The following is a 112500-nucleotide window of genomic DNA, read 5'->3' as shown; positions in this document are numbered from 1 at the left end:
CTGCCTGCTTCCCTGCCTGCCTACCTGCCTGCCTGTCTGTCTGTCTGTCTGTCTGTCTGTCTGTGTGTCTTTGTGTTTGTGTGTCTGTCTGTCTGTCTCTCTGTCTGTCTGTCTGTCTGTGTGTCTGTGTGTTTGTGTGTCTGTGTGTCTGTCTGTCTGTCTGTCTGTCTGTGTGTCTGTGTGTCTGTGTGTCTGCCTGACTCCCTGTCTGTCTGCCTGCCTGCATGTGTGTCTATGTGTCTGCCTGCCTGCCTGCCTGTCCGTCCATCTGTCTGTCTGTCTGTCGCCACTACTGTGGCAAGCACTAGTTCTAAATAGGCCCGTGTCAACGTCTAACGGAGGAGTCCAAACAGAAAAATGTCAACGCAAACATTGCAGATTCGACCACCAAAAAACCTTTCTGTTCGCGCAATATGTTCCTAACTGGGTGCTTCAGGACAATAAATACCCATGGGGTAACACTGTATCTTGCTCTGTCGCTGTTAAGCAAACCCGTTTGTATGGCTTCAAATAAATCCAAAAATAATAAAACATGGTGTCACCATTTCAAGATTTCTAGAGTAGTTTTGTGATACCATAAATTTCCTAACCAACTGTAACGTAGTTCTCCTGGTGTGAGAATTTAAAATATGACACCAGCCATAAAATGGCCCATGTACTTTTCACAAAACACCGACCTCGTGATATTGGGAAATTTAAAAGCGCAATAAAATAAGACGTCTGACCCGAATAAAAGCCTTACAATAACCAAATAAAAACTTCATCGATTGAATTGTAATCATCCGAATGTTGTGGTATAATGATGTTGTTATTAAAATATAAAAGCTGCCATACAAAAGAAATAAAAATGACCTATAGATCTGTAGTACACATTTTTGTAACCTTCTTCCTTTGAAAAGAATTCCCGTTCGTGATTAAACCATTATGCATTCTTAATCCATTTATGCCTAGTGGACTCTCCCATCCTTCAAAATTGGATTAATTTATCTCCAAAATTAGGGATGTCTATTATATTTATTTCTATATTTAGAATATTTCTTACAGAAATTCCTTTAAGCAAACAAGGCAGACCCTGATGAGACGCCGCATCATGCGGCGTCTCATCTGGGTCGACGCTGTTTGCCAAGGCCTTTTTTTCTAGACGCCATGCATAAATGGGTTAATCACTGGCTGTCCGCAATCTGATTTTCACGGTATCATGAACTGAGGTTGACATTCAACCTTCGTTTTGTTTATATGTATTGACCTCGATCGAGATCTGGTTCGTCAAGCATACCGCGTCAATGATACATAGATAATAAAGCAAGTACTTATTAGTTTCCGTTGATGTCTGTAATCGTCTTTTACAGTGCTGTCGCACATTTTATAGATCCAACAAAGTACAATGGTTCCTTCATGTTTGCGTTAACATCATAGAAATAAAGAAGCCTTGTACATGACATTTTGTCACAAATGACGATTAACTAGTTGAAAGTAATTAATGTAGAATAGAGTGACCATCATTTGTAACCATTAACAGACATACATCGCCCAATTGGTGTATAAAGGTACCATGTGACATTGCAATTAGAAGGCATATGGTACCTTTTTGCCCCAATCGGGCGATATGGGTTTAATAATTAGTTTTAACACATGGAAATGGTGATTTTCGTTTTGCGATAAAATTTGAGCTCCATACAAGCGTTTCTTATTATCTCCCGCCCCCTGAATGTGGCACATCAAAGGCAACAGTTACAATACATATGTTTGAGCATCTATTTTGGTTTTGGAAAATATAAAGGCTTTTTGCTGATGTTAAAAACGTTCAATAATGACGCAGAACATTTTGGGGATTTTTTTTCAAAATACGAAAAACAGTGACATGTTCCAGTACGTTTAAAATGTGTGTTGCAAAAAGTAGTTTGTTATGAAAAACTTTGTTAAATAAGCCTTCAACAATTTATTCTAATATTATAAGACCACCGTCATTATTCCATTTCGAAATCTGGTTAAACCATTTATGCCTAGTGGACTCTGCCATCTTTCTAAGTTGGATCAATTTATTTCCAAAATTAGGGATGTCTAGTATATATTTATTCCTTTAAGCAAACAGCGTAGACCCAGATGAGACGCCGAATCATGCGGCGTCTCATCTGGGTTTACGCTGTTTGCAATGTCCTTTTTTCAGGACGCTAGGCATGAATGGGTTAAGATAAATATTTAAACAGGCATTGCACAAAGGGATAAAAGTTCGTTAAATACCATTTAAAACTTCCTGCTACTTATTTATATTGATCACAATGCGTGACTTACACGCGGCAAACACGATCCCGATTAGTAGTTTTATTCGCTATCACGGACTTCGTAATCACATATCTCGCATAGCAACTCGGTCGTGAATGCGTTTACCCGAAACACGTGACTCGCCTGACCAATCGCCGCAAAATCCGTCTTCACATTTTCACGACGCAAATGGGACGATTACAAAACATAAAAGCCGACTTTAAACGCTCAGACCGCGTCGCGATAAGACCTCATCGGGTGTAGCTTTAATTTAAGTATAAAGAGACAATGTTTAAACGCATGACGGCATTACAAGGAGCTAAGATATTTAAGAAAGACTTAAATTGACATCAGGCACTATTTAACAATAAAGCTATTTTTCAGATACGTTTGTACAAACATTCCTTTGAGAGGATGAAAATTGCGTTTATTCTATGGATATGGCTGAGTTCGAATCCCGGATTCCCCGTAATTAGAGCGGAAAGCGAGCATACGACGGATCCTTTTAGTGAAATTTTGGCACATCTGAACGTCAGCGTGGCTTCTGACGTCACGGAGGCGCATCTAGATGACATCAAAGCGGACTTCGTGAAGCGGTTCCACTGTACGGAAGATCCAACGGCCGTGGAAGCGTGCGATTATGTGAGTGCTATTGATGGTGTTTTTAACTCAAAACTATCATTATTCATATGAACATTATATTGGTTATACATCATCACAATCTACATCACGAATGTCATCATCCTTTTAATTATTATCCTTATCACCAACTTCAGCCTGCTTATTATAGTAGTAGTTGTAATAGTAGTAATAGTGGTGGTGGTTTGGGTGGTGGTGGTGGTTGTGGCAGTAGTAGTAGTAGTAATAAGTAGTGGTAGTGGTAGAACGAGTAGTAGCTATGTATAAGTAGTATTGTAGTAGTAGTATTAGTAGATAGTATAGTAGTAGTATTGTAGTAGTAGTATAGTAGTAAGTATTAGTAGTAGTAGTAGTCGTCACGTCGTCCGCCGATCTTCGTCCGTCTTCTTCGGCCGTGTCGTCGCCCGTCGTCTTATTCGTCCTCGTCGATCTCGTCGTCTCGTCGTCGTCTCGCGTCGTCGTTCTTCGTACGTCAGTCGTCGTCGTCGTCTTACGATCGTCGCCGTCGTCGTCGTCGTACGTAGCCGTCGTCTGTCGCCGTCGTCTTCGTCGTCTCGTCGTCGTAGTAGTAGTAGTAGTAGTAGTAGTAGTAGTAGTAGTAGTAGTAGTAGTAGTAGTAGTAGTAGTAGTAGTAGTAGAAGTAGTAGTAATAGTAGTAGTAGTAGTAGTAGTAGTAGTAGTAGTAGTAGTAGTAGTAGTAGTAGTAGTAGTAGTAGTAGTAGTAGTAGAAGTAGTAGTAGTAGTAGTAGAAGTAGTAGTAGAAGTAGTATTAGTAGTAGTAGTAATAGTAGTAGAAGTAGCAGTAGAAGTAGTTGTGTTCTTGTTGTTGTTTTGTTGTTGTTGTATAGTAATTTTTACGTTCAGCATCAACAGCAGCATCAGCAACAGCATCATCAGCAATGTCATTAGTATCACATCGTCGTTACTGGATTAAAAGATTTAAATTGTCATATGGAATGTTTGAGATGTTTGTATAATAAAATTATTTCATAATATATATATAAAGTGAAAACACATTAAAATTACAATGCATTGTAAATGTATTATGTATCCGGCCAGTTATTTTGCACAGGTCGCATATTTATAGTTAACTTTGAAAATAATACCGCATATCATAATATGAGTCGATCACATGTTCAAACAAAATGTGCAAAAATAGACTTCTACCTGTGACGAAACATTATTTATTTTGAGAGTGTGGACGAATAAAATGGGCAAAGATTCGTTTTGTCGTTGCTATTACTATTAATATTGATTATACCACTTTAACATAAAATCTGGTTGAAATGGCTTTAAAACTGACGATAACAAATTAAACAGATGTCACGGCAAACACGTGCAATTTGGTGACTCATTTTTAATATCATTAAAAACAGTATAACTACATAAATTCAAATATGAAACATTCATACATTACATCCATACTGTAGATAACATACCGATAAATCAACACTTTACGTAAGGCGTCGCGATCGTTTGCTCATTGAACCATGTAAATGTCGTTCTTGTTGTGTTTAGCCTTCAGTACAGACGGACTTGTTCACAGATTGTTGGTATGACAATTTTCAACTTTATGTCACAGGTACATGTACAATAGATAAACACCAGGGCCGTACGTAGGAATTTTTGACTGGGCGGCCCAACCAGGGAGGGTGCGAGAGGGTTCTTCCCGTGCGTGAGAGGTCTACTCTCCCTATTTTTTTTTTATTTTGCACTTTTTAAGGTGAATTTTTATGCTTAACAAATCTTATTTTGTGATATAAATTTATGGAATATACCAAGTAAAGCAGCACCTTTTTGAAGTCCAACGTTTTAGATATTCGTGTGAACAGCATTTCCAGAAATGTATGATATTTGATGACGAAGGAAATCGAAAACCTTTATAAAGAAATGTATCATAACGTATGACTGACATATAACCATACTACCCAGCAAACATATGACGTTAAATAGACGTTGAAAAGACGTTGTACCATGGCGTTGAGTGACCGTTGAAGTTTGGTTGTTAATGAAAGTTTTTTAAGACGTCATTTTATGACGTTGATTCAACGTCATGTTACAACCAAAATTCAACCATTTTTCGACCAAAATCCAACCATTCTACAACCACTTTACAATCAAACTTCAACCACTGTGCACCAAAAATTCAACCACTTTGCAACGTTAAAATGTATGGTTCGCTTTACGTTCCCGAAACGTTGCAGAATAACGTTATCATTTAACCTAAAACGAACCTAAAACTAATTTTCATATTGAGGTTGAAAACCAACACATCTTTACTCTACACAAGTTTATTGCATAAATGTAATTTATACAAATACATATCATCGCATAGTTGTTCTTTTTTGTCTTGAATCCAGATCTGTTCGGGTATCTTCCCAGTTGTCCTGGAAGTACAAAAAAATATCAGAATAAACGACTGTTCTTTAAAAAAAAAGGAGAAAAAATGACAAGACATACATGTACCGCATGAATAACACCGAGAAAACACACATATATGCGTCATCTTGAACATACACATTTATGAAACCGAATTTTGTATTATACATTGTTAAATAAACAACATCTCTAATTTTAATAATGTATTTTATCACATGCTATACTCTGTCTCCCATGTAATACAACCATTACATTTTTTTTATTACACATGATTGTATAATACAACATTTTTAAGCGTGTTCATTGGCTTAGTTTTCGTTTATTGACCAATCGCATTTTGTTATTTTGCTGAAATGACGTTGCAACGTAAAATGACGTCACGAAATGTAACCAACATTCGGAATTTATCATTATGTTTGCGTAAATATTTATTTAATTTGCTCATTTAAAAGCATTGATAAAAAGATCGGACACTCGCGAAAGGCTCGCTTACTAACAAAATTCCTGAACTCGTTTAATAAAATATGGTATGAAATTACAACTCGTGCCAGATCCTGTATATATAGTTTGGATGACCTAGTGGTTAGCGCTATTGTCTTTTAATCAGAATAACACTGGTTCGAGCTCCGTTGGCGACACACTTTTTAAATCTGTTTTAAATTCTGCCCTTGTTAAAATAATGGAGATCCTCAGTTCCGATATTTAAATCTAGCAATTTAAGGCATTACATGTCGTATATAAAAAGTGCCAGCATCTGTGAACGAGTACCTTTAATGTGTTGTATTTCCGTGCGTTATGACTGTAATGCGCATTGTACAATATTTAATGCAAATAAAGTGTGGTATCGTCTTTAACGTATACCCAAATTTTAACGGCTTATAATATCTTAAATGAGTATGTACGATTTCAATGTCAACAATTTATAAAGCAATCTTAAACCAAAAATTGAATATGAACCAGTAGTTTTATCTGAATTTGATATACAATCTTCATTGTACAATCAAATAAACATTGGATACTGCATAGAATTTATAACGAGATATTTAACGCCGATACCGACACGTGTACTCAATCTTGCTGAAGAACTTAAATTGTGTATATTCCAACCTATATACAACAGCCAGTAAAGTGTGGTTTCAAAAGTTGCTGCTATGGTCGGGGGACACTTTTCTGGATGGTTGGTCATCATTCGCATTCAAAGAAACATACACCAAAAGCTTAGACAACCGTTGTGCTCATATATCCTTATCATTCAAACAACAGCAAGCGTAGCTCAACTTATCTGAAATAAGTAAACTGTTTTATAATGTAAATGTCTAAAACCGCATATAATCATTATATTTTCTGAATATCCAAACATTTTCATATACTTGACTTGTAACTCTAACGCGAGGTACTTGCGTTACAAGCTCACTGTTAAGCGGTGATTAATTAATCCGATTTAGCCAAACGCGTGTATAATTGACCTGTACGCTAGAAAGCTCTGTTCAATACTGACCGTAACATGTTACTTTTATATCAAAATTTAATTATGTATTAACCAACTTAAAGCTGTTAAAAAGAACTAAGCGTTCAATTGACTAACGAGTATTATTAAAACATTAATTACATATCATTAGTATGGCGTGTCAAACGTTGCAAAATTCAATGTTTCCATATGTATGTGGTATATTTGCATATATATGTTGTATAAATTCATATATATATGGTAAAATCCATATATATGTGGTAAATTTGAATATATATGTTGTATATTTCCATGTGTGTGTGGTATAATTGCATATATATATATGTTGTATAAATTCATATATATATGGTAAAATCCATATATATGTGGTATATTTGAAAATATATGTTCTATATCTCAATTTGTGTGTGGTATAATTGCATATATATGTTGGATAATTTTCATATATATGTTGGATAATTTTTATATATATGTTGGATAATTTTCATATATATGTTGGATAATTTTCATATATATGTTGGATAATTTTCATATATATGTTGGATAATTTTCATATATATGTTGGATAATGTTCATATATATGTTGGATAATTTTCATATATATGTTTGATAATTTTCATATATATGTTTGATAATTTTCATATATATGTCCTATAATTTGCATGCTGGGAAATATTTTAACGAGTATGACTCAACAACGGATATGGCATTTTCGAGCGTTAAGTACTTTCATCAAACATCATGGCCGACAACACTGGGGGCTGACGAGGTCAAAGCGTAGTCCGTTTTGCTACGACGTCGGGTATATGTTTTACTACGAAAACATTCTTTAAAAACATATGACATCGAGAAAGTATTAGTCGAAAATTGTGTTTTAAACATGTAAGATCATGCTTTTCTAATAACAAAACTCTGAATTTAAGCATAATGACATTTCATAGGTTTGTTACATCAAATTATAATCAAAGATGTGTCTGGTTTATGCGGTTAAACATGAAATATACCGCTGATTTTCAAAGCAAAGTCAAGTTTCACTTTTAAAAATGCAATTAAGGTTTACAACTGTGTTTAATTGACACAATTTTACAATTTCCATATTGATCTATGTATCGTTAAGCCACTGGTGTGTTTAGAAATGTGTAGGGTGACTCAGTTATCAGAAATAAAGGCTAAATATTATTATTAAGCATGATCATGTCTCTGACAGTATACGTATAAGCCTCGCTACGACAACGCTTTAGCGTGTATGCGTTTCTCACAGAAGACGTATTGGTTATCTCTCGAAGGCAAAATAAAGAAAAAAGTTAATACGGAGTCATGGAGTGGCTGGATGTTTCCTTTGAGGAAGAGGTAGTAACAACGGCACAAAATGATTCGAAGCGCACAGTCGACATTGTATTGCACATTATTATGATATAATTAAATTCACGACTAGGCCAAATGAAACGATTAAACTCGAAAATCCATATAATATAAGATGACAGTTGAGAGTCGATAACCTAATGTCGTCGGTCTCAATAAAAATGACGCATCTTTACCTCGTGACAATCCCTTATACGTTCATTTTGATACAGACCGACGATAGGTTTTCAGCATACGGTATTCTTTATCAAATAACATTCGCTTCTCGTTATCCCCAACTCGCTTATCTCAAAACTCTGCTTATGTCAAAGTAAATCCCATGTCCCAACTTCGATCATTATTTATCTCATACGGAATTTGATTTTTACATTGTATATATATCAAAGCGATTTTCTTGAAAATCGGTTATCGTCAACTAATTTTGAGATGAATTTCATGTTCGTATACATGATTTTACCTGTAAAATCCACACCTGTAACAGCCGTAAGGTGTGGAAAGTAGGACCCCAATGGCACAAATCCGCAATTGCATAACCAATATATTGTTGTAAAGGTGTGGCAGTGGGTTCTGTCACAGGTTATTGTTTACTGCGTACATGACAGCCGGTAAATTTACCTCGTGTTACAATGCGGTTAAGGCCCAGTCTCACTATGATGCCGGCGGAGCCCCAGTGCGTGATCAGGCATGTACCGGGTTGAACCGGGGCCCTACCGGGATGAACCGGTGCTCCACCGGGATGAACCGTGGACGACCGGGGACAACCGGGGCTCCACCAGGGCTCCACCGGGAAAGTATTAAAATGTTTAATACCTCCGGGATGAACCGGGAGTCACCGGGTAGGACCGGCAACGACCGGCTTGGCACCGGGAACAACCGGGACTGTACCGGGAACAACCGGTATGAAACATTTGAATACTTTCTCGGTGGAGTCCCGGTTGTCCCCGGTTAAACCGGTGCGTTGCCGCAGCTCTGCCGGGGTCTGATGCCGGTATAGTCCCGGTGAGTGCCGGCGTAGTGACGGTATACCAGGACTCTGCCGGGACTCTGCCGGCTTTTACCGGGTTCAACCTTTTCGTTTTGATGGTCATGCGCACAGTGAAGCACGGCATCTTTTGCACTGGGAAATGGCAGTCTGCAGTAACTGCAAACTGCGTGTGATTTGTCCTGAAATGGATACAGAAACTTCGTTGAGCAACCTATACATTATATTTGTACTTCGTTGCGCAACCAATACCTACTCTGTGCGAAACCTATACATAAAGTGACTTGTAATTTCCTTCGAAAAAAAGCATTTGAATAATTAAAAAATATGTTCGTAACCTGTTTTGCACTTTAAAATGTGTTATGTACACTGAATCAAAGTAACATGTAGTTTTATTTTATTTAAGTAACCGTAATTAGCTATTTTAACAGAATAACCACCTTATGCATTGCTTCAAATCAAAATATTTCGATTTTAGCTTAAAATAAACTTAAAGGTTGCAATTACGCGTATTTGTTATTAGTTTGTTATTGAAAATAAGTACCTACTATTACTGGATGTTCCGTTCTCTAATCCATAAACACCAGGATTAGATGAAACTCGCCTGATTAAGTTGTGTATTTACACAATGTTTTCGTAGTAAAACCTATACCCGACGTCGTAGCGAAACGGACTACGATTTGACCTCGTCAGCCCCCAGTGGACAAAGACGTGAGTAAAATGATTACGCATTTGGTTTCAAATTCTGAGTCTCAAAGAGCAAACATATATATATATATATATATATATATATATATATATATATATACATTAAGCGGGATTTAGCCATCTCCGCTTTTTTAGCCACGCCTGTTCATTTCCCGTGATGCAAATTATAGGACATATATATGACAATTATCCAACATATATATGAAAATTATCCAACATATATATGAAAATTATCCAACATATATATGAAAATTATCCAACAAATATATATAAATTATCCAACATATATATGAACATAATCCAACAATTATATTTGAATTTTGCAACGTTTGACACGCCATAAAGGTCACCAAAAATATATCGTTGATTTTCAACGTTTTCCGGTATCACTCACAAAGTAGGTCTCTTTTAAATGTTTAAAACGTTTGTAGTGATCTAATAAGTTACTTTCTGCTGGTAAAAAGTTGTTTAAAATAGAATTACAATTGAATTTTATTTCGGCTATTTTTAGCATACGTCACCGCTTTTAGGCTACACCTCACGTTAGTTGCAAAGTAAGTTTCCAATTATGAAACAGGTATATCCTCCATAATTCTTGACAACATTGCACCTAAGCTGTGTTATAAGCATTTTTTATGCAAGAGTAACTAAAATCCGGTAAAACTTAGACCAGTTTACATGCATAATAATTGGATTTGTCACCTTTATAGGGCCTTTAAAGCTGCCTATCTTACGGAGGAGTCCGTAGATAGCAGAACTATCACGATTTGAACAGTGTTCGTATTTTTTTGATGAATCAGTCTGCAGTGAAGCAGAACTTTTTTTGCACTTGAACAAGTACAATACACTTCTTTTGTTAATTTTCAATTACAACTTCTACTGATTTTTTTCTATTCATTTAACGGTTTATTTATTTTGAAAAAGTAATAAGATCGTATAAATTCAATATACATGTGCGTAACGTGTCGTCCCAGAGTAGCCCACATGTTTATCAGGAACACTCGGAAGCCCCTCTTATGTCACGTTCAAAAAGGTATGGAAATCCGCGATGGTGTGGTTTTCGGAGGAAGACAACTGTCAAAATAACATCAACTGTCAAAATAAAGAAATCAGTTTACATGATTTATGTATACAACACATTGACCAGTTAGAAAGGTATTTGTTTTTTTATAACTAAAACAGCTATTTAAAGATTCTTCCTTTGTTCTTCTCAAAACTTTAGTATTGTAAGAAAGATAAAAGCTATGAAATTTGAGTGTTTCTAACGTACAAATACCGGTATATATGTATATATTTATGTCAAACAGTTCAAATCGAACGCATCACTTTTCAAACCTATTTGCTCTCTGAACGTGAAAGATTTTAGAATTTTCGTAATGGATAACGAGTTGAAACGTTGTAAACTAGGTGTAAACAATTCCCAAAATTCCACATTTTGCGACCAAATTATAGTTTAAATATTTTTGATTTAAATATATTCAAGCCGGAACGATGTTGTGAACCGTCAATGCCATGTTCTCGTTTATGGAGGCCATTTTAGGCAATTCTTTGTTATGACATTTAATTACGTTAAAGAAGCAAAACTGACTTTGTCAAAGCTCATATATTATATTTGAATAAGTCATTCGTTTCAAAATGAATCCATGCTGATACACTATTTACAAATGGCAAACTCTTTCAATCACAATAGATAAGATATATATATATATATATATATATATATATATATATATATATATATATATATATATATATATATATATATATTATTATTAAACATCTACGTTTGGTATAATTTTACTCATTATGCCAAAATAATCCTTACATCAAAAATTAAATACCGTATATTTCATTATTTTGATGTACTGTCTTCTTTCAACAAACAAAGCATAATAATTAAGTACACATGCAAAGTACACATGAAAGTTGGAGCACATGCAAACAATGAATACAAAGGGGTTGTTTTATGTAATGTTTATTTTAGTATGAATACGCGAAGAAAATTATTTTTTTTAATGTTCTGGGCAGTGAAGCGACAATAGTTATCCGATCATAAAATTTGGATGTTTAAACGAGTATAAATTCTACCACTGTTTAAATTTCCGATTCACTGAATACCTATAGTCCTTTAAACAGATTTACACGGCCCGTAATAAGTACGACGAAGATCACGCTCTATAACATGTAGTTATTTATGGTAGCGATCCTTACTATTGACCGTGCCAACGAAAATGACATTCGCGTGGGGGTATTTTAATGTGAAGAACAGCTAAAATAAATACAGAAAATGCATAGATATCAGATTCATCAAAAGTCGAGAGCCAAAAGACCAGGTAACTCTCATATTTCTTTACTAGCCCAATGACTTAACGCTTCACGATGACTTTGCAACTTGCGGATCTGAAAGTTAAGAATTGTCCAAAATCGCATTTAAAATTAAAATCATTTTCATGCCTCAGCTTCCATACTGGCCTCTGAACGCCTCGCATAAGAGGTCTTTTTCAGATGGCCATTTAAAACTAATCCACTCGTCGCCTTAAAAAGACTTTGGTATACTAATGTTTTTACTCGGTAATTATGCACACGTATCACTTGCTTTATGGCAAACGTGGATCTTAGATCCGACATAGGCTTTTTTAGTTCATGGTCGTAAAACGAACACCAGTGATTTAACTTGAAGGCCAACCAACGTGACCTCGTGTATGAGATTATTTTAACAAAAACATCGTTACGATGCAACAGGATTGAAACTGGCCGTGTACGGTGTTATTATATTTACTAAAGAAAATAAATGCTTACTGTTGCACTTGTGTATGCTGTTCTGTATTTTGCTCTATCAGCGCGTTGATTTTAAACTGACACTCGTAACTAACTCAGTGCATCATAAAGCCACCATTATGTATCTTGTTATGTGAATCAGATAATCAATATTTTCGTCTGGCTCCAAATGGTGTGACAATAACCGACCAATTGTTACTCGACATCGTTTCACATTTTCACATCTCAAGGACAGACAACGCCATGGGCTATTGTCATTGCAATAATAGAACACGTATTATGAGTGTTCACTTAATACATGGTTATGGTTAATAGAACTTAGTAAGATATGGGATTACTTTTTTTTTTGAATTGTATCTGGATTTTACTAGTTGTATCAATTTTAATTTAAAATGGCAATACAGGTCGATCACCATCACCATAATTATAATCATCATCATCTTGAGTATCATCATCAATATCAAAATGACCTCATCATCCCTCATCCTCCATATTCAAGACAAGGCTTTTGTTTTAGTTTTTCTAAGTCTCGCTTCACACCGGAAATGAATGCATAAGACGCGGCTGCCCGACGTTCCGCTCATGTCGCAATATTCCAGTGCAATAATACCCAGATGCACTCTATTTCATAAGCGTTTTTATTTAAGTTAATTTTCATCTCTCAGTCAGCAATACTATTTTAGAATGAGCGATTTTTTTTTAAATGGCATGTTTCTAAAACTAACACTTGTTTTCTCATATTGACCAAACATTATACGCCGTTTCACACGCGATGCTTAGAAAGTTTCATCACTCTTGGTGTTATACTTTTAATGCTAAGAGTTGCAAAAAGCGACGCCATGACATACATGTACATATGCGCAAATCCATTTTCATCCCCACACCTAAAGCTAGGGCATAAATATGAGATGTGTTCTTCACAGATATATTTTGTTTTGTTCATTGTAGTGCCTGACGGTGACGTACCCGAGCATACCAATTGACGAAACCACATTCGCAGATTTTGCGACGACTCTATTGGCTGTCGCGCCGCATTTGAATGGCTCTTGTCACAGAGACGTCGTCGTCACGTCCGCTCTGGTCACCCAATACAAAGCCAGCATGATGTCCGCCATTAAGGAGGCGGGGTCTGATTTGATTGACGTCACGCACCTGCAAGAATATCTGGAATCACTCGCCTGGCACGGTATTATATTTCAGTACCGGCTATCAATCGCCGATTTAAGGTGTAACATTTTTTTACCAAGTGAAATAATTTATTATTTGCTAACCGGTATTATTTTCTGAAATTCTTCTTGTAATTATTTAAATGTCGTATTGACATTACGGTATAATAATGACATTTTATACCTATAAAACTAAATTGTCATATTTTATGTATTGCCATCCTTTGCACTGGTAGGCTAATTTAAACAAGTGAAATTGACTTGGCACTGGTATTCAAGTAGGCAATAGTTGCCTTGGGTGCGGGCCCCACAAGTTTCACTGCCTATTGGCCTCCACGGTGCTAATCCGGCACCGCCGGCACTGCTCGAGGTAATGTTCTCAATATCGTTGAATAGTTACTTTCCAATGCGCGCATATGTTCAACTGTTTTGATACACGCCCTTGGTGTTTCAGAATTCCAGGTTAACGGTTATAACACAAAATTTACTCTATAATTTAGAATATATTTGTCGTTGACTAAAGGCCAATACACACCGATAACGAGTTTTGACAAGGAACGTATGGGGTTCAGAGTCCTTATCAAAATGGGAAGTAAACAATCAATTAATTCATGCTCTTTTTAACATAGAACTGTCCTTGTCTAAGTGAGTGTTTATATACGTAAATTATACAAATACATGTTCCACTCATAACGTGTGTTGCAAATGAAAATCAAATTGATATTTGAGCGTACCACCGCGCTTACTATTTTTATGCCGGTGAAATAAATGTGAAAATAAAGAACGCACATTACATTCCCGACTGTGTCATAGCTTCTAAATACAACGTATACGGGGCGATGTGAAATAAGATTGTAGAATTGTGATGCACGAATGCACAAATATAAAAAAACGTATTTAGACGCAGAATAACAACAGGATGTGGTTTTGCGGAATAATCTTATTTGCTTGCGTGGTTTTAAACCCATTTCAGTGTAGTTTCGATAGCATTGTGGTTCTCAATCGATAACCCCAAAATTAAGAAACCGGATACGCCCATTTTAACGCAGGTTGTATGTTAATAAATGAAACAGGAATAATAAATAATGTCTAGATACCACGCTTGATTAACTACTGCGAGCCTGTACATTCTTCCGCAACTAGTAGAGTGTATACTTGATTCACTAAAGGCGCACGCCCGCCTAACCGTCCGCCCTTCCGTCCGTTCGTATGTCTGCACGTAGACCTAAATGTTTACGACGATTTGCGTATACATTTATCAATATTTTTTTCAATCGGACGAGTATGTGTTTTTAGCTCACCTGAGCACAATGTGCTCATGGTGAACTTTTGTGATCGCCTTTTGTCCGTCGTGCGTCGTCAATGGGCCGGGCATTTTTCTTTATGTGGCTATTGTAGGGCTTTAGTGAAACCTTGTTAACACTCTAGAGGCCAAATATATTGTCCGATCTTCGTGAAATTTGGTCAGAAGATTGGTCTCAATGATATCTTGGATGAGTTTGAAATAGTTGCGTTTGCTTGAAACACATGACGGCCAAGAGGCGGGGCATTTTTTCTTATATGGCTATACATATGTATATTGCTATAGTAAAATTTTGTTAACACTCTAGGGCTACATTTATAGTCCGATCTTCATTAAACTTGGTTAGAAGATTCATCCCAACAATATCTTGGAAGAGTTAAAATATGATGCCGCTTGGTTGAAAAATGTGGCCGCGAGGGGGCGGGACATTTTTCCTTATATGGCTATAGTAAAACCTTGTTAACACTCTAGAGGCTACATTTATTTTCCGAATTTCATGAAACTTGGTCAGAAGATTTGTCCCAATTATATCTTGGATGAGTTCGAAAATGGTTTCGGTTGTTTTTAAAACATGGCCACCAGGAGGCGGGGCATTTATCCTAATATGGCCATAATTGATTTAGTAAAACCTTATTAACACTCTAGAGGCCACATTTATTGTCCGATCATCATGAAACTGGGTTAGACGATTTGTCCCAATGATATATTGGATGAGTTTGAAAATGGTTCCGGTTGGTGGAAAAACATGGCCGCCAAGGGGGCATGGCATTTTTCCTTATATAGCTATAGTAAAACCTTGTTAACACTAGAAGCCATAATTATTGTCCGATCATCATGAAACATTGTCAGAAGATTTTTCCCAATGATATCTTGGACAAGTTTGAAACTGGTTCCAGTATCTTGAAAAATATGGCCACCACGTGGCTGGGCATTTTTCCTTACATGGCTTCATGAATCGTCATGAAACTTTGTCAGAATATTTGTTTAAATGATATCTTGGATGTGTATGAAAATGGTTCGTGTCTGTAGAAAAACGTGGCTGCCAGGGTGTTCACTAGTCATGAAAGTTGGTAAGAACATTTTGTTCTTATGACATCTTGGACTGCATAGAACAGGTCAGTTTCTTTGAATCTCAGGATAGCGACTTTGGGCTTTTCGGGCACTCTTGTTTTAATATAGTTGTGCTTGTGCAAGTTGTTTAATCCGGTTTAAAAAATTGTTAAAGTAAATCCCCTTTTTACTTTAGAGTGTCTGCCATCGTGAATACACCTCGCTTCATCTTACTACAGGGTATTCGACACTTCTGCGGCATGCTCCAGTTAGAAGGCTATTATTACCTTCTCAAAAATGATTCATTATTTTTTAATCTCTTTAGTTATTGTTGAAGCTCTCTAGTTATTGCTGAAGCTCTCTAATATTGTTAAAGCTCTGTAGTTATTGCTGAAACTCTCTAGTTATTTCTGAAGCTCTCTTGTTATTGTTGAAGCTCTCTAGTTAATGCTGAAGCTCACTATTATTGTTTAAGCTCCCTAGTTATTGTAGAAGCACTCTTGTTATTGCTGAAGCTCTCTAGTTATTGTTGAAGCTCTCTATTTATTATTGAAGCTCTCTTGTTATTGTTGAAGCTCTCTAGTTATTGTTGAAGCTCTCTAGTTATTGTTGAAGCTCTCTAGTTATTTTTGAAGCTCTCTGGTTATTGTTGAAGCTCTAGTTATTGTTGAAGCTCTCTAGTTATTGTTGAAGCTCTCTAGTTATTGCTGAAGCTCTCGTGTTATTGTTGAAGCTCTCTAGTTATTGTTGAAGCTCTCTAGTTATTGTTGAAGCTTTATAGTTATTTCTGAAGCTCTCTATTTATTGTTGAAGCTCTCCAGTTATTGTTGAAGCTCTGTTGTTATTGTTGAAGCTCTCTAGTTATCTAGATCTACGCTGTTTGCCAACGCCCTTTTTCTAGACGCTAGGCATAAATGGGTTAATCTCTGCTACGAAGTTTTTGCTCATATCTCACTTCAAATCCCCTCTAAGATATCGCTCTCTATTTAACGTTGTTGTTTTTTTTCTAATCCCCTCTCAGTTATCTCTCTTGTTTACGTGTTTTTTTCCGAATCCTCACTCAGTTATCGCTCTTTCTTTTACGTCTTTCTTGATGATGGATTAATCGTCATTTTTACGTCTTCCAACTTGCTTTTTGCTGACATATTCATGATATCAAAAGGAAAGCGAAGTGTAGCTTCAAATAATAGAAACTATCTTCTTAAGAAATTTAGCTATTATAATGTACCAAGCAACGGACTTACTTTATTAAGTTTATGGATTACTTTTTCATTTCAGACGAAGACACGCACGGGGATGAACATGCCCACGAACATGCTGACAAACATGCAGGCGAACATGCAGACGAACACGATGTAGAGCTTTTTAAAGAAATGGTAATTAAAAAAGCCAACTTAATAATTTTTATATGTGTACATTTTTGTTCGCTTTTATTTAAAAATGAGCTTCATTATTTGTATATAATGTTGCCGTTGTTTTCCGATAGTAGCTTTTAGATTGCCATTTGTTTCTTCTTATTATTGGAAAGGACCTTTCTAAAAAGCATGAATAAGTTTTGGATTAAAACATGACGACGCGGAATACTGGGCATATATTTGGATATAGACTATATTCACGTGTTTATTTCAGCTAACGGCCATATTCAATTTACAGTGTAAAAATAAGGAAAGTATCATTTAATGTTCATCAGTTTTAAAATGCCGCGACTGCGATGTTGCGATCGCAATGCAGTTGATTACATTTTTATGAATATATTACGGAATGCCATCGTGGTTACGCATTAAAATCCAGAGGGCGACAATGCGATAGTACGATGGCGACAATGCGATAGTACGATGGCTACACTGCGATTGTACGATGGCGACAACGCGATAGTACGATAGCGATAAAGCGATGATACGATGGCAATAAATAATGCAATAGTGCGATAAAACTATGACGACAGTGCAAAAATACGATGGCGACAGTGCGATAGTACGATGGCAACAATGCGATGATGCGACGGCGACAGTACGATATGACTATCGCATTGTTGCCATCGTACTATCGCGTTGTCGCCATCGTACTATCGCAATGTCGCCGTCGTACTATCACGATGTCGCATTGTCGCCATCGTACTATCACATTGTCGCCATTGTACTATCGCATTTTTTGCCATCGTACTATCGCACTATCGCATTGTCGCCCTCTGGATTTGAATGTGTAACCACGATGGCACTAACGGTATTCCGTAATATATATACATATTTCAATTGCCTTTAGAGTTTGTATCCGGTTTAGATATTATGGACAAGCCTTAGATGTTGATAAACCATGATTAAAGAACGACGTTATGTTTCTGTTTACGTTTATCTCGACAATGAAAGGGACTTGTTCACAGTTGACAAAACTGACAATTTAAAAATGCATAGATTCAGAACAGAATTTAAAAATACCTTATGTATCCGAAGTATATATGTTTATCGATACAACAAGAAGACATTAAGAACATATGATATGTATAGTGCAAACAATATATTTGTGTTTCCAGTTTAAGTGTAGGAAGGCAATGCAGTAAATATGGCGATTAACATATCATCATCATCCTTATTAAACTTGTATTTTCTTAGCATAATTATTGTTTTCAATTTTTCCAAATATTATAGACTTGTTACAGCATGTGATAATTTTTTTTCAAAGTACTTAATATAAAAATATGTTCTTTAAAATCATAATAAGAATTGAATATAAATAATAATAATAATAATAATAATAATAATAATAATAATAATAATTATTATTATTATTATTATTAGTAGTAATGTTATTATTATTATAATCATTATAATGACATGTGATTCAGAAATATGAAGGCTGGATAAATCCTGAAAATATCGTGACGTTGAACTTACTAATGTTTTAGCGGCCACACTTATCAACATACTATGCAAAGAATACATATAGCATTTTTGCTTTAAATAAGCACAAGTCTCAATAATGGAGAATTGTTGTTATTTTCGATCGGTCGGTCGGTCAGCTGAATTGTTTCATAAGTTTGTATAGGGAACTACTACCGCATTTCTCAACAGATTACACTGAAATGCTATCACCATACAGATGAATTAAAAAACAACTTTTTATTTCTGTGAACAATACATTCTTGACTTATATGATATCCCATTCACGTTTGAGAAGTCATAATATCTGCCTATAGTTTGTATGATATACTTCCGCAGTGTCTAGGGGCCGATGTCGTGTATGACAAACTGGAACTTCCTGTCGATGCAGGGGCCAACACCACCGCGCATCTGGGGCACATTGCGACCCTTATCCTGCTAAACATCATTGATGGTATAAACACAGATTATTTTTTGTGTGTATGACATTACAAGATTTTTCTTCAACATTTTCATCAACAATACATACCTTGTCCGGGAAAAGAAGAAAGTGGTAAAAACTCACACATTCAATCACGCGTACAGTACCATCATTAAATATTTTCCGTAACAGTTCTTCAAAACCATGTAATATGTTTCAATGTCATACGTGTTCATAAATGCTAAAATACCAAACGCTTTTTGAAAAAGTCACGCTGTGTTTTACCGAACGATTTGTTTAGCAATAATATAAGAAAAACATATAGTTATACATTAAGGCAAAGAAATAGATTGAGACAGTCAAGCGGTGAAAAAGTAAGCTATCGTCGAAAACACTCACTTTACTAATTCACCCCCCCCCCTTCTTATCCCATTCTGTATTTCAAGGCGCCACCGTTTCCCGGGAGTGTCGAGTGGTTCCCCGTCCGACCTTCTTCATGGAGGCACTTCTAGAAGAACTGGGTGGAGAAAATGATACGGTCGCGAAAACAAGTGATTAGTTTATATTGCCTCTTTTTTGTTGTTCCTGTTGTATTCTGTTTTCGGTTGCGCTCTCAAATTTCCCATGAACAAACAATAATCTTTTAAGAGTTTGTCTTTGGTTATTACAATGATTTATACAGCTAAATAATTGCATGCGCCCAATTTTTCTGACGCATTTATAAAAGCATTACATGCGCATTTATTTGATAGCTATGGGAATGTAATGATGACATGCGTGAGTGCAACATGAAGGCTTTGGGTACACATATCAAAAGGCGGACATTGGTTTAACGAGAGATGCATCCTCAAATTTTGCTTTCATGTTTTTTTCAGATTTCCAAAAAGTGTTCACCTCTCTGGGAATCGGCGAGAAGGGTGCGAGCGATACCGTGAGCTCAGAGGCGGGTCATGAAGGTCACGGTCATGCGCGCAGACGGCGGGAAGTAGACAAGGGTTTGATGACGTCAAACAACGTGCGAGTCAAGAGGCGAAAACGAGAGGCCGATGATGGTGACTTCTTACATAACCACGAATTGGTAGAGTCAAGTTTTTTGAAAACAAATAAAAAGCTCAGATAATGAATTTCTAACTTCAAAAAACAAACCCTTTTCGGCAACATTAATACCATTATCTAAACGCACTTTGTTAGTAGATCATTTTTAAGATGTAGAGGGATATGGCTACTTGTTACATGTACATGCATTATGCTGATTAGAATCTACCTCCGCGTTTTTTGGTTGCACTTTTGTGATCAATCATAACAACAAGGAAGTGACAAAAATAAGATTTCTTATTGATGTTGAATATTTCACAAAACCGATATCGCCATAGAATATGGCTTCTTAAATAAATTGGACAGAAAGAGCATTTTGAAATGAAGAACACATAGTAAAACTTTTATCCCTTCACTTAAGCGTTAAACATGTACAAAATGTTAGGTTCCTGTTTACCTCTGACCAGTTGTAGGTACATAAGAATGTTCGTTTCGGGACATGCTCGCATGGCGGAGTTTCTAGCTAAGTTTGCCTCATTCTTAGGAGTATCTTGCTAATTTGTCTCATTCCGCGGAGTTTCTAGCTACCGTTCATTTTTGCATTATTCCACGTAGCGTCTAGCTTATTTGCCTTTTGGCGTTGTTTTTTCTAGCTACCGTTAGTGCGCCTTATTTCACGAAGTTTCTAGCTTCTGTTCCTCATGCGACAGAGTTTCTTGCAAAGTTTCCTTATTCCACGGAAATTCTAGCTAAATTGCTTCATTTCACAGAGTTCTTAGCTATTTTTCCCCATTTCACTGAGTTTCTATCTAATTTTCCTAATATGACGGAGTTTTTAGCTAATTTGCCTTATTCCGCGGAGTTTCTGGCTAATTTTCATAATATGACGGAGTTTCTAGCTAATTTTTCTCAATCGACGGAGTTTCGAGCTAATTTGCCTGCATTCAGGAATCCGTCTGCTTCACGCCGGACCAGCTCTACGCAACATTCGAAATGGAGGGAACCAGCCTCACATCGGCACATGTGTCGCTTCTTTGCCCCGCGCTACTGCAGCAGAAGGTGGCCGGAAGCTGCGCTGCGATCGCAGAGAGCGACACTTCCGCTAAACCGTCGGACGCCGAACGTAGGAAGTCCGCTTGTGTCAATATTCTTAAATATTTAATAACTACCCAGATCATTTGTATATTAAGCGTGAGACGTTAAGCACTTCTTGTAACTTTTTATTTAATGTCAAATGTCTGATATTGTGCGTAGCGACATTTTTTTGTATCCTCTGCTGAAACGTTATTTCCTTCTCGCTTGCCAAACGGATAACTCGAAAGGGGATCCACAATTTATTTTGATTATTTCTATATGTTAGTTTTTATTTTAACGATTAATTCTTTTCAAAATATGAACATTTTCAACAATTTTCGGTAGTAACGAAAATGCGAATCTTTCAAAGCTAATGATTACTTTCTGATATATCAAGTTAAAGATTCCGTCATTCTTCAATAAACACGGAAATGACTGTAGACTGCAGCCCTCTTTCCCACTCTGGATCAGCAGACGATTTATTGCATACACTAATGAATATATTTTGCGAAGGTTTACAAATATAGTCGTTGTTTCTCTATCGCTCCATTTTTTCCAGGCTACGGATACGGAACTATAGCCACTCTTATCGTCTGCGCCTGCTCGGCCCTTGGGGCGCTGTTCGTGAAGCTGGCGTCAAAGAGAGCGTTCTCCATATTAATGGCGCTGTTTATAGGTTTGGCGATAGGAACGCTGTACGCGGACGCCTTCCTGCATTTAATTCCCACGGTAGGTGTACGGATATAATTATTTCGACCGTAGATCTAATAATTAATTCAAGAAAAAAATCAAAGCGCTGATGGCGACATTATCCATTAGCAACCATCATATGACACAGCAGGAATTAAGGTAATTTAGTGCAAATGATAACTCATGTAGAACTGACGCATTTAAAAAATATTTTTCCGGACTTAAATGGATTTTTTTGCTTATAGTTTTTTTTTTATTGGGTTGATCCTTGACCCTGATGCAATTAGGCGGTATTGTACCGGACGAATCGCCAATCTTATTTTCTAATTTTTAGATATAAATAAACCCGATCAAATAATGGAACGTGTATTGATATGATATATTCATATCTGATCTGATTTTAAAACCTATAACGTTAATCATGAGCTGGCTGCATATTTTTTCTCAGCCATCCTGAAATATACTTTATTCCATATTATAAAATGAATTGCATCGTGAATTGATCGGTATCAATGTTTTCCATTTGACATCGACCCCGATGCGCTAGGAGCACACAGACAATCATGCATTCATTCAATTTACTGAATAAACTGTACAATGTTAGTAAGATACGCCTGACTAATTATTAAACTCATGTCGCTGATCTTAGAACTTGACCCAATGAGGCGCCTTCAATGCACACAACAACTATGGATTCATGTCATTCAATGGCATTCCTTTTAAACATCAAAGTAGAAGCTATAGCTAACCTCTGGCTTGTCATCAAAACAGTTCGTTGTTGTTAGCTAGATCTGACCGCTGACGCGTAATCAAGCGTATGTTGTTTACCTTTGACGACCTTAACTCCGCAGGCGCTCGGGGTTCACGGTGAACATGAAGATGGCGGGTCGGGGATCACCGTGGAGCCGTATGTGTGGTTTGCGCTGGTCTCCTGCGTGGGTAAGTCTTCGTCGCCTATTTTGTCTTCATCACTATCAACTTAAAGGGAGATTATACAATTTTTACATGTGTTCAATTGTAATATATTGATAAAAAATATGTTACAATAACACAAAATAGGCAAGAAAAATTATACATTGAAGACGAATTTCATAAAATGCAGCAAAGACAAATTAGCGCCGCGAGCCGATTGCGACAAAGATATTTCGTACTTATATTCCTTCAATAACCGAAACATTCGTCATTTTATTAGGATCGGAGTTAGTGTTCGTGTGTCGTATGAATAGATATCGTTGCAGGAAATTACAATGATCCGTAAAACTAAATTTAGAAATATCATCGTACATGCATGATATACATGACGAATTCGACTGTACAGACATTTTCGATTTCAAAATTAAATATCCGGCGTATTTCGCATTTTTCGACACACGTTCTTCTTAACTTTATTTTAATTTATATTGAAATATATGTATAATAAGTTGTTTACATATTTATATAATTCATAAATATTTTACAAAATCGTGTTATCTCCCTTTAATCACGGACTAGGATAATGGCCTTTATTATGTTCGTAATCATTGTAATAACATTAATATATCCGGTGTATCGTAAATCCCATAATTATTGATTGAATATTCGTCATCATTATTATCATCATCAGTTGTTAAGTCAGCATGTTAGTCTACATCATAATCATCAACATGATTCTTTATTTTACATTGTCATTAAAACAAAAAGCAATTGTTATTGCTTAAGATGAAATTACAAATCATGATACCATTATAAAGGTAGACTAATCGAATAATTTAGTTCGCGAAATCATTCATTAAAATAGTACGTGTCTCCCGTTTGTATCATAACATACTTTGTCATAGTATCGAAGTCATATATAGCTGTTGAAATTATGAACCAATGGTTGAAACAGACATCGTCTGTTGAGCACATATTATGCTAGCGCTACTTCTGACAAATAAAAAAACTGAAATTTGAGCACACAATTCCTATAATTGACGAAGTAACGAGTATTTTATGTTCTTGACACCAACACCAATTTGGGCCAATTTGTAAAACATGGCATTTGAATTCAATGAGAAACAGTACACGTACTGCTGATGGGTTCGTTTTCATAATAACTCAATAATTCGTGTCTATAATGGATCAACATATAGCTACTAGCTTCTAGCTACTAGCTACTATATTTGTTTGTAATAATTGTAATAATGTATTATCATGATTGTTTATGATATCATATTGGCATTTTCTAAACAGTCCACAAAACTTGACACCAAGCCAGAGTGTAATTATTAGAATGTCTATCCGTTGTATCGGCCCTCTTAATGAAAACATTGGAATTTTGCAAGTGAATGATTACAAAAACACGCATGTGTTATATGTCAATATATAGTTAAAGTGTATTCTAGGACACAACAACGAAAACTTCACTTAAATCGGTAATGTTTTAACAAAATACTTGCTAGACTAAGCTCCCTTTAGTAATCTGTTTCCTGTACCGACCCTTTCATAGTATCGGCCCTTTTGATTGGTTGCTAAGATTTGTTACTAGGCTCACGTGCTTGTTCTAAAAATAGTAACTTAAAGGAAAAACGAAACTCTTGCTCATTTTGTTTTTAAAATATTTATATACTTTATTGAAAAATAAGCGGCATATAACACATTTAATAATGCTACTACTTATCCATTAACTAAGTACTTACGTGTGTGTTACGTAATTTAAAAATCGCAGCATCACCCTGGAATAAACATGACCTACTTTCCAATGAACACCGGAAATTATGAGAATGATCGTCGTTATAGTCATGGATTACCATTAAATAAATACCAACTTCTAAAATTTGAAAAAAAAGCATTAATAAAGGGCCGATACGATGAGGAGGGCCGATACTATGAAAGTAAGGGATAAAGCTTATACTCTCGATCGAGCTACTGTGTGGTAAAATGCTCAGGTTATATAATATATAGTATTATCAAATTATTCACCCCATAGATTGAAATAAACAGATTACCAATCCAATTCGTTTGCATATGCTCGAGTTGATATACATTGCATAATTTTTTGCAGGCGTCTATGTTTTCTACCTTTTCGAGAAGTTGTGGTCAATGCTGGGACCAAACTCTGCGGTAACGTGTTAATTTATTTTCAATTCCATCGCAATACTTATTGATGTTTCAGGTAGAAAAGCATGATTGTTATGGTAACAATACAACGTGCATAGAGTAAAATATATGCCAGTCCTCTTAATTTTAATCGCAATAAAAGTGTCAGATTATGTAAAAACTGAGTCTGATATAAATACTCGCATTCTTCATTTAATTAGTCAATAACCAAGGGTTTTCTCTCATAGTGCTATACTGTATTACGATTGTCTGGCTCCTTGCAAGAAAATAACTTTACACATTGTATAAGGAGATTTCTCTTATGCTGTTTTAGATTAAGTTCTACTTTATGATTATTGTTTCATTAAGTTGTCGCCTTTTGCAGCGGGTGCATTCACATGGCCACAGCCACAGCAATACTGCCTTCATTACCGAGAACCACGAGATCGAGATTTCACCGAATGACACAATTCACGTAAGTAGGATAAGCCTGGTCAATTTTCTTGTCTTCAATGATTTTATTGCAACTGTAATGCGATATGAATAACTCTCGGCCAAGTGTAAGGCTTGCAGCTCCTTAAACCCAGATAAACCCCGGCATTTTTTTACATAGGCCGCTAAAAGGCGATGATCCTAGTTTTATTCATTTGGATGTGTGCTGTTGATGAATCTTTTTGTAATTAGTGCCTATGTGCTCACAACAATATTTGGCAAATAATACTATTACTATAGTACCACGTGCTTTACTTAGGCGTCTCTTCTTCTGGCGCAGCTAAGTTGCACTTTGTTTATATATCCATACGGTAAATTTATACCTAAACATATTTCAACGAGTCGTTATGGTCACTTTCGTTTTATGGAAAGATCTCGAGTTATTTTCTTGATAGACTCTCCGGTACTTTAACCAGGTGTATACCAATATACTGTTTAAATAGTTCACTTAGAAAAGCGCCAGTCAGCTTTCAGTCCATCTAGTTAATTAAGCTGATGTTTTTTTGCGATTCCCGCCCCTCTTAAAGTAGTAGTAGTAACTACTCTAAAGCATTATTCAAGTTTTGTTTTTTAACGTACATAAGTAGCAGCTTGACAGGGGTGGGGTATGCGCTAAAAGAGACTGACTGTGTTTATTGAGGTTATTTGTAACTGAGTTGTCATAATGTGCTAAGCGGTCAGGTTTCAAAACAAAATTTCACCAAGGGAAATAAAGTAGCGTAATTGTGGTAATGCTTAACCGTACATTTGCGCAAATTCTTTATGTTTTTAGAGAACATGATTTGACAAAATCCAATTTGTTGAAGATCACGTAGGTAAACAACCGATTTGTGAAAGGTTTTATCCATTTACTATTTTATTCCACGAAGCACGACGTCCAAATTGGCATAATTAGTAAAAGTAAATAGCAAATGGACCACAGAGTGAAAATATACGCACTGCTCTTGCAAAAAATAACTAAAAAGGTCGCATTTCCTCAGTCAGTTACACATTACACCATTTAAAGACAATCAGCAAATTAAAACGTACGCCCTTCCCTGTCTAAGGCCCTGTTAAATTCCTCATTTAAGATGACGAATGACAGGGCTAATGGAACACCGACGTCTAATGGTAAAAAGATGGACGACGACGCGGAGTCCGACAAGTCAAAGAAAGGTGCGTCATAAACATGTTATTCCCTTTTTTAACAACTCGCAACGGCTTTGTTTGTTTAAGTTATTCACAACTTTGATGTAAACGACAACTTGCCAATCTTCAGGAATAAGATTTTCTTTTTTTAAGAGGAAAATTCATAATTTTATTTTTACTTCTTGATTTCCGGCTTCTGATGTACATGTTTAAAATGCAAATAATTGTGATGGTTTCTTGCCATTTATTTCACTGTTTATATTTGTTTGTTTTGTACGAAAAAGATATGTTTGGTAAGTTGTTTTATCTCTAATAGAAGCAATAGCTTAGAAGATATAGCTGCTTAGATCGATGTACATGTATGCACCTTAGTGAAAGATCCTACTTTGCAGTAGTTATCGCTTTGTAGATCTAAACAACACCTGTTTTTGTTTGCGTGTTTTTCTTTATCTCAAGATTTCACTCCTCAAGTGTTCATACACTAAGATATTGTTTGCGGAAAAATTAAATTATTTCTAAACAAATATGCTTTCTAAAATTTGTATAAAAACTCATATTTGTATGTGACAAGGTTAATGCTACATCTACATATAACACGAAAAGAACTGTTTGTTTGTATTTATGTGCAGTAAAAAATACGGGGACTTTTCGTTAAGCTTCTACCTTCGCTTTCGGATTGTGTAGTGGTTGCCATGTCTTTGCCTTTTGTGAAGTTGTCTTTTCTCGCAAAACCCAGAATAACAGGTCTGGAAGCTGGACTTGATTTTTGTTATATTTCATCAGATCTTTTCCTATAATGCATAACAGGTTTAATATACAAATACTTATTGTATTTATTTATTTATATATTTGGATACTGTGTGTTTTTGATTGTGATATGCTGTATTTTGGGATGTTTGTCTTTATTTATAAATAAACTCTTGTCTTGTATGTTTTTGTCTTATCTTGTTTTCAGTGATCTTTTTTTTCTTGTCTCATTTCTCGGATGACATAATCAAAATTAGCAAATATTAAATCAAATCTAAACGATTTAAAACAAAAAAAGTTAATGGCTTATAAAAGCTTAAATATTTTTGGAGTTTGGAAAAATACAATCATGGCAAATGGCAAATGTGTATAAATTGAAAATATATGACAAAATTTGAAACACTCACCAAAAAGCAAAATTCAACTAATAGTGCAGTTTTGTCTAAAAATAGTTTATCGTTCACCTGAAACAAATGTGTTTCCATCTGTATTGCTCTATAAATGGCATTACTTTTTAATATTTCATTATTTCTATACGTGAATAGATGATTTTTGTTATTCCTATGGTTCGGTTTATCTACATCTGGTTGTTCGTGGTGTGTTTATTTTCATTGACTTATCCGAGACGTATTTCCTTCAAATTTACAATTTGGTTTATGGATATTGTAAAACAGTTTAATTTATATCTTTTATGTAGAAAAATGTATAATCACATCACATATTTGATTTGCCAAGTTTTTGTAATTTTCCTCTGTAATAAATACGTATATTGGCATAATAATGTATGAGCCTCAGTATATGAACATTTTGACTGTGTCAAAAGGTCAGAAACTCCTGATGCAGAACAATTTTTGCCATTTCAATACGATATTGGAGAAAACAATATTTTTATGTATCTATTATACGTCTCCACATACAGCTTTTATGACGGGGTTGCCTAGGATTGTCCTTTCTCGACCAGCCTCGCACATATATTAGAATATATCAGCCTCGCTCTCCCACACTCCTGTGCACGTTACCCTGGCTTTGCGGTTAGGGTGGTGGTCGGTAAAGGTATTCACAACTTCGCGGATATGAATACATCATATGGGCACCTCATTCACGATCATCTTCCGTCTGTGAATGCTTATTTCTTAAGAGATCAAAAATAGCATCATCTTGCACTATTGCATGCATCCATGACTTGGCGATGACTATACTGACACCATACACAACATCGCGGATGTCCCCTTCACGAGCAGCCTTACCTTGTGGCTTCCGAAACTGTGCATGTCTCTTCCTCGGCACGATTGCATGTATTCCCAGTATAATGATGATGGTGGTGGTGGTGGTTGGTACAGCAATTGGGTGCCTCCTTAAAATACATCTTTGGCATGGGAAAGCCTAAATAACTAATATCTTAATACCAAAAGCATCATTATCTCTAACTATTGCGCTCACCACTTGCGTGGCGGTGATGATAAGATAAGGAGACGCCACACACAACATCGCGGACGGGCTTTCCATGCGGTTCACAATCATAACCACCTTCAGGGCTGCCTCACCTGTTGATATTCTTACTGTGTTCATGACCAGCCTTACTCTGGGGCTGAAAAAAAACGTTTTACAACCTTATATCATGTCTTCCCCCCACGATTGCAGGTATTAAAAGTGTAGCGATGATGGTGGTGGTGGGTGACGCAATTCACAACTTCGCGGACGGGCTCGCCATGGGAGCCTCCTTCTCGAAAAGCCTCACCCTTGGACTCTCGACCACTGTGGCGATCTTCTGTCACGAGTTACCCCACGAACTGGGTACGTACATGCGAATACCCGGTAAATGTATATCGAGAGACATCTCCACTTTTGTATCTCACCCTACGGATAGGTTACGTGGATAACATGGAGTTGGGCATTTATAGACGTTGCGCTCTCAGGTCACATGGGTCTTTTTATGCACGGCTTTAATCACCATGTAAATTGGATCTTGTTTAAGTATCGTGAGAAAGTTGTTTTATGAACATTCAACTAGAAGCCTCTTTATTGTTGCTGCTAGACCACAATTACTATAATTGAACATGATCTTATAACAGTTACATTTCGCGTCTAATTTTCTTGTCAATTTTACGATATTGGTGACCTTATATTGCAGAATCTTAAACAAATAATCAGTTGGTGTCTAATTTCCATTAGCCCGAATGTTTGCCATATTGGGGACTAAACCCAAGCATATTTATAATACAATTCCCCGGCTACATTATTAAGAGATTTCGCGATACTTGTTCTCCATTATCACATCAGTAACCCTTTGGATTTTTTTAAATTTGATTTCGCGGTACAAGTTCTCAAATCCAAAACCGACAAAAACATTAAGCATCATTAGAATACGAAATGTCTGTGTCTAAATCAAAGAATAGTGCGCAATATTGATTGCAATTACCAATCTGAGTGACCATTTTGCGTCTCTATTTTCTTCAGGCGATTTTGCGATCCTTCTCACATCGGGCCTCCCGTTCTGTCGCGCCCTGCTACTGAATGTCGTGTCCTCTCTGACGGCGCTGATCGGTCTCTGGATCGGCCTTGCGATCTCCTCCAATGAAACCGCTCAGCAGTGGATCTTGGCCATCACTGCTGGCATGTTCCTCTACATAGCACTCGTTGATATGGTAGGAAGCACTGACTTATCGACTTTAAGTTTATTTCAATATAGCTCTTGACCTGCAACCTTTAATGTGATTTTGAGTGGCAATACAGCTAGAGCAGTGTCACGAAATTGACTTAACTCTGTGCAGGATTGTAACGGACTAAATAGCAATGTCAATGGGTAATTTTTAAGGCACATAACGTAGAAATAATTTGGCGCTGAATAACCCTGGGTCAGGAATGTAGATGTTTTAGAATAAACTCACGAGTACGAAGAACTAGTGATTTTATAACACTCATCTATACTCCTGAATGATGGTTGTTAAACCGTATATTATCATAGAAATTATACAATTTTGGCTCGGATAAAATCTTTGTTTTCTTATTCTATAATTTTTAATGTTACAGCTCCGCCAATAATTTCTCCAGAATAACCCACATTTGTTTTTTTCTTTGCTCATAGGAAACAAGCCGGGTGTAAGAATTTAGGTTTCAATTAAAAGACTTGAGGAATGTGGACGACATTCGCTTCATTTACTTATACCATTTAATGCGAAGGAAAGAGCGACACACATACAAATCGACTGAGTGTCTCGAATATACCAACGCCCTCATGCTAAAATTCGCTTGCGGGGTATAAAGTAATGTAAATGTATAACAATAATAATCTATTGTCTCGTTTTTATTTTCAGCTCCCAGTAATAATGGGCCCCACCCAGAACACGACAAGGGACTTCATGTTAAACAACGTGGGGATTTTAATAGGGGTCATATCCATGCTTCTCCTTGCTATTTTCGAGGAGAAAATAAAATTCGAATGACTCCATCACCACGTGTGCAGTCCAGTGTTGTGCCTCCACATTATTACATGTATTACTAATTGGACTGTGCCAAAATATTGCTGTGTTATTGCCCCACAATTACTGTTGTATGTATGTAAACACTGTAATAACAATAGTTTTACGACTGAAAAGTCACACTTGTTACTTTTTAATTATTTATCATACCAAGAGGGTCAATGGCCTCATGGCGCTCACCAGGTAATCGAAGGAATGTAACTGTTCCAAACAGCTTTATGATGTTTGTTAAAAGTTGTGGCTTTTGATCTCTTTTTAATCCCAAACCATTTTTAAACTTGGCTTAGATATAATGAGAACACATGTATGCATAAAGTTTTATTATGATTTGGCTACATCTTGTGGCTTCTTATCCTTTAAGTTATGGCTTTGTTTTCAATGCGCCAGAACCAGTTTCAACATAGGCGACAATTTCATTACAATAATTGCATTGAACAAATGCATGTTAATTGTGCACAGAATATGACTTTTGGAATGTTCACAGTGTTTCAATATAGCCATATAGTGGCCACGCCTCCCTGTTTCTTAACCGACCGAAATCATTTTTTAAATTGGTTCAGATATCATAAGAACAAATATTCTTTAGGACATTGTACAGCAATTCGACAAAAAAGATCAAAAAAGATGTAATCTGTAGAGTATTGACAGGGTTTAAATATATCAATGTATGTAAAACGACGACAATCTCTGCGCGTCAATGTTTTTCAACGGACCAGAACCATTTTTAACTTGACCGAGATACTGTTTAAAACATTTTCAAGTTTCATAAAGATTAGACAAAAATTTGAAGAGATCGAGAGAGTTGGTACTCCGCAAAGATTCTTCATAAGCATACATAGAAACTGCGCCCTTCCCCTTGCGACCATTTTTTTGTAACGGATTTGAACTATTATCGAACACAACCGAGATGTAATTGCAACAAAAGTTATGAGGTAGAAAAAAAATATTTTAAGAGTGGACACAAGCTTCTTCTATACTTTGACCTAGTGACATATTTTTTTAACCTTAAGCGACTTATTTTGAATGTTCGCCTGTGATAATATTGACTAATGCTGTGACTACGTTTTCTGCAGATTATGTAATACATTTGGCCTCTCTAGTGTTCATAAATTAAATGTTAACGATTATCACAAACGTTCGACACAGCAAAAAACATGCTTAGAGTGTTAATGAAATGAGTGTATATTTTAATGATTGTGTCGTAATTTACTGTAATGAAAAGCAAAACAACATGAACGATAAAATAAGTTAAAAACGTTTTAATATTCGTAAATCATATTATATATACGAGTGCATGTTACCAAGAAGACATTATTTAGATTAGCCACAAGTTATTAAAATTTGGTATTTACACATTGTTTGACATGTTTGCAATTTATGTTTTTTGTTTAATAACTTTTATAAAATAAAGTTGAATTACTAATCTTTCTTTGTGCATGACATGTACATACGTCAACATATCAATGATGCTTTTCCTTACCGGGGGTGGAATTGAGCGGGACTATTGTGTGTTTCTGTATTATATTTTTATCGAGTGTACCTTGATTCTTTCCGAAAGGCCATCGGACCTATCATACTTTGTAAATGTGTTACTTTGAAAAATGCAAGGTACAGAAGACATCCCGTTACGGCAGGACCGTGTCTAATTGGAATAAGTGTTTAACTATCTATTACTCCACCCCTTTGAGGTGAGTCTGGTATCGAACCGCGACCCACCAGTTTGCCGCAATTATGTTACCACTAGACCACGGACTCGCTTTAATTTATAAGTTGGCTATTGATACAAATAAAATCATGGTCAAAATGGGTTTGGGTGATGTGGAATCAACGGTGGTGGGAGTCGGACGAAATAATTGTGAACATATCCAAACATATGAAGAATTCCATGTTTTACTTAAAGAAGAAATAAGGAAGGTAACCTCGCATGGACGAAACGAAGGAATAACGGGCGTTGAATTACTTTGCGTGATGAAAATTCCCACTTAACTATGTTAATAGTTCTCTATGTGGCTCACCCGCATCAAGTTGTCATTTACATGAAAAACGAAACGCAATTAGTATGTTTTATAAATGATCGTTACAATAATAGGGCCATGGAGGCCTTCAAGTTCTCACATGATGTCATGAAACAATAAGTTTTGACACAATGTGTTGCTTTCCGCACTAAAATAAGCAAATAACATATGTTCACTCGCGCCCACTTTACTGAGAAAATTAATGCACGGTAATGGAGGGAATGCAAACTCTTTTTTTATGCTTTAAATGAATATTTGCATATCATTTACCTTTACCCGTTGGATTTCAAATAAAAAAAATCGTGGATTTAAAACGTTATGTGTTGGGGCTGTAACCGTCCTGGTTTGAGTCGTTTTGTGTGAATGCGTGTGTTTGGCCCCAAAAGGTTATATTTACATAAAACGGAAACGCATATTTGTATTCGAAAAAAAGATTTACAATATAAGCTCCTCAAAATGCATAACAGTCGAACATGTACGTGGGATGAGTGATCATATGTATAACTTGTGGTCTTCTCTTTTATTTCGAACTGTTCACGTTATTGATTTGGCAAGAAGGTCAAGACCATATAATGGCGGATTATTGAAGTTTGATCACCGAACAAAGAACCGCAATAAAAATAGTCTGAACTTAAATACGTATATACCAAGCTGACCGGCCCCAATTTCTAGTGGGTTCAATCAATACCTTACATATATTGTCTGTTAGTCACACTGGCCAAAAACAACTTAGCAAACCCAAAATTAATAATAATAAACATGTATTTTATTCTTTTATTACATTAGTATTCAATATGGAGCGATAAGAAGTATTTGTGATTATAGAGTGTTACATGTAAAGTGTAGCTTCTTAATGTATGACTTTATAAATATTACAATACTTCTGTGATGGTTTACTGTGATGAATATAAACTGCATTAACACTATATTTAAATTTAATTGTAAAGAAGCAGTTCTTAGCCATGGTAGTGAGGAATTATGACTATAAGGAATTTATTCTAGTAACATGTCCGATCATTTATAAATAAGCATTTAATAAAAAAATAATTTCTAAGAATGAAATATATTTCGAAGCTCTAAACATTTGGTAGTAAACGAGGGGAATAATTTGCATAATACAATTTCGATTGTTAGACATGGCATACGCCTATACGCATTATATGTGCTTGCAAAGGCTCGCTTAGACGCACATTGAAATGAGAGTTTGAACAGCATACAAATATATGTATACGTTACTCGGACTAAAGCGGCCCATCCACACACAATATAATTGTCAATTTCACTGACTCAATAATATTGACAGAATATTTTTTGCCCTTTAGCCATGTTGACTGTATGGAAATTTTGACGAGACTACATACAGAAATGTATAAATATTGATTAAATATTATTGAAGGGTGCAAAACACTCGTCAATACAATTGACAATCCGTCAATAAATATTTGAGATCTCTGATTTTCTTCAATACATTGACTCAATCTTCAATATCATCCATTCACTATTAATGTTATTGTCAATCTTCAGTATTGACAATAAAATTGACAATTATATTGATTGTGGATGGGCCGCTTAACTTATTAATAAGCATGAATGAAATACATTTGGGTATAAGAAAAACCTGACCTTAGGCAAATCTTTAAAGGAATTGGTGTAATTACACAACACAATGTCTTCTAACATACGGTAAATACAATAGTGTAGATATATTGAACACATACGCCGCATCGTTTTCTAAAACATTTACCAACATTCAAATTAATATTACAGGTAAACCACTAAAATATGTGACATGTCCGTTTTTAGACATAGCTTTGTTAATATAATATTTACATTATGTTATCTGCCAACCCCATCTGCATAACAGTTAATTTATGTTCGTGTAAATACGCTTTTACATAAGTATTCAGAATGTCTGAAAATCTTTGAAACACTTTTAAATCCATGCCGTTGTATCAAATGCTCACGTCATCATGCATTGTCATTCACGGGTCATTTCTTAAAAGACAGACATGTAAAACTGTAAAACCCGTTTAACTTTGCTTAGACGTGTATCAGTTACTCCTTCGGGTCAAGTAAGTCTTAGATTCTTATACGTTGAGTGTTCTGCGAACAAAACAGGGTTAAACGATTTATTTACAGGGTTAACATATTTATTAATAAAAATGACTCGTTCAGTGGAAAGCTTCAATCGCCGTTTGCATTTAATACAGTTACTACTCAAGCCATTTTTATTAACCTATTTGTAATAAAATAAAGGATCGTGAATAGACGATATAAAACACTGACACAATGCATAAATACACAAACCGATGCTAGACAATATAAATGTATATGTGTGATGAACAACACAGTGTAACATCTCGTTTTGCTTGTACTTACTTTAATTTCGCATATGCACATATATTTTACAAACAGCATACGATTTACCTTGCAGCTCTATTTCATTTGTCCCTAATGCCGTATTTTGTGCGAAACTGTTGTCAGTTGACTTTGGGTCTTGAAGTGACGAATATACACTAGTTGATCTTCAAGAAACGTGAAGAAAGCAAAAGAAAAATGTCTGGATGCTTTATATAACATTATTAAGAAATCTCTTCTGTTCAAATAAAATATCACGTATTCAAGTAAGAAAAATCCATTTTCATTATGTGAATAATATATTGTAAGTATTTATACAAACAGATATTTCAAAATTAATGACATATATTATGAAGTGGTCTTGAGTAGAAAAAAAGATACAATAGCGTACCATAAGTTGCAATTATCCTGTCATGCGTAGGTCAATAAATGGCAGTTAAACTATTATGTTAAAATCATTAACGTTTCTTTGTTTTTAAGTATAAAATACTATTTATATATAAGTAAGGTAAGCAATGCACTCACCTTTGGCCAGGTGCTTAAAAGATAGAAAAAAGTTCTGACTAAGATAAGAACGTATGAAGAATATTGTCATGAAGATATGATACAAAACACCTAACATATGATTATTTATATCAATATCTTAAACGTCTTAAGATTAAAGAGACTAATCAGCGCATCTATTTGAAATATCACACAACGTGGCATGCAATAATAAATAAGTATTAGTTATTTAAATATGGGATGAGTCAATGTCTGAGAGACCATCAAAATGCATATGTTATGACTATTCTATTTTTGTATATGTTATGACTATTCTATTTATGTATATGTTATGACTATTCTATTTATGTATATGTAATGATTATTCTATATATGTATATGTTATGACTATTCTAGATATGTATATGTAATGACTATTGTATATATATATATATATATATATATATATATATATATATATATATATATATATATATATATATATATATATATATATATATATATATATATGTTATTATTATTCTATATATGTATATGTTATGATTATTCTATATATGTTTATGTTATGACTATTCTATATATGTATATGTCATGACTATTCTATATATGTATATGTTATGACTATTCTATATATGTTTATGTTATGACTATTCTATATATGTATATGTTATGATTATTCTATATATGTATATGTTATGACTATTCTATATTTATGTACTCACTAAGAGCCTCGTAGTTGGCCATTGTGACGTTTGCCGGATCGTGTGCAGCGGCTGTTCTGGTTCTTATTATGGAACATAAATTAACTTTTTTTTAAATAAACTCAGTGCAATAACACACTTCTCTTATCCATCCTTATACAATTAATTAATATGTTCAATCGTTTTGTTTTATCTAAAAAAGAATTTATTCAATGATACTTATCTGCGCTCGTACACGTCGGTGTATTGCTGTTAACACACGTATCATATAGATAACATAAATAGCATACATATATATGTAAAAACCATTTTGTTTCGAAATTTCCCTAAAAAAATATAAGTAAGACAAATCTATAGAAACCTTAAAAACAACAGTACGATGTTTTCAAATAAAACACTCCAGCCAAAAGCATTGCATAAACAGAAACATCCGCTAAGACATATTAATTGACGTCTTTATGAAGATTGTATTGAATCTGTGTGAATTGATTGCTTAGTGAATAAAACATACACGAATTGCACAAAGTGAAAGACATTCGAATAATAAAACTTCACGATTCTAGACTTGAATCTGTGTACAATACTAAAACGATATTAATACTGCTGTTTTTTTACGATGGCAATATTATAAATGATTAAACAATACATACGTAGAAGCAGATGCCAATCCTTCGTGTACACCTGTAAATATTAACTCGTACATTGGGGAGTTGTTGAAATCTATGTGATAAGTGATGTACGATTACTGTTTGCCTGTGTATATTCCGGACAAAATTTGCATTAATTTCGGGATAGTTTGAATAAATGCTCTATTTAAACGGAGAAATTTTTACAATAAGCATCTTTGATATTTGCGAATGTTCAGAAAACAAATAGCACTAGCTTGTGGGGAACTTCCAACACCGTCTTTTGCACATTGACTAAAGTATTTTAAGATGTTTTGTAAATCGCCAATTAAAAAATTAAATAGAGTAATGCTTTATAACTTAATTTTGTCAATATAGGAATAAAAATTAATTTAAACATATATACAAAATAATCAGGATAAAATATCATAACTCTTCAATTTCAGTAGGAAGTTAAAAAAAACTTACTTAAACATAGGCGCTGAATTCGTATTGTGATGCGTATGCGCCATTCATAACATTAGCCACGACGGCAGTCGCATACGTTTTAGACTACCAGCATAAAGGCATTTGCTTTGTTGAATACCAATAAGACTGCCTTGATATTGATTTTATTTCAAAACAAATTTAACAAAATTCAAATACCGGTTACGAAATACAATATTATAAAACCGGTTAATACTACTGTCCGAAAAATACAACCAGTATGTAAACATGATATAAGTATTACTGTATTAAGACAGTTAAAATCACCCTAGGAGCATGTTACACTATGTATTATGTCGACCCCTCTTAAAATACATATACACTATAATTAAAAATGCAGTTATAATCGTTTATAATCAAAGTCATCAACATTACAAGAGGTTTACTAATGGTTTGCTATTTCGATTATGTTGCTTACATCTTCGTTAACTGCCTGATGGCTTACTTTTCCTTGGGCAAGTTATAACTTATATGAATTGAAATAAACAGACAAAAGTTCATGCATACATTAAATGATGTTATTTACATGCACAATTAAATATTATAACGAAACTTCTTGCTTACATGACATACACCTTACTTGAATATCATAAATATTGCAATATTTGGAAACAAACCTTTCTTTGTCAAGTGGATGTGGTTAGTAAGACGCAAGAAAATAAGAATCGATATGAAGCCAACAAGCAAAATCCCCGGAACAACTGCACCAACAATACACCCATCCTGGGACAGCGATTGATGAGTTGCTCTTGTGGTGCTGGCTGAAACAGGAAGTGCGCGATGACTGATATTTCGTTTTTCTAAGGTATTGATGTTTTATATAATTCAACACGTGTATAATTTATCGCATGTTGTGTTACAAACAATATTGTTTTACACTGTATTATTTACCTGGTGTTATAAAAGTTATGGTGTCAGTAGAATCTGATGCTCCAAACGTGTTTCTCGCAAATATCCTTGCTTTATATTCTGTTCCAGTGCTAAGATTGTGAACGGTGGCATTCATCAGTGGCGTTGATGTGTCCTCCCCAACAGAAATCTGATCCCATACTTGCGAGCCAGTAGTTCTGTATTCAATAATAAATGTCTGCACTAATCCTCCGTTATATCCAGGAAGCCAGTATAAACTCCCTGAAGTTCCTATTTGCGGATGTTGTGTGTAATGAAAATAGCTTGGTACGTTTGGTTTATCTGAAATTAAAAACACTGATTCGTTTCAGAACATAGAATAAAATACGATAAGAATGTTGATTTATCTTCAAGACGTTTAATCATGTACCGCCACTTGCAATGTGCGAACATCATTAATTTGTTTCACAATGAATATACAATACTCAGTTTTCCTGGAATGAACGCATCCTTTTACGAACATGCCAAACAGGATGTATACATGCGTACTTAATATGTCATTTTATTGTTCTGCACATTTTACGGTGATGAGGTTATGATTAACTGTTACTCGATAAACGTCAACCTGCGCGCAGGGACTTGACCGGTTCCAAGCACAGCTATATTGAAACTGTGCCTCCATTTCTCACCGATACAGGGCGATTCGAAATGTATTTTTATTATTTAATGAATTTAAAATCAGTTTTGTGTAAGCTTAAACATGATAGACTATTAACCATATTTGAAACAACGGATTTGCATGAAATAAGCAAAAGTAAAAGACTAAACATCCTTCCCGATCTGGAAAGATTTTTGTTGTAAATAAAGTGTCTCTGTCGTTAACCTTCTTGGTAAGGTAAACACTGTTAAAATTCTTTATTACCCTGATGAAGGATGTTATAATTCTCGATCCAGGCTGTACCAATAGTGTTACTGACGAAAACTTGATAGCTTCCATAGTCAGACTGCTGAATGTTGAGTACGGTAAGATTTGATACCAAGCCATCAGAAACAATCTTATACTTCATTCCTTCGGTAATGTTTGTACAGGTAAGAGCACACTTTTGCCAAGAAAATTGTGGTGCGGGATAGGCGATGGTGTAAAATACCAAAGTAACGTTTTCATTGTTTGCGCTGCTGACGTTGTTGAGAATGTCTCTATGTGGAGATCTTCTGGGAGCGCCTGCAACATCAAGGGATATCTTAGGTGACCATAAGGCAAAGGATTTGATGCCTCGTGGGGAGTTCGGGGGTTCAATCCCACTTTTGTCCTGAAGCACTCACCCAAAGATTCCATGTACTCATCTATTAGACGGATACATATGTCAATAAGAATTGGTATTTCAATGCAATTAAGCTAAATAATTAATATGTTGTACTAGCATAACCAATGCGTCCACAAAAGGACAAGCAGTAGAGTATATGTTTTCACATAACATGTACATAACATATATTTATACGTTTATACAATTTGTGCCAACTTATTGTAGATATTTTTACTTAAAAGTACAAACAGACTCACCATGGTACTTAAGAAACGACATACCGACACGACAAAGTTACTTTAGAGCCTCCTTCCTACTTTCTAGTAGTAGGTTATAATTATTACCGCATCTGTACACTGAACATTGTCATCATTCAAGAAGGCCATTGGCCCCGTTTGCAATTAATTAAAGCTTAAATGTACTATAGCTAAAAAATAAACATAAACACACGTGTTTTATTTTGTCATTTATCATTTAATCACTTGTATCATCTTTTGAAATTAAAGTGAAATAAAACAAGATTTTCTAACAACCAATACATCGTTTCACCACTTTAGGATATCGGCAACAGGGCCACGTACTTTTCTAAGCAGTGCACTCGTACAAATTGTTTGAACAGTTTATTCATTCACTCAACACATTACATATGTGATAAGAGGTACTAACAAGTGTATACAAACTACTAAATGACCAGGCTGTATAGATCAATGTTGTGGTTTATATATACTAATTACATAGGAATGATAAAGCTAGGGATAATTTTCTAACTCTGATAATTGGTATGCCTATAAATAAGTTAAATGCTGTTAATAAAAAGGAAACTATGGGGGGGGGGGAACTAATTAAGAATTGCCAGGTGGGTGATTATTATTGAATGATTTAAGATTTTTTTTTATATATTTGCAAATAATAACCAGCTTGTCTATGTCTTTCTCACACATAATACCCTTAAAGGTATGTATATTACTGGAGTTAAAATTTACAAATGACTACAGATTATTTCTATCTCTATCAAAATAAGTACACTTAAGCATATAATGGTATTCGTCACCAACATCATTCATATTACAAAGATGACATTTTCTTTAATTTCTATATAAACCTAGCCAACGACACTTTTCAATTAGTTAATAGTTATTACATAGTCTAAAGTTGACAAAATATTGTAAGTAGTTTTCAGGTAAATCCATATAGAATGGTTCAAAGTTATGTTCGGTTTTGTATATTCTGTTATTGTAGCATTTAGGCGATTCATTAACTGTCCAAGTCTGAATATATTGCGTTTTTAGAGATTATTCTACCATATGTTGCAAAGTTTCTTTACTACCTAGGAAATATTGGTAGTACCAAATAAAGCTTAGGCCACCTTCATCAAGTATATTTGTGATATTTTTTAACCAAGGATATGAGTTATCATTTACGTATGAATCATTTAAAATTATCTTATACAACATGGAAGAGAGAGTATTATTATTAATTAACTTGAACCAAAAACCAATAGTTCTCTTTTTAATCAATATACTTAATGGAAACCGCCCTAAATTCCCATAGAGCATGACATGTGTGGTGCTTTTGTTAACATGGATTATATGTTTTGTGAAATCTATATTTATTTGCACAATGCCGCTTAAATCAATTACTCAATAATACAATGAGATTTATTCTAAGTTTGATAATACACAAACTGTTTTGTCCGTAAAAAAACATAATCAGACAATTGTCTCTCTGCCTGAACATTTCTGATGAAAGGTGTTACTGTCTTAATGACTAATGCGCGTTTACCTGATAAAAACGCCTTACGCAAACTACATCTATTACAACTTACATGGGACACAACAATTCATATCCTTCATTGATGAAACAAACTTACATCAACTACGCTTAATTTCACTTACATTCGACATGAAAGGATATGTTCTTTATAGATGCCCCGTCTGTGTTGTAATCATTTACGCTCAAACAAGTGTAGACGCCAGAGTCATTGCAGTAATTTCTTAATGGCGACTCAAGTTCATGGCTGTTTACAGTCTTTTTAACAAGAATACCATCTTTCAGCAATGTTATTGCAGATCCCGGATTACTGTCCACATAGCAGACTATGGACTGGGCCGGTCGGTTTTCATATACGGTGACATCAGTATTACCCATATCTCCCCAAATTCCGAAAAGACGAATAGTCGACCTATCTGAAATGACGAAACATAATTCTTTTGTGCATTGTTGTCAATGAATATGTGCATTTGAATTTTCTTTTATAAGCAGTATAAGTTAAATCAATGACATAATAAATGACTCAAACGTTTACAGGACTGGTATGAGATCTATAAGATCTTGATCTTTCTTCCTACTACTAAGAAATTACATCCTACATCGATAAGGATCACCTCCGAATATTTTTGCCAATATCTTAAACAATAACTTAGAACTACAAATCAGATTTGAATTTAGTTGATAGATGACAATCATATGTGGAAGGCAAATATAATACAAGATTTGGCTGAACTTACGTGATATTTGCTATTTATTATAGAATAGCACCCCTTTATTAGTGTTAATGTAAATGATAAACTTTATAAACAAGCGAGCAATTGTGGCACTATAGGGCCCATCCTTGTTTTGGGTACAACAATTTTAAAAGAGCTATAGTTTATAAGAGGTGTGTGCCAAAATGGAGACACAGCTGATATATGAGCATTCAATATATGGGAATAGGAGGTGTTTGAATCTTGATTCTTCTTAAACCCCAAATGGTTTTGTATTGACTGTATAAATGCGGGGACCACAGTTTTGTTATTGTCTTGTATTTGTAATTTACATGTTTATGAAAAAAATATATAAAGCATTTTAAGTTATGAAATCCGGTGCGTGTAGTTCGAAGTTTGTGTCCGGAAAGCAACACACTGATCCATGTAGAAAAACGTATGGCATGCACAAAAACTAAATTCAACTAACACTTTGAATGAAACTTTACGAAAAATCAACAAAATGACACGATATTGAATGTCAAATTTGACGTTAAGCGAGAAGTATTCAAGCTCCAATCCGTAATGACAATGGACGAGTTTCCGTGACATGCGCGTTGTGTAAAAATGACGTCACCACAAAAAAAGATGGCGGAAATACCTGAGCGGTTTACGGAAAACAAGATCATCGTGTTTTAGCATCATAATAGTTTTACCATTGCTCTTGATGATTCCAATCGTTTTAGAATATATATATATATATATATATATATATATATATATATATATATATATATATATATATATATATATATATATATATATATATATATATATATATATATATATATATATTTTATAACAAAAAAAAATCCTTCATGCAATGTAACCATAAGACAACATAGATTATTGTTGTTTACCGAAGCTAGAAATGTTGAAATGTCTTTGTCACCCGCTGCTAACAATAGACCGTTCCATAATTTAGTAATTACATTATTATCTCCCCTGAATTCTCTCCGCGTCCGCCATTACACTGCTGCTTAACAATCGGTAACATATATAAGAGAGCACCGATTATTCAACGGATGAATTTCTTTCTAAATTCTAAGGCCGTCATTACATGGTCTTGGTTGTCTTGGAAAACTAACACATTGACACATTAAAAAAAGCATTAAATTAAATGCAATATTTTTCATTTTATTATTTGAATCAATCTTTAAATCGTGTATGCCTTTGCATTCCAGTGTTTTTAATTGCCCCCTTTATTCTGCATAATCCGATTATCTCGTTTTGATCAGATATTGTCCAGACTTAACTAACCACATGGTGTCATAAACCACACTGGGTGGCAGATGACAGTCTGGTCATTAAACACAATTGATGATGCCACCATGTCTCATCTTCCTGGTAGTATTTAGCAGTCATTTGGTAAGATAATTTACCTCCGACATACTTAACAGTTGCGTAAATTAGATATGTTACATATTTTACAAATTAAAAGTTATGTCCAATATAGAATATCAGAAATTGTACACCGTAAAGATACTAGCCCGTTTAATTTATGAAAAATAAAGTATTAAAAAAAATATTAAAATAAAACATTTAACGTATTTAGCGGGTATCGGTTAATTAAAACTTCGTCATTCCGTATGAAGATTTAATGTTACGGCAATGCACGAACGATATCATAAAAACAAGAAATTACATTTGACACCAAACAGAGGTAAAAAAAATATTTAAAAAATATATATGTATATTAATATATGTGTGTTAAAATGTTAGATATGTGTCACTCATACTCACTAGTAACGAGTTTTCAATATAAATGAATACACAGTTCAATTTGCATCATATGAAGTTGTGTTTTTTCAGTTGTATGTTAATATTCCTCAATAGCGTCATTCTTTGTACAAAACCCATCAAATTAAAATTACATGTAAATACTGTCATGTCCTTTGCTTTTAATATGGCTTTGTAGTATGTTTATTTTCAAAGCACTCCTATCACTTTCTAACACTCATTTATTTATCACACTAGCGTACTCATGCCATTGATAATTATATTTTTATAATTAGATGTATTACTATTGTAATTTATTGAAGCTTTTCGGCAAAAAAATATTACGGCTTATGCATAGAGCTCTTTGTTGTGTCAAATTGTCGGCCTTTCAGTCTTCAGATAATCTTTAATTTGATGCTTATGCCGTGTTTTTAAAGTTGTAAATAAATGTATTAATAAATTCGTTTGGCGCTTGATAATATATTTTTCAAATATTATTTAGGTGTTTTTTTTCGGAGTTTTTTTGTGTGTGGATTAATTGACTAAACATTTGGTGTCGTTATCCATATGTTTTGCGTTACTTCAAAGACCTATAAAATACATTTTTTGTATTTTTAGCTTTATAGCTGTTAAATGATTCAAAGATGAAAATATAGATATATCATATATATCACATTTTCTTCATCTTCCGAATAATCACATAAAAGATCGTCAAGATCAATATCACACTCTCATGATAAAAAGCTCGTTTTGTAACGTGACAAAATTCCATCTAAAAAAATAAATAAAAATCCAAACCACAATTTTTTTATCTCTGATATCAGTAAGAACAAGAAAAATAATGGAAGGCGCATCAAAAATATCATACTTAGTATAAAATGTTATGATTTTGGAATGTAGATTTTTACCAAATGAGACCAATTACAAACAATTAGCGGTAATTAATTGCGCGAGAATCTTTTATAAGTATTAATTAAAGTATAATCTGCTTGATGTTGCGGCTATTAAAGTCAACACAACAATTCATGCGTGAATTGTTTGTGAAACGTTAAAAGTAACAAGTCTAATCAAAGACATAGTATGAGCGACTGAACCGGCAAATTTTCGCCGATGATTACCACTTGATTACAGATATAAAAAAACAAATACACGAAAGCATTTTAAACATTTTATTTGTAACAATCAATCTCAACTTCAAACAATCATTTAAACAACAAAAATGTGATAATCGCCTCACATTAATTCATTAAGTAATTTATTTATCCGACAACGGTGAAGCGGGTATTCCCTACGTCTTTGGCTTTTGGAATCGCAGACTCGCACAAGTTAGCAGCAGTGCAATGGCGGACAGTCACGTGACTGACAATATGGCGGCGGTCAATTTATCGATTATGGAACGGTCTATAAATAAAATGTCAATAAAAAAAAATCCTTAATGCAATGTAACCATAAAACAACATAGATTATTGTTGTTTACCGAAGCTAGGAATGTTGAAATGTCTTTGTCACCCGCTGATTACAATAAATAAAATGTCAATAGATTATTTATTGTTAGCAGCGGGTGACAAAGACATTTCAACATTCCTAGCTTCGGTAAACAACAATACGCTATGTTGTCTTATGGTTACATTGCATTAAGGATTTTTTTGTGTTTAAATGAATTTTATTAATATAAACAATTATATTATATCGCCCGGCCGATGACAGCACGAGACTTGGCGAACGACAGGAGCCCGGCGCTGAACGTGCAGCGGCTGCAGCTGATCGTCAACCGGATGCATCCAGGTTCGTGGATTTTTTTGTTTTTTGGATAAGGAACTCTTCCACCGGCTTCTATAAATATGTTCCATTTAATGTTCGCGTCTGTATATAATGCGAATATTTTCGACTGTTAGTGTTTACGGCCATATCACGTTGAAAACACCGGTTCTCGTCCGATCACCGAAGTTAAGTAACGTATATATATATATATAATATACATATACATATATCTATAAAATAGCATTTTTGTAATAAAATCAGCATTTGACATTTAATCATTAAAGCTTGATCACGTTAATCAAGATAAGATAATAAACGTAGCTTCAAAAGTGGTAACATTTTTTTTAAAAGTTGGACATGGTGATATAATTTCTAAACACAATCGACATTGTGTGTAAAAATAAACATTATCACAACGTTTCATCAAACCTGAGTCATTAACGTGGCATATATAGTGGTAACGAGATTTTCCTAAGATCTGTCCTGGTAAGCTAGTGTTTAAACGCAGATGACCAAGCAGTCAAACTTTGTTTAGATATCGTCAAGATTAACATTTTTGACAAGTGTCATGAAGATTAACTTTAAAATGAGGCATCTGCCCTCTACAGTGGTAACACTTTTAAATTTGACACCGCGTGATAAACATCGCACAAAACACGAAGCCGGACATATTTTCTGAAAATCTATTGACATTTTATTTATTGTTAGCAGCGGGTGACAAAGACATTTCAACATTCCTAGCTTCGGTTAACAACAATAAGCTATGTTGCTTTTGGTAACATTGCATTAAGGATTTTTTTATGTTTAAATGAATTTTATTAATATAAACAATTATATAAGCTTAGATATATAAATGACGATGCACAAACACTAATAGTGTATCACTATTTATTGAATGTGTCTTAAGCAAAATTTGTCAATAACAGTGTTTTATAGTATAAGTTTGATTCGGAATTGAATGCTTGCTGTGTTGATCTCCTATAATAATCACACGGAAAAGCATATAATTATGTTGCTTTGCTTATGAAATAAGGTTTGCATGACAGTGTATTGTGATCTGAGACTATGACAAAACTTGTTTCAGTTTTTTAGAACTCCTAGCAAAGTTTGAAGGTAAACAAACAAATCATGGTTAATTGTTTCCTAAATCAAAGCGAAGTTAGTTCATTTACAAACATTCAATACACATTGCTTACAGCCGACTTTAAGTATGTATGCAGAGCTTAAGACCGACGCGTTGCCACCCTGCTCTGTGGCCCTGCAGGAAAAAGTGTACCGTTCATCAGTTTTGTTGATATTAGAAATAGTGAGTGTTCTTCCTGTGGTTGAGTCCAGAGTGAATCGCCCTCCTGTACTGATTGTGGTACCATCTTGTCTCCATGCATACGTCATGGTCAGGTTGTGACCACTCGGTACAGTTGTTGATGTGCTACTGCATGTGAGAACCGCTGACGGTGACCTTCCTTCGTATGCAACCGTGCCGTTGAAAACGATAGTGGGATGTGATGGGACACCTGAGTTATATCAAGTGTCATTAACCACTGCGTCAACAAGCATATCAAAGGTACAAGTGGTTTTATCGACAATATTTCTCCTTTAAAATAAATTGTAGCTATGCTAATTTAATCTTACTAAAACGAAGCTGTATTGGCAATTATATTCCTGCGTTAACGAAACTATAACCCTGAAATCGACATTTGTAATTATGGGTCTAATTGAGACTGGACATGTATTGGTTTAATATTTTGTCGTCATTGAAAAACAACAAATGTCCAGAATTGTAAATGTGTTTCCAGATCAATTTGAAGGAAAGTGTGCTGCAACAAATGAAGTCAGTTGCAGTATATGTAATCTGCATTATTTTTTCACTCAAAAGAGATTGCCCCTGTTGAGCCTAATTGAGCGTTTGTATATTGTTCTGTTGCAAGCCGGCATTCAGTTCAAGCGTGATGCACCGTCTTGAAACACACCAACAGCACACTGATTTCAATATCTTTAACATATGATGCGTTAAATCAGGGATTGCAATAAAATGTGGTACAAAATAATAAAAGACAGGGAAATGCTGTACTTCACATGCAGTCTTTAATACATATATCCTTAAATATAATACACTGTGTCATATTGCTTGAAATAATTATATTTTATATCATAACAAATATTAATTTGTTTACATATTCTTCTTACCATATATATAAAGAGTAATGCACTTCAGTACATTGGGTCCAAAAAGATATTGGTATGGTCCCTGCTGTCCTGCTTGCAGTGGATATAACTGAATGTTCAGAAAACCCGATGATATGTAACCTCCTGGGGCCAAAGTACAGTTGTTGTAAAATGGTCCTCTGAACACAGTTCCGCCGAAATAGCCCACTTGGAGTAAACTAACATTTGTTGGAGACAAAATACTGAATGTTCCATCCATATTTATATCAAGTGTGTAGTTGAATACTGGCGATGAACCAATCCATCCAAAAGCTGTTTCGGATGTTCGGCACGCACTATTTAAATCTTAAATGAACGATTCAATAGTCATTTTCTTTCAATGTGATTGTGTGAATACGATATTCTGATGTTTAAATATTGCAGGTCAGTCAACGTATCTTGACAATACTTTCGATTACAAAATGTATAAGTCCCACACTTAAACTTAGCAGCAAAAAAATAGCATATTCAACGATAAAGATAAAGTTAAAACATAGAAGCGTGTAATTTTTAAATAGCAGTGTAATTAATACAATGTGCTGTATTCATTAAGAAATTTGGAAGCATATGCATTATATTTTTCCGCAGAGAAAGCAACGACATGTTTTCACTTAATATTATGTCACTATCGTGATTAAAAATATTTAGAAAACCTTACTGAATAAATCAGTTTCATTAACTGTTTACAACTCTTCGCTGTTATTTTTACAGATACCCGTCGTCAGAATTATATATCGCAATATAATATAGAGGATATTTGTTGGATTCGGTGGATTATCGATTTTAATTCACGAGTGATCATAGAAAATAATATTTTCGAAAATAAATATTTTCTATGATCACGAGTGAATTAAAATCGATATTAAACCGAATACAACAAATTTCCTTTTTATTTTATGCTCTTTTTCACAGTTTATATACATTTATAAAGAGTTTAACTAAAGAATTTTGCTGGGATAATGACGTCATTTCGTCAAAAAAATGACATCATTTCACAGTAAACAGTGAAAATTATCGATAATTTTCACTGATAATTTTCACTGTTTGAAACAATGAAATTATCAGTTTTAATTCACTGATATTTCTCTTTAAACCACCGGAAAGCATACAATAAATACGTATCATTACAAACATATTCAACCTATTTCAAGTATTACCATGCCAATACGACTTGAAACCCATCAAAACATCAAATAAGTAACATTGAACTAGCCGTTTACACACAAATAAATGACACTTAAGTTCTAAACAAGTCAAATATAACATTGTATAATCTAACCTTTTGTCAAAATTATGAGAAGAAGCATCCATTTCTCTAGATACATCTTTAAGATCTAAGCACCTGTCTTCGCTAATTAAGATTATACCCGTGTTTGCCCAGCAAAATAAGTTCTCAAGTAGGAAGTTTATATATGAAAAAATAATTGTATCGATGAACAAAAAGAATGAAGAGGGAAGTTAATTTTCAATGGAAAACAGGGCGTGTGTTTTACATGTATATTAATGTTTTATCTTCCTAAATAATCACTGCAACCACGACTTAAATGGCCACCGAAAAAATAACCTTTGCGAAACGCAAGTGACATTTTTCCTTGTCAAATGTCTATTTAACATAAAGTATAAGATAAAATGCTTCTTTGTATACTGGCATAGAAATGCCCAGAAGACCATCTAAAAAATACCTAGTTTCGCGAACAAAAATATCCTATTTACTAGTAAGTTTATAAATGTAAATGAAACCTGCGCGCAAAATTTTAATGTTTTCAGTAGATTAATGTATGACATAGAAAACGAACGTTGACAAATGCCAGATCGATAACACGATGCAGTGCTTAGCGTGAAAAGTATCGCACAACTAGTGTGGTTATGGTATGGAAGTTCCACACCACCATATGTTGTTATTAATAATTGAAGATTTTCACATACAATTAAATTATTTTTTCTTAATTTATTTCATTTATGAATTATTTTATATATTGTATTATTGATCCATGTACTACCTTTTTAAATATAACTTATAAACTTATTGTACTCATTGTATGTTCCATGTGAATTTATTTTTTGAACGACATGATAACTAGTTCATTATTAAGGTCAAACTATTATTCAGTTAAACAGATACTACAAGTTAACAATATCATTCTTATTAGCGTTATTATTATTATTCGTTAGAGAGAGAGAGAGAGAGAGAGAGAGAGAGAGAGAGAGAGAGAGAGAGAGAGAGAGAGAGAGAGAGAGAGAGAGAGATAGAGAGAGAGAGAGAGAGAGAGAGAGAGAGAGAGAGAGAGAGAGAGAGAGAGAGAGAGAGCGAGAGAGAGATCTCTCTCTCTCTCTCTCTCTCTCTCTTCCTAGATATAGAGATGCTCTAGCGATAGCTATCCGATACTCGTCATCTTCTGCTCTCTCTCCCTCTCTCTCGCGCGCTCGCTTGGATGGAGAGAGAGGGGGGGGGGGCAGGGAGAGAGAGAGAGACCTTTATACATTTTATTAAATTATAAAAATAACCTTTATGTACTAATGGGTGGTGCATAATTTATGAATGCCTTATGTTACTTTTCTTATTTATATTTTTTTTTATTTATAGTTATAGATAATGTTTAGCATCTTTTATTTGTGATTTTTATACAGTACTACATTTTCATGATGTTTTTGATCCTATTTGATAACAATACCCATGTTTAAATTTCACTGGATGTTTACCTGTTTGAACCTTATAAGTTGATGTCCCGTATGGATTGATATAGATACAAGCTGACGTTGCTCTAAAACGGGATAAATAGATTCGCGTTCTGAGAAAATGGGGCTTAATGTATGTGCGTAAAGTGTCATCCCAGATTAGCCTGTGCAGTCCGCACAGGTTAATCAGGGACGACACTTTCCGCTTTAATGGTATTTTTCGTTTACAGGAAGTCTCTTCTACACGAAAATACGGATAAGGCGGAAAGTGTCGTCCCTGATTAGCCTGTGCGGACTGCACAGGCTAATCCGGGATGACACTTTACGCACATGCATTATGCCCAGTTTTCTCAGAACGCGGCTCAATATAACACAATATTGTATCGTACAGTAAATTGCTTGTTGTAAAAGTTATAGTGTAATTATAAGGTTTAATATTTACGCAAGAATAAAAATAATAATGTACGCAATATCTTTAATTCAAGGTACCACCCTGCCGAGAGGTCGCTAAAACTATTCTGTCATCGCCAAGTCTTAGAATCTTTGGTATTAAACATATTTACAAACTTAACAGGCTGGAACAAAAACTTGCTCAAAATATGGTGTACTTGCCCAAGTCTTTGCTAATCTTAATTACTTCAAATGGGCAAGATAGGGTAATAAGATGTGTTTGAACATTTAACGCTAACAGAAAATCTGCGGTCAGTTCTCTTGTTTGCTCAAACATTGGTGACAGTGTTTATTTAGATAAATTGCTCGTTTAATCTATATTGTATATAATGGCTTTCTAATGAAACAAGCAAATTCGTTGAATTGATATCCCCCGCCAATATGCTTCTGGACACAAACGTGTTATATTTGACTCTCAGCTTAAAAAGCATTTTTTTAAGATACAAAGGTCCATAACTCCGTAATTAACAGATGGTGTACAACGCCATTTGGCATACATCATCCTGTTATTCATATATATACTCATACCAAGTTTTAATGAAATCCGCCAAAGCACTTCCAAGATATTGCTCCGGACACAAAAGTGCCGGACGAACGGAAGGACGGAAAGACGGACGGACGGATGGACGGACGGACAACGCCAAAACAATATCCCTCCGCCTATGGCGGGGGATATCAAGAATGCAAGAAACTATCAGTAGAGCAAGTAGAAGCTGCCTTGACATTGCCATATGAACGGACACATGAAAGTGAAATTACCAGATTTGTATTTTGTTCATAATTTCTAGATATACCAATATTATAAAATCAAAAGAAGGTTAAAGTAACCCTCATAATATCATGTCACGAGCTTTGCCGTGTAAACGTTTCTTCAAATCGAAGGAAAAAGACAAGTCGAGTACACAGACATAAATTAATACTCGATTGTGTTTATGCTTTTAGCTTAAAAGTTGCATGCTAATGATGAATTTATAGTCAATAAATGCGGTTTATTGACCAGTGTGGCGTAAAATATGCAAGACCCGTAAAATATGCAAGTGCGCATGTGCAAAGGGATCACAACATCCGGCGTAAAAAGTGCAAGTTGCATATGTAAATATATCAATAAATGTACGAAAAGCGATGATAATTAACATTCTTATCATTATGTAATGTCAGCCATGTAAGCCATGCTGTTGATTCCATAGGTGTCACACGGATTTAACGGTGTAATGTACGTTTTTACGATGATAAAAGATGACATATAGTGTCCGCCATTATGGTTGAGAACAACCTGAGAGGCCCTGTTATATGTGTAGACGATAAAAATACAATAATATTAAATAAAAATGACTTTTCGAACCTAAATACTGCAAGAAACATGTTATGTATTCATTTACTTCATGAAGGGGAACAATTACTTCAAAGACAAGCTGTACACGTTGAATAAATTCAGCACACAAGTAGCTTGACTTGCATATGTTGCGGCTTAAAATAAACATTTGAATAAAAAAAAAACACAACTATATTCTAACCTGAAGTATCCATGAAAGTTAGTTTCAGTCTTTGATAAACTTTATAAAAAATAACATTATAAATGAGCTGAATTGGTTTTAAAAACAGATGAACAGTTGGTAAGTTAAGCACAAAGAAATATTGACTTGCATATTTTATGGCCAAACTTGCAAATTTTATGGCTAAACTTGCAAATTTTATAGCCCCAAATGCATATTTTAACAAGAATTTTTTAAGTGAAACTATGTAAGAAAAATGGCTTCTAACAGATGAGTGACTGTTAATGAACAACACAATGATAACTAAGCTATATGTGTGGAAAATATTAACCATTTAGCACCTTAAAACGTTGACTTGCATATTTTACACAAAAAAAATGCATATTTGGACAAGACAGTACACGGCTTTTCTTCCTGTTTTTTGTGAAGCGGTCTTGTCCCCCTCATTTTGTGAAAAAATGAGCTGCGAACAGTTCCAAATTGTAAATAAATGAGTCGCAAACTTTCTAAAGTCAGTGAGCTCTTGTCGTTATGAAGGCATTTTGTATTTAAACTTGGAGCAGATTGGAGAAAATTCTTAAGGAGTGTGTATCCTCACAAAAGTGTGACGGAAGGACAGACAGTGAGATCTTCATGCTGCCTTTTTGATATAGCGCAACCAACTTTGTGTTTGTGAACAGCATGTATATAATGTAAAAAAACATGTTTGAATATCAATGAATAACAACACCTCATTTAAGGTTTAATTGTACCTGCCCAGGATAACATTCAAAATTAATGTACATGTGTGATGCATTTATGCTTTAAGTTACTAGTAATGAATAACTAACTACCATTGAATTAATACCATGACAACTGCTAGACCTTTAACTACCCACACTTGCATTTAAAATACTTGTTTTATTGGAAATTCCTTTCATTGCTTGTTCAGCAAACATATAGTTATTTCTTATTAAGTGCCAAAGTTTATAATAAAAATGATGCAGTTGTATCCTTAAGATTAATAATAGCAGATATAAATTATGACAAGGTACACATTTCTGCAATTTATTCTACTTGTACCAAAAATCACCTGTCTAGGGGCATCATAAATTCTTATCTGTTGTTATCAACACCCCTAGTGATATAAGGTTTCTAAACCCCATTCTGTTCAGCCATAAAGCACAGTCAAGAGTGAGAAAATGTTGTTATCAGATACAATTTTTATCAGACACTGATCATTTATGGGTAAACTTAAACATCATATTCACCAAAAAGTACTTTACTGAACATTCACCAATTACAAAAATCTATACTTTCAATCTTATTTTTTCCAACAGGTTTTAATGTTATAATGCAATCTGAGATGAACAAAAGGTGCATAAGCCAAATATATAAATTATCTAAATAATTTATGTAAATTTAAAGTATGACTTCAGTTGCTTGTAATTCTTAGTTTGAAAAACAATTATGCAAATTACAAAAAATATGACAGTTGTAAAAAGAAAAAAAAGACACATTTCCAGTATGTATACACAATAAAAGTATGTATTAATTGCACTAACAGGTGAAAAAGGAATAGAAATACATTTTAATTTTAGTAACGGTACAGTACTCTATTAATGGTATTTTGTAACAAGTTGAAAAGAATAGAAATATTAGAGATGAAAAAGATGCATATTCAACTCATATAAAGTTATCTATACATACAACTCAATGGCATTGTAACATCAATCATCAAATTTATATATTAAGTTGCAAGACAATAGTACTTAACAATTTCCATTTGCTGGGATGAATTCTTAGTTGTGTTTTTATTAATTAATATTTTTACTTTAGTTACCATAGAAATATACTTAATGTATTTCTTGGCTCCTGTTATGCTTGGAATGCATTTATTGATTGTACACTTGTAGAAGTATAGCTTTATAAACAAAATAACATTATTATGATGCCAGCATTTTTGTTAATTTTTCTACAAAAACGGTGAAAAGTCTTGGCTGTTATATTGTCAACTGTATGCTAATATTTCTTTAAATTTCAGAACTGAGAACAGACTTAAAAAGGTCGAAGAAGACTTTACCATACATGCCAACAGCAAATCAATTCCGTTGATGTTCTCTCTACATATCAATGGACAAATAAAGCTCTCAATATTAAGTGGACAAATAACACTGGATTGCTTAAGTCAATTTTATAACTGCACTACCATGACCACGAATAATTGTGCTAAGGAACAGCTGGCTTGGTTTGGACACATCACCAGGCACGACTCTGTGCAAGGCTGTTTTCCAGGGTACGCTAGAGGAAGGTCGACGATGAGGCCGTTTGTAGAAAAGCTGGATGGATAATGTAAAAGAGTGGACATGCCTTTCCATGGATGAATTACTCAAAGCTGCACACAACGGACCCGACTGGAGGAGCATTTCTGTATCGTGGTCCCTCATTTCCCCCAACAGCTGTACCAGTTTGAGAATTACTGGGATAAAGAAATAATTTAATCTAACAGTCATATATTTAAATTTTTGAACACGCCGATCTATGTTATGTATATGTGCAGAATCTTGACCTCTCAGACTATGACATTACCAATTTAAAGTACTGGAAATTTAGTTAAGTTTAAGTAAAAATTACATTTGTTTCATAAAACATGTATAATTTATTTCATTATTTTTTATTCACCTGAGCATAAGGTGCACATGGTGTGCTTTTAGGATCAGCAGTTGTCCCTTGTGCGTCGTCAACATTTTTAACCAGGTTTTCCGAAGGAAAAAACTGGTTATTAGATTGGTGAATGTCGGCGGGCTGGCGGGTGGGCGGGCGGAACAAGCTTGTCCGGGCCATAGCTATGTCGTTCATTGTGAGATTTTAAAATCATTTGGCATATTTGTTCACCATCATTGTACTGTGTGTCATGTATAAGAATAACGTCGATATCTCCAAGGTCAATGTCACATTTTGAGTTCAAAGGTCAAAAATGGCCATAAATGAGCTTGTCCGGGCCATAACTATGTCATTCATTGCGAGATTTTAAAATTATTTGGCACTTTTGTTCAATATCATTGGACATTGGACGGTGTGTCACGCGATAGAAATAAGTCAATATCTCCAAGGCCAAGCTCAAGGTCACACTTAGAGTTCAAAGGTAAAAAATGGCCATAAATGAGCTTGTCCGTGCCATAACTATGTCGTTCATTGTGAGATTTCAAAATCATTTGGCACATATGTTCAACATCATTGGACGGTGTGTCATGCGAAAGAATTGCATTGGTATCTCCAAGGTCAATGTCACACTTAGTTAAAAGGTCAAAAATGGCCATAAATGATCTTGTCCGGGCCATAAATATGTCATTCATTGTGAGATTTTAAAAGTACTCGGTACATGTTTTCACAAACATTGGATGATGTGTCATGCTAAAGAATTACGTCAATATCTCCAAGATCAAGGTCACACTTTGAGTCAAAAGATGGCCATAAATGATCTTGTTCGGGCCATAACTTTGTCATTCATTGTCAGATTTTAAAATGAAAATGCACATTTATTTTGTTCACAGTCATTGGACGGCGTGTCATGCGAAAGAATTCAAGAGATCAAAGGTCAAAATGGCCACATATGATAATGGCATAATAATTCTTAAGAATCGCCATAAATTAGCTTGTCTTGTTTTGTGAAGACAACATGCAAAATATTCTGTGTCAATGCAGCATGTGGGGGTATAATTATGTCACGTCTGTGACAAAGCCCTTGTTATCCCCCGCCATCGGCGGAGGGATATTGTTTTGGCGTTGAAACATGTTAAGAAAATGTGTCCCAATGATATCTTTGTTGGGTTTGAAACTGTGTCACGCCAGGTCAAAACCTAGGTCACTAGATCAAAATAAAGAAAAAATTGTCACATTTATTGTTCAATCTTCTTGAAAAACATGGTCGCTAGGAGGAATCTTTTCTCACATGGCTAAAGTAAAACCTTAACACTCTAGAAATCACATTTATACTCCAACGTTCATGAAACTTGGTCAGAACATTTGTTTTTATAATAGCTCTGCTGAGTTCGAAAATGGTTATGGTCTGTTGAAAAACATGGCCACCAGGTAGTGGGGCAGTTTACCCCATATGGCTATAGCAAAACCTTGTAATTCCCCACATACTTAAGTGTGCAAATGCATTATTCAACATTACGCCCCTATACTATCAACAGCATTATATTGTAATGTTCAGACAGGAAGCCATTCATGTACCGGGTATAATAGAGTAAACTGTGATACACGTATTTGCTGTTCTTTGCTAATGTCTTATATCATCCCCCCCCCCTTATCAAAATTTTTCACTTAATTGTTATCGATCTTGGCCTAGTACCGTTTCCAGAAATATTAATGAAAACTGCTGAGTTACAGAGCGGAAACCAAAAATTGCCGACAGACAGACACAATGACAATAGTTTGAAAACAATATACTTCCTTTTGGGGCAATAAAAATAAATCTGAAACTAAACAACCTTTTTAAACTAATGCTTACATAATGCCTACACAAAACATACAATCTGATGCAAACACAGTTTTATATAATTCTATCTATTTAAAACAAAAATTTGAACAGGTCAATTGAATGAGTGACATCATTAATTCATGCATTGAAATCAGTATTTCAAGAAAATGGATAACATGTAACGATTGTTATATATCAAATGCATCCATCAATACCTGCACATGTCTAGAATTCATGAGACTATATATTTAAACACAATCAGACAGGTTGTTTTATTTCATTGTATGAACTTAACTAATTTTGTAAATGACGAAACATATTATGAAAAATATAAAAGTATTACGATATTGATACACATTATGAGGACCATGTACCTGAAATTTGGATTAATGTTTTTAAGTAATATGGATTTACACCATATTATTTCAACCTAATTCTCCCATCCGAAGTCAGTATCCTACTAATAGCATATGGTAAATTACTACTCTGTAATCCTGCAAAATTAAGTCGCCGGTCGTTGAGGTTACGATGTCTACCCAGTGACTAGGAGGTAACAGGTTCGATCCACAATGCGGGCACGTTCTTTAGATCTCCCCATAGACAACAAGTACTGGTTCTAGTCCCAAGAAACGGACTTGAAAGCATTTTAAAGTAGCCTATGGCTTTCTATGCAACTGACCTAAAATAAATTGGTTTAAACTAATCCTGCAATGTCAACCTTTAAACAGTAATAATAAAAAGGAAAACCTGTTGTTCCGGGCAGAAAGTGGGTGGATGTGTGATCACTTGTTTCATTATTTCCACTGTTGGGTGTGCAGGTCAACCAGGTTCAGCTTGTATGACCTGGGTGCTCTTGAAGGGGGACAGTAGCCTGCGCACTGCGAACTAGAACAAGATGAAATAGACTTTCCTGACATATAGTTTAGTTGAAAGTGTTGTTTTATGAATTTCAAACTATAATATTACTATATTTTGCCATATATTCGTACATTAATGCATTGCTTGGACAATTTTTGTTTATTACTTTGATTAGTTAGTAAAATTATTTGGTATTTCTTAAATGATTTAAGTTCGAAAATTTATGCAAGACATGGCTTATGCAGGAAGATAGTCAGAAAAATTTGTATTTTTGAAATTAAGAGTATAACCGATCTTTTAACCAAATAATTAGTTCGTAAATTTACGCAGTGCTAAGGAAAAAATTTGTTTACAACTTCAAATAGTCTGTAAAATTGCCAGGGTTTTATATTGATTTAAGTGCGTAAATTTACGCAGAGCTTGGCTTATGTAGAAGAGTTCTTTGGACAATTTTGTTTGTTTGAAAAGTTGGTAAAAATATCAGGTATTTTGATGTAGATTTTAAGTGCGTACATTTACGCAGAGCTTGGCTTATGTAAAATGATAGTTAGAAAAATGTTGTATTTGTAAAATGCAAAGTATAACTCTACTGTTTTGTTTTACCATGAAGTTGTTCGTAAATTTACACAGTGCTTGGGACAATTTTTGTTTATTATTTCAAGAAGTTTGTTAAAATATCTGGTATTTTGATGTTGATTAAAGTGTGTAAATTTACACATGCCTTGGCTTATGTAGAAAGCTAGTCAGACATCTGTTGTATTTCTGAAATTCAAAGTACAATACAACTGACCTCTTTACAATAAATAAGTTCGTAAATTTACGCACTACTTTTGCAATAAATTAGTTCGTAAATTTATGCACTGCAACTGGAGAAATTGCCAGGGTTTTTATTTTGATTTAAGCGCGTAAATTTACGAAGAGCTTGACTTATGCAGAAAGATCATATATTTTTGATAAAAGTGTTGTATATTTGAATTTCAAACTATAATGTTGCTATCTTTTGCCGTAAATTAGTTTATTAATTTATGCAGTGCTTGAGACAATTTTTGTTTAGCACTTTAAATAGTCTGTAAATTTGCCAGGGTTTTATATTGATTTAAGTGCGTAAATTTACGCAAAGCTTTTCTTATGTAGAAAAGTGCTTTGGACAATTTCGTTTGTTATGCAGAAAGATCATATATTTTAGTTAAAAGTGTTGTATATTTGAATTTCAAACTGTAATATTGCTATCTTTTGCCATTAATTAGTCCGTAAATTTACAAACTGCCACTGGGGAAATTGCTAGGGTTTTTATTTTGATTTAAGTGCATAAATTTACGAAGAGCTTGACTTCTGCAGAAAGATCATATATTTTAGTTAAAGGTGTTGTAGATTTGTATTTCAAAGTATAATATTGCTATATTTTGCCATAAATAAGTTCGTAAATTTACGCAGTGCTTGGGACAATTTTTATTTATTACTTTGAATCGTTTGTAAAATTATCTGGTATTTTGATGCTCATGTAGGTGCGTAAATTTACGAAAGGCTTGGTTTATGTTAAAATATTCTTCCAAAAAATATTGTATTTGTGAAACTCAAACTACCACATCACTTTTTTTTTAAATTAATTCTTAAATTTACGCAGAGCTTGGGACAGCTTTTGCATAGTTCTTCGATTTCTATGTAAAATTATATGAGTTTTTATGATGATTTAAGTGCGTAAATTTACAAAGGGCTTGACTTATGCAGAAAGATCATTATATTATAGTAAATTAAAAGTGTTGTAGATTTGAATCTCAAAGTATAATATTGCTATATTTTGCCATAAATTAGTTTGTAAATTTACGCAGTGTTGGGACAATTTTTGTTTGTTACTTTGAATCGTTTGTAAAATTATCTGGTATTTTGATGTTCATTTAGGTGCATAAATTTATGAAAGGCTTGGATTATGTTAAAAGATACTTCCCAAAAATATTGTATTTGTGAAATTCAAACTACCACATCACTTTATTTTATAAATTAGTTCGTAAATTTACGCAGTGCTGGGGACAGCTTTTGCATAGTTCTTCGATTTCTATGTAAAATGATAAGGGTTTTTATGATGATTTAAGTGCGTAAATGTATGCAGTGCTTGCAAAAATCGACAACTGTATTTTGAAAAGTTTGTCAGAATGAAATTTATGGGCAATAAAATGAGAAATAAATCACTTTTTTTTCATTTTGCAACGAAAAAACTGGAATATTGAGGGAGGGATATTCCCTTATAAAATGCCAGTGACATAACAACCTTGACTTGCATATTTTACGGCCTTATTGCCTGATTTTAATAACATATGGTACATTTTCTACCCCACATAATGCAACAGACTTTGTCTTAAGGCTTTTCAGGCTTGATTGTGACCAATTACATTATAATTAAGCTTTCTTTGTTAAATAAGATTAATGTTGGGTAGTATTTAACACTTAAGAGGCCTGACTTGCATATTTTACGGTCTAAAATTCACATTAAAACAAGAAAATAGCTCACATGAACATTTCTGCATGCTTTATTTTACAAATTTAAAAACACACGACGCTGTTTATACATACACTTAAGTGTGGCGAAAAATCAATAATTCCTAAAACAAATAATTGGAGCTCAATTTGAAAGTTCATCGGTATGTCCGAAAAGAGTTATGTCCAAAAATCAGTCTTACCCGCATGGCCATGTGTTTTTTGACCAAATTTGAAGAAACGAACATCGGCCCAATCACACTCTTTATTAGTGATGTTTTTCTCCAATTAAATACCAAAATCATTGCAAAACAACATTAGACCTGGACATTTTACGGGTCTTGCCCTTTACAGAGCCTAGCGTAAAATTCACATGACCGGAACCGGAACTTGCAGATTTTACGGGTCTTGCATCTTTTACGCTACACCGTCAAATCGGTATGATTGAATAGCGAGAAGTGCCCCTTTCCAAGGACAGGGTTTTCTATAAACGGAAAGAGTCTCATATGTTTTATTTTGAATATTTTCCAATAGATACAAAAGAAATGTACTAATAATCTAAATAAAGAACGCGTACATCATTATTAAAATTTCAGCATTAATGTTTATGAGGCGTTTTCGTTCCACTTAAAGCACTTTAAGCGGGATTTAGCCATCTCCGCTTTTTAGCCACGCCTGTTCAGTTCCCGTGATGCAAATTATAGGACATATATGTGAAAATTATTCAACATATTGAAAATTATCCAACATATATATGAAAATTATCCAACATATATATGAAAATTATCCAGCATATATATGAAAATTATCCAACATATATATGAAAATTATCCAACATATATATGAAAATTATCCAACATATATATGAACATTAACCAACAAATATATTTGACTTTTGCAACGTTTGACACGCCATACAGGTCACCAAAAATATATCGTTGATTTTCAACGTTTTCCGGTATCACTCACAAAGTAGGTCTCTTTTAAATGGTTAAAACGTTTGTAGTGATCTAATAAGTTACTTTCTGCTGGTAAAAAGTTGTTTAAAATAGAATTACAATTGAATTTTTGTTCGGCTATTTTTAGCATACGTCACCGCTTTTAGGCTACACCTCACGTTAGTTGCAAAGTAAGTTTCCAATTATGAAACAGGTATATCCTCCATAATTCTTGACAACGTTGCACCTAAGCTGTGTTATAAGCATTTTTTATGCAAGAGTAACTGAAATCCGGTAAAACTTGTTTGTCACCTTTATAGGGCCTTTAAAGCTGCCTATCTTACGGAGGAGTCCGTAGATAGCAGAACTATCACGATTTGAACAGCGTTCGTATTTTTTTTGATGAATCAGTCTGCAGTGAAGCAGAACTTTTTTTGCACTTGAACAAGTACAATACACTTCTTTTGTTAATTTTCAATTACAACTTCTACTGATTTTTTTCTATTCATTTAACGGTTTATTTATTTTGAAAAAGTAATAAGATCGTATAAATTCAATATACATGTGCGTAACGTGTCGTCCCAGAGTAGCCCACATGTTTATCAGGAACACTCGGAAGCCCCTCTTATGTCACGTTCAAAAAGGTATGGAAATCCGCGATGGTGTGGTTTTCGGAGGAAGACAACTGTCAAAATAACATCAACTGTCAAAATAAAGAAATCAGTTTACATGATTTATGTATACAACACATTGACCAGTTAGAAAGGTATTTGTTTTTTTATAACTAAAACAGCTATTTAAAGATTCTTCCTTTGTTCTTCTCAAAACTTTAGTATTGTAAGAAAGATAAAAGCTATGAAATTTGAGTGTTTCTAACGTACAAATACCGGTATATATGTATATATTTATGTCAAACAGTTCAAATCGAACGCATCACTTTTCAAACCTATTTGCTCTCTGAACGTGAAAGATTTTAGAATTTTCGTAATGGATAACGAGTTGAAACGTTGTAAACTAGGTGTAAACAATTCCCAAAATTCCACATTTTGCGACCAAATTATAGATTAAATATTTTTGATTTAAATATATTCAAGCCGGAACGATGTTGTGAACCGTCAATGCCATGTTCTCGTTTATGGAGGCCATTTTAGGCAATTCTTTGTTATGACATTTAATTACGTTAAAGAAGCAAAACTGACTTTGTCAAAGCTCATATATTATATTTGAATAATTCATTCGTTTCAAAATGAATCCATGCTGATACACTATTTACAAATGGCAAACTCTTTCAATCACAATAGATAAGATATATATATTTATATATATATATATATATATATATATATATATATATATATATATATATATATATATAGATATATATATATATATATATATATATATATATAAATATATATATATATATATATATATATATATATATATATATATATATATATATCTATATATATATATATATATATTATTAAACATCTACGTTTGGTATAATTTTACTCATTATGCCAAAACAATCCTTACATCAAAAATTAAATACCGTATATTTCATTATTTTGATGTACTGTCTTCTTTCAACAAATCAAGCATAATAATTAAGTACACATGCAAAGTACACATGAAAGTTGGAGCACATGCAAACAATGAATACAAAGGGGTTGTTTTAGGTAATGTTTTTTTTTAGTGTGAATACGCGAAGAAAATGATTTAATTTAATGTTCTGGGCAGTGAAGCGACAATAATTATCCGATCATAAAATTTGGATGTTTAAACGAGTATAAATTCTACCACTGTTTAAATTTCCGATTCACTGAATACCTATAGTCCTTTAAACAGATTTACACGGCCCGTAATAAGTACGACGAAGATCACGCTCTATAACATGTAGTTATTTATGGTAGCGATCCTTACTATTGACCGTGCCAACGAAAATGACATTCGCGTGGGGGTATTTAAATGTGAAGAACAGCTAAAATAAATACAGAAAATGCATAGATATCAGATTCATCAAAAGTTGAGAGCCAAAAGACAAGGTAACTCTCATATTTCTTTACTAGCCCAATTACTTAACGCTTCACGATGACTTTGCAACTTGCGGATCTGAAAGTTAAGAATTGTCCAAAATCGCATTTAAAATTAAAATCATTTTCATGCCTCAGCTTCCATACTGACCTCTGAACGCCTCGCATAAGAGGTCTTTTTTCAGATGGCCATTTAAAACTAATCCAATCGTCGCCTTAAAAAGACTTTGGTATACTAATGTTTTTACTCGGTAATTATGCACACGTATCACTTGCTTTATGGCAAACGTGGATCTTAGATCCGACATAGGATATTTTAGTTCATGGTCGTAAAACGAACACCAGTGATTTAACTTGAAGGCCAACCAACGTGACCTCGTGTATGAGATTATTTTAACAAAAACATCGTTACGATGCAACAGGATTGAAACTGGCCGTGTACGGTGTTATTATATTTACTAAAGAAAATAAATGCTTACTGTTGCACTTGTGTATGCTGTTCTGTTTTTTGCTCTATCAGCGCGTTGATTTTAAACTGACACTCGTAACTAACTCATTGCATCATAAAGCCACCATTATGTATCTTGTTATGTGAATCAGATAATCAATATTTTCGTCTGGCTCCAAATGGTGTGACAATAACCGACCAATTGTTACTCGACATCGTTTCACATTTTCACATCTCAAGGACAGACAACGCCATGGGCTATTGTCATTGCAATAATAGAACACGTATTATGAGTGTTCACTTAATACATGGTTATGGTTAATAGAACTTAGTAAGATATGGGATTACAATTTTTTTTTTGAATTGTATGTGGATTTTACTAGTTGTATCAATTTTAATTTAAAATGGCAATACAGGTCGATCACCATCACCATAATTATAATCATCATCATCTTGAGTATCATCATCAATATCAAAATGACCTCATCATCCCTCATCCTTCATATTCAAGACAAGGCTTTTGTTTTAGTTTTTCTAAGTCTCGCTTCACACCGGAAATGAATGCATAAGGCGCGGCTGTCCGACGTTCCGCTCATGTCGCAATATTCTAGTGCAATAATACCCAGATGCACTCTATTTCATAAGCGTTTTTATTTAAGTTAATTTTCATCACTCCGTCAACAATACTATTTTAGAATGAGCGATTTTTTTTTAAATGGCATGTTTCTAAAACGAACACTTGTTTTCTCATATTGACCAAACATTATACGCCGTTTCACACGCGATGCTTAGCAAGTTTCATCACTCTTGGTGTTATACTTTTAATGCTAAGAGTTGCAAAAAGCGACGCCATGACATACATGTACATATGCGCAAATCCATTTTCATCCCCACACCTAAAGCTAGGGCATATATATGAGATGTGTTCTACACAGATATGTTTTGTTTTGTTCATTGTAGTGCCTGACGGTGACGTACCCGAGCATACCAATTGACGAAACCACATTCGCCGATTTTGCGACGACTCTATTGGCTGTCGCCCCGCATTTGAATGGCTCTTGTCACAGAGACGTCGTCGTCACGTCCGCTCTGGTCACCCAATACAAAGCCAGCATGATGTCCGCCATTAAGGAGGCGGGGTCTGATTTGATTGACGTCACGCACCTGCAAGAATATCTGGAATCACTCGCCTGGCACGGTATTATATTTTAGTACCGGCTATCAATCGCCGATTTAAGGTGTAACATTTTTTTTACCAAGTGAAATAATTTATTATTTGCTAACCGGTATTGTTTTCTGAAATTCTTCTTGTAATTATTTAAATGTCGTATTGACATTACGGTATAATAATGACATTTTATACCTATAAACTAAATTGTCATATTTTATGTATTGCCATCCTTTGCACTGGTAGGCTAATTTAAACAAGTGAAATTGACTTGGCACTGGTATTCAAGTAGGCAATAGTTGCCTTGGGTGCGGGCCCCACAAGTTTCACTGCCTATTGGCCTCCACGGTGCTAATCCGGCACCGCCGGCACTGCTCGAGGTAATGTTCTCAATATCGTTGAATAGTTACTTTCCAATGCGCGCATATGTTCAACTGTTTTGATACACGCCCTTGGTGTTTCAGAATTCCAGGTTAACGGTTATAACACAAAATTTACCCTATAATTTAGAATATATTTGTCGTTGACTAAAGGCCAATACACACCGATAACGAGTTTTGACAAGGAACGTATGGGGTTCAGAGTCCTTATCAAAATGGGAAGTAAACAATTAATTAATTCATGCTCTTTTTAACATAGAACTGTCCTTGTCTAAGTGAGTGTTTATATACGTAAATTATACAAATACATGTTCCACTCATAACGTGTGTTGCAAATGAAAATCAAATTGATATTTGAGCGTACCACCGCGCTTACTATTTTTATGCCGGTGAAATAAATGTGAAAATAAAGAACGCACATTACATTCCCGACTGTGTCATAGCTTCTAAATACAACGTATACGGGGCGATGTGAAATAAGATTGTAGAATTGTGATGCATGAATGCACAAATATAAAAAACGTATTTAGACGCAGAATAACATTCTTTTAAACAGGATGTGGTTTTGCGGAATAATCTTATTTGCTTGCGTGGTTTTAAACCCATTTCAGTGTAGTTTCGATAGCATTGTGGTTCTCAATCGATAACCCCAAAATTAAGAAACCGGATACGCCCATTTTAACGCAGGTTGTATGTTAATAAATGAAACAGGAAGAATAAATAATGTCTAGATACCACGCTTGATTAACTACTGCGAGCCTGTACATTCTTCCGCAACTAGTAGAGTGTATACTTGATTCACTAAAGGCGCACGCCCGCCTAACCGTCCGCCCTTCCGTCCGTTCGTATGTCTGCACGTAGACCTAATGTTTACGACGATTTGCGTATACATTTATCAATATTTTTTTTCAATCGGACGAGTATGTGTTTTTAGCTCACCTGAGCACAATGTGCTCATGGTGAACTTTTGTGATCGCCTTTTGTCCGTCGTGCGTCGTCAAGGGGCCGGGCATTTTTCTTTATGTGGCTATTGTAGGGCTTTAGTGAAACCTTGTTAACACTCTAGAGGCCAAATATATTGTCCGATGTTCATGAAATTTGGTCAGAAGATTGGTCTCAATGATATCTTGGATGAGTTTGAAATAGTTGCGTTTGCTTGAAACACATGACGGCCAAGAGGCGGGGCATTTTTCCTTATATGGCTATACATATGTATATTGCTATAGTAAAATTTTGTTAACACTATAGGGGCCACATTTATAGTCCGATCTTCATTAAATTTGGTTAGAAGATTCATCCCAACAATATCTTGGAAGAGTTAAAATATGATGCCGCTTGGTTGAAAAATGTGGCCGCCAGGGGGCGGGGCATTTTTCCTTATATGGCTATAGTAAAACCTTGTTAACACTCTAGAGGCTACATTTATTTTCCGAATTTCATGAAACTTGGTCAGAAGATTTGTCCCAATTATATCTTGGATGAGTTCGAAAATGGTTTCGGTTGTTTTTAAAACATGGCCACCAGGAGGCGGGGCATTTATCCTAATATGGCCATAATTGATTTAGTAAAACCTTATTAACACTCTAGAGGCCACATTTATTGTCCGATCATCATGAAACTGGGTTAGACGATTTGTCCCAATGATATATTGGATGAGTTTGAAAATGGTTCCGGTTGGTGGAAAAACATGGCCGCCAAGGGGGCATGGCATTTTTCCTTATATAGCTATAGTAAAACCTTGTTAACACTAGAAGCCATAATTATTGTCCGATCATCATGAAACATTGTCAGAAGATTTTTCCCAATGATATCTTGGACAAGTTTGAAACTGGTTCCAGTATCTTGAAAAATATGGCCACCAGGTGGCTGGGCATTTTTCCTTCTATGGCTTCATGAATCGTCATGAAACTTTGTCAGAATATTTGTTTAAATGATATCTTGGATGTGTATGAAAATGGTTCGTGTCTGTAGAAAAACGTGGCTGCCAGGGTGTTCACTAGTCATGAAAGTTGGTAAGAACATTTTGTTCTTATGACATCTTGGACTGCATAGAACAGGTCAGTTTCTTTGAATCTCAGGATAGCGACTGAGGGCTTTTCGGGCACTCTTGTTTTAATATAGTTGTGCTTGTGCAAGTTGTTTAATCCGGTTTAAAAAAATGTTAAAGTAAATCCCCTTTTTACTTTAGAGTGTCTGCAATCGTGAATACACCTCGCTTCATCTTACTACAGGGTATTCGACACTTCTGCGGCATGCTCCAGTTAGAAGGCTATTATTACCTTCTCAAAAATGTTTCATTATTTTTTAATCTCTTTAGTTATTGTTGAAGCTCTCTAGTTATTGCTGAAGCTCTCTAATACTGTTAAAGCTCTGTAGTTATTGCTGAAACTCTCTAGTTATTTCTGAAGCTCTCTTGTTATTGTTGAAGCTCTCTAGTTAATGCTGAAGTTCACTATTATTGTTTAAGCTCCCTAGTTATTGTAGAAGCACTCTTGTTATTGCTGAAGCTCTCTAGTTATTGTTGAAGCTCTCTATTTATTATTGAAGCTCTCTTGTTATTGTTGAAGCTCTCTAGTTATTGTTGAAGCTCTCTAGTTATTGTTGAAGCTCTCTAGTTATTTTTGAAGCTCTCTGGTTATTGTTGAAGCTCTAGTTATTGTTGAAGCTCTCTAGTTATTGTTGAAGCTCTCTAGTTATTGCTGAAGCTCTCGTGTTATTGTTGAAGCTCTCTAGTTATTGTTGAAGCTCTCTAGTTATTGTTGAAGCTTTTTAGTTATTTCTGAAGCTCTCTATTTATTGTTGAAGCTCTCCAGTTATTGTTGAAGCTCTGTTGTTATTGTTGAAGCTCTCTAGTTATTGTTGAAGCTCTGTAGTTATTGTTGAAGCTCTATAGTTATTGTTGAAGCTCTCTAGTTATTGTTGAAGCTCTCTAGTTATTGTTGAAGCTCTGTAGTTATTGTTGAAGCTCTCTAGTTATTGTTGTAGCTCTCTGGTTATTGTTGAAGCTCTGTAGTTATTGTTGAAGCTCTCTAGTTATTGTTGAAGCTCTCTAGTTATTGTTGAAGCTCTGTAGTTATTGTTGAAGCTCTCTAGTTATTGTTGAAGCACTGTAATTATTGTTGAGAAGCTCTACAGTTATTGTTGAAGCTCTCTAGTTATTGTTGAAGCTCTCTAGTTATTGTTAAAGCTCTGTAGTTATTGTTGAAGCTCTGTAGTTTTTGTTGAAGCTCTCTAGTTATTGTTGTAGCTCTCTAGTTATTGTTGAAGCTCTCTAGTTATTTTTGAAGCTATCTAGTTATTGTTGAAGCTCTCTAGTTTTGTTTGGGCATCTTTTTCGAGTTGTCAGTTCAACCCATTTATGCCTAGTGGTCTCTCCCATCCTTCTTAATTGGATCAATTTATTTCCAAAATTGGGGATGTCTAGTATACTTATTTCTATATTTAGAATGTTATTTACGGAAATTTCTTTACGCAAACAGCGCAGACCCTGATCATGCGGCGTCTTATCTAGGTCTACGCTGTTTGCCAAGGCCTTTTTTCTAGACGCTAGGCATAAATGGGTTAATCTCTGCTACGAAGTTTTTGCTCATATCTCACTTCAAATCCCCTCTATTTAACGTTGTTGTTTTTTTTCTAATCCCCTCTCAGTTATCTCTCTTGTTTACGTGTTTTTTTTTCCGAATCCTCACTCAGTTATCGCTCTTTCTTTTACGTCTTTCTTGATGATGGATTAATCGTCATTTTTACGTCTTCCAACTTGCTTTTTGCTGACATATTCATGATATCAAAAGGAAAGCGAAGTGTAGCTTCAAATAATAGAAACTATCTTCTTAAGAAATTTAGCTATTATAATGTACCAAGCAACGGACTTACTTTATTAAGTTTATGGATTACTTTTTCATTTCAGACGAAGACACGCACGGGGATGAACATGCCCACGAACATGCTGACAAACATGCAGGCGAACATGCAGACGAACACGATGTAGAGCTTTTTAAAGAAATGGTAATTAAAAAAGCCAACTTAATAATTTTTATATGTGTACATTTTTGTTCGCTTTTATTGAAAAATGAGCTTCATTATTTGTATATAATGTTGCCGTTGTTTTCCGATAGAGCTTTTAGATTGCCATTTGTTTCTTATTATTATTGGAAAGGACCTTTCTAAAAAGCATGAATAAGTTTTGGATTAAAACATGACGACGCGGAATACTGGGCATATATTAGGATATAGACTATATTCACGTGTTTATTTCAGCTAACGGCCATATTCAATTTACAGTGTAAAAATAAGGAAAGTATCATTTAATGTTCATCAGTTTTAAAATGCCGCGACTGCGATGTTGCGATCGCAATGCAGTTGATTACATTTTTATGAATATATTACGGAATGCCATCGTGGTTACGCATTAAAATCCAGAGGGCGACAATGCGATAGTACGATGGCGACAATGCGATAGTACGATGGCTACACTGCGATAGTACGATGGCGATAACGCGATAGTACGATAGCGATAAAGCGATGATACGATGGCAATAAATAATGCAATAGTGCGATAAAACTATGACGACAGTGCAAAAATACGATGGCGACAGTGCGATAGTACGATGGTAACAATGCGATGATGCGACGTCGACAGTACGATATGACTATCGCATTGTTGCCATCGTACTATCGCGTTGTCGCCATCGTACTATCGCAATGTCGCCGTCGTACTATCACGATATCGCATTGTCGCCATCGTACTATCGCATTGTCGCCATTGTACTATCGCATTTTTTGCCATCGTACTATCGCACTATCGCATTGTCGCCTTCTGGATTTGAATGTGTAACCACGATGGCACTAACGGTATTCCGTAATTTATATACATATTTCAATTGCCTTTAGAGTTTGTATCCGGTTTAGATATTATGGACAAGCCTTAGATGTTGATAAACCATGATTAAAGAACGACGTTATGTTTCTGTTTACGTTTAACTCGACTATGAAAGGGACTTGTTCACAGTTGACAAAACTAAAAATTAAAAAATGCATAGATTCAGAACAGAATTTAAAAATACCTTATGTATCCGAAGTATATATGTTTATCGATACAACAAGAAGACATTAAGAACATATGATATGTATAGTGCAAACAATATATTTGTGTTTCCAGTTTAAGTGTAGGAAGGCAATGCAGTAAATATGGCGATTAACATATCATCATCATCCTTATTAAACTTGTATTTTCTTAGCATAATTATTGTTTTCAATTTTTCCAAATATTATAGACTTGTTACAGCATGTGATAATTTTTTTTCAAAGTACTTAATATAAAAATATGTTCTTTAAAATCATAATAAGAATTGAATATAAATAATAATAATAATAATAATAATAATAATAATAATAATAATAATAATAATAATAATAATAATAATAATAATAATAATAATAATAATTATTATTAGTATTATTATTATTATTATAATCATTATAATGACATGTGATTCAGAAATATGAAGGCTAGATAAATCCTGAAAATATCGTGACGTTGAACTTACTAATGTTTTAGCGGCCACACTTATCAATATACTATGCAAAGAATACATATAGCATTTTTGCTTTAAATAAGCACAAGTCTCAATAATGGAGAATTGTTGTTATTTTCGATCGGTCGGTCGGTCAGCTGAATTGTTTCATAAGTTTGTATAGGGAACTACTACCGCATTTCTCAACAGATTACACTGAAATGCTATCACCATACAGATGAATTAACAAACAACTTTTTATTTTTGTGAACAATACATTCTTGACTTATATGATATCCCATTCACGTTTGAGAAGTCATAATATCTGCCTATAGTTTGTATGATATACTTCCGCAGTGTCTAGGGGCCGATGTCGTGTATGACAAACTGGAACTTCCTGTCGATGCAGGGGCCAACACCACCGCGCATCTGGGGCACATTGCGACCCTTATCCTGCTAAACATCATTGATGGTATAAACACAGATTATTTTTTGTGTGTATGACATTACAAGATTTTTCTTCAACATTTTCATCAACAATACATACCTTGTCCGGGAAAAGAAGAAAGTGGTAAAAACTCACACATTCAATCACGCGTACAGTACCATCATTAGATATTTTCCGTAACAGTTCTTCAAAACCATGTAATATGTTTCAATGTCATACGTGTTCATAAATGCTAAAATATCAAACGCTTTTTGAAAAAGTCACGCTGTGTTTTACCGAACGATTTGTTTAGCAATAATATAAGAAAAGCATATAGTTATACATTAAGGCAAAGAAATAGATTGAGACAGTCAAGCGGTGAAAAAGTAAGCTATCGTCGAAAACACTCACTTTACTAATTCATCCCCCCCCTTCTTATCCCATTCTGTATTTCAAGGCGCCACCGTTTCCCGGGAGTGTCGAGTGGTTCCCCGTCCGACCTTCTTCATGGAGGCACTTCTAGAAGAACTGGGTGGAGAAAATGATACGGTCGCGAAAACAAGTGATTAGTTTATATTGCCTCTTTTTTGTTGTTCCTGTTGTATTCTGTTTTCGTTTGCGCTCTCAAATTTCCCATGAACAAAATATAATCTTTTAAGAGTTTGTCTTTGGTTGTTACAATGATTTATACAGCTAAATAATTGCATGCGCCCAATTTTTCTGACGCATTTATAAAAGCATTACATGCGCATTTATTTGATAGCTATGGGAATGTAATGATGACATGCGTGAGTGCAACATATAGGCTTTGGGTACACATTTCAAAAGGCGGACATTGGTTTAACGAGAGATGCAACCTCAAATTTTGCTTTCATGTTTTTTTCAGATTTCCAAAAAGTGTTCACCTCTCTGGGAATCGGCGAGAAGGGTGCGAGCGATACCGTGAGCTCAGAGGCGGGTCATGAAGGTCACGGTCATGCGCGAAAACGGCGAGAAGTAGACGAGGGTTTGATGACGTCAAACAACGTGCGAGTCAAGAGGCGAAAACGAGAGGCCGATGATGGTGACTTCTTACATAACCACGAATTGGTAGAGTCAAGTTTTTTGAAAACAAATAAAAAGCTCAGATAATGAATTTCTAACTTCAAAAAACAAACCCTTTTCGGCAACATTAATGCCATTATCTAAACGCACTTTGTTAGTAGATCATTTTTAAGATGTATCATAAGGGATATGGCTACTTGTTACATGTACATACATTATGCTGATTAGAATCTACCTCAGCGTTTTTTGGTTGCACTTTTGTGATCGATCATAACAACAAGGAAGTGACAAAAATAAGATTTCTTATTGATGTTGAATATTTCACAAAACCGATATCGCCATAGAATATGGCTTCTTAAATAAATTGGACAGACAGAGCATTTTGAAATGAAGAACACATAGTAAAACTTTTATCCCTTCACTTAAGAGTTAAACATGTACTAAAGGTTAGGTTCCTGTTTACCTCTGACCAGTTGTAGGTACATAAGAATGTTCGTTTCGGGACATGCTCGCATGGCGGAGTTTCTAGCTAAGTTTGCCTCATTCTTAGGAGTATCTTGCTAATTTGTCTCATTCCGCGGAGTTTCTAGCTACCTTTCATTTTTGCATTATTCCACGTAGCGTCTAGCTTATTTGCCTTTTGGCGTTGTTTTTTCTAGCTACCGTTAGTGCGCCTCATTTCACGAAGTTTCTAGCTTCTGTTCCTCATGCGACAGAGTTTCTTGCTAAGTTTCCTTATTCCACGGAAATTCTAGCTAAATTGCTTCATTTCACAGAGTTCTTAGCTATTTTTCCCAATTTCACTGAGTTTCTATCTAATTTTCCTAATATGACGGAGTGTTTAGCTAATTTGCCTTATTCCGCGGAGTTTCTGTCTAATTTTCATAATATGACGGAGTTTCTAGCTAATTTTTCTCAATGGACGGAGTTTCGAGCTAATGTGCCTGCATTCAGGAATCCGTCTGCTTCACGCCGGACCAGCTGTACGCAACATTCGAAATGGAGGGAACCAGCCTCACATCGGCACAGGTGTCGCTTCTTTGCCCCGCGCTACTGCAGCAGAAGGTGGCCGGAAGCTGCGCTGCGATCGCAGAGAGCGACACTTCCGCTAAACCGTCGGACGCCGAACGTAGGAAATCCGCTTGTGTCAATATTCTTAAATATTTAATGACTACCCAGAGCATTTGTATATTAAGCGTGAGACGTTAAGCACTTCTTGTTACTTTTTATTTAATGTCAAATGTCTGATATTGTGCGTAGCGACATTTTTTTGTATCCTCTGCTGAAACTTTATTTCCTTCTCGCTTGCCAAACGGATAACTCGAAAGGGGGTCCACAATTTATTTTGATTATTTCTATATGTTAGTTTTTATTTTAACGATTAATTCTTTTCAAAATATGAACATTTTCAACAATTTTTGTCAGTAATGAAAATGCGAATCTTTCAAAGCTTATGATTACTTTCTGATAAATCAAGTTAAAGATTCCGTCATTCTCCAATAAACACGGAAATGACTGTAGACTGCAGCCCTCTTTCCCACTCTGGATCAGCAGACGATTTATTGCCTACACTAATGAATATATTTTGCGAAGGTTTACAAATATAGTCGTTGTTTCTCGGTCGCTCCATTTTTTTCCAGGCTACGGGTACGGAACTATAGCCACTCTTATCGTCTGCGCCTGCTCGGCCCTTGGGGCGCTGTTCGTGAAGCTGGCGTCAAAGAGAGCGTTCTCCATCTTAATGGCGCTGTTTATAGGTTTGGCGATAGGTACGCTGTACGCGGACGCCTTTCTGCATTTAATTCCCACGGTAGGTGCACAGATATAATTATTTCGACCGTAGATCTAATTAATTTAAGAAAAAAATCAAAGCGCTGATGGCGACATTATCCATAAGCAACCATAATAAGACACAGCCGGAATTAAGGTAATTTAGTGCAAATGACAACTCATGTAGAACTGACGCATTTAAAAATATTTCTCCTGACTTGAATGGATTTTTCTTGCTTATAGTTCTTTTTTATATTGGGTTGATCCTTGACCCTGATGCAATTAGGCGGCATTGTACCGGACAAATCGCCAATCTTATTTTCAAATTTTTATATATAAACCCGATCAAATAATGGAACGTGTATTGATATGATATATTCATATCTGATCTGATTTTAAAACCTATCTAACGTTAATCATGAGCTGGCTGCATATTTTTTCCCGGCCATCCTGAAATATACTTTATTCTATCTTATAAAATGAATTGAATCGTGAATCGATCGGTTTCAATGTTTTCCATTTGACATCGACCCCGATGCGCTAGGAGCACACAGACAATCATGCATTCATTCAATTTACTGAATTAACTGTACAATGTTAGTAAGATAATTCTGACTTATTATTAAACTCATGTCGCTGATCTTAGAACTTGACCCAATAAGGGTCCTATAATGCACACAACAACTATGGATTCATGTCATTCAATGGCATTCCTTTTAAACATCAAAGTAGAAGCTATAACTAACCTCTGGCTTGTCATCAAAACAGTTCGTTGTTGTTAGCAAGATCTGACCGCTGACGGGTTGTCAAGCGTATGTTGTTTACCTTTGACGACCTTAACTCCGCAGGCGCTCGGGGTTCACGGTGAACATGAAGATGGCGGGTCGGGGATCACCGTCGAGCCGTATGTCTGGTTTGCGCTGGTCTCCTGCGTGGGTAAGTCTTCGTCGCCTATTTTGTCTTCATCACTATCAACTTAAAGGGAGATTATACGATTTTTACATGTGTTCAATTGTAATATATTGATAAAAAATATGTTACAATAACACAAATAGGCAAGAAAAATTATACATTGAAGACGAATGTCATAAAATGCAGAAAAAACAAATTAGCGCCGCGAGCCGAATGCGACAAAGATATTTCGTACATATATTCCTTCAATAACCGAAACATTCGTCTTTTTATTAGGATCGGAGTTAGTGTTCGTGTGTCGTATGAATAGAAATCGTTGCAAGAAATTACAATGATCCGTAAAACTTAATTTAGAATCACATCGTACATGCATGATATACATAACGAATTCGACTGTACAGACATTTTCGATTTCAAAATTAAATATCTGGCGTATTTCGCATTTTTCGACACATGTTCTTCTTAACTCTATTTTAATTTATATTGAAATATATGTATAATAAGTTGTTTACATATTTATATAAATTCATAAATATTTGACAAAATCGTATTATCTCCCTTTAATCACAGACTAGGATAATGGCATTTATTATTTTCGTAATCATTGTAATAACATTGATATATCCGGTGTATCGTAAATCCCATAATTATCGTTTGAATATTCGTCATCATTATTATCATCATCAGTCGTTAAGTCAGCATGTTAGTCTTCATCATAATCATCGACATGATTCTTTATTTTACATTGTCATTAAAACAAAAAGCAATTGTTATTGCTTAAGATGAAATTACAAATCATAATACCATTATAAAGGTAGACTAATCGAATAATTTAGTTTGCGAAATTATTCATTAAAATAATACGTGTCTCCCGTTTATATTATAACATACTTTGTCATAGTATCGAAGTCATATATAGCTGTCGAAATTATGAACCAATGGTTGAAAAAGACATCGTCTGTTGAGCACATATTATGCTAGTGCTACTTCTGACAAATAAAAAAAACTGAAATTTGAGCACACAATTCCTATAATTGACAAAGTAACGAGTATTTTATGTTCTTGACACCAACACCAATTTGGGCCAATTTGTAAAACATGGCATTTGAATTCAATGAGAGACAGTACAAGTACTGCTGATGGGTTCGTTTTCATAATAACTCAATAATTCGTGTCTATAATGGGTCAACATATAGCTCCTAGCTATATGGACTATATTTGTTTGTAATAATTGTAATAATGTATTATAATGATTGTTTATGATATCATGTTGGCATTTTCTAAACAGTCCACAAAACTTGAAACCAAGCCAGAGTGTAATTATTAGCATGTCTATCCGTTGTATCGGCCCTCTTAATGAAAACGTTGGAATTTTGGAAGTGAACGAATACAAAAACACGCATGTGTTATATGTCAATATATAGTTCAAGTGTATTCTAGGACATAACAACGAAAACTGCACTTAAATCGGTAATGTTTTGACAAAATAATTGATAGACTAAGCTCCCTTTAGTAATCTGTTTCCTGTACCGACCCTCTCATAGTATCGGCCCTTTTGATTGGTTGTTAAGATTTGTTACTATGCGCACGTGCTTGTTTTACAAATAGTAACTGAATGGAAAAACGAAACTCTTGCTCATTTTGTTTTTAAAATAGTTTTATACTTTATTGAAAAATAAGCGGCATATAACACATTTAATAATGCTACTACTTATCCATAAACTAAGTACTTACGTGTGTGTTACGTAATTTAAAAATCGCAGCATCACCCTGGAATAAACATGACCTACTTTCCAATGAACACCGGAAATCATGAGAATGATCGTCGTAATAGTCATGGATTACCATCAAATAAATTACAACTTCTAAAATTTGAAAAAAAAATCATTAATAAAGGGCCGATACGATGAGGAGGACCGATACTATGAAAGTAAGGGATAAAGCTTAAACTCTCGATCGAGCTACTGTGCAGTAAAATGCTCAGGTTATATAATATAAAGTATTATCAAATCATTCACCCCATAGAATGAAATAAACAGATTACCAATCCACTTCGTTTGCATATGCTCGAGTTGATATACATTGCACATATTTTTGCAGGCGTCTATGTTTTCTACCTATTCGAGAAGTTGTGGTCAATGCTGGGACCAAACTCTGCGGTAACGTGTTAATTTATTTTCAATTCCATCACAATACTTATTGATGTTTCAGGTAGAAAAGCATGATTATTTTGGTAACAATACAACGTGCATAGAGTAAAATATATGCCAGTCCTCTTAATTTTAATCGCAATAAAAGTCTCAGATTATGTAAAAACTGAGTCTGATATAAATATTCGCATTCTTCATATAATTAGTCAATAACCAAGGGTTTTCTCTCATAGTGCTATACTGTATTATGATTGTCTTCTTTTGATGAAAATTCCATACGGATATGTTTTACACGAATGTATAATATTTTATCTGAGTTGACTCTTTGTTATTATTCTTTACCTTGTTTATCCACGTTGAAGACATATCAGACCTGAGATATTTTCATGTGAACGCGTGTGTTTTGTCTAGTAAAATTTGCTTTATGTCCACTGTTTAGCCATTGGCTCCTTGCAAGAAAATAACGCTACACATTGTATAAGGAGATTTCTCTTATGCTGTTGTAGATGAAGTTCTACTTTATGATTATTGTTTCATTAAGTTGTCGCCTTTTGCAGCGGGTGCATTCACATGGCCACAGCCACAGCAATACTGCCTTCATTACCGACAACCACGAGATCGAGATTTCACCGAATGACACAATGCATGTAAGAAGGATAAGCCTAGTTAACTTACTTGTCTTCAATGATTTTATTGCAACTGTGATGTGATATAAATAACTCTCGGCCAAGTGTAAGGCTTGCAGCTCCTTAAACCCAGATAAACCCCGGCATTTTTTTACATGGGCCGCTAAAAGGCGATGATCCTAGTTTTATTCATTTGGATGTGTGCTGTTGATGAATCTTTTTGTAATTAGTGCCTATGTGCTCACAACAATATTTGGCAAATAATACTATTACTATAGTACCACGTGCTTTACTTAGGCGTCTCTTCTTTTGGCGCAGCTAAGTTGCACTTTGTTTATATATTCATAAATTTATACCTACACATATTTCTACGAATCGTTATGGTCACTTTCGTTTTATGGAAAGATCTCGAGTTATTTTCTTGATAGACTCTCCGGTACTTTAACCAGGTGTATACCAATATACTGTTTAAATAGTTCACTTAGAAAAGCGCCAGTCAGCTTTCAGTCCATCTAGGGAACAAATCTGATGATTTTTTTGCGATTCCCGCTCCTCTTAAAGTAGTAGTAGTGACTACTCTCAAGCAGTATTCAAGTTTTGTTTTTTTACGTGCATTAGTAGCAGCTTGACAGGGGTGGGGTATGCGCTTAAAGAGACTGACTGTGTTTATTGAGGTTATTTGTAACTGAGTTGTCATAATGTGCTAAACGGTCAGGTTTCAAAACAAGATTTCACCAATAGGTTTGACACTTAATTAATTATTATAGATACAACCGCCTAAGGGAAATAAAAGTAGCGTAATTGTGATAATGCTTAACCGTACATTTGCGCAAATTCTTCATGTTTTTAGAGAACACGATATGAGAAAATCCAATTTGTTGAAGATCACGTAGGTAAACAACCGATTTGTGAAAGGTTTTATCCATTTACTATTTTATTCCACGAAGCACGACGTCCAAATTGGCATAATTAGTAAAAGTAAATAGCAAATGGACCACAGAGTGAAAATATACACACTGCTCTTGCAAAAAAATAACTAAAAAGGTCGCATTTTCCTCAGTCAGTTACACATTACACCATTTAAAGACAATCAGCCAATTAAAACGTACGCCCTCCCCTGTCTAAGGCCCTGTTAAATTCCTCATTTAAGATGACGAATGACAGGGCTAATGGAACACCGACGTCTAATGGTAAAAAGATGGACGACGACGCGGAGTCCGACAAGTCAAAGAAAGGTGCGTCATAAACATGTTATTCCCTTTTTTAACAACTCGTAACGGCTTTGTTCGTTTAAGTTATTCACAACTGTGATGTAAACGACAACTTGCCAATCTTCAGGAATAAGATTTTCTTTTTTTAAAGGAAAATACATAATTTTATTTTTACTTCTTGATTTCCGGCTTCTGATTTACATGTTTAAAATGCAACTAATTGTGATGGTTTCTTGCCATTTATTTCACTGTTTATATTTGTTTGTTTTGTACGAAAAAGATATGTTTGGTAAGTTGTTTTATCTCTAATACATAGCAATAGCTTAGAAGATATAGCTGGCTAGATCGATGTACATGTATGCACCTTAGTGAAAGATCCTACTTTGCAGTAGTTATCGCTTTGTAGATCTAAACAACACCTGTTTTTGTTTGCGTGTTTTTCTTTATTTCAAGATTTCACTCCTCAAGTGTTCATACACTAAGATATTGTTCGCGGAAAAATTAAATTATTTCTAAACAAATATGCTTTCTTAAATTTGTATAAAAACTCATATTTGTATGTGACTAGCTTAATGCTACATCTACATATAACACGAAAAGAACTGTTTGTTTGTATCTATGTGCAGTAAAAAATACGGGGACTTTTCGTAAAGCTTCTACCTTCGCTTTCGGATTGTGTAGTGGTTGCCATGTCTTTGCCTTTTGTGAAGTTGTCTTTTCTCGCAAAACCCAGAATAACAGGTCTGGAAGCTGGACTTGATTTTCGTTATATTTCATCAGATCTTTTCCTATAATGCATAACAGCTTTAATATACAAATACTTATTGTATTTATTTATATATTTGGATTTTGTGGGTTTTTGATTGAGGTGTGCTGTATTTTGGGATGTTTGTCTTTATTTATAAATAAACTCTTGTCTTGAATGTTTTTGTCTTATCTTGATTTGTATGATCTATTTTTTCTTGTCTCATTTCTCGGATGACAAAATCAAAATTAGCAAATATTAAATCAAAACTAAAAGATTTAAAGCATAAAAAGTTAATGGCTTATAAAAGCTTAAATATTTTTGGAGTTTGGAAAAATACAATCATGGCAAATGGCAAATGTGTATAAATTGAAAATATATGACAAAATTTGAATCACTCACCAAAAAGCAAATTTCAACTAATAGTGAAGTTTTGTCTAAAAATAGTTTATCGTTCACCTGAAACAAATGTGTTTCCATATGTATTGCTCTATAAATGGCATTACTTTTAATATTTCATTATTCCTATACGTGAATAGATGATTTCTGTTATTCCTATGGTTCAGTTTATCTACATCTGGTTGTTCGTGGATTGTTTATTTTCATTGACTTATCCGAGACGTATTTCCTATAAATTTACAATTTGGTTTATGGATATTGTAAAACAGTTTTATTTATATCTTTTTCGTAGAAAAATGTATAATCACATCACATATTTGATTTGCCAAGTTTTTGTAATTTTCCTCTGTAATAATTACGTATATTGGCATAATAATGTATGAGCCTCAGTATATGAACATTTTGACTGTGTCAAAAGGCCAGAAACTCTTGATGCACACATTTTTTTGCCATTTCAATTTGACAAGTTATTGAAGAAAACAATATTTTTATGTTTTTATTATATGTCTCCACATACAGCTTTTATGACGGGGTTGCCTAGGATAGTCCTTTCTCGACCAGCCTCGCACATATATTAAAATATATCAGCCTCGCTCTCCCACACTCCTTTGCACGTTACTCTGGCTTGGCGGTTAGGGTGGTGGTCGGTAAAGGTATTCACAACTTCGCGGATATGAATACATCATATGGGCACATCATTCACGATCATCTTCCGTCTGTGAATGCTAATTTCTTAAGAGATTAAAAATAGCATCATCTTGCACTATTGCATGCCTCCATGGCTTGGCGATGACTATACTGACACCATACACAACCTCGCGGATGTCCCCTTCAAGAGCAGCCTTACCTTGTGACTTCCGAAACTGTGCATGTCTCTTCCTCGGCACGATTGCATGTATTCCCAGTATAGTGATGATGGTGGTGGTGGTTGGTACCGCAATTGGGTGCCTCCGTAAAATACATCTTTGGCATGGGAAAGCCTAAATAACTAATATCTTAATACCAAAAGCATCATTATCTCTAACTATTGCGCTCACCACTTGCGTGGCGGTGATGATAAGATTAGGAGACGCCAGACACAACATCGCGGACGGGCTTTCCATGCGGTTCACAATCACAACCACCTTCAGGGCTGTCTTACCTGTTGATATTCTTACTGTGTTTATGACCAGCCTTACTCTGGGGTAGAAAAAAACGTTTTACAACCTTATATCCTGTCTTCCCCTTCACGATTGCAGGTATTAAAAGTGTAGCGATGATGGTGGTGTTGGGTGACGCCATTCACAACTTCGCGGACGGGCTCGCCATGGGTGCCTCCTTCTCGAAAAGCCTCACCCTCGGACTCTCGACCACTGTGGCGATCTTCTGTCACGAGTTACCCCACGAACTTGGTACGTACATGCGAATACCCGGTAAAAGTATATCGAGAGACATCTCCACTTTAGTACCTCACCCTACGTATAGGTTACGTGGATAACATGGACTTAGGCATTTATAGACGTCGCGCTCTGAGGTCACATGGGTCTTTTTATGCACGGCTTTAATCACCAAGTAAATAGGATCTAGTTTAAGTATCGTGAGAAAGTTGTTTTATGAACATTCAACTAGAAGCCTCTTTATTGTTGCTGCTAGACCCCAATTACTATGATTGAACATGATCTTATAACAGTAACATTTCGCGTCTAATTTTCTTGTCAATTTTACGATATTGGTTCCCATATATTGCAAAATCTTAAACAAATAATCAGTTGGTGTCTAATTTCCATTAGCCCGAAAGTTTGCCATATTGGGGACTAACCCCAAACATATTTATAATACAATTCCCCGGCTACATTTTAAAGAGATTTCGCGATAATTGTTCCCCATTATCACATCAGTAACCATTTGGATTTTTTTAAATTAGATTTCGCGGTACAAGTTCTCAAATCCAAAACCGACAAAAACATTAAGCATTATTAGAATACGAAATGCCTGTTTCTAAATAAAAGAATAGTGCGCAATATTGATTGCAATTACCAATCTGAGTGACCATTTTGCGTCTCTATTTTCTTCAGGCGATTTTGCGATCCTTCTCACATCGGGCCTCCCGTTCTGTCGCGCCCTGCTACTGAATGTCGTGTCCTCTCTGACGGCGCTGATCGGTCTCTGGATCGGCCTTGCGATCTCCTCCAATGAAACCGCCCAGCAGTGGATCTTGGCCATCACTGCTGGCATGTTCCTCTACATAGCACTCGTCGATATGGTAGGAAGAACTGACTTTTCGACTTTAAGTTTATTTCAATATAGCTCTTGACCTGCAACCTTTTATGTGATTTTGAGTGGCAATACAACTTAAGCAGTGTCACGAAATTGACTTAACTCTGCGCAGAATTGTAACGGACTAAATAGCCATGTCAATGGGTAATTTTTAAGTCACATAACGTAGAAATAATTTGGTGCTGAATAACCCTGGGTCAGGTATGTAGATGTTTTAGAATAAACTCACGAGTACGAAGAACTAGTGATTTTATAACACTCATCTATACTCCTGAATGATGGTTGTTAAACCGTATATTATCATAGAAATTATACAATTTTGGCTCGGATAAAATCTTTGTTTCCTTATTCTATAATTTTAAATGTTTCAGCTCCGCCAATAATTTCTCCAGAATAACCCACATTTGATTTTCTTCTTTGCTCATAGGAAACAAGCGGGATATTAGAATTAAGGTTTCAATTAAAAGACTTGAGGAATGTGGAGGAAAGAGCGACATTCATACAAATCGACCGAGTGTCTCGAATATACCAACGCCCTCATGCTAAAATTCGCTTGCGGGGTATAAAGTAATGTAAATATATAACAATAATAATAATCTATTTTCTCGTTTTTATTTTCAGCTCCCAGTAATAATGGGCCCCACCCAGAACACGACAAGGGACTTCATGTTAAACAACGTGGGGATTTTAATAGGGGTCATATCCATGCTGCTCCTTGCTATTTTCGAGGAGAAAATAAAATTCGAATGACTCCATCACCACGTGTGCAGTCCAGTGTTGTGCCTCCACATGAGTACATGTATAACTAATTGGACTGTCCCAAAATATTGCTGTGTTAATGCCCCACAGTTACTGTTGTATGTATGTAAACACTGTACTAACAATAGTTTTACGACTGAAAAGTCACACATGTTACTTTTTAATTATTTATCATACCAAGAGGGTCAATGGCCTCATGGCGCTTACCAGGTAATCGCAGGAATGTAACTGTTCCAAACAGCTTTATGATGTTTGTTAAAAGTTGTGGCTTTTGATCTCTTTTGTAATCCCGAACCATTTTTAAACTTGGCTTAGATATAATGAAAACACATGTATGCATAAAGTTTTATTATGATTTGGCTACATCTTGTGGCTTCTTATCCTTTAAGTTATGTCTTTGTTTTCAATGCATCAGAACCAGTTTCAACATAAGCGACAATTTCATTACAATAATTGCGTTGAACAAATGCATGTAAATTTTGCACAGAATATGACTTCTGGAATGTTCACAGTGTTTCAATATAGCCATATAGTGGCCACGCCTCCCTGGCGACGATGTTTCTTAACAGACCGAAATCATTTTTGAAATTGGTTCAGATATCATAAGAACAAATATTCTTTAGGACATTTTACATCAATTCGACAAAAAAGATCAAAAAAGATTTAATCTGTAGAGTATTGACAGGGTTTAAATATATAAATTTATGTAAAACGACCCCAATCTCTGCGCGGCAATGTTTTTCAACGGAGCAGAACCATTTTTAACTTGACAGAGATACTGTTTAAAACATTATGACCAAGTTTCATAAAGATTAGACAAAAATTTAAAGAGATCGAGAGAGTAGGTACTCCGCAAAGATTCTTCATAAACATGCATAGAAACTGCCCCTTCCCATTGCGACCATGTTTTTTGTAACGGATTTGACCTATTATCGAACACAACCGAGATGTAATTGCAACAAAAGTTATGAGGTAGAAAAAAAATATTTTAAGAGTGGACACAGGCTTCTTCTATACTTTGACCTATTGACATAATTTTTAACCTTAAGCGACTTATTTTGAATGTTCGCCTGTTATAATATTGACTAATGCTGTGACTACGTTTTCTGCAGATTATGTAATACATTTGGCCTATCTAGTGTTCATAAATTTAATGTTAACGATTATCACAAACGTTCGACACAGCAAAAAACATGCTTAGAGTACTAATGAAATGAGTGTATATTTTAATGATTGTGTCGTAATTTACTGTAATGAAAAGCAAAACAACATGAACGGTAAAATACGTTAAAAAACTTTTACTAATCGTAACTCATATTATATATACGAGTGCATGTTACCAAGCAGACATTATTTAGATAAGCCACAAGTTATTACAATTTGGAACATTGTTTTTAATTGCTTGGTATTTACACATTGTTTGAAATGTTTGCAATTCACGTTTTTTGTTTAATAACTTTTATAAAATAAAGTTGAATCACTTATCTTTCTTTGTGCATGACATGTACATACGTCAACATATCAATGATGCTTTTCCTAGCCGAGGGTGGAGGTGAGCGGGACTATTGTGTGTTTCTGTATTAAATTTTTATCGAGTGTACATGGATTCTTTCCGAAAGGCCATCAGACCTATCGTACTTTGTAAATGTGTTACTTGGGAAAATGCAAGGTGCAGAAGACATCCCGTTACGGCAGGACCGTGTCTAATTGGAATAAGGGTTTAACTTCCTATTACTCCACCCCTTTGAGGTGAGTCTGGTATCGAACCGCGACCCACCAGTTTGCCGCAATTATGTTACACTAGACCACGGACTCCCTTTAAGTTAAAAATTAAGGTCAAAATGGGTTTGGGTGATGTGGAATCAACGGTGGCGGGAGTCGGACGAAATAATTGTGAAATAATTGTGAACATATCCAAACATATAAAGAATATCATGTTTTACTTAAAGAAGAAATAAGGAAGGTAACCTCGCATGGACGAAACGAAGGAATGACGGGCGTTGAATTACTTTGCGTGATGAAAGTTCCCACTTAACTATATTAATAGGTCTCTATGTGGCTCACCCACATCAAGTTGTCATTTATATGAAACACGAAACACAATTAGTCTGTTTTATAAATGATCGTTACAATAATAGGGCCATTGAAGCCTTCAAGTTCTCACATGTTGTCATGAAAATGTTTTGACACAATGTGTTGCTTTCCGCGCTAAAGTAAGCAAATTACATAAGTTCACTCGCGCCCACTTTACTGAGAAAATTAATTTACGGTTATGGAGCGAATGCAATCTCTTTTTTATGCTTAAAATTAATATTTGCATATAATTTACCTTTTCGAAGTCTTATACCCGTTGGATTTCAAATAAAAACGTAGATTTAAAACGTTATTTGTTGGGGCTGTGACCGTAATGGTCTTAGTCGTTTTGTGTGAATGCGTGTGTTTTGCCCAAAAAGGTTATATTTACATAAAATGGACACGCATATTTGTATTCGAAAACAAGATAAACAATATAAGCTCCTTAAAATGTATAACAGTCGAACATGTACGTAGGATGAGTGATCATATGTATAACTTGTGGTATTCTCCTTTATTTCGAACTGTTTACGTTACTGATTTGGCAAGATGGCCTAGATAATATAATGGCGGATTACTGAAGTTTGAACACCGAACACAGAATCGTATTAAAACAAGTCTGAATAAAAAAAACAAGTTTTTACCAAGCTGACCGGCCCAAATTTCTAGTTGGTTTAATCAATACCTTACATATATTGCCTTTTAGTCAGACTGGCCCAAACCAAATGTAATTATAATAAACATGTATTTTATTTTTGTATTATTATTAATATTCAATATGTATGGAGCGATAAGAAGTATTTTTGATTACAAAGTGTAACATGTAAAGTGAAGCTTTTCAATATATATGGCTTTATAAATATTTAAATATTTGTATGATGGTTTACTATGAAAAATATTAAAAGCATCAACACTATACTTAAATCTAATTTTTAAGAAGCAGTTCTTAGCCAGGGTAGTGAGGAATTATTACTATCATGAATTAATTATCCAAAAATTGTCGATCATTTATAAATAAGCACTTAATTAAAAAATAATTTCTAAGAATAAAGTATATTTCGAAGCTCTTTACATTGGGAAGTAAACGAAGGAGAATTATTAGCATAATACAATTTCGATTGTTAGACATGACAAACGCCTACACGCAATATATATGCTTCAAAGGCTAGTTGAGACGCACGTTTAAATATGTGTTTTAACAGTATGCAATTATATATACTATTTACAGCAATCCGATATAAATAAAATTATTTACAATACATGAAATCATATTCTAAGATACAAAAAACACACTTTCTAATATTCAATACAGTATGTACATGTTGATTCACAATTAGGATTTCATACGAAAATCAACAGAAAAGATACCTACGTTTACTTTGTATACGTAACTCGGACTAACTATTAATTACCATTAATGATGGTGTAATTACATAACACAATGTCTTCGAACATACGGTAAATATAATATGGTAGATATATTTAACACATATACGCCGCTTTTTTTTCTAAAACATTTACCAACATTCAAATTATTGTTACAGGTAAACCACAAAAATATGTGACATGTCCGTTTTAGACAAAGCTTTGTTAATATAATATTAACATTATAGTATCTGCCAACCTCATCTGCATAGAATTTAATTTAGGTTTGTGTAAATACGCTTTTACATAATTACTCAGAGAGTCTGAAATATCATTGAAACACTTTTAAATCCATCCATGAATCAAAAGCTCACGTCATTATGCATTTTCAGCCATGGGTTATTTCTTATGTCAGACTTCGAAGAATGTAAAACTGTAAAATCCGTTTAAGTTTGCTTCGATGTGTATCGGTTCTTCCTTGGGGTCAAGTATATCATGGATTCTGATACGCTGACTGTTCTGCGAACAAAACAGGGTTAAACTATTTATTTACAGGGTAAATATATTTATTATTAAAATGACTCGCTCAGTGGAAAGCTTAAATTGCTTTTTGCATTTAACACAGCCATTTATATTAACCTATTTTTAATTAAATAAAAGATCGTGAATAGACGATATAAAACACTGACAAATAGCATAAATACACAAACCGATGCGAGAGTATATAAATGCATATGTGTGATGAACAACCCAGTGTCACAACTTATTTTTCTATTACTTACTATAATTTCACATATGCACATATATTTTACAAACAGAAAACATGAATATGCCATACGTACAGCCTAACACATTTATTTGCCATACGGACAGGATACAATTTACCTTGCAGCTCTATATCATGTGCCCCTAATGCCGTACGTTGTGCGAATCTGTTGTCAGTTGACGTTGGGTGTTGAAGTGACGAATATACACTAGTGGATCTTAAAGAAACGTGAAAAAAAGCAAAAGAAAAATTTCTAGATGCTTTATACAGCATTGTTAAAAAATCTCTTCTTTTCAAATAAAATATCACGTAATCAAGTAAGAAATATCCATTTTCATTATGTTAATAATATATTAGAAGTAATTATACAAACAGATATTTTAAAATTAGTGGCATATATTATAAATTGGTCTTGAGTAGAACAAAGATACAATAGCGTACCATTAGTTGCAATAATCCTGTCATGCGTAGGTCAATAAATGGCAGTTAAATTATTATGTAAAAATCATTAACGTTACTTAGTTTGTTATCATAAAATACTATTTATATATAAGTAAGGTAAGCAGTGCACTTACCTCTGGCCAGGTGCTTAAAAGATAGAAAAAAGTTCTGACTAAGATAAGAACGTATGAAGAATATTGTTTTGACAATATAATACAAACACCTATCATATGATTATTTATATCAATATGATTATTATTATTATTATTATTATTATTATTATAATTACTATTTTTATACCGGATTTATATAGCGCCCTTTTCATGCAAGAGTGCACGTTGAAGGCGCTTTACATAAGAACATTTGACTTATCGCCGATACGAATACATTTCGCAACACTGTTTCAAAAGAAATCCATCAAAACTACTCAATTATACTATAAAACTACTCTATTCTAATATAAGTACTACGTAAAAAACATGCACAGTAACCCTAGATTAGAAAGTTCAACGAGACACTAAAAAACTACCCTATGTGTATAGCTATAAGACAATTAATGAAACAATAAAATCTAAAACTTAAACAATAAGTACTACGTAAAACAACAAAAAACATGCACAGTAACCATAGATTTGAAAGATCGGCAGGACAAACCAGAGACAAAACACAGACAGAGATAAGGGTAACGTCAGGATACCATTACCACGAGTCCACAAGCCCCCAAAGGAATAATTATGCTTGCTTTAAAAGGGTAAATTCAAGTTCATGCTGATTGAGACAAGGGTAACGTCAGGATACCATTACCATGAGTCCACAAACCCGCAAAGGAATTATTATGCTTCCTTTAAAAATGTTAATTCAAGTTCATGATGATTGAGATTTGATATTATGAATTGATTTCAGTAAACCACTGCTTATATTGCGTAAGATTGGAGGAAGGGGTGAGTTTTCAGTGCCTTTTTGAATGAATTCAGTGTTAAAGAACCTCGAATGTTTGATGGAAGTGAGTTCCAGAGTTTGGGAGCAGCGTACATGAAACTTCGCTCCCCGTATGATACGGATTTAATCTTCGTTGGAATCATTAATGAAGTCGCTTCGTTCTTTGATCTTTAGTTTCGCCTTGGTTCGTAGACTTCAAGTAGGTTTTTCAGATATACAGGCGATTGTCCATTTAAGGCTTTGAACGCATTGGTAAGTATCTTGAAGTGGATTCTTTTTTTTAATTGGGAGCCAGTGTAATTTTTTTTGGATCGGTGTTATGTGAGTATAGCGGGATGTTCTTGTGATAACACGCGCCGCAGTGTTTTGAACATTTAGTAGTTTCTTGATAGCTGATGTTTGTGTTCCATACAGCAGTGCATTGCAATAGTCTAGCCGAGATGTGACAAGTAAATTGACCAAGGATTTTGTGGCATTCGGTGTTAGATATTGCCTGATGTGACCTATTTGCCTAATCTGACCGAAACATGATCTACTTATAGCATTAATATGGTGTTCCATGTTCATTCTTGAATCAAACCAAGCACCGAGATTTCGAACGTATTGCGATGGTTTAATTGTCGAGTCCCCTACTTTAATAGTTAACCCATTTACGTACTTGGCGTTGTTTTGACTTGAAAATACTTAATATCTTAAACGTCTTAAGATTAAAGAGACTAATCAGCGCATCTATTTGAAATTTCACATAACGTTGCATGCAGTAATAAGTAAGTATTAAGTATTTAAATATGGGACGAGTCAATGTCTGAGAGACCATCAAAATGCATATGTTATGACTATTCTATTTATGTATATGTTATGATTATTATATATATGTATATGTTATGACTATTCAATATATGTTTATGTTATGACTATTCTATATATGTATATGTTATGACTATTGTATATATGTATATTAATGATTAGTCTATATATGTATATGTAATGACTATTCTATATTTATGTACTCACTAAGAGCCTCGTAGTGGGCCATTGTGACGTTTGCCGGATCGTCTGCAGCGGCTGTTTTGGTTCTTATTATGGAACATAAATTAACTTTTTTTTAAATATTCTCAGTGCAATTACACCCTTCTCTACTTGTTATAAAATGAATATTATCAATCTCATACTTTTACATCTAAAAAAGAATTTATTCAATGATACATATCTGCTCTCTTACACGTCGGTGTTTTGTTGTAAACACACGTATCATTTACAAAATCTATTATATATAGTCAGATATAAAAAGACAGATTGTTTAATGCAACGAATCATCATCTTTCTCGTAACTTGGGTTTTGTAAGTACATGTGTACATCGACATACTGAATTACAGCTAATTTAAGAACTCAGAATGTAAAAAATGTATAATGAACTGCGTTTTCATTGTGTCACTTTTTTGTAAAATTATAAAAAACTGTTATGTAAAAACCATTTTCTCAAAAATTCTCTAAAACAAAGAAGATTAGTAACACAAACCTATAGAAACCTTCAAAACAACAGTGCGACGTTTTCAAATAAAACTCTCCAGGCAAAAGCATTGCATTAACAGATACATCCGCTTAGACATATAAATTGACGTCTTTATGAAGATCGTATTGAATCTGTGTGAATTGATTGCTTAGTGAATTAAACATACACGAATTGTACACAGTGAAAGACATTCGAATAATAAAACTTCACGTTTCTAGACTTGAATCTGTGTACAATACTAAAAAGATATTAATACTACTGTTTTGTTACGATGGCAACATTATACATAATAAAGCAATACATACGTAGAAGCAGTTGCCAATCCTTCGTGGACACCTGTAAATATTAACTCGTACATTGAGTGAGTTTGTTGATATCTATGTGATAATTAATGTACGATTACTGTTTGGCGAGTATATTCCGGACGAAATTTGCATTAATTTCGGAATTGTTTGAATAACTGGTCGATTTCAACGTAGAATTTTTTACAATAAGCATCCTGTTTTTTGATGTTTGCGAATATTAAGATATCACTAGCATGTGGGGAACTTCAAACACCGTCTTTTGCACGTTGACTAAAGTATTTTAAGACGTTTTGTGAATCGCAATTTAAATAAAGTAATGCTTTATAACTAAATTTAGTCAGTATAAGAATAAAAATTTATGATCTGTGGACATTGTCTGTAAACAAAATATTATAAATCTTCAATTTCAGAAGAACGTTCAAATACATCCTGAAACATGAGCGCTGAATTCGGATTGTGTTGCGTATGCGCCATACATAACATTAGCCCAGACGACAGTCGCATACGTTTTAGGCTACCAGCATAAAGGCGTTTGCTTTGTTGAATACAATTTAGACTGCCTTGATATTAATTTTATTTCTTTGAATGGTATAACACAATTCAAAAAGCGGTTACGAAATACAAATATTTTAAACCGGTAAATACTATTGTCCGAAAAATACAAACAAGTATGGAAAAAATGATTTAAGTATTACTTAATAATACAGTAACAATCACCCTACGAGCATGATACAATATTTATTAGGTCTAACCCTCTTAACTACATAACTATAATGACAAATGCAGTTATAATCTTTTATAAGCAAAGTCATCAACATTACAAGAGGTTACTGATTGTTTTCTATTTTGATTATGTTGCTTACATCTTCGTTAACTGCCTGATGGCTAACTTTTCCTTGAGTAAATTGTTTTTTATATGAATTGAAATAAACGGACAATAGTTCATGAATACCATAAATAAGGTTATTTACATGCACAAATAAACAACGAAACTTCTTGCTTACATGACATACACCTTACTTGAATACCATAAATATTGCAATATTTTGAAACAAACCTTTCTTCGTGAAGTGGATGTGGTTAGTAAGACGCAAGAAAATAAGAACCGAAATGAAGCCAACAAGCAAAATCCCCGGCACAACTGCCCCAACAATACACCCAACCTGGGACAGCGATTGATGAGTGGCTCTTGTGGTGCTGGCTGAAACAGGAAGTGCGCGATGACTTATAATTCGTTTTTCTAAGGTGTTGATGTTTTATTAAATTCAACACGTGCGTTATTTATCGCAAGTTGTATTACAAACATTTTTTATGACACGATATTATTTACCTGGTGTTAAAAAGGTTATTGTGTCAGTAGCATATGATGCTCCAAACTTGTTTCTAGCAAATATCCTTGCTTGATATTCCGTTCCAGTGCTTAGGTTGTCAACGCTGGCATTCATCAGTGGCGTTGATGTGTTCTCCACAACAGAAAGTTGCTCCCATACTTGCGAGCCAGTTGTTTTGTATTCGATAATAAATGTCTGCACAGATCCTCCGTTATCTCCAGGTAGCCAGTAAAAAGTCACTGTTGTTTGATTTTGCAAGTGTTGTGTGTAATGGAAGTATCCCGGCACGCTCGGTTTAGCTGTAATATATGAAACCTTTTCTAATGTAAAAACATAACATAAACTATAATCATAATACAAATTAAAATTCGCCGTCATGTACAAGTACTAGTAATATATAAACAATATAAATAATAAGTGTTCCTTGGATGTGAGCACCATAATCACAACATATTAAAAGGGATGTATGCAACTGTTGTTTATATTTTGTATAATTGATATTCACGTTAATAGCAAATATTATGTTTCAAATCTTACTCAAGTGCCATAAACATTCGCCCAGAGATTCGACGCATTCCAAGCAGAACACTAACAAATCCCTGCCTTCATTGCTAAGCGCGTTATGATGGTCGATTGAAAATGTATTGCCATTTTGTATGATTTAACGTTCGTATGGTTTATCTTAATTATCATTTCTGACTGTAAATCATATTTGAACAGATCCGTTATGAAGGCACTTTGACATGGATTTGCATGTCACATGAAAAAGTAACGAAGCTAACAATCCTTCCGGATCATGTAGGAGATTACTTGTTAACGCAGTCAGTGCCTGCATTAAACATTCTAAGGGAAGTAAAAACTGCGAGGGAATTTGATTACCTTGACGAAGGATGTTATAATGCTCGATCCAGGCTGTACCAATGGTGTTACTGACGACAACTTGATAGCTTCCATAGTCAGACTGCTGAATGTTGAGCACGGTTAGATTCGATACCAAGTCCTCAGAAACAATCTTATACTTCATTCCATCGGTAATTTGTGTACAGGTTGGAGCACACTTGTGCCAAGAAAATTGTGGCGTTGGATAGGCGATGGCGTAAAATACCAAAGTAACGTTTTCATTGTGTGCGCTGCTGACGTTGTTGAGAATGTCTCTATTTGGAGATCTTCTGGGCGCGCCTGCAACATCAATGAATATCTTAGGTTGCCGTAGGGCAAAGTATTTGATGCCTCGTGGTGAGTTCACGGGTTCAATCCCATGTTTGTATGTGTCATGAAGATCGCACTCAAAGATACCATGTACTCAACTATTGAACGGATAGATATGTACATAAGAATTGGTATTGCAATGCAATTAAGCTAACCAATGATGTACAAAACCACTAGCATAACCAATGCGTCCACAAAAGGAAAAGCAGTAGAGTATATGTTCTCACATTATGTACATATATTTATACGTTTAAAGATCTCAATAAATTGTCAAATACATGTTTTGTATTGATACCTCATATTATTATGACCTTGAAAGTAGTTAGGCAATTTCTGACCCAACAGACCGTCACACAAAGGGTACAATTTGTGCCAACTTATTTTAAATGTCTTTAGGCCACTCCAAATTGATCTCTTGGTCTACGATTTTATTTGAAAAAAAGTTGAAGAGGCGAGCGAAAAAATAATTTATTTTTTTTTAAACAGAAAAATTATCGAGCGAGCGAAGAGCGATGAATAAAAAAAAAATCACATTTTGATAGAAAAATTGCGCATTATCAATAGATAAAGGTTTAAACAGCTATATTTTTTTTTCAAATATTCAAATCAATTCTTAAGCAAAGAACATATATCGACCTCATATTTATAGGAGTAAGTTGCATATGACCTTTGACCACGAAATATACATGTAACCATATCATTGAAGTGAGGGACACATGTCTACCTACTGCTGCTTATATTTGTTTAAAGTTTTAAACAGTGTAAGCTGTGAAAAGGTATACCATGTTGCAAGCTTTGAAAAGGTATACCATGGTGCAATTGCACTGGAAGAGGGACAATCATCAAAATGATAATGACAGACAGTCGGACAAAGGCCATGCATATAATCTATTGTCGCTACCTTATTTTAAAACGGGCATATCGATGGCTAGTACGGTTTTGTATTTTTCTGAAATAAATTTATACAATACAGAGAACTTATTTGATGTTTCTGAAATACACGGACCTAGCTGTTAAACTTGTTCGTTAACCATGTATTTTAAAAATTATAAAACATTATCCCTGTGAAACATTTAGAACCAGCATTAAATGATTTATGTTTATTTTTAGTTCACTTAAAATTGTGTTATAGAAAAAAATTGTCTACATATAGAGAAACACCGTCCATATGTCCAGTTAATGAAGAAAAAGTATAAAAAAAAGCTTACGTCATGTTTCCCGATGTGGTTTGAAATTGAACATGCTTCAACGGTATCTGCTGATAGATGCATGTTCGAACGTAAACAAACACATTAAAATAAGTCACAGAACCTAGAAGATGTGTTTATATTTTTAAGGGTTGGCTGCAGCAATTTTCACCGCAATTTTTTAGAACGGTCACGACAGCGAAACATGTACTGGTCGTCTCGATCGAATGTTTTAGCGTCTACAGTTATCGATTTAAAGGGTTACGAAACACTATATTTGGCATTCGTATTCAGCGTCAAAATCGTTTGTATAAGATCGCGTTTTTTTTTTTTTCACAATTAAAAACAAGAGGGCCTGAAAGACCCAAAGTCGCTCACCTGAGATAACAAGATATTATTGGGACAAATCTTCTGACCAAGTTTCACGACGATCGGAAAAAATTAATGTGGCCCCTAGAGTGTTAGCAAGGTTTTACTATAGCCATATAAGGAAAAATGCCCCGCCCCCTGGCAGCCATGTTTTTCAACTAACCGGCATCATTTTTGAACTCGTCCAAGATATTATCGGGATGAATCTTTTGACCAAGTTTCATGAAGATCGGACAGTAAATGTGGTCTCTAGAGTTTCAGCAAGATTTTACAATAGCCATATAAGGAAAAATGCCCCGCCCCTTGGAAGCCATTTTTTTCACCCAAACATAATTATTTTCGAACTCATCCAATATATTATTGAGACCAATCTTCTGACCAAATTTCATGAAGATTTGACAATAAATGTGGCCTCTAGAGTGTTAACAAGGTTTTGCTTTAGCCATTTATAGCCATATAAGGAAAAATGCCCCGCCCCTGGTTGCCATGTTTTTAAAGCAACCAAAACCATTTTTGACCTCATCCAAGATATCATTAGGAAAAATCGTTTGACCAAGTTTCATGATGATCGGAAAAAATGTGACCTCTAATGTGTTAACAAGGTTTTACTATAGCCATATAAGGAAAATAGCCCCGCCCCCATAGTGGCCATGTTTTTCAACCAACCGGCATCATAATTAAACTTGTCCAAGATATTATTGGGATGAATCTTCTGACCGAGTTTCATGAAGGTCGGACTATAAATGTGGCCTCTAGAGTGTTAACAAGATTTTACGATAGCGTTATATAGCCATATAAGGAGAGATGCCCCGCCCCTTGGCGGCCATGTTTTTCATGCAAACGTAACCATTTTCGGACTCATCCAAGATATCATTAATACAAATCTTCTGACCATATTTCATCAATATTGGACAATAAATGTGGTCTCTAGAGTGTTAACAAGGTTTTACTATAGCCATATAAGGAAAAATGCCCCGCCCCCTGGCGGCCATGTTTTTCAACCAACCGGCATCATTTTCAATCTCGTCCAAGATATTATTAGGATGTATCTTCTGACCAAGTTTCATGAAGATTGGACAATAAATGTGGCCTCTAGAGTGTTAACATGATTTTACAATAGCCATATATAGCCATGTAAGGAAAAATGCCCCGCCCCTTGCCAGCCATGTTTTTCAAGCAAAGGTTACCATTTTTTAACTCATCCTAGATATCATTGGGACATATATTCTGAGCAAGTTTCATGAAGATCGGAAAATTAATGTGGCCTCTAGAGTGTTAACAAGGTTTTACTATAGCCATATAAGGAAAAATGCCCCGCCCCCTGGCAGCAATGTTTTTCAACTAACCGGCATCATTTTTGAACTCGTCCAAGATATTATTGAGATGAATCTTCTGACCAAGTTTCATGAAGATCGGACAGTTAATGTGGCCTCTAGAGTTTTAGCAAGATTTCACTAAAGCCATATAAGGAAAAATGCCCCGCCGCTTGGAAGCCATTTTTTCAACCAAACATAATTATTTTCGAACTCATCCAAGATATCATTGAGACCAATCTTCTGACCAAATTTCAGGAAGATTTGACAATAAATGTGGCCTCTAGAGTGTTAACAAGGTTTTACTATAGCCATATATAGCCATATAAGGAAAAATGCCCCGCCCCTGGTGGCCATGTTTTTTAAGCAACCCAAACCATTTTTGACCTCATCCAAGATATCATTAGGACAAATCTTCTGACCAAGTTTCATAATGATTGGAAAATAAATGTGATCTCTAGAGTGTTAACAAGGTTTTACTTTAGCCATATGAGGAAAATAGCCCCGCCCCCATGGTGGCCATGTTTTTCAACCAACCGGCATCATTTTTAAACTTGTCCAAGATATTATTGGGATGAATCTTCTGACCGAGTTTCATGAAGATCGGACTATAAATGTGGCCTCCAGAGTGTTAACAAGATTTTACGATAGCCTTATAAAGCCATATAAGGAAAAATGCCCCGCCCCTTGGCAGTCGTGTTTTTCATGCAAACGTAACGATTTTCGAACTCATCCAAGATATCATTAATACAAATCTTCCGACCATATTTCACCAAGATTGGACAATAAATGTGGTCTCTAGAGTGTTAACAAGGTTTTACTATAGCCATATAAGGAAAAATGCCCCACCCCCCGGTGACCATGTTTTTCAACTAACAGGCATCATTTTCGAACTCGTTCAAGATATTATTGGGATGAATCTTCTGACCAAGTTTCATGAAGATTGGACAATAAATGTGGCCTCTATAGTGTTAACAAGATTTTACAATAGCAAAATATATAGCCATATAAGGAAAAATGCCCCGCCCCTTGGCATCCGTGTTTTTCAAGCAAAGGTTACCATTTTTGAACTCATCCTAGATATCAGTAAGACAAATATTCTGAGCACGTTTCATGAAGATCGGAAAATATATGTTGCCTCTAGAGTGTTAACAAGGTTTTACTATAGCCATATAAGGAAAAATGCCCCGCCCCCTGGCGGCCATGTTTTTCAACCATCCGGTATCATTTTCGAACTCGTCCAAGATATTATTAGGATTAATCTTCTGACCAAGTTTTATGAAGATCAGAAATAAATGTGGCCTTTAAAGTGTTAACAAGATTTTACTATAGCCATATAAAGCCATATAAGGAAAAATGCCCCGCCCCTTGACAGCCATATTTTGCAAGCAAACGTGACCATTTTCAAACTCATCCAAGATATCATTGAAACCAATCTTCTGACCAAATTTCATGAAGATTGGAAATAAATGTGGCCTCTAGTGACTTTACAAGGCAAATGTTGACGCTGCACAACGGACAACGGACGACGGACAACGGACGACGGACAAAAAGCGATCACAAAAGCTCACCGATGCGCTATGGTTACAGAAGGACACAAAAATGAGTGCAAGCGGTATTTTTTTTTCCATTTTGAAAAAATAGGTGCGACAAATCCGACGACCAACAGATCAATTTGGAGTGGCCTTACTGAAAACTACAAACAGACTCACCGACGTAATTACTGAACGACATACTGAAACATACTGGAACGACAAAATTACCCTAGAGCCCCCTTCCTACTTTCTAGTAGTGGGTTAAAATTAATACTGCATCTGTACACTGAAAAGTGTCATTATTCAAGAAGACGTTTGACCACGTTTGCATTTATATATGTTTTCAAATTAATTGAAGCTTAAAATGTACTATAGCTGAATCAAATCATTACCAAGAGTGTTTAATTTTGTCTGTGATATTTTTTCTAACAACCAATACATCGTTTGCCCATTTTAGGATATCGACAACATGACCACTTTCCTTTTTTAAACAGTGTACAAATAAGCAGCAGTAGCAGTTGTTGTATACTGGGTATATCACAATGAAACATATAAAACAAACAAAGCGTCTGTCAGACGCTAGTTTGATCACATGGAAACATATAAAAAAAGTGTTTACTGTTGAAGTCGTATTTGTTGCTTTATGACAATGCAAATGAGACAATTCCGATATATGGTCTTGTGTCACCTCAATATCTTGTTTTTATATAATATACTTTTAGTTTTAATTGAATTTGGTGCGCCATTATATTGTCGTATAATACAGTTACGTGTCACAAGTAAACATAGTTATTTAAAAAAAGTATTAGTATGTAAGTTACTTAAACTGTCGTTAATTAAAACGATATGAAGGGTAATGCGTATTTCGATAATTCAAATATTATCATTTTATTAAAATGTTATGATGGAGTTGACCTGGGTATCAAATGTGTGTTTGCAAGTTCAAAAAGCCACTTAATTTTCTTAATGCTAAATAGGCCTCCAAATTACAAATAAATCAATGTCTTTCTCTATCCACGCAGCTATCGTAATCATCAAGTTACAATAGGTACCCGAGCAAAAAAAAGTATTTGCCAAAGATAAGATTTTGTCACCGTTGTATGAAAACAAAAATCAGCGGAGTAAAAGCTATATATATTTCAAAAAGATCAGAAAATGTACAGAAAATAACTTGAAATATAATTCTTTTTAAGTATACCAGTCTGTACTTATGACATGTAAAATCTAAAGATATGGTATTTAATGTTATTTAATGTTTTATAAAGTTCTTTCATAAATGACCCTAAAACAATATCAAAATACATTTTGACCACTTGTAACCCTATAAAATTTCAGGGAACAAAAGAAAAGCATTTTCGACTTACATTGAACATCAATTTAGAACTCCTTGCTATTGTGGGCATCCTAAAGTATCTTATGGGTTGATGTTTAAACCCACACTTAAAAGTTAATTATTTGTATGTCAAGTCAGTAATAAAAACATATCCATTTAGATCATAAAACTAAAATTAATCGTTTTATAATCAAACATACGTATTTGAAATAACACTCAACTAGTTTAATTGGTATTTCGTACACCTACTTTAATTTTAACGTGTTAAAGGTGTCTTTTGACATTTTCGTCATGCCATTTAATACGATATATCCACTCAATCTTGATACAAAATGTTACATGTATATTCAAACAATACGTATTGCTTGCATTTTGTCACAAAGAATTTTTTTTTATAAATGTAAGAAGCAAATTTTTCAGTTTTGCACTTCCGTTAGAAACTATCTTATTAGTAGTATACTTAAATAATTGTAAATATACAGTTTGAATAATTAGAATTAATGATTGTGGTATATTGTCTCGTAATACTGATCTTAAACTATAATTACACTTTGAACATCAATAATTCAGTAAATCATCGCTAAAACTACCACTTGCGGGTGTGAATAAACTTAAAGGGGCCTTGTCACAGATTTTGGCATGTATTGAAGTTTGTAATTAAATGTTTTATGTTGATAAATGTAAAACATTTGATATAAAAAGCTCCATTAAAATAACAAGAATAAAATTAAAGGAAGCAAACAAGTAACAATCAAATGGTCTCGAAACACTGACCCCTAGAGTAAAAGAATATCGCTAAGACCACTCGGCCAATTGTGTTCATACAATGAGTGATGAATTTTATACTAACTGTATATAAGCAATCGTCATTGTATTACAAAATATAACGACAAAAACAGAACTTTCAAAATTATGCAATCGTTTCTAGTTGCAACGCTCTATAATGTTTAGGTTTCTAAATCGTCATAAAATGGATATTTTAGAGCATTGTAAATGTTCAGTTTTACTGTTTCCTCACGAATATCATAACTACAACGAACATTTGCGAATCTAATTTTTTTATTTTGTCAATTTACCGAAACGTGAAAAGGACCCTTTAAGGTGGTCTGTGTGGGGTGGCCGTTTTATCAAGGCACGTTATATCATAGTATATGTGCACGTCCAATGAACAAATAAGTGACATACAAATATTATCTTTTGGTAGGCAAGTAAATTAATATGAGTGGTGTAAATAAATGTAAATAGTAAGTAATCGATTTGCTACGAATTGAGTGTCCTTGAATCACTGTTCTTTAATACATGTAATTTTTCTTAAAACTTGTTACTATATATCAATATTGAGTTTTATTTTATTAGGAGTGTCCTGACCTTTGACCTGTGGTTAGAACCGAAAAGTCGTGCAGAAATACCCACATCACCATTTATAAATACTACAAGATACTACAAGTTGAGCCAAAGAATCATAAGCAGTTTCTGAGAATTGCACGACCAAGTTAAATGATTTGTTCTTCTTTTAAAATGTTGTTATATTTTAAGTGACAGTGACACGACCTTAAAAACCCGATCAAACAAATTAGGTCGTACATAATTCTGACACTTACAATTATAAGTATATCAAATTACATCCCAGTAGGTGTATTAGTTTCTTATAAATCGCAGAAACAAAGTTTTAGAACACAGCAGTCATACATTCCATTATGTACAATAAAAACCTGTCTGCATTAGAAACATGGACAATGAGCGAAATATGAAAGCGATTAATCAAAATAGTTGCAATGCGGATGACTAAATGGGTGACTAAGACAGTACGATGCCAGTATTTCGAATTTACAAAAAAAATCCCTGATGTCATTCAAAGAGGTACAACTTATGTTTATTAGTTCGAGAAGAAGAAGAAAAAGAAAAAGAAGATGAAGAACAATAAGAATGAAGAACAATAAGAAGAAGAGAGAAGAAGAAGAACGTTTCCAGCAACTTCTGACTTTATCCTGCGTTTGTTAACTGATGATTGAATAATAATTCGAATTTTGAGGCGGCAAGAAACCATGAATTTTAATTTGATTTAGCGATGCAACACATGGCACGCCCGCCACTGTTTGGAAAACATAAGAGCAACGGTAAAGCGCTACACTCGTGTGTTCTCTTCACTCGTGTGTTAAGGCCATGTCTGCAGTTTTGCATAGTTGGGCATATCATTTGATGCTAGTTTAGCTCCTAGTGTGTGTTTTATTCTAACTGTATTGCTTGGTTACAAAGATTTAACTTTTGATAAAAATGATTACTTTCTATTATACGGAAAGACCTAGAATAGCCAATTGAATTTCCAATCACATCAGAACACATTCTTAGGGCAAACGGTTTAAGTGTAATGATGCCTTATTAATAACTTATTTTCATTTTTAGTTGTTCGCTTACAAACAACTAAGGTTAATACCACGATTTGCAAGCAAGTTTTGTTAAGAAGTAAAAACCTGATAGCTGCAGCATCCGCGCCAAGAAAGAGTTGTATCATTTATGCCAGTGGTTTCAGTTCTTCCACTATATTCATTAACAAATGGACAAATAATATGAATTATGTGTGTCGCGGATGACAATGTTTATTAATTAAAAAAATAATCCGCCATTTGCGTCTTTATCACGTGGTATTTTTTGTGCGTCACAGGTCATTCAAACTCTGTAGAAAATAATAGATCTGGGAAAATAAAACTACTGCTGATCAACAAGTATAATGGGATATTGATAGTTCAATACACAATCACGCGTCTGTTTCGTAACCTCGTTCATAGGCTTGCTAATGCAGCGGGGTTACATTGTATATGTCTGGAAAACGTTCTTTTGTTCTTAACAGGTAGCAGCGATGTCTTCATACAGAAGATATACAGTTCATCACACAGTTGTTTTCAGCCGTGCAATTGAGAATACATCTCAATTGCACGGGTGAAAACAACGCAATAGTATAATAATCACAGTTCTAATTTATAAAACGTTGAACATAAGTTCACCAATATAAAGATTTACTTAAGACAGCGACAAAAATGCTTTATAAGCGCTTAAACCTAAATATATCAAGAAATATCTTTTTAAAAAGATATTTGGTGTAAATGCAAACTTTGAAATAAAATATGAGTTTACTTCATAACCATCAAAATATATCGTATGTTAATATTTGATTAACACGAAGTTTTTTGTTTCGACACATTCAAATCACACTTTTATAGCCGCGTCATGCGAAAATGGGTATTATGGCGTTTCGGCCAGCGTAGCTCAATCCCTGCCTTCGCATTTGCGCAGTCTGGTCAGAGGCGATGCTATCTGTTATAAAATCACTCAAGGTTTTATGGTCTCATTATGTATTTCCTGACCAGACTGAGTGATGCGAAGGCTGGGTGGGCTATAGCTATTACGGGCGCATATGGCATATGACAATTTTCGCATAATGTGAATTCATATTGCGCATTAGAAATGACATATTTTAGAAAAAAAATGTTTTCGATATCAAAATTGATTTCAAAATAGCAATATAGCAAACTGCCAAATAAGGGTAGCATAATCAGGAGTTCAGGAACGATTTCCAAACGTGCTGGCTGAGTACGGAAAACATTTTCGGTTAGATAATTAAAAGATGTTCCTATTATCGTAACACTATAATATTTCGGTAGAGTTTGTTAAATCATCTATAAAGCAAAACTATGTTCATCGATAGTCAATTATGTCTTCTCCTGACAATTTAGTGAACGAGAACAGACCCTGAAATTCTGCGAGATGGAATTTAACGCGTAATTGTAACTGGGCCACAATTTGTGCCTATGTGTCTATTAAACATGCAGAGAGTAGTCAGGAATTCTTTACACTAAAGAGTATTACCTGCTTAGTGTTGTGCACAGACACAGTGATAAGGGCAAAGTTCAGGGGATTTCTTTCGAATCAGCCTAAGAAATATTTGAATGTATAAATTCGTGTCTGCTGGCATTATGTACAGGTCATTTAAGGTGAAAAGCTGGGAAAAGCAGCTATGCCGAAATAGCGCATTAGTGTTCTATACCGATGTTAAGGTCAGAGACTGGTTGACACCATGTGAACTGCTCGGGTTACAAATGCATCAACAACAAAGTTCTGGTTAACAGCGCTGTCTTTATGACTACCTTATTCGTAAGTAAAAATCATTGCTCGCCTTTTTTTCATCAATCATCTTAATCTTTTAGTATATTTTGAATGTGTAGATGGTGTCAAAAACACGATTTTGTAAAGGGAAAACATAAAAAGGATAAAAAAGTGCACACATACATCATTCTGTGGGTTAAGACACACTCTTTATAAATTTGAATTGGTTGTGTTCATTTCAAACTTAAGATTTTAAAAGCTCTAACCTTATTAAAAAAGAGTTGCGTCTAAGATTTTTCAATAGCTAACAACTCCAGTACCTTCGGCGCGTTGATTTGTAATAGATGTGATACACTTTTACATTTATGTTTACTGCGCATTCGTTGTGGAAAAAATGCAAGCCGATTTAGTCTTGAAGGGTCTCACAAACGCTTTGACTTTCTCCGCTTTTGTTGCAATGGTGATACAAAATTAACATTTTCAAATTATCTTTTGGTTAACAATAAGTTTCGTTACTTTGTATCATTAACATATTCCATCCACATAAACGTAGTTCAAGTTTTATACAATACTTACATGTATAATAAATTATCCGCGGTAAAATCAAAGCAAATTGATATAAAATCATCAACATGCAAGCCTCCATTGCGTTTCGTAAAACCCAACAAGTATCACATACAGTCCAAGCGAATGCCATAATTTGAATGATCAGTGCGTAAACACCAACAGAGGGGGTAATCACGTGATAGTCAAGATAGCAACGTCTTTTCCGGTACACGTTTACGCCATTTTCTACCATTGTACGCCGTATCCTAATGAAGTAACTATTAAACTGTAATTATAGGTAAGATCATTCTCATCATAGAGTTGTAGTTTTATTTTCAATATGCATAAGCACACAACATTAACTAATGTAACTCACACAATCATTTTAATTTATTTTTTCAATCTTCGTAGTGCTGTTATGGTGAAGAATTGACGTCCAAATGATAATTTACAAATCATACAAACGGGCCTGAGAAACAATTCGTAGATGGGGGGCCCTTGTAGTATAATAATTTTATAATACTTAATTTCAACTAAATGACATAAATGTAACCATTTGTGAAATTAACATGCATTTTTTGTGTATAGGATCCACATTAATTAATTTAATTTCATATGAAAATAAAAAAAATCGAACACTGTACAAATATTTTACATTATTCTGCATGTTTCTTTTTATGTGTATTAATCTTTAACACAAATAGACCATTTTGACTGCACGTGTTTGATATGATTCTCATACTTGATATTTGCATAGCGTGTCTAAAATACAGGGGCGCCGAGAGCGGCCTGTTTAAGCAAACTAGTGTAGAGATTACAAAAAAATGTATCACGTTTTTATTGTACCGTACCAGTTTATAATATTTGATTTGTAAATATCTGACATGATGTAGAAGACGGAAAAACTAAAGTAATGTAGGTTGGGAACAATTGTTTTTGTGGACACTATCTTAATATTCAGAGATATAACATATGAAACATGTGTCTGATTGATTTCATTTTTCTTGTTTAAGATTTATATACAATTTATATTTGATTTCTGGTTAATGTGTCGACCGCTTCAATAATTTAGACGATTATGAATATGCAATTAAGTTATTAAATACTTAAACCAGAGTGAAAGTTTATGTAATTTTATGGAATTGGACATTCTATGTAAGAAAAGTTTTATTGTTTACAATAAATAAGTTTTAACTATAAAGCACAGTGTACAATTAATAAATTATATATATATATATATATCAAAAAGCAAAATGTGTATAAGCTATTTTGGTTCATCATTTTCTAGGTCGGGAAACAGTGAGTTTTTTTTCTTTTTTCCTAATACAATCGCCACAGACTTCTGTGCATAGTAAAATTGATGAAAACGGACGTTAATGCATATTAGTGGATGGCTTGCTTGGTTAGCTTGACTGACTCGCTTGGCTGGCTTGACTGGCTTGCTCGCTTGGCTGGCTTGATTGGTTTGACAGGCTTGTTCGCTTGGCTGGCTCGATTGACTGGCTCGCTTGGCTGGCTTGACTGACTGGCTGGCTTGACTGGCTGGCTCGCTTGGCTGGCTTGACTGGCTGGCTTGACTGGCTGGCTTGACTGGTTAGCTCGCTTGGCTGGCTTGACTGGCTGGCTCACTTGGTTGGCTTGACTGGCTGGCTCGCTTGGCTGGCTTGACTGGCTTGCTTGCTTGGCTAGCTTGACTGGCTCACTTGGCGGACTTGACTGGCTGACTCGCTTGGCTGGCTTGACTGGCTTGATTGACTTGGCTTGCTTGACTGGCTCATTTGGGTGGCTTGACTGGCTGGCTCGCTTGGCTAGCTTGACTGGCTGGCTTACTTGGCTGTCTTGACTGGCTGGCTCGCTTTGCTGGCTTGACTGGCCTGCTATCTTTGCTGATTGGCTGTTTGGCTGGCTGGCAGGCTGACTGGCCGAGGATTTGCTATATTTATTTCCTATTATTGATTTTATAGAGTTACATAAAATATGACTTATATTGACAAAATATTATTTTTATTAAGGAACATATGCTGAATTGAAGTACTTTAGTGGACACAGCACATTTTTGTCACTGAAAATGTACAAAGTTTACCAACCGACGATTTTTGTTGAAAATGGACCAATTTTAGCCCCACTTCTTGGTATTTGTTTTGGTCTAGCTTAAAACCTCACAAAACTGTTATGCATGTGTCGGCAGCCATCTTTTTTTGTTATTTATAGAGGCCCATCACGAATTTATTTTCTCGGTCAAATATTTTCAATATTAAACCACTTATTTTATGACATGTTCAATTAGACAAAATGTCCTTGTATTAAATATATATATGGAAACAACCTCATCAACAAGTATCCATGAGAACGATTGATTTTGACAGATAATAGATCAGTTTAATTTATCAATATTGCTTTATATCACGCCGAATCTTTCTACGCATAAAGGCTGTAAGATCCAAGTATTTGAACACTTAAATTTTTAATAATTACTGATTAATGTTAATTAAGATTTTGAGAGATGGTTCAAATAATCGATTGAAACAATATAAATTGTCGCGCTAAGATTTGTAGTTCGGATTGCCAACATTGAAATCGGACTTGAATCAGTTGAGCAAATATAAAGTAATTGTATAGGCGTTTTGAACATATATAAAGAAACGTGCTACTATGAAATAGTTATGTATATGCTTTCCTTCTGTAGAATAAGCTTATGCACCTAAAAAGTGAAGTTTTAACGAGACAAAAATGACCACAGTAAGATAGAGAAATAAAACATGAGAGGACAGGGAGTCGGGCAATGTCCGTAAGGTTTAAATGTTTTAAACCTTTATTACTTAACCATCACGGCTTTGTCTGCAGGTTTGCTTTTATCAAGCGATCCGGTTGTTGCAGTTAATTTTAACGGATACAAACAGAAATAACCCCATTTTATTTCATTCAAATGATTATTTCTGATTTACAAAACTGTATACAAATTATATCCCTTTTCCTTTGTGTGATTCCGCTTCTTTTATTACTTTCAGCTATAAAATATATATGAAATTGAGAAATATTTAAGATAATGTTGATCGTGTGTTTATTTGTACATATGAAAATGTGTCCATTTTCTTCACAAATGGATGTATAGCTTTATATGTGCTTGGCTTCATTCGTTTTTAAAACAAAGTTATTACATGTTTAAAGAAAGCAATAGTTATTTGTAAATGATGTGCTATTAGCTGATAATTATATGCTTATGCAAAGTAATGTAAACATTTAAACAACCTCTTGACATTTGAGACTGTTATGCGAAAAGCCTTATAAATAATTATGTATTTCTTTATGTTGAACATTGAATATGTGTGTGTTGTCGACCGTATGTTTCGAGCAAGTAAAGCACTGTTGTTTATTTAAATTCTGATTTGCTGGACGTTTATTTATGTTCTTGTTTTAATTTATAGAAAGATAGTTCACTACATATTTGCCTGTAGTTTGTTATTGGAAAGTTTAATAAATTATTTATAAAAAATATTTATACACTAAGAGAATCTATTAACATTTTCGGTTAGTATTTGACAATTAATGACCAGCGCGTGGATGCCGACACCGACCTACATAAACGCCATTTTGCAAACAAGCAGTGCAGCTCACTAAAACGAAGACGAGAAAACGCAGACGATATAGATAACGTTTGTAAATGCATACGATATGAACAAAGAAGGAAAACGCAGACGGTGATCGGTGTCCGTTATTATTGTGTATACCGTTGTTTCGTTATTTTGATTTTAATAGTTGACGTTAAAAATATAATAAATACTTAAATAATTATGTTATATTGAAAGGGCCTTTTCACGTTTGGTAAATTGACAAAATTGAAAAACTTGTTTCAGATTCGCAAATGTTCGTTGTAATTATGAAATTTATGAGGAAACAGTAATACTGAACATTTACCATGTTCTAAAATATCTATTGTATGCATCTTTTGACGATTTAAAAACCTCAGAATTATAAAGCGTTGCAACGCGAAACGATTGAATAATTTGCAGAGTTCTGTTGTTGTCGTTAAATTTTGTGATACTACAAGGATTGCTTATATAAAGTATAAAATTCATCACTCGTTGTATGAGCACGGATGGCCGAGTGGTCTAAGAGATAGACTTTTGCTCCAGGTGTCAGTGGTTCGAGCCCAGTTGATGGTTACTTTTTTCTTTCTTTAATTATATTCTTGCTTTTTTACTCGAGCGTTTTACATCCAAGGTTATAATTTTTCAATATGAAGCATTTAATGACAAACTTCAATACATGCCAAAATCTGTGAAAAGGCCCCTTTAAAACGTGGCCGGGAACGAAATGTTTACCAACTTTGGCGCTGAGTCGTCTCCGAATAAAATAATTAAGTTGTTATACCGATTGGCATACTTTGCCAGACCATTTTTTTGCCACATATAATAGCTTTTTGAAGTATGCGTAAACCGTTTGAATTAGTTTGTTCAATTACTGCTTTCCGTTTTCCTTTTTATTTTTTAATGAAGTTAAGTAAACTTAGTATCACAGTTAAAACAATACTTAAAGATCAACAGTAGAATTCTGACGTAAAAATAATATTTGATAAAGGAATACCATATAATAACATTGAAATTATAGAAAAAAAAGTATAAAAGAAATATTTAGAGCTAAAAAAACGATGATTTTGATGATCGGTGATTTCCGTAATGCGTTCGGCAATTTACGCCGCTATTTTTCCCCAATGACGTAGTCGAACATCACTGCGCATGACACAGAACGACCTCCATTGTTATTTACAGAAGAGCAAATTTCGCGAAAAACGTCACTGTATACAGGACTGTGTTCATCATTTACTCGCATTTTTTTTAAATTTTCAATCTACGTTGAGTTAATTACGATTCGAATTGTTTCGTGACATTGCGGATCTACAGATGTCAGATACGATGGTGCAGTGTGCAGCATTTGAATGCATTGCTCGTCTTGAAAATGGGAAGAAAGGATTCTTCTGCTTCCCAAAGGGCGATAGTATCGGGCGCAAATGGATTCTAGCCGTGAATTTACGACGGATAATCGACGGGACGGTGGTGGAATTTACGCCCAGCAAATATTGAAAGCTTTGCATAAAACATTTTAAATAACACGCCTTATTTTATAACAAATTGTCTTAAATAAAACTTCCATTATTAATGTGTTGCTTACCCTTTTTTGTTAAATGTGAAAAAAGGCTCTTTACTGTTTATTCTGATGATATTGCTGATATTGCCTTACTGAAAGCAAGTTCATAATAAGAACCGCAAAAATTTCATTTTACCAAATCCATTCAGACGATTTCAAATTGCTTGTTTAGAACTGGCGATGGTAAGCTAGAAATAGTGTGTCATTTTACTGATTTCATTATGTGGTGGATTTTCGTTTATATGAAAGAATATGATTAGCCATTCAAAATGTATGAACTAAACAAAAATAATATTTTGCTGTTAACAGAAAAATTCAGTAAAATATACCTTGTCACTAGTAAATGCCATGTTCCCAAAATAGTTCCTCAAAAGTCCATGAGCTTGATTCAATAAATATGAATTAGTAGCCGACATGTGTAATTTACCAACTATTCCTCATGTAGTGTAAATGTATCTTGATTGTATAATATTCCATTACGTTTTCATAAATGAGGTAGCCATTGTTCAATATTAGTTATCAATTATATTGATTCTATTTGCCAATTGCTATTTAGGCAAAAAAACACAGGTGGGCCTGTTCACTCATACCTAAATCAACTAGCACGTGTTTTTTGGTCAACTCGCACTTTTTGAAGTCCACTCGCCCCCTCCCCCCCCCCCCCCCCCCCCAATGTTTGTCTCAACATGGATAATGGTGTAAAAGGTGTTGTGTACCGCGTGAATCAAAAGAAAAACATGTTTTAATGCTATTATGACTATAAAGTTATATTTATCATACAAGTCTGTGTTGCAATTTTTATAAAAGTAGACAATACATGGATGTTAACTGTCATCTTATTACAGCATTATAATGAGTGCAAAATTAAATAAGCCAATTTTATTTATTAAGTTCATTCAATTTGGTGATTTTTTGACAAAATAAGTCGGTCACTAAAGTGCCTGTACTGGTGCAAATAACTATGCAAACACGGCGTGGAAGTTGCACCTAGTTGGCAGAATTCGGTTTATTACCACCTTACAGCTGCCATAAATCAAGCTGGTGTCATAAAATAGTCGGTCCTGTTTGTTTCTTAAGTCATGTTATAAGTTATCTACTGTTATCAATTTCATCTACACAGACAGTAATAAAACAAGCAGAGTATCAAGAGTATCTGTCTGCAGTAATCATCGTAACAGAATATACAACGTACTGCACCAGCATGAGGGTATTGACATCTAGATTTCAAATAAAATGCAAAATAAATACATTTTGACATGGTATTTGTTCTTTATGATATAAATTCACCTCGCTCGTGGAGAGTTTAGAACATTATAATTTCGTCATATTGATATGAAATCACGGCTTATTGTTAAGACAAATTATATGCATATATATCAAGTACCATAAATGAGATCATTTTCACTTTGAAGTAAATGGCGACAACAACGAGTTCAATTAAGGGCAAAACAAAATAATGTATTGGTTACGGTTCCACGACCGAGCCTATTATTTTGATGCGACCATACACCATTTTATTCAAAATTAAAAGCCAAAAGAAAAAAAAATCGCGGTAAAATTAAAACTGTACCGGAGGAACGGTTTTTAGTCACGCCGACTTTTTTTAACGGTTTTAAAGATTTTTAAGTGCGCACCGTTAGCCTCATCGGCGAGGCGCTTTATGTATTAAATGCATAGAGCGTCTGCAACGCGATGGAGAAATCATTTTCTTCGTTAATGCTTTACGTAAAAAGTGCGAACATGCTCCGGAATTCAGGGCTATTAAAGCCTTCAGTTCCGAGACGACTTTCAACAAAATCGAATCTATATTGAGATGTCACCAAGATGGGTTTATGGAGGTGTCTTTTGCCGCGACTGAAGGTAGACGAAATAAAAAATGGATAGAATGGATAGACGAGGGTAACAGCTTTGATTGTATTTATTATGATTTTTGCAAGGCATTTTATAGAGTACCGCACGGCGCACACCCAATTAATGAAGAAATTAAACTTATGGTATCAATGGCAAATTTTGAACTGGGTAAAAGCTTTTTTTACTAACAGGAAACAACACGTTATTGTAAATAAAAGCAAATCTGAATGGTGAAATGTTACTGTCAGTGTAAGCTTCACCCGTTTGATCGTTAGGGCCGCTTGGTTTAGTAGTAATGTCAGTCGTGTAAGGTTCACCAGTAAGTACTCACCAGTATGTACGTTAGCATCGCAGGTGCAAGATGGCATTTCCATCTGTCCGTCCATGCATCTCAGAGCATTAGTTTGGTTTTTCGTGCAAACCCTCCTTGCAACTCCACTTCAAATCAGTGTCGTGTAGCAGATAATCATTTGTATCAAGGTTTTCTGTTTTCACAATGTATTTATTGTACATAACTTTACAATGGCAAAAGCATCCAAACTGTGAATACATCCATTTCCGAGATCTTTCCTCGCATTCATTAGGTGCACTGGTGCTGTCCGGCGCTCCAATTCTTGTATTTGGGACATCACTCTTACATTCCATGTAATACAGAGTAGCAAGCAGTACAAAGTCTTTCACGCAGCTTGAATTCATCCCATCGAACCTACCACAATCTAATGGTTTGCAGGTCGGTTTTGGGCTCCAAGTTCCGTCTCCCTGGCAAACCACGGACGCATGACCATCCAGCACATATGAGTCGTCACAGGTTACTTTAACTACGCTTCCATAATCATTTTCTATTCCTCCATCTGTGGCTTGGAAAATGCGTGCATGATCTATAACCCCAAGATCTGGACACATATTGACATCACATGTTGGTGGGTTCCTATCAAACTTCAAATCAACACGACACAGCAACTGACTATTTCCTTTCAATGTGTAGCCTGTATTACATTGAAATGTGATGTAAGTGCCAATTTTGTAGGATGGGTTTCCAACGATTATACCATTTCTAGGATTTTTCCTTGTCTCACAAAACTGTTCATAGCATGTGAGGGATCCTTCCCAACTGCTTCCCCTGCAAAAATGTATCCGACTACCTTGAAGTCCATAACCAGTGTTACAGGTGAATGTAACGTTTGCACCATCAGTGTATGATGACTGGACTGGAGTGAAGTTGGCATTCTGGACCGAAGGAGGAGGACAGTCCGCAAGAGTTAATGCTAAACCTATAATACAAGTGAAAAATTTAGAAATTCGTACGAAGGAAGGCAATTTCTTTTGAATGTGCTGTATATATTTATTAATTATAAAACATGTTGACTCAACTTCAAGGCAGATCTTCAAGAGAAAAAGAACATTGATGTTTAAAGTTATATTAGACGCATCTGCTATGTTTACAGCTGTCTATGGCAACCGTTGTAAAATTTTAGTGTTTTCACTTCATATACACTTTTATTTGTTAATTCAGCATCAACATACTTAAACAATATCCCGGAAAGAGAAACATAATGCATTTGAAATTCAACCGTACTTTCGTTTGACAACTGATCATGCATGTACGATGTGAATCTAAATGTAGTTTTAGTGCAGATTCGTTCATACGACACAAAGACACAATTTTGTTTTACGGATCATTTTAATTTCCTGCAACAATATCTATAAATACGACAAACGAACACTAACTCAAATCCTTATATTAAACAAGAGGGCCAAGATGGCCCTAGTTCGCTCACCTGAGAGGAGTCGGTTCATTCAATCTTTACCTAACGTCAAACTTGACCTAGATATTG

General features: G+C 34.7%; 2 protein-coding genes and 1 long non-coding RNA gene across 8 annotated transcripts; 1 reads left to right on the top strand and 2 right to left on the bottom strand.

The window, feature by feature from the left end:
* Positions 1–13529: 13529 nt before the first annotated feature.
* Positions 13530–84612, top strand: LOC127839454 (zinc transporter ZIP4-like). Of its 6 annotated transcripts, none has more exons than XM_052367829.1 (14): positions 13530–13764; positions 69438–69535; positions 71401–71515; positions 71928–72032; positions 72357–72559; positions 73469–73643; positions 74155–74324; positions 75133–75220; positions 77297–77355; positions 77904–77993; positions 79123–79207; positions 81566–81718; positions 82382–82569; positions 83205–84612. In XM_052367829.1, exons 1-14 carry the CDS (start codon positions 13680–13682, stop codon positions 83331–83333), a joined length of 1743 nt encoding a protein of 580 aa, XP_052223789.1. In that variant the 5' UTR covers positions 13530–13679; the 3' UTR covers positions 83334–84612. The 6 variants fall into 6 exon arrangements, with proteins under 6 accessions (XP_052223789.1, XP_052223788.1, XP_052223790.1 ...); XM_052367828.1 differs by lacking the exon at positions 69438–69535 and adding an exon at positions 17376–17473; XM_052367830.1 differs by lacking the exons at positions 69438–69535; positions 71401–71515 and adding exons at positions 17376–17473; positions 19313–19427.
* Positions 47394–49579, bottom strand: LOC127839457 (uncharacterized). The gene is made up of 3 exons (XR_008030356.1): positions 49426–49579; positions 48129–48452; positions 47394–47455 (listed from the first exon to the last, which is right to left on the bottom strand). It is a non-coding gene; the product is annotated as an uncharacterized LOC127839457 (long non-coding RNA).
* Positions 84613–89917: 5305 nt separating the features above from the next.
* Positions 89918–93185, bottom strand: LOC127839728 (cell adhesion molecule DSCAML1-like). The gene is made up of 5 exons (XM_052368114.1): positions 92956–93185; positions 92076–92375; positions 91803–91946; positions 90746–90776; positions 89918–90002 (listed from the first exon to the last, which is right to left on the bottom strand). Exons 1-5 carry the CDS (start codon positions 93098–93100, stop codon positions 89918–89920), a joined length of 705 nt encoding a protein of 234 aa, XP_052224074.1. The 5' UTR covers positions 93101–93185.
* Between the last annotated feature and the right edge of the window lie 19315 nt (positions 93186–112500).

The sequence above is a fragment of the Dreissena polymorpha genome, chromosome 7 (genome assembly GCF_020536995.1).
Source record: "Dreissena polymorpha isolate Duluth1 chromosome 7, UMN_Dpol_1.0, whole genome shotgun sequence".
NCBI classification, from domain to species: domain Eukaryota; kingdom Metazoa; phylum Mollusca; class Bivalvia; order Myida; family Dreissenidae; genus Dreissena; species Dreissena polymorpha.
The sequence above is the reverse complement of the archived record's forward strand: the minus strand, read 5'-3'. Positions and strand labels throughout refer to the sequence as shown.

Coding starts and splice junctions, on each gene's coding strand:
- LOC127839454 (XM_052367829.1), top strand. CDS start 13,680: ATGATGTCCGCCATTAAGGAGGCGGGGTCTGATTTGATTGACGTCACG. Junction 72,560..73,468: donor TCTTACATAACCACGAATTG/GTAGAGTCAAGT, acceptor GCCTGCATTCAG/GAATCCGTCTGCTTCACGCC. Junction 75,221..77,296: donor TGCGCTGGTCTCCTGCGTGG/GTAAGTCTTCGT, acceptor ATATTTTTGCAG/GCGTCTATGTTTTCTACCTA.
- LOC127839728 (XM_052368114.1), bottom strand. CDS start 93,100: ATGAAGTATAAGATTGTTTCTGAGGACTTGGTATCGAATCTAACCGTG. Junction 90,777..91,802: donor CATCCACTTCACGAAGAAAG/GTTTGTTTCAAA, acceptor TAATATTTACAG/GTGTCCACGAAGGATTGGCA. Junction 90,003..90,745: donor GGATTGGCAACTGCTTCTAC/GTATGTATTGCT, acceptor TTCCATAATAAG/AACCAAAACAGCCGCTGCAG.